The sequence below is a fragment of the Carcharodon carcharias genome, chromosome 12 (assembly GCF_017639515.1).
Source record: "Carcharodon carcharias isolate sCarCar2 chromosome 12, sCarCar2.pri, whole genome shotgun sequence".
In the NCBI taxonomy this organism is placed as follows: domain Eukaryota; kingdom Metazoa; phylum Chordata; class Chondrichthyes; order Lamniformes; family Lamnidae; genus Carcharodon; species Carcharodon carcharias.
In genome coordinates this window covers 132,012,142-132,156,320 of record NC_054478.1, presented here as the reverse complement: position 1 = coordinate 132,156,320, position 144,179 = coordinate 132,012,142, and positions in this window count along the sequence as shown.

Sequence of the window (144,179 nt, the reverse complement as noted above, 5' to 3'; positions counted from 1 at the left end):
TTCAGAACGGTGTGCTTCAGCACGGTGTGATTTCAGAATGGTGTGACTTCAGAGCGGCGTGACTTCAGAACGGTGTGACTTCAGAACGGTGTGACTTCAGAACGGCGTGCTTCAGAACGGTGTGCTTCAGAACGGTGTGATTTCAGAATGGTGTGACTTCAGAGCGGCGTGACTTCAGAATGTTGTGCTTCAGAACGGTGTGATTTCAGAACGGTGTGACTTCAGAGCGGCGTGACTTCAGAATGGTGTGCTTCAAAATGGTGTGACTTCAGAACAGCGTGACTTCAGAACAGCGTGACTTCAGAACGGCGTGACTTCAGAAAGGTGTGACTTCAGAACGGCGTGACTTCAGAACAGTGTGACTTCAGAATGGTGTGCTTCAGAACGGTGTGAATTCAGAACGGTCTGACTTCAGAATGGTGTGCTTCAGAACGGTGTGAATTCAGAACGGAGTGACTTCAGAACGGCATGATTTCAGAACGGCGTGACTTCAGAACGGCATGATTTCAGAAGGGAGTGACTTCAGAACGTTGTGACTACAGAACGGTGTGACTACAGAATGGTGTGAATTCAGAACGGAGTGCTTCAGAACGGTGTGAATACAGAACGGTGTGATTTCAGAACGGTGTGCTTCAGAACGGTGTGATTTCAGAACGGTGTGATTTCAGAACAGCGTGACTTCAGAACGTCGTGACTTCAGACCGGTGTGCTTCAGAACTGTGTGCTTCAGAACGGCGTGACTTCAGAACGGTGTGACTTCAGAACGCTGTGACTTCAGAACGGTGTGCTTCAGAACGGTGTGACTTCAGAACGGTGTGATTTCAGAACGGTGTGCTTCAGAACGGTGAGACTTCTGAACGCTGTGCTTCAGAACGGTGAGACTTCAGAACGGTGTGCTTCAGAATGGTGAGACTTCTGAACGGTGTGCTTCAGAATGGTGTGAATACAGAACGACGTGACTGAAGAACGGTGTGCTTCAGAATGGTGTGACGTAAGAACGGTGTGCTTCAGAACGGTGTGCTTCAGAACGGTGTGCTTCAGAACGGCGTGACTTCAGAACGGTGTGCTTCAGAACGATGTGACTTCAGAACGGTGTGACTTCAGGACGGTGTGCTTCAGAGCAGTGTGCTTCAGAATGGTGTGCTTCAGAATGGGGTGACTTCAGAACGGTGTGCTTCAGAATGGTGTGACTTCAGAACGGTGTGCTTCAGAACGGTGTGCTTCAGAACGGTGTGTTTCAGAACGGCGTGACTTCAGAATGACTTGACTTCAGAATGTCGTGACTTCAGAACGGTGTGCTTCAGAACGGTGTGTCTTCAGAATGACGTGACTTCAGAACGTGTGCTTCAGAACGGAGTGCTTCAGAATGGTATGCTTCAGAACGGTGTGACTTCAGAACGGTGTGCTTCAGAACAGCGTGATTTCAGAACGGCGAGACTTCAGAACAGCGTGACTTCAGAAAGGTGTGCTCCAGAACGGTGTGCTTCAGAACGGTGTGACTTCAGAACGGTGTGCTTCAGAACGGTGTGCTTCAGAACGGTGTGACTTCAGAACAGCGAGACTTCAGAACGGTGTGACTTCAGAACGGTGTGATGCAGGACGGTGTGACTTCAGAACGGTGTGCTTTAGAACAGCGTGACTTCAGAACATAGAGACTTCAGAGCAGCGTGACTTTAGAACGGTGTGGTTCAGAACGGTGTGCTTCAGAACGGTGTGACTTCAGAACGGTGTGACTTCAGAAGGGCGAGACTTCAGAACGGTGTGCTTCAGAATGGTGTGATTTCAGAACGGTGTGCTTCAGAACGGTGTGCTTCAGAACGGTGTGACCTCAGAACGGTGTGCTTCTAAACGGTGTGACTTCAGAACGGTGTGAATTCAGAATGGTGTGACTTTAGAATGATGTGACTTCATAATGGTGTGACCTCAGAACGGTGTGCTTCTGAACGGTGTGACTAATGAACGGTGTGACTTTAGAATGGTGTGACTTTAGAATGATGTGACTTCGGAACAGTGTGCTTCAGAACGGTGTGACCTCAGAACGGTGTGCTTCAGAACGGTGTGACCTCAGGATGGTGTGCTTCAGAACGGTGTGCTTCAGAATGGCGAGACTTCAGAACGGTGTGACTTCAGAACAGCGAGACTTCAGAATGGGGAGACTTCAGAACGTTGTGACTTCAGAACGGTGTGCTTCAGAATGGCGAGACTTCAGAACGGTGTGACTTCAGAACAGCGAGACTTCAGAATGGCGTGACTTCAGAACGGTGTGACTTCAGAACGGTGTGCTTCAGAACGGTGTGACTTCAGAATGGTGAGACTTCAGAAAGGAGTGATTTCAGAACGGTGTGACTTCAGAAAAGTGTGCTTCACAATGGCATGACTTCAGAATGGCGTGACTTCAGAATGGTGTGACTTCAGAAAGGTGTGATTTCAGAACTGTGTGATTTCACAATGGTGTGCTTCAGAACGGCGTGACTTCAGAATGGCATGATTTCAGAACGGTGTGAATTCAGAACGGTGTGACTTCAGAACGGGAGTGACTTCAGAACGATGTGCTTCAGAACGGTGTGCTTCAGAAAGGTGTTACTTCAGAACGGTGTGCTTCAGAACGGTGTGACTTCAGAGCGGCGTGACTTCAGAATGGTGTGCTTCAAAATGGTGTGACTTCAGAACAGCGTGACTTCAGAACAGCGTGACTTCAGAACGGTGTGACTTCAGAACGGTGTGACTTCAGAACGGCGTGACTTCAGAACAGTGTGTCTTCAGAATGGTGTGCTTCAGAACGGTATGCTTCAGAATGGCGAGACTTCAGAACGGTGTGACTTCAGAACAGCGAGACTTCAGAATGGCGTGACTTCAGAACGGTGTGACTTCAGAACGGTGTGCTTCAGAACGGTGTGACTTCAGAATGGTGAGACTTCAGAAAGGAGTGATTTCAGAACGGTGTGACTTCAGAAAAGTGTGTTTCACAATGGCATGACTTCAGAATGGCGTGACTTCAGAATGGTGTGACTTCAGAAAGGTGTGATTTCAGAACTGTGTGATTTCACAATGGTGTGCTTCAGAACGGCGTGACTTCAGAATGGCATGATTTCAGAATGGTGTGAATTCAGAACGGTGTGACTTCAGAACAGAGTGAACTCAGAATTGTGTGACTTCAGAACAGTGTGACTTTAGAATGATGTGAGTTCGGAACTGTGTGCTTCAGAACGGTGTGACCTCAGAACAGTGTGATTCAGAACGGTGTGACCTCAGGATGGTGTGCTTCAGAACGGTGTGCTTCAGAATGGCGAGACTTCAGAATGGTGTGACTTCAGAACAGCGAGACTTCAGAATGGCGAGACTTCAGAACGGTGTGACTTCAGAACGGTGTGACCTCAGGACGGTGTGCTTCAGAACGGTGTGCTTCAGAATGGCGAGACTTCAGAACGGTGTGACTTCAGAACAGTGAGACTTCAGAATGGCGAGACTTCAGAACGGTGTTTCTTCAGAACGGTGTGACCTCAGGACGGCGTGCTTCAGAACGGTGTGCTTCAGAATGGCGTGACTTCAGAACGGTGTGACTTCAGAACAGCGAGACTTCAGAATGGCGTGACTTCAGAACGGTGTGCTTCAGAACAGTGTGACTTCAGAACGGTGTGCTTCAGAACGGTGTGACTTCAGAATGGTGAGACTTCAGAAAGGAGTGATTTCAGAACGGTGTGACTTCAGAACAGTGTGCTTCACAATGGCATGACTTCAGAATGGCGTGACTTCAGAACTGTGTGATTTCACAATGGTGTGCTTCAGAACGGCGTGACTTCAGAATGGCATGATTTCAGAACGGTGTGAATTCAGAACGGTGTGACTTCAGAACAGGAGTGACTTCAGAACGATGTGCTTCAGAACGGTGTGCTTCAGAACGGTGTGATTTCAGAACGGTGTGACTTCAGAATGACGTGACTTCAGAACGGTGAGACTTCAGAACGGTGAGCTTCAGAACGGTGTGATTTCAGAACGGTGTGACTTCAGAATGACGTGACTTCAGAACGGTGAGACTTCAGAACGGTCTGACTTCAGAACAGTGTGACTTCAGAACAGCGAGACTTCAGAATGGCGTGACTTCAGAACGGTGTGACTTCAGAACGGTGTGCTTCAGAACGGTGTGACTTCAGAATGGTGAGACTTCAGAAAGGAGTGATTTCAGAACGGTGTGACTTCAGAACAGTGTGCTTCACAATGGCATGACTTCAGAATGGCGTGACTTCAGAACTGTGTGATTTCACAATGGTGTGCTTCAGAACGGCGTGAGTTCAGAATGGCATGATTTCAGAACGGTGTGACTTCAGAACGGGAGTGACTTCAGAACAGTGAGACTTCAGAATGGCGAGACTTCAGAACGGTGTTTCTTCAGAACGGTGTGACCTCAGGACGGCGTGCTTCAGAACGGTGTGCTTCAGAATGGCGTGACTTCAGAACGGTGTGACTTCAGAACAGCGAGACTTCAGAATGGCGTGACTTCAGAACGGTGTGACTTCAGAACGGTGTGCTTCAGAACGGTGTGACTTCAGAATGGTGAGACTTCAGAAAGGAGTGATTTCAGAACGGTGTGACTTCAGAACAGTGTGCTTCACAATGGCATGACTTCAGAATGGCGTGACTTCAGAATTGTGTGATTTCACAATGGTGTGCTTCAGAACGGCGTGAGTTCAGAATGGCATGATTTCAGAACGGTGTGAATTCAGAACGGTGTGACTTCAGAACGGGAGTGACTTCAGAACGATGTGCTTCAGAACGGTGTGCTTCAGAACGGTGTGACTACAGAACGGTGTGAGTTCAGAACGGTGAGCTTCAGAACGGTGTGATTTCAGAACGGTGTGACTTGAGAATGACGTGACTTCAGAACGGTGTGACTTCAGAACGGTCCGACTTCAGAACGGTGTGACTTCAGAACGGTGTGCTTCAGAACGGTGTGATTTCAGAACGGTGTGACTTCAGAACGACGTGACTTCAGATCGGAGTGACTTCAGAAGCGTGTGACTTCAGAACGGTGTGACGTCAGAACGGTGTGCTTCAGAACAGAGTGCTTCAGAACGGTGTGCTTCAGAACGGCATGCTTCAGAAGGTGTGACTTCAGAATGGTGTGCTTCAGAAAAGCGTGACTTCAGAACGTTGAGACTTGAGAACAGCGTGACTTCAGAACGTTGTGCTTCAGAACGGTGTGATTCAGAACGGTGTGACTTCAGAAAGGTGTGCTTCAGAACAGTGTGACTTCAGAAAGGCGAGACTTCAGAACAGCGTGACTTCAGAACAGTGTGCTTCAGAATGGTATGCTTCAGAACGGTCTGATTTCAGAACGGCATGACTTCAGAACGGAGTGACTTCAGAATGGCATGATTTCAGAAGGGAGTGACTTCAGAACGTTGTGACTACAGAACGGTGTGACTACAGAATGGTGTGAATTCAGAACGGAGTGCTTCAGAACGGTGTGAATTCAGAACGGTGTGACTTCAGAACGGAGTGCTTCAGAACGGTGTGATTTCAGAACGGTGTGATTTCAAACGGCGTGACTTCAGAATGACGTGACTTCAGAACGTTGTGACTTCAGACCGGTGTGCTTCAGAATGGTGTGCTTCAGAACGGCGTGACTTCAGAATGGTGTGACTTCAGAACGCTGTGACTTCAGAACGGTGTGCTTCAGAACGGTGTGACTTCAGAACGGTGTGATTTCAGAATGGTGTGCTTCAGAACGGTGTGATTTCTGAACGGTGTGCTTCAGAACGGTGAGACTTCAGAACGGTGTGCTTCAGAACGGTGAGACTTCTGAACGGTGTACTTCAGAACGGTGTGAATTCAGAAACGACGTGACTTAAGAACGGTGTGCTTCAGAATGGTGTGACGTAAGAATGGTGTGCTTCAGAATGGTGTGACTTCAGAACGGTGTGCTTCAGAACGGTGTGCTTCAGAACGGCGTGACTTCAGAACGGTGTGCTTCAGAACGATGTGACTTCAGAACGGTGTGACTTCAGGACGGTGTGCTTCAGAACGGTGTGCTTCAGAACAGTGTGACTTCAGAAAGACGTGACTTCAGAACGTCGTGACTTCAGAACGGTGTGCTTCAGAACGGTGTGTCTTCAGAATGACGTGACTTCAGAACGGTGTGCTTCAGAACGGAGTGCTTCAGAACGGTATGCTTCAGAAAGTGTGACTTCAGAACGGTGTGCTTCAGAACAGCGTGATTTCAGAACGGCGAGACTTCAGAACAGCGTGACTTCAGAAAGGTGTGCTCCAGAACGGTGTGCTTCAGAATGGTATGACTTCAGAACGGTGTGCTTCAGAACGGTGTGCTTCAGAACAGCGTGACTTCAGAACGACGAAACTTCAGAACAGCGTGACTTCAGAACAGTGTGCTTCAGAACGGTGTGCTTCAGAACGGTGTGATTTCAGAAAGGTATGCTTCAGAACTATGTGACTTCAGAATGGTGTGCTGCAGAACGGTGTGACTTCAGAACGGTGTGCTTTAGAACAGCGTGACTTCAGAACGAGAGACTGCAGAACAGCGTGACTTTAGAACGGTGTGCTTCAGAACGGTGTGCTTCAGAACGGTGTGACTTCAGAACGGCGTGACTTCAGAAGGGCGAGACTTCAGAACGGTGTGCTTCAGAATGGTGTGATTTCAGAACAGTGTGCTTCAGAACGGTGTGCTTCAGAACAGTGTGACCTCAGAACGGTGTGCTTCTAAACGGTGTGACTTCAGAACGGTGTGAATTCAGAATGGTGTGACTTTAGAATGATGTGACTTCATAATGGTGTGACCTCAGAACTGTGTGCTTCAGAACAGTGTGCTTCAGAACGGTGTGCTTCAGAACGGTGTGACTAATGAACGGTGTGACTTTAGAATGGTGTGACTTAAGAATGATGTGACTTCAGAACAGAGTGAACTCAGAATTGTGTGACTTCAGAACAGTGTGACTTTAGAATGACGTGACTTCGGAACTGTGTGCTTCAGAACGGTGTGACCTCAGAACGGTGTGATTCAGAACGGTGTGACCTCAGGACGGTGTGCTTCAGAACGGTGTGCTTCAGAACAGAGTGCTTCAGAACGGTGTGCTTCAGAACGGCATGCTTCAGAAGGTGTGACTTCAGAATGGTGTGCTTCAGAAAAGCGTGACTTCAGAACGTTGAGACTTGAGAACAGCGTGACTTCAGAACGTTGTGCTTCAGAACGGTGTGATTCAGAACGGTGTGACTTCAGAAAGGTGTGCTTCAGAACAGTGTGACTTCAGAAAGGCGAGACTTCAGAACAGCGTGACTTCAGAACAGTGTGCTTCAGAATGGTATGCTTCAGAACGGTCTGATTTCAGAACGGCATGACTTCAGAACGGAGTGACTTCAGAATGGCATGATTTCAGATGGGAGTGACTTCAGAACGTTGTGACTACAGAACGGTGTGACTACAGAATGGTGTGAATTCAGAACGGAGTGCTTCAGAACGGTGTGAATTCAGAACGGTGTGACTTCAGAACGGAGTGCTTCAGAACGGTGTGATTTCAGAACGGTGTGATTTCAAACGGCGTGACTTCAGAATGACGTGACTTCAGAACGTTGTGACTTCAGACCGGTGTGCTTCAGAATGGTGTGCTTCAGAACGGCGTGACTTCAGAATGGTGTGACTTCAGAACGCTGTGACTTCAGAACGGTGTGCTTAAGAACGGTGTGACTTCAGAACGGTGTGATTTCAGAATGGTGTGCTTCAGAACGGTGTGATTTCTGAACGGTGTGCTTCAGAACGGTGAGACTTCAGAACGGTGTGCTTCAGAACGGTGAGACTTCTGAACGGTGTACTTCAGAACGGTGTGAGTTCAGAACGACGTGACTTAAGAACGGTGTGCTTCAGAATGGAGTGACGTAAGAACGGTGTGCTTCAGAATGGTGTGACTTCAGAACGGTGTGCTTCAGAACGGTGTGCTTCAGAACGGCGTGACTTCAGAACGGTGTGCTTCAGAACGATGTGACTTCAGAACGGTGTGACTTCAGGACGGTGTGCTTCAGAACAGTGTGCTTCAGAATGGTGTGCTTCAGAATGGGGTGATTTCAGAACGGTGTGCTTCAGAATGGTGTGACTTCAGAACGGTGTGCTTCAGAACGGTGTGCTTCAGAACAGTGTGACTTCAGAAAGACGTGACTTCAGAACGTCGTGACTTCAGAACGGTGTGCTTCAGAACGGTGTGTCTTCAGAATGACGTGACTTCAGAACGGTGTGCTTCAGAACGGAGTGCTTCAGAACGGTATGCTTCAGAAAGTGTGACTTCAGAACGGTGTGCTTCAGAACAGCGTGATTTCAGAACGGCGAGACTTCAGAACAGCGTGACTTCAGAAAGGTGTGCTCCAGAACGGTGTGCTTCAGAATGGTATGACTTCAGAACGGTGTGCTTCAGAACGGTGTGCTTCAGAACAGCGTGACTTCAGAACGACGAAACTTCAGAACAGCGTGACTTCAGAACAGTGTGCTTCAGAACGGTGTGCTTCAGAAAGGTGTGATTTCAGAAAGGTATGCTTCAGAACTATGTGACTTCAGAATGGTGTGCTGCAGAACGGTGTGACTTCAGAACGGTGTGCTTTAGAACAGCGTGACTTCAGAACGAGAGACTGCAGAACAGCGTGACTTTAGAACGGTGTGCTTCAGAACGGTGTGCTTCAGAACGGTGTGACTTCAGTACGGCGTGACTTCAGAAGGGCGAGACTTCAGAACGGTGTGCTTCAGAATGGTGTGATTTCAGAACAGTGTGCTTCAGAACGGTGTGCTTCAGAACGGTGTGACTTCAGAACGGTGTGAATTCAGAATGGTGTGACTTTAGAATGATGTGACTTCATAATGGTGTGACCTCAGAACTGTGTGCTTCAGAACAGTGTGCTTCAGAACGGTGTGCTTCAGAACGGTGTGACCTCAGAACGGTGTGCTTCTGAACGGTGTGACTAATGAACGGTGTGACTTTAGAATGGTGTGACTTAAGAATGATGTGACTTCAGAACAGAGTGAACTCAGAATTGTGTGACTTCAGAACAGTGTGACTTTAGAATGATGTGACTTCGGAACTGTGTGCTTCAGAACGGTGTGACCTCAGAACGGTGTGATTCAGAACGGTGTGACCTCAGGACGGTGTGCTTCAGAATGGTGTGCTTCAGAATGGCGAGACTTCAGAACGGTGTGACTTCAGAACAGCGAGACTTCAGAATGGCGAGACTTCAGAACGGTGTGACTTCAGAACGGTGTGACCTCAGGACGGTGTGCTTCAGAACGGTGTGCTTCAGAATGGCGAGACTTCAGAACGGTGTGACTTCAGAACAGTGAGACTTCAGAATGGCGAGACTTCAGAACGGTGTTTCTTCAGAACGGTGTGACCTCAGGACGGCGTGCTTCAGAACGGTGTGCTTCAGAATGGCGTGACTTCAGAACGGTGTGACTTCAGAACAGCGAGACTTCAGAATGGCGTGACTTCAGAATGGCGTGACTTCAGAACAGTGTGACTTCAGAACGGTGTGCTTCAGAACGGTGTGACTTCAGAATGGTGAGACTTCAGAAAGGAGTGATTTCAGAACGGTGTGACTTCAGAACAGTGTGCTTCACAATGGCATGACTTCAGAATGGCGTGACTTCAGAACTGTGTGATTTCACAATGGTGTGCTTCAGAACGGCGTGAGTTCAGAATGGCATGATTTCAGAACGGTGTGAATTCAGAACGGTGTGACTTCAGAACGGGAGTGACTTCAGAACGATGTGCTTCAGAACGGTGTGCTTCAGAACGGTGTGACTACAGAACGGTGTGACATCAGAACGGTGAGCTTCAGAACGGTGTGATTTCAGAACGGTGTGACTTGAGAATGACGTGACTTCAGAACGGTGTGACTTCAGAACGGTCTGACTTCAGAACGGTGTGACTTCAGAACGGTGTGCTTCAGAACGGTGTGATTTCAGAACGGTGTGACTTCAGAACGACGTGACTTCAGATCGGAGTGACTTCAGAAGCGTGTGACTTCAGAACGGTGTGACGTCAGAACGGTGTGCTTCAGAAGAGTGTGCTTCAGAACGGTGTGCTTCAGAATGGAGTGACTTCAGAACGGCGTGACTTCAGTACGACGAGACTTCAGAACAGCGTGACTTCAGAAAGGTGTGCTTCAGAACGGTGCGTCTTCAGAACGATGAGACTTCAGAACTGTGGGCTTCAGAACGGTGTGCTTCAGAACGGCGTGACTTCAGAACGACGTGACTTCAGAATGGTGTGCTTCAGAACAGCGTGACTTCAGAACGGCGTGCTTCAGAACGGTGTGTCTTCAGAACGACGTGACTTCAGAACGGTGTGCTTCAGAACAGAGTGCTTCAGAACGGTGTGCTTCAGAACGGCATGCTTCAGAAGGTGTGACTTCAGAATAGTGTGCTTCAGAAAAGCGTGACTTCAGAACGTTGAGACTTGAGAACAGCGTGACTTCAGAACGTTGTGCTTCAGAACGGTGTGATTCAGAACGGTGTGACTTCAGAAAGGTGTGCTTCAGAACAGTGTGACTTCAGAAAGGCGAGACTTCAGAACAGCGTGACTTCAGAACAGTGTGCTTCAGAATGGTATGCTTCAGAACGGTCTGATTTCAGAACGGCATGACTTCAGAACGGAGTGACTTCAGAATGGCATGATTTCAGAAGGGAGTGACTTCAGAACGTTGTGACTACAGAACGGTGTGACTACAGAATGGTGTGAATTCAGAACGGAGTGCTTCAGAACGGTGTGAATTCAGAACGGTGTGCTTCAGAACGGTGTGAATTCAGAACGGTGTGCATTCAGAACGGAGTGCTTCAGAACGGTGTGATTTCAGAACGGTGTGATTTCAAACGGCGTGACTTCAGAATGACGTGACTTCAGAACGTTGTGACTTCAGACCGGTGTGCTTCAGAATGGTGTGCTTCAGAACGGCGTGACTTCAGAATGGTGTGACTTCAGAACGCTGTGACTTCAGAACGGTGTGCTTCAGAACGGTGTGCTTCAGAACGGTGTGACTACAGAACGGTGTGACATCAGAACGGTGAGCTTCAGAACGGTGTGATTTCAGAACGGTGTGACTTGAGAATGACGTGACTTCAGAACGGTGTGACTTCAGAACGGTGTGCTTCAGAACGGTGTGATTTCAGAACGGTGTGACTTCAGAACGACGTGACTTCAGATCGGAGTGACTTCAGAAGCGTGTGACTTCAGAACGGTGTGACGTCAGAACGGTGTGCTTCAGAAGAGTGTGCTTCAGAACGGTGTGCTTCAGAATGGAGTGACTTCAGAACGGCGTGACTTCAGTACGACGAGACTTCAGAACAGCGTGACTTCAGAAAGGTGTGCTTCAGAACGGTGCGTCTTCAGAACGATGAGACTTCAGAACTGTGGGCTTCAGAACGGTGTGCTTCAGAACGGCGTGACTTCAGAACGACGTGACTTCAGAATGGTGTGCTTCAGAACAGCGTGACTTCAGAACGGCGTGCTTCAGAACGGTGTGTCTTCAGAACGACGTGACTTCAGAACGGTGTGCTTCAGAACAGAGTGCTTCAGAACGGTGTGCTTCAGAACGGCATGCTTCAGAAGGTGTGACTTCAGAATGGTGTGCTTCAGAAAAGCGTGACTTCAGAACGTTGAGACTTGAGAACAGCGTGACTTCAGAACGTTGTGCTTCAGAACGGTGTGATTCAGAACGGTGTGACTTCAGAAAGGTGTGCTTCAGAACAGTGTGACTTCAGAAAGGCGAGACTTCAGAACAGCGTGACTTCAGAACAGTGTGCTTCAGAATGGTATGCTTCAGAACGGTCTGATTTCAGAACGGCATGACTTCAGAACGGAGTGACTTCAGAATGGCATGATTTCAGAAGGGAGTGACTTCAGAACGTTGTGACTACAGAACGGTGTGACTACAGAATGGTGTGAATTCAGAACGGAGTGCTTCAGAACGGTGTGAATTCAGAACGGTGTGACTTCAGAACGGAGTGCTTCAGAACGGTGTGATTTCAGAACGGTGTGATTTCAAACGGCGTGACTTCAGAATGACGTGACTTCAGAACGTTGTGACTTCAGACCGGTGTGCTTCAGAATGGTGTGCTTCAGAACGGCGTGACTTCAGAATGGTGTGACTTCAGAACGCTGTGACTTCAGAACGGTGTGCTTCAGAACGGTGTGACTTCAGAACGGTGTGATTTCAGAATGGTGTGCTTCAGAACGGTGTGATTTCTGAACGGTGTGCTTCAGAACGGTGAGACTTCAGAACGGTGTGCTTCAGAACGGTGAGACTTCTGAACGGTGTACTTCAGAACGGTGTGAATTCAGAACGACGTGACTTAAGAACGGTGTGCTTCAGAATGGTGTGACGTAAGAACGGTGTGCTTCAGAATGGTGTGACTTCAGAACGGTGTGCTTCAGAACGGTGTGCTTCAGAACGGCGTGACTTCAGAACGGTGTGCTTCAGAACGATGTGACTTCAGAACGGTGTGACTTCAGGACGGTGTGCTTCAGAACAGTGTGCTTCAGAATGGTGTGCTTCAGAATGGGGTGATTTCAGAACGGTGTGCTTCAGAACGGTGTGTTTCAGAACGGCGTGACTTCAGAACGTTGTGACTTCAGAATGTCGTGACTTCAGAACGGTGTGCTTCAGAACGGTGTGTCTTCAGAATGACGTGACTTCAGAACGGTGTGCTTCAGAACGGAGTGCTTCAGAACGGTATGCTTCAGAAATTGTGACTTCAGAACGGTGTGCTTCAGAACAGCGTGATATCAGAACGGCGAGACTTCAGAACAGCGTGACTTCAGAAAGGTGTGCTCCAGAACGGTGTGCTTCAGAATGGTATGACTTCAGAACGGTGTGCTTCAGAACGGTGTGCTTCAGAACTCCGTGACTTCAGAACGACGAAACTTCGGAACAGCGTGACTTCAGAACAGTGTGCTTCAGAACGGTGTGCTTCAGAACGGAATGATTTCAGAAAGGTATGCTTCAGAACTATGTGACTTCAGAACGGTGTGCTGCAGAACGGTGTGACTTCAGAACGGTGTGCTTTAGAACAGCGTGACTTCAGAACGAGAGACTGCAGAACAGCGTGACTTTAGAACGGTGTGCTTCAGAACAGTGTGCTTCAGAACGGTGTGACTTCAGAACGGTGTGACTTCAGAAGGGCGAGACTTCAGAACGGTGTGCTTCAGAATGGTGTGATTTCAGAACAGTGTGCTTCAGAACGGTGTGCTTCAGAACGGTGTGACCTCAGAACGGTGTGCTTCTAAACGGTGTGACTTCAGAACGGTGTGAATTCAGAATGGGGTGACTTTAGAATGATGTGACTTCATAATGGTGTGACCTCAGAACTGTGTGCTTCAGAACAGTGTGCTTCAGAACGGTGTGCTTCAGAACGGTGTGACCTCAGAACGGTGTGCTTCTGAACGGTGTGACTAATGAACGGTGTGACTTTAGAATGGTGTGACTTAAGAATGATGTGACTTCAGAACAGAGTGAACTCAGAATTGTGTGACTTCAGAACAGTGTGACTTTAGAATGATGTGACTTCGGAACAGAGTGAACTCAGAACGGTGTGACATCAGAACAGTGTGCTTCAGAACGGTTTGACCTCAGAACGGTGTGATTCAGAACGGTGTGACCTCAGGACGGTGTGCTTCAGAACGGTGTGCTTCAGAATGGCGAGACTTCAGAATGGTGTGACTTCAGAACAGCGAGACTTCAGAATGGCGAGACTTCAGAATGGTGTGACTTCAGAACAGCGAGACTTCAGAATGGCGAGACTTCAGAACGGTGTGACTTCAGAACGGTGTGACCTCAGGACGGTTTGCTTCAGAACGGTGTGCTTCAGAATGGCGAGACTTCAGAACGGTGTGACTTCAGAACAGTGAGACTTCAGAATGGCGAGACTTCAGAACGGTGTTTCTTCAGAACGGTGTGACCTCAGGACGGCGTGCTTCAGAACGGTGTGCTTCAGAATGGCGTGACTTCAGAACGGTGTGACTTCAGAACAGCGAGACTTCAGAATGGCGTGACTTCAGAACGGTGTGACTTCAGAACGGTGTGCTTCAGAATGGTGTGACTTCAGAATGGTGAGACTTCAGAAAGGAGTGATTTCAGAACGGTGTGACTTCAGAACAGTGTGCTTCACAATGGCATGACTTCAGAATGGCGTGACTTCAGAACTGTGTGATTTCACAATGGTGTGCTTCAGAACGGCATGACTTCAGAATGGCATGATTTCAGAACGGTGTGAATTGAGAACGGTGTGACTTCAGAACGGGAGTGACTTCAGAACGACGTGCTTCAGAACGGTGTGCTTCAGAACGGTGTGACTTCAGAACGGTGTGACATCAGAACGGTGAGCCTCAGAACGGTGTGATTTCAGAACGGTGTGACTTCAGAATGACGTGACTTCAGAACAGTGTGCTTCAGAACGGTGTGCTTCAGAACGGTGTGACCTCAGAACGGTGTGCTTCTGAACGGTGTGACTAATGAACGGTGTGACTTTAGAATGGTGTGACTTTAGAATGATGTGACTTCGGAACAGTGTGCTTCAGAACGGTGTGACCTCAGAACGGTGTGCTTCAGAACAGTGTGACCTCAGGACGGTGTGCTTCAGTACGGTGTGCTTCAGAATGGCGAGACTTCAGAACGGTGTGACTTCAGAACGGTGTGTCCTCAGGACGGCGTGCTTCAGAACGGTGTGCTTCAGAATGGCGAGACTTCAGAACAGTGTGACTTCAGAACAGCGAGACTTCAGAATGGCGTGACTTCAGAACGGTGTGACTTCAGAACGGTGTGCTTCAGAACGGTGTGACTTCAGAATGGTGAGACTTCAGAAAGGAGTGATTTCAGAACGGTGTGACTTCAGAAAAGTGTGCTTCACAATGGCATGACTTCAGAATGGCGTGACTTCAGAATGGTGTGACTTCAGAAAGGTGTGATTTCAGAACTGTGTGATTTCACAATGGTGTTCTTCAGAACGGCGTGACTTCAGAATGGCATGATTTCAGAACGGTGTGAATTCAGAACGGTGTGACTTCAGAACGGGAGTGACTTCAGAACGATGTGCTTCAGAACGGTGTGCTTCAGAAAGGTGTTACTTCAGAACGGTGTGCTTCAGAACGGTGTGACTTCAGAGCGGCGTGACTTCAGAATGGTGTGCTTCAAAATGGTGTGTCTTCAGAACAGCGTGACTTCAGAACAGCGTGACTTCAGAACGGTGTGACTTCAGAACGGTGTGACTCAGAACGGCGTGACTTCAGAACAGTGTGACCTCAGAATGGTGTGCTTCAGAACGGTGTGAATTCAGAACGGTGTGACTTCAGAATGGTGTGCTTCAGAAGGGTGTGAATTCAGAACGGTGTGACTTCAGAACGGCATGATTTCAGAACGGAGTGACTTCAGAATGGCATGATTTCAGAAGGGAGTGACTTCAGAAAAATGTGACTACAGAACGGTGTGACTACAGAATGGTGTGAATTCAGAACGGAGTGCTTCAGAACAGTGTGAATACAGAACGGTGTGACTTCAGAACGGTGTGCTTCAGAACGGTGTGATTTCAGAACGGTGTGATTTCAGAACGGCGTGACTTCAGAACGACGTGACTTCAGAACGGTGTGCTTCAGAACGGCGTGACTTCAGAACAGTGTGACTTCAGAACGCTGTGAATTCAGAACGGTGTGCTTCAGAACGGTGTGACTTCAGAACGGTGTGATTTCAGAACGGTGTGCTTCAGAACGGTGTGACTTCTGAACGGTGTGCTTCAGAACGGTGAGACTTCAGAACGGTGTGCTTCAGAACGGTGAGACTTCTGAACGGTGTGCTTCAGAACGGTGTGAATTCAGAACGACGTGACTTAAGAACGGTGTGCTTCAGAATGGTGTGACGTAAGAACGGTGTGCTTCAGAATGGTGTGACTTCAGAACGGTGTGCTTCAGAACGGTGTGCTTCAGAACTGCGTGACTTCAGAACGGTGTGCTTCAGAACGGTGTGACTTCAGAACGGTGTGCTTCAGAACGGTGTGCTTCAGAACGGCGTGACTTCAGAACGGTGTGCTTCAGAACGATGTGACTTCAGAACGGTGTGACTTCAGGACAGTGTGCTTCAGAACAGTGTGCTTCAGAATGGTCTGCTTCAGAATGGGGTGATTTCAGAACGGTGTGCTTCAGAATGGTGTGACTTCAGAACGGTGTGACTTCAGAACGGTGTGCTTCAGAACGGTGTGTCTTCAGAATGACGTGACTTCAGAACGGTGTGCTTCAGAACGGAGTGCTTCAGAACGGTATGCTTCAGAAAGTGTGACTTCAGAACGGTGTGCTTCAGAACAGCGTGATTTCAGAACGGCGAGACTTCAGAACAGCGTGACTTCAGAAAGGTGTGCTCCAGAACGGTGTGCTTCAGAATGGTATGACTTCAGAACGGTGTGCTTCAGAACGGTGTGCTTCAGAACAGCGTGACTTCAGAACGACGAAACTTCAGAACAGCGTGACTTCAGAACAGTGTGCTTCAGAACGGTGTGCTTCAGAACAGTGTGATTTCAGAAAGGTATGCTTCAGAGCTATGTGACTTCAGAATGGTGTGCTGCAGAACGGTGTGACTTCAGAACGGTGTGCTTTAGAACAGCGTGACTTCAGAACGAGAGACTGCAGAACAGCGTGACTTTAGAACGGTGTGCTTCAGAACGGTGTGCTTCAGAACGGTGTGACTTCAGAACGGCGTGACTTCAGAAGGGCGAGACTTCAGAACGGTGTGCTTCAGAATGGTGTGATTTCAGAACAGTGTGCTTCAGAACGGTGTGCTTCAGAACGGTGTGACCTCAGAACGGTGTGCTTCTAAACGGTGTGACTTCAGAACGGTGTGAATTCAGAATGGTGTGACTTTAGAATGATGTGACTTCATAATGGTGTGACCTCAGAACTGTGTGCTTCAGAACAGTGTGCTTCAGAACGGTGTGCTTCAGAACGGTGTGACCTCAGAACGGTGTGCTTCTGAACGGTGTGACTAATGAACGGTGTGACTTTAGAATGGTGTGACTTAAGAATGATGTGACTTCAGAACAGAGTGAACTCAGAATTGTGTGACTTCAGAACAGTGTGAATTTAGAATGATGTGACTTCGGAACTGTGTGCTTCAGAACGGTGTGACCTCAGAACGGTGTGATTCAGAACGGTGTGACCTCAGGACGGTGTGCTTCAGAACGGTGTGCTTCAGAATGGCGAGACTTCAGAATGGTGTGACTTCAGAACAGCGAGACTTCACAGTGGCGAGACTTCAGAACGGTGTGACTTCAGAACGGTGTGACCTCAGGACGGTGTGCTTCAGAACGGTGTGCTTCAGAATGGCGAGACTTCAGAACGGTGTGACTTCAGAACAGTGAGACTTCAGAATGGCGAGACTTCAGAACGGTGTTTCTTCAGAACGGTGTGACTTCAGAACGGTGTGACTTCAGAACAGCGAGACTTCAGAATGGCGTGACTTCAGAACGGTGTGACTTCAGAACGGTGTGCTTCAGAACGGTGTGACTTCAGAATGGTGAGACTTCAGAAAGGAGTGATTTCAGAACGGTGTGACTTCAGAACAGTGTGCTTCACAATGGCATGAATTCAGAATGGCGTGACTTCAGAACTGTGTGATTTCACAATGGTGTGCTTCAGAACGGCATGACTTCAGAATGGCATGATTTCAGAACGGTGTGAATTCAGAACGGTGTGACTTCAGAACGGGAGTGACTTCAGAACGATGTGCTTCAGAACGGTGTGCTTCAGAACGGTGTGACTACAGAACGGTGTGACATCAGAACGGTGAGCTTCAGAACGGTGTGATTTCAGAACGGTGTGACTTGAGAATGACGTGACTTCAGAACGGTGTGACTTCAGAACGGTCTGACTTCAGAACGGTGTGACTTCAGAACGGTGTGCTTCAGAACGGTGTGATTTCAGAACGGTGTGACTTCAGAACGACGTGACTTCAGATCGGAGTGACTTCAGAAGCGTGTGACTTCAGAACGGTGTGACGTCAGAACGGTGTGCTTCAGAACAGTGTGCTTCAGAATGGTGTGCTTCAGAATGGAGTGACTTCAGAACGGCGTGACTTCAGTACGACGAGACTTCAGAACAGCGTGACTTCAGAAAGGTGTGCTTCAGAACGGTGCGTCTTCAGAACGATGAGACTTCAGAACTGTGGGCTTCAGAACGGTGTGCTTCAGAACGGCGTGACTTCAGAACGACGTGACTTCAGAATGGTGTGCTTCAGAACGGCGTGACTTCAGAACGGCGTGCTTCAGAACGGTGTGTCTTCAGAACGACGTGACTTCAGAACGGTGTGCTTCAGAACAGAGTGCTTCAGAACGGTGTGCTTCAGAACGGCATGCTTCAGAAGGTGTGACTTCAGAATGGTGTGCTTCAGAAAAGCGTGACTTCAGAACGTTGAGACTTGAGAACAGCGTGACTTCAGAACGTTGTGCTTCAGAACGGTGTGATTCAGAACGGTGTGACTTCAGAAAGGTGTGCTTCAGAACAGTGTGACTTCAGAAAGGCGAGACTTCAGAACAGCGTGACTTCAGAACAGTGTGCTTCAGAATGGTATGCTTCAGAACGGTCTGATTTCAGAACGGCATGACTTCAGAACGGAGTGACTTCAGAATGGCATGATTTCAGAAGGGAGTGACTTCAGAACGTTGTGACTACAGAACGGTGTGACTACAGAATGGTGTGAATTCAGAACGGAGTGCTTCAGAACGGTGTGAATTCAGAACGGTGTGACTTCAGAACGGAGTGCTTCAGAACGGTGTGATTTCAGAACGGTGTGATTTCAAACGGCGTGACTTCAGAATGACGTGACTTCAGAACGTTGTGACTTCAGACCGGTGTGCTTCAGAATGGTGTGCTTCAGAACGGCGTGACTTCAGAATGGTGTGACTTCAGAACGCTGTGACTTCAGAACGGTGTGCTTCAGAACGGTGTGACTTCAGAACGGTGTGATTTCAGAATGGTGTGCTTCAGAACGGTGTGATTTCTGAACGGTGTGAATTCAGAACGGTGTGACTTCAGAACGGTGTGCTGCAGAACGGTGTGACTTCAGAACGGTGTGCTTTAGAACAGCGTGACTTCAGAACGGAGAGACTTCAGAACAGCGTGACTTTAGAACGGTGTGCTTCAGAACGGTGTGCTTCAGAACGGTGTGACTTCAGAACGGTGTGACTTCAGAAGGGCGAGACTTCAGAACGGTGTGCTTCAGAATGGTGTGATTTCAGAACAGTGTGCTTCTGAACGGTGTACTTCAGAAAGGTGTCACCTCAGAACGGTGTGCTTCTAAACGGTGTGACTTCAGAACGGTGTGAATTCAGAATGGTGTGACTTTAGAATGATGTGACTTCATAATGGTGTGACCTCAGAACGGTGTGCTTCAGAACAGTGTGCTTCAGAACGGTGTGCTTCTAAACGGTGTGACTTCTGAACGGTGTGAATTCAGAATGGTGTGACTTTAGAATGATGTGACTTCATAATGGTGTGACCTCAGAACGGTGTGCTTCAGAACAGTGTGCTTCAGAACGGTGTGATTTCAGAACGGTGTGACTTCAGAATGACGTGACTTCAGAACGTTGTGACTTCAGACCGGTGTGCTTCAGAACGGTGTGCTTCAGAACGGCGTGACTTCAGAATGGTGTGACTTCAGAACGCTGTGACTTCAGAACGGTGTGCTTCAGAACGGTGTGACTTCAGAACGGTGTGATTTCAGAATGGTGTGCTTCAGAACGGTGTGATTTCTGAACGGTGTGCTTCAGAACGGTGAGACTTCAGAACGATGTGCTTCAGAACGGTGAGACTTCTGAACGGTGTACTTCAGAACGGTGTGAATTCAGAACGACGTGACTTAAGAACGGTGTGCTTCAGAATGGTGTGACGTAAGAACGGTGTGCTTCAGAATGGTGTGACTTCAGAACGGTGTGCTTCAGAACGGTGTGCTTCAGAACGGCGTGACTTCAGAACGGTGTGCTTCAGAACGATGTGACTTCAGAACGGTGTGACTTCAGGACGGTGTGCTTCAGAACAGTGTGCTTCAGAATGGTGTGCTTTAGAATGGGGTGATTTCAGAACGGTGTGCTTCAGAATGGTGTGACTTCAGAACGGTGTGCTTCAGAACGGTGTGCTTCAGAACGGTGTGTTTCAGTGCGGCGTGACTTCAGAACGACGTGACTTCAGAACGTCGTGACATCAGAACGGTGTGCTTCAGAACGGTGTGTCTTCAGAATGACGTGACTTCAGAACGGTGTGCTTCAGAACGGAGTGCTTCAGAATGGTATGCTTCAGAAGGTGTGACTTCAGAACGGTGTGCTTCGGAACAGCGTGATTTCAGAACGGCGAGACTTCAGAACAGCGTGACTTCAGAAAGGTGTGCTCCAGAATGGTGTGCTTCAGAACGGTGTGACTTCAGAACGGTGTGCTTCAGAACAGTGTGCTTCAGAACAGCGTGACTTCAGAACGACGAAACTTCAGAACAGCGTGACTTCAGAACAGTGTGCTTCAGAATGGTGTGCTTCAGAACGGTGTGATTTCAGAACGGTATGCTTCAGAACGGTGTGACTTCAGAACGGTGTGCTGCAGAACGGTGTGACTTCAGAACGGTGTGCTTTAGAACAGCGTGACTTCAGAACGGAGAGACTTCAGAACAGCGTGACTTTAGAACGGTGTGCTTCAGAACGGTGTGCTTCAGAACGGTGTGACTTCAGAACGGTGAGACTTCAGAAGGGCGAGACTTCAGAACGTTGTGTTTCAGAATGGTGTGATTTCAGAACAGTGTGCTTCTGAACGGTGTACTTCAGAACGGTGTGACCTCAGAACGGTGTGCTTCTAAATGGTGTGACTTCAGAACGGTGTGAATTCAGAATGGTGTGACTTTAGAATGATGTGACTTCATAATGGTGTGACCTCAGAACGGTGTGCTTCAGAACAGTGTGCTTCAGAACGGTGTGCTTCAGAACGGTGTGACCTCAGAACGGTGTGCTTCTGAACGGTGTGACTAATGAACGGTGTGACTTTAGAATGGTGTGACTTTAGAATGATGTGACTTCAGAACGGAGTGAACTCAGAATTGTGTGACTTCAGAACAGTGTGACTTTAGAATGATGTGACTTCGGAACAGTGTGCTTCAGAACGGTGTGACCTCAGAACGGTGTGCTTCAGAACGGTGTGACCTCAGGACGGTGTGCTTCAGAACGGTGTGCTTCAGAATGGCGAGACTTCAGAACGGAGTGACTTCAGAACAGCGAGACTTCAGAATGGCGAGACTTCAGAACGGTTTGACTTCAGAACGGTGTGACCTCAGGACGGTGTGCTTCAGAAAGGTGTGCTTCAGAACAGCGAGACTTCAGAATGGCGTGACTTCAGAACGGTGTGACTTCAGAACAGTGTGCTTCAGAACGTTGTGACTTCAGAATGGTGAGACTTCAGAAATGAGTGATTTCAGAACAGTGTGACTTCAGAACAGTGTGCTTCACAATGGCATGAATTCAGAATGGCGTGACTTCAGAACGGTGTGATTTCAGAACGGTGTGCTTCAGAACGGTGTGACTTCTGAACGGTGTGCTTCAGAACGGTGAGTCTTCAGAACGGTGTGCTTCAGAACGGTGAGACTTCTGAACGGTGTGCTTCAGAACGGTGTGAATTCAGAACGACGTGACTTAAGAACGGTGTGCTTCAGAATGGTGTGACGTAAAAACGGTGTGCTTCAGAATGGTGTGACTTCAGAACGGTGAGCTTCAGAACGGTGTGCTTCAGAACGGCGTGACTTCAGAACGGTGTGCTTCAGAACGGTGTGACTTCAGAACGGTGTGCTTCAGAACGGTGTGCTTCAGAACGGCGTGACTTCAGAACGGTGTGCTTCAGAACGATGTGACTTCAGAACGGTGTGACTTCAGGACAGTGTGCTTCAGAACAGTGTGCTTCAGAATGGTCTGCTTCAGAATGGGGTGATTTCAGAACGGTGTGCTTCAGAATGGTGTGACTTCAGAACGGTGTGACTTCAGAACGGTGTGCTTCAGAACGGTGTGCTTCAGAACGGTGTGTCTTCAGAATGACGTGACTTCAGAACGGTGTGCTTCAGAACGGAGTGCTTCAGAACGGTATGCTTCAGAAAGTGTGACTTCAGAACGGTGTGCTTCAGAACAGCGTGACTTCAGAATGACGAAACTTCAGAACAGCGTGACTTCAGAACAGTGTGCTTCAGAACGGTGTGCTTCAGAACGGTGTGATTTCAGAAAGGTATGCTTCAGAGCTATGTGACTTCAGAATGGTGTGCTGCAGAACGGTGTGACTTCAGAACGGTGTGCTTTAGAACAGCGTGACTTCAGAACGAGAGACTGCAGAACAGCGTGACTTTAGAACGGTGTGCTTCAGAACGGTGTGCTTCAGAACGGTGTGACTTCAGAACGGTGTGACTTCAGAAGGGCGAGACTTCAGAACGGTGTGCTTCAGAATGGTGTGATTTCAGAACAGTGTGCTTCAGAACGGTGTGCTTCAGAACGGTGTGACCTCAGAACGGTGTGCTTCTAAACGGTGTGACTTCAGAACGGTGTGAATTCAGAATGGTGTGACTTTAGAATGATGTGACTTCATAATGGTGTGACCTCAGAACTGTGTGCTTCAGAACAGTGTGCTTCAGAACGGTGTGCTTCAGAACGGTGTGACCTCAGAACGGTGTGCTTCTGAACGGTGTGACTAATGAACGGTGTGACTTTAGAATGGTGTGACTTAAGAATGATGTGACTTCAGAACAGAGTGAACTCAGAATTGTGTGACTTCAGAATGGTGTGACTTTAGAATGATGTGACTTCGGAACTGTGTGCTTCAGAACGGTGTGACCTCAGAACGGTGTGATTCAGAACGGCGTGACCTCAGAAAGGTGTGCTTCAGAACGGTGTGCTTCAGAATGGCGACACTTCAGAACGGTGTGACTTCAGAACAGCGAGACTTCAGAATGGCGAGACTTCAGAACGGTGTGCTTCAGAACGGTGTGACTTCAGGACGGTGTGCTTCAGAACGGTGTGCTTCAGAATGGCGAGACTTCAGAACGGTGTGACTTCAGAACAGTGAGACTTCAGAATGGCGAGACTTCAGAACGGTGTTTCTTCAGAACGGTGTGACTTCAGAACGGTGTGACTTCAGAACAGTTTGACTTCAGAATGGTGTGCTTCAGAACGGTGTGACTTCAGAACGGTGTGCTTCAGAACAGTGTGACTTCAGAATGGTGTGACTTCAGAAAGGTGTGATTTCAGAACGGTGTGACTTCAGAACAGTGTGCTTCACAATGGCGTGACTTCAGAATGGCGTGATTTCAGAACAGTGTGATTTCACAATGGTGTGCTTCAGAACGGCATGACTTCAGAATGGCATGATTTCAGAACGGTGTGAATTCAGAACGGTGTGACTTCAGAACGGGAGTGACTTCAGAACGATGTGCTTCAGAACGGTGTGCTTCAGAACGGTGTGACTACAGAACGGTGTGACATCAGAACGGTGAGCTTCAGAACGGTGTGATTTCAGAACGGTGTGACTTGAGAATGACGTGACTTCAGAACGGTGTGACTTCAGAACGGTCTGACTTCAGAACGGTGTGACTTCAGAACGGTGTGCTTCAGAACGGTGTGATTTCAGAACGGTGTGACTTCAGAACGACGTGACTTCAGATCGGAGTGACTTCAGAAGCGTGTGACTTCAGAACGGTGTGACGTCAGAACGGTGTGCTTCAGAACAGTGTGCTTCAGAATGGTGTGCTTCAGAATGGAGTGACTTCAGAACGGCGTGACTTCAGTACGACGAGACTTCAGAACAGCGTGACTTCAGAAAGGTGTGCTTCAGAACGGTGCGTCTTCAGAACGATGAGACTTCAGAACTGTGGGCTTCAGAACGGTGTGCTTCAGAACGGCGTGACTTCAGAACGACGTGACTTCAGAATGGTGTGCTTCAGAACGGCGTGACTTCAGAACGGCGTGCTTCAGAACGGTGTGTCTTCAGAACGACGTGACTTCAGAACGGTGTGCTTCAGAACAGAGTGCTTCAGAACGGTGTGCTTCAGAACGGCATGCTTCAGAAGGTGTGACTTCAGAATGGTGTGCTTCAGAAAAGCGTGACTTCAGAACGTTGAGACTTGAGAACAGCGTGACTTCAGAACGTTGTGCTTCAGAACGGTGTGATTCAGAACGGTGTGACTTCAGAAAGGTGTGCTTCAGAACAGTGTGACTTCAGAAAGGCGAGACTTCAGAACAGCGTGACTTCAGAACAGTGTGCTTCAGAATGGTATGCTTCAGAACGGTCTGATTTCAGAACGGCATGACTTCAGAACGGAGTGACTTCAGAATGGCATGATTTCAGAAGGGAGTGACTTCAGAACGTTGTGACTACAGAACGGTGTGACTACAGAATGGTGTGAATTCAGAACGGAGTGCTTCAGAACGGTGTGAATTCAGAACGGTGTGACTTCAGAACGGAGTGCTTCAGAACGGTGTGATTTCAGAACGGTGTGATTTCAAACGGCGTGACTTCAGAATGACGTGACTTCAGAACGTTGTGACTTCAGACCGGTGTGCTTCAGAATGGTGTGCTTCAGAACGGCGTGACTTCAGAATGGTGTGACTTCAGAACGCTGTGACTTCAGAACGGTGTGCTTCAGAACGGTGTGACTTCAGAACGGTGTGATTTCAGAATGGTGTGCTTCAGAACGGTGTGATTTCTGAACGGTGTGAATTCAGAACGGTGTGACTTCAGAACGGTGTGCTGCAGAACGGTGTGACTTCAGAACGGTGTGCTTTAGAACAGCGTGACTTCAGAACGGAGAGACTTCAGAACAGCGTGACTTTAGAACGGTGTGCTTCAGAACGGTGTGCTTCAGAACGGTGTGACTTCAGAACGGTGTGACTTCAGAAGGGCGAGACTTCAGAACGGTGTGCTTCAGAATGGTGTGATTTCAGAACAGTGTGCTTCTGAACGGTGTACTTCAGAACGGTGTCACCTCAGAACGGTGTGCTTCTAAACGGTGTGACTTCAGAACGGTGTGAATTCAGAATGGTGTGACTTTAGAATGATGTGACTTCATAATGGTGTGACCTCAGAACGGTGTGCTTCAGAACAGTGTGCTTCAGAACGGTGTGCTTCTAAACGGTGTGACTTCTGAACGGTGTGAATTCAGAATGGTGTGACTTTAGAATGATGTGACTTCATAATGGTGTGACCTCAGAACGGTGTGCTTCAGAACAGTGTGCTTCAGAACGGTGTGATTTCAGAACAGTGTGACTTCAGAATGACGTGACTTCAGAACGTTGTGACTTCAGACCGGTGTGCTTCAGAACGGTGTGCTTCAGAACGGCGTGACTTCAGAATGGTGTGACTTCAGAACGCTGTGACTTCAGAACGGTGTGCTTCAGAACGGTGTGACTTCAGAACGGTGTGATTTCAGAATGGTGTGCTTCAGAACGGTGTGATTTCTGAACGGTGTGCTTCAGAACGGTGAGACTTCAGAACGATGTGCTTCAGAACGGTGAGACTTCTGAACGGTGTACTTCAGAACGGTGTGAATTCAGAACGACGTGACTTAAGAACGGTGTGCTTCAGAATGGTGTGACGTAAGAACGGTGTGCTTCAGAATGGTGTGACTTCAGAACGGTGTGCTTCAGAACGGTGTGCTTCAGAACGGCGTGACTTCAGAACGGTGTGCTTCAGAACGATGTGACTTCAGAACGGTGTGACTTCAGGACGGTGTGCTTCAGAACAGTGTGCTTCAGAATGGTGTGCTTTAGAATGGGGTGATTTCAGAACGGTGTGCTTCAGAATGGTGTGACTTCAGAACGGTGTGCTTCAGAACGGTGTGCTTCAGAACGGTGTGTTTCAGTGCGGCGTGACTTCAGAACGACGTGACTTCAGAACGTCGTGACATCAGAACGGTGTGCTTCAGAACGGTGTGTCTTCAGAATGACGTGACTTCAGAACGGTGTGCTTCAGAACGGAGTGCTTCAGAATGGTATGCTTCAGAAGGTGTGACTTCAGAACGGTGTGCTTCGGAACAGCGTGATTTCAGAACGGCGAGACTTCAGAACAGCGTGACTTCAGAAAGGTGTGCTCCAGAATGGTGTGCTTCAGAACGGTGTGACTTCAGAACGGTGTGCTTCAGAACAGTGTGCTTCAGAACAGCGTGACTTCAGAACGACGAAACTTCAGAACAGCGTGACTTCAGAACAGTGTGCTTCAGAATGGTGTGCTTCAGAACGGTGTGATTTCAGAACGGTATGCTTCAGAACGGTGTGACTTCAGAACGGTGTGCTGCAGAACGGTGTGACTTCAGAACGGTGTGCTTTAGAACAGCGTGACTTCAGAACGGAGAGACTTCAGAACAGCGTGACTTTAGAACGGTGTGCTTCAGAACGGTGTGCTTCAGAACGGTGTGACTTCAGAACGGTGTGACTTCAGAAGGGCGAGACTTCAGAACGGTGTGCTTCAGAATGGTGTGATTTCAGAACAGTGTGCTTCTGAACGGTGTACTTCAGAACGGTGTGACCTCAGAACGGTGTGCTTCAGAACAGTGTGCTTCAGAACGGTGTGCTTCAGAACGGTGTGACCTCAGAACGGTGGGCTTCTGAACGGTGTACTTCAGAACGGTGTGAATTCAGAACGACGTGACTTAAGAACGGTGTGCTTCAGAATGGTGTGACGTAAGAACGGTGTGCTTCAGAATGGTGTGACTTCAGAACGGTGTGCTTCAGAACGGGGTGCTTCAGAACGGCGTGACTTCAGAACGGTGTGCTTCAGAACGATGTGACTTCAGAACGGTGTGATTTCTGGACGGTCTGATTCAGAACAGTGTGCTTCAGAATGGTGTGCTTCAGAATGGTGTGATTTCAGAACGGTGTGCTTCAGAATGGTGTGACTTCAGAACGGTGTGCTTCAGAACGGTGTGCTTCAGAACGGTGTGTTTCAGAACGGCGTGACTTCAGAACGACGTGACTTCAGAACGTCGTGACGTCAGAACGGTGTGCTTCAGAACGGTGTGTCTTCAGAATGACGTGACTTCAGAACGGTGTGCTTCAGAACGGAGTGCTTCAGAATGGTATGCTTCAGAAGGTGTGACTTCAGAACGGTGTGCTTCAGAACAGCGTGATTTCAGAACGGCGAGACTTCAGAACAGCGTGACTTCAGAAAGGTGTGCTCCAGAACGGTGTGCTTCAGAACGGTGTGACTTCAGAACGGTGTGCTTCAGAATGGTGTGCTTCAGAACAGCGTGACTTCAGAACGACGAAACTTCAGAACAGCGTGACTTCAGAACAGTGTGCTTCAGAATGGTGTGCTTCAGAACGGTGTGATTTCAGAACGGTATGCTTCAGAACGGTGTGACTTCAGAACGGTGTGCTGCAGAACGGTGTGACTTCAGAACGGTGTGCTTTAGAACAGCGTGACTTCAGAACGGAGAGACTTCAGAACAGCGTGACTTTAGAACGGTGTGCTTCAGAACGGTGTGCTTCAGAACGGTGTGACTTCAGAACGGTGAGACTTCAGAAGGGCGAGACTTCAGAACGTTGTGTTTCAGAATGGTTTGATTTCAGAACAGTGTGCTTCTGAACGGTGTACTTCAGAACGGTGTGACCTCAGAACGGTGTGCTTTTAAATGGTGTGACTTCAGAACGGTGTGAATTCAGAATGGTGTGACTTTAGAATGATGTGACTTCATAATGGTGTGACCTCAGAACGTTGTGCTTCAGAACAGTGTGCTTCAGAACGGTGTGCTTCAGAACGGTGTGACCTCAGAACGGTGTGCTTCTGAACGGTGTGACTTTAGAATGGTGTGACTTTAGAATGATGTGACTTCAGAACGGAGTGAACTCAGAATTGTGTGACTTCAGAACAGTGTGACTTTAGAATGATGTGACTTCGGAACAGTGTGCTTCAGAACGGTGTGACCTCAGAACGGTGTGCTTCAGAACGGTGTGACCTCAGGACGGTGTGCTTCAGAACGGTGTGCTTCAGAATGGCGAGACTTCAGAACGGTGTGCTTCAGAACGGTGTGTCTTCAGAATGACGTGACTTCAGAACGGTGTGCTTCAGAACGGAGTGCTTCAGAATGGTATGCTTCAGAAGGTGTGACTTCAGAACGGTGTGCTTCGGAACAGCGTGATTTCAGAACGGCGAGACTTCAGAACAGCGTGACTTCAGAAAGGTGTGCTCCAGAATGGTGTGCTTCAGAACGGTGTGACTTCAGAACGGTGTGCTTCAGAACGGTGTGCTTCAGAACAGCGTGACTTCAGAACGACGAAACTTCAGAACAGCGTGACTTCAGAACAGTGTGCTTCAGAATGGTGTGCTTCAGAACGGTGTGATTTCAGAACGGTATGCTTCAGAACGGTGTGACTTCAGAACGGTGTGCTGCAGAACGGTGTGACTTCAGAACGGTGTGCTTTAGAACAGCGTGACTTCAGAACGGAGAGACTTCAGAACAGCGTGACTTTAGAACGGTGTGCTTCAGAACGGTGTGCTTCAGAACGGTGTGACTTCAGAACGGTGTGACTTCAGAAGGGCGAGACTTCAGAACGGTGTGCTTCAGAATGGTGTGATTTCAGAACAGTGTGCTTCTGAACGGTGTACTTCAGAACGGTGTGACCTCAGAACGGTGTGCTTCTAAACGGTGTGACTTCAGAACGGTGTGAATTCAGAATGGTGTGACTTTAGAATGATGTGACTTCATAATGGTGTGACCTCAGAACGGTGTGCTTCAGAACAGTGTGCTTCAGAACGGTGTGCTTCAGAACGGTGTGACCTCAGAACGGTGTGCTTCTGAACGGTGTACTTCAGAACGGTGTGAATTCAGAACGACATGACTTAAGAACGGTGTGCTTCAGAATGGTGTGACGTAAGAACGGTGTGCTTCAGAATGGTGTGACTTCAGAACGGTGTGCTTCAGAACGGTGTGCTTCAGAACGGCGTGACTTCAGAACGGTGTGCTTCAGAACGATGTGACTTCAGAACGGTGTGATTTCAGGACGGTCTGCTTCAGAACAGTGTGCTTCAGAATGGTGTGCTTCAGAATGGGGTGATTTCAGAACGGTGTGCTTCAGAATGGTGTGACTTCAGAACGGTGTGCTTCAGAACGGTGTGCTTCAGAACGGTGTGTTTCAGAACGGCGTGACTTCAGAACGACGTGACTTCAGAACGTCGTGACTTCAGAACGGTGTGCTTCAGAACGGTGTGTCTTCAGAATGACGTGACTTCAGAACGGTGTGCTTCAGAACGGAGTGCTTCAGAATGGTATGCTTCAGAAGGTGTGACTTCAGAACGGTGTGCTTCAGAACATCGTGATTTCAGAACGGCGAGACTTCAGAACAGCGTGACTTCAGAAAGGTGTGCTCCAGAACGGTGTGCTTCAGAACGGTGTGACTTCAGAACGGTGTGCTTCAGAAAGGTGTGCTTCAGAACAGCGTGACTTCAGAACGACGAAACTTCAGAACAGCGTGACTTCAGAACAGTGTGCTTCAGAATGGTGTGCTTCAGAACGGTGTGATTTCAGAACGGTATGCTTCAGAACGGTGTGACTTCAGAACGGTGTGCTGCAGAACGGTGTGACTTCAGAACGGTGTGCTTTAGAACAGCGTGACTTCAGAACGGAGATACTTCAGAACAGCGTGACGTTAGAACGGTGTGCTTCAGAACGGTGTGCTTCAGAACGGTGTGACTTCAGAACGGTGAGACTTCAGAAGGGCGAGACTTCAGAACGGTGTGTTTCAGAATGGTTTGATTTCAGAACAGTGTGCTTCTGAACGGTGTACTTCAGAACGGTGTGACCTCAGAACGGTGTGCTTCTAAATGGTGTGACTTCAGAACGGTGTGAATTCAGAATGGTGTGACTTTAGAATGATGTGACTTCATAATGGTGTGACCTCAGAACGGTGTGCTTCAGAACAGTGTGCTTCAGAACGGTGTGCTTCAGAACGGTGTGACCTCAGAACGGTGTGCTTCTGAACGGTGTGACTAATGAACGGTGTGACTTTAGAATGGTGTGACTTTAGAATGATGTGACTTCAGAACGGAGTGAACTCAGAATTGTGTGACTTCAGAACAGTGTGACTTTAGAATGATGTGACTTCGGAACAGTGTGCTTCAGAACGGTGTGACCTCAGAACGGTGTGCTTCAGAACGGTGTGACCTCAGGACGGTGTGCTTCAGAACGGTGTGCTTCAGAATGGCGAGACTTCAGAACGGTGTGCTTCAGAACGGTGTGTCTTCAGAATGACGTGACTTCAGAACGGTGTGCTTCAGAACGGAGTGCTTCAGAATGGTATGCTTCAGAAGGTGTGACTTCAGAATGGTGTGCTTCAGAACAGAGTGATTTCAGAACGGCGAGACTTCAGAACAGCGTGACTTCAGAAAGGTGTGCTCCAGAACGGTGTGCTTCAGAACGGTGTGACTTCAGAACGGTGTGCTTCAGAACGGTGTGCTTCAGAACAGCGTGACTTCAGAACGACGAAACTTCAGAACAGCGTGACTTCAGAACAGTGTGCTTCAGAATGGTGTGCTTCAGAACGGTGTGATTTCAGAACGGTATGCTTCAGAACGGTGTGACTTCAGAACGGTGTGCTGCAGAACGGTGTGACTTCAGAACGGTGTGCTTTAGAACAGCGTGGCTTCAGAACGGAGAGACTTCAGAACAGCGTGACTTTAGAACGGTGTGCTTCAGAACGGTGTGCTTCAGAACGGTGTGACTTCAGAACGGTGAGACTTCAGAAGGGCGAGACTTCAGAACGTTGTGTTTCAGAATGGTGTGGTTTCAGAACAGTGTGCTTCTGAACGGTGTACTTCAGAACGGTGTGACCTCAGAACGGTGTGCTTCTAAATGGTGTGACTTCAGAACGGTGTGAATTCAGAATGGTGTGACTTTAGAATGATGTGACTTCATAATGGTGTGACCTCAGAACGGTGTGCTTCAGAACAGTGTGCTTCAGAACGGTGTGCTTCAGAACGGTGTGACCTCAGAACGGTGTGCTTCTGAACGGTGTGACTAATGAACGGTGTGACTTTAGAATGGTGTGACTTTAGAATGATGTGACTTCAGAACGGAGTGAACTCAGAATTGTGTGACTTCCGAACAGTGTGACTTTAGAATGATGTGACTTCGGTACAGTGTGCTTCAGAACTGTGTGACCTCAGAACGGTGTGCTTCAGAACGGTGTGACCTCAGAACGGTGTGCTTCAGAACGGTGTGACCTCAGGACGGTGTGCTTCAGAACGGTGTGCTTCAGAATGGCGAGACTTCAGAACGGTGTGACTTCAGAACAGCGAGACTTCAGAATGGCGAGACTTCAGAACGGTTTGACTTCAGAACGGTGTGACCTCAGGACGGTGTGCTTCAGAAAGGTGTGCTTCAGAACAGCGAGACTTCAGAATGGCGTGACTTCAGAATGGTGTGACTTCAGAACAGTGTGCTTCAGAACGTTGTGACTTCAGAATGGTGAGACTTCAGAAATGAGTGATTTCAGAACGGTGTGACTTCAGAACAGTGTGCTTCACAATGGCATGAATTCAGAATGGCGTGACTTCAGAACGGTGTGCTTCAGAACGGTGTGACTTCAGAATGGTGAGACTTCAGAAAGGAGTGATTTCAGAACGGTGTGACTTCAGAACAGTGTGCTTCACAATGGCATGACTTCAGAATGGCGTGACTTCAGAACGGTGTGACTTCAGAAAGGTGTGATTTCAGAACTGTGTGACTTCAGAACGGTGTGCTTCAGAACGGCGTGACTTCAGAAAGGCGTGATTTCAGAACGGTGTGACTTCAGAACAGTAGGACTTCAGAAAGGTGTGATTTCAGAACTGTGTGATTTCACAATGGTGTGCTTCAGAACGGCGTGACTTCAGAATGCCATGATTTCAGAACGGTGTGAATTCAGAACGGTGTGACTTGAGAACGGGAGTGACTTCAGAACGATGTGCTTCAGAATGGTGTGCTTCAGAACGGTGTGACTACAGAACGGTGTGACATCAGAACGGTGAGCTTCAGAACGGTGTGATTTCAGAACGGTGTGACTTCATAATGGTGTGACCTCAGAACTGTGTGCTTCAAAACAGTGTGCTTCAGAACGGTGTGCTTCAGAACGGTGTGACTTCAGAACGGTGTGCTTCTGAACGGTGTGACTAATGAACGGTGTGACTTTAGAATGGTGTGACTTAAGAATGATGTGACTTCAGAACAGAGTGAACTCAGAATTGTGTGACTTCAGAACAGTGTGACTTTAGAATGATGTGACTTCGGAACTGTGTGCTTCAGAACGGTGTGACCTCAGAACGGTGTGATTCAGAACGGTGTGACCTCAGGACGGTGTGCTTCAGAACGGTGTGCTTCAGAATGGCGAGACTTCAGAATGGTGTGACTTCAGAACAGCGAGACTTCAGAATGGCGAGACTTCAGAATGGTGTGACTTCAGAACGGTGTGACCTCAGGACGGTGTGCTTCAGAACGGTGTGCTTCAGAATGGCGAGACTTCAGAACGGTGTGACTTCAGAACAGTGAGACTTCAGAATGGCGAGACTTCAGAACGGTGTTTCTTCAGAACGGTGTGACTTCAGAATGGCGTGACTTCAGAACGGTGTGACTTCAGAACGGTGTGCTTCAGAACGGTGTGACTTCAGAATGGTGAGACTTCAGAAAGGAGTGATTTCAGAACGGTGTGACTTCAGAACAGTGTGCTTCACAATGGCATGTCTTCAGAATGGCGTGACTTCAGAAATGTGTGATTTCACAACGGTGTGCTTCAGAACGGCATGACTTCAGAATGGCATGATTTCAGAACGGTGTGAATTCAGAACGGTGTGACTTCAGAACGGGAGTGACTTCAGAACGATGTGCTTCAGAACGGTGTGCTTCAGAACGGTGTGACTACAGAACGGTGTGACATCAGAACGGTGAGCTTCAGAACGGTGTGATTTCAGAACGGTGTGACTTGAGAATGACGTGACATCAGAACGGTGTGACTTCAGAACGGTCTGACATCAGAACGGTGTGACTTCAGAACGGTGTGCTTCAGAACGGTGTGATTTCAGAACGGTGTGACTTCAGAACGACGTGACTTCAGATCGGAGTGACTTCAGAAGCGTGTGACTTCAGAACGGTGTGACGTCAGAACGGTGTGCTTCAGAACAGTGTGCTTCAGAACGGTGTGCTTCAGAATGGAGTGACTTCAGAACGGCGTGACTTCAGTACGACGAGACTTCAGAACAGCGTGACTTCAGAAAGGTGTGCTTCAGAACGGTGCGTCTTCAGAACGATGAGACTTCAGAACTGTGGGCTTCAGAACGGTGTGCTTCAGAACGGCGTGACTTCAGAACGACGTGACTTCAGAATGGTGTGCTTCAGAACGGCGTGACTTCAGAACGGCGTGCTTCAGAACGGTGTGTCTTCAGAACGACGTGACTTCAGAACGGTGTGCTTCAGAACAGAGTGCTTCAGAACGGTGTGCTTCAGAACGGCATGCTTCAGAAGGTGTGACTTCAGAATGGTGTGCTTCAGAAAAGCGTGACTTCAGAACGTTGAGACTTGAGAACAGCGTGACTTCAGAACGTTGTGCTTCAGAACGGTGTGATTCAGAACGGTGTGACTTCAGAAAGGTGTGCTTCAGAACAGTGTGACTTCAGAAAGGCGAGACTTCAGAACAGCGTGACTTCAGAACAGTGTGCTTCAGAATGGTATGCTTCAGAACGGTCTGATTTCAGAACGGCATGACTTCAGAACGGAGTGACTTCAGAATGGCATGATTTCAGAAGGGAGTGACTTCAGAACGTTGTGACTACAGAACGGTGTGACTACAGAATGGTGTGAATTCAGAACGGAGTGCTTCAGAACAGTGTGAATTCAGAACGGTGTGACTTCAGAACGGAGTGCTTCAGAACGGTGTGATTTCAGAACGGTGTGATTTCAAACGGCGTGACTTCAGAATGACGTGACTTCAGAACGTTGTGACTTCAGACCGGTGTGCTTCAGAATGGTGTGCTTCAGAACGGCGTGACTTCAGAATGGTGTGACTTCAGAACGCTGTGACTTCAGAACGGTGTGCTTCAGAACGGTGTGACTTCAGAACGGTGTGATTTCAGAATGGTGTGCTTCAGAACGGTGTGATTTCTGAACGGTGTGAATTCAGAACGGTGTGACTTCAGAACGGTGTGCTGCAGAACGGTGTGACCTCAGAACGGTGTGCTTCTAAATGGTGTGACTTCAGAACGGTGTGAATTCAGAATGGTGTGACTTTAGAATGATGTGACTTCATAATGGTGTGACCTCAGAACGGTGTGCTTCAGAACAGTGTGCTTCAGAACGGTGTGCTTCAGAACGGTGTGACCTCAGAACGGTGTGCTTCTGAACTGTGTGACTAATGAACGGTGTGACTTTAGAATGGTGTGACTTTAGAATGATGTGACTTCAGAACGGAGTGAACTCAGAATTGTGTGACTTCAGAACAGTGTGACTTTAGAATGATGTGACTTCGGAACAGTGTGCTTCAGAACGGTGTGACCTCAGAACGGTGTGCTTCAGAACGGTGTGACCTCAGGACGGTGTGCTTCAGAACGGTGTGCTTCAGAATGGCGAGACTTCAGAACGGTGTGCTTCAGAACGGTGTGTCTTCAGAATGACGTGACTTCAGAACGGTGTGCTTCAGAACGGAGTGCTTCAGAATGGTATGCTTCAGAAGGTGTGACTTCAGAATGGTGTGCTTCAGAACAGAGTGATTTCAGAACGGCGAGACTTCAGAACAGCGTGACTTCAGAAAGGTGTGCTCCAGAACGGTGTGCTTCAGAACGGTGTGACTTCAGAACGGTGTGCTTCAGAACGGTGTGCTTCAGAACAGCGTGACTTCAGAACGACGAAACTTCAGAACAGCGTGACTTCAGAACAGTGTGCTTCAGAATGGTATGCTTCAGAACGGTGTGACTTCAGAACGGTGTGCTTCAGAAAAGCGGGACTTCAGAACGTTGAGACTTGAGAACAGCGTGACTTCAGAACGTTGTGCTTCAGAACGGTGTGATTCAGAACGGTGTGACTTCAGAACGGTGTGCTTCAGAACAGTGTGACTTCAGAAAGGCGAGACTTCAGAACAGCGTGATTTCAGAACAGTGTGCTTCAGAATGGTATGCTTCAGAACGGCTTGACTTCAGAACGACGTGACTTCAGAATGGTGTGCTTCAGAACGGCGTGACTTCAGAACGGTGTGCTTCAGAACGGTGTGACTTCAGAGCGCTGTGCTTCAGAACGGTGTGTCTTCAGAACGACGTGACTTCAGAACGGTGTGCTTCAGAACAGAGTGCTTCAGAACGGTGTGCTTCACAACGACATGCTTCAGAAGGTGTGACTTCAGAACGGTGTGCTTCAGAAAAGCGGGACTTCAGAACGTTGAGACTTGAGAACAGCGTGACTTCAGAACGTTGTGCTTCAGAACGGTGTGATTCAGAACGGTGTGACTTCAGAACGGTGTGCTTCAGAACAGTGTGACTTCAGAAAGGCGAGACTTCAGAACAGCGTGATTTCAGAACAGTGTGCTTCAGAATGGTATGCTTCAGGACGGTGTGATTTCAGAACGGTTTGCTTCAGAACAGTGTGATTTCAGAACGGTGTGACTTCAGAATGGTGTGACTTTAGAATGATGTGACTTCAGAATGGTGTGACCTCAGAACGGTGTTCTTAAGAACAGTGTGCTTCAGAACGGTGTGCTTCAGAACGGTGTGACCTCAGAACAGTGTGCTTCTGGACGGTGTGACTAATGAACGGTGTGACTTTAGAATGGTGTGACTTTAGAATGACGTGACTTCAGAACAGTGTGACCTCAGAATGGGGTGACTTCAGAACAGTGTGAATTTAGAATGATGTGACTTTGGAACAGTGTGCTTCAGAACGGTGTGACCTCAGAACGGTGTGCATCAGAACGGTGTGACCTCCGAACGGTGTGCTTCAGAACGGTGTGCTTCAGAATGGCGAGACTTCAGAACGGTGTGACTTCAGAACAGCGAGACTTCAGAATAGTGAGACTTCAGAACGGTGTGACTTCAGAACAGCGAGACTTCAGAATGGTGAGACTTCAGAACGGTGTGCTTCAGAACGGTGTGGCTACAGAAGGGTGTGACTTCAGAAGGGTGTGATTTCAGAACGGTGTGCTTCAGAACGGTGTGACTTCAGAATGGTGTGATTTCAGAACGGTGTGCTTCAGAACGGTGTGACTTCAGAACGGTGTGATTTCAGAACGGTGTGCTTCAGAACGGTGTGACTTCAGAACGGTGTAGTTCAGAACAGTGTGACTTCAGAAAGGCGAGACTTCAGAACAGCGTGACTTCAGAACAGTGTGCTTCAGAATGGTGTGCTTCAGAACGGTGTGATTTCAGAACAGTATGCTTCAGAATGGTGTGACTTCAGAATGGTGTGGTTCAGAAAGGAGTGACTTCAGAATGGTGTGCTTTAGAACAGCGTGACTTCCAAACGGAGAGACTTCAGAACAGCGTGACTTTAGAACGGCGTGCTTCAGAATGGGGTGCTTCTGAATGGTGTGACTTCAGAACAGCGTGACTTCAGAAGGGCGAGAATTCAGAATGGTGTGCTTCGGAACGGTGTGATTTCAGAACGGTGTGTTTCAGAATGGTGTGATTCAGAACGTTGTGATTTCGGAATGGTGTGCTTTAGAACAGCGTGACTTCAGAACGGAGAGACTTCAGAACAGCGTGAATTTACAACGCTGTGCTTCAGAACGGTGTGCTTCAGAACGGTGTGACTTCAGAACGGTGTGACTTAGGAACGGTGTGACTTCAGAAGGGCGAGACTTCAGAACGGTGTTCTTCAGAATGGTGTGATTTCAGAACAGTGTGCTTCTGAACGGTGTACTTCAGAACGGTGTGACCTCAGAACGGTGTGCTTCTAAACGGTGTGACTTCAGAACGGTGTGAATTCAGAATGGTGTGACTTTAGAATGATGTGACTTCATAATGGTGTGACTTCAGAACAGTGTGCTTCAGAACGGTGTGCTTCAGAACGGTGTGCTTCAGAACGGTGTGACCTCAGAACGGTGTGCTTCTGAACGGTGTACATCAGAACGGTGTGAATTCAGAACGACGTGACTTAAGAACGGTGTGCTTCAGAATGGTGTGACGTAAGAACGGTGTGCTTCAGAATGGTGTGACTTCAGAACGGTGTGCTTCAGAACGGTGTGCTTCAGAACGGCGTGACTTCAGAACGGTGTGCTTCAGAACGGTGTGACTTCAGAACGGTGTGACTTCAGGACGGTGTGCTTCAGAACAGTGTGCTTCAGAATGGTGTGCTTCAGAATGGGGTGATTTCAGAACGGTGTGCTTCAGAATGGTGTGACTTCAGAACGGTGTGCTTCAGAACGGTGTGCTTCAGAACGGTGTGTTTCAGAACGGTGTGCTTCAGAACGGTGTGTCTTCAGAATGACGTGACTTCAGAAAGGTGTGCTTCAGAACGGAGTGCTTCAGAATGGTATGCTTCAGAAGGTGTGACTTCAGAACGGTGTGCTTCAGAACAGCGTGATTTCAGAACGGCGAGACTTCAGAACAGCGTGACTTCAGAAAGGTGTGCTCCAGAACGGTGTGCTTCAGAACGGTGTGACTTCAGAACGGTGTGCTTCAGAAAGGTGTGCTTCAGAACAGAGTGACTTCAGAACAACGAAACTTCAGAACAGCGTGACTTCAGAACAGTGTGCTTCAGAATGGTGTGCTTCAGAACGGTGTGATTTCAGAACGGTATGCTTCAGAACGGTGTGACTTCAGAACGGTGTGCTGCAGAACGGTGTGACTTCAGAACGGTGTGCTTTAGAACAGCGTGACTTCAGAACGGAGAGACTTCAGAACAGCGTGACTTTAGAACGGTGTGCTTCAGAACGGTGTGCTTCAGAACGGTGTGACTTCAGAACGGTGAGACTTCAGAAGGGTGAGACTTCAGAACGGTGTGTTTCAGAATGGTGTGATTTCAGAACATTGTGCTTCTGAACGGTGTAATTCAGAACGGTGTGACCTCAGAACGGTGTGCTTCTAAACGGTGTGACTTCAGAACGGTGTGAATTCAGAATGGTGTGACTTTAGAATGATGTGACTTCATAATGGTGTGACCTCAGAACGGTGTGCTTCAGAACAGTGTGCTTCAGAACGGTGTGCTTCAGAACGGTGTGACCTCAGAACGGTGTGCTTCTGAACGGTGTGACTAATGAACGGTGTGACTTTAGAATGGTGTGACTTTAGAATGATGTGACTTCAGAACGGAGTGAACTCAGAATTGTGTGACTTCAGAACAGTGTGACTTTAGAATGATGTGACTTCGGAACAGTGTGCTTCAGAACGGTGTGACCTCAGAACGGTGTGCTTCAGAACGGTGTGACCTCAGGACGGTGTGCTTCAGAACGGTGTGCTTCAGAACGATGTGACTTCAGAACGGTGTGACTTCAGGACGGTGTGCTTCAGAACAGTTTGCTTCAGAATGGTGTGCTTCAGAATGGGGTGATTTCAGAACGGTGTGCTTCAGAATGGTGTGACTTCAGAACGGTGTGCTTCAGAACGGTGTGCTTCAGAACGGTGTGTTTCAGAACGGTGTGCTTCAGAACGGTGTGTCTTCAGAATGACGTGACTTCAGAACGGTGTGCTTCAGAACGGAGTGCTTCAGAATGGTATGCTTCAGAAGGTGTGACTTCAGAACGGTGTGCTTCAGAACAGCGTGATTTCAGAACGGCGAGACTTCAGAACAGCGTGACTTCAGAAAGGTGTGCTCCAGAACGGTGTGCTTCAGAACGGTGTGACTTCAGAACGGTGTGCTTCAGAACGGTGTGCTTCAGAACAGCGTGACTTCAGAACAACGAAACTTCAGAACAGCGTGACTTCAGAACAGTGTGCTTCAGAATGGTGTGCTTCAGAACGGTGTGATTTCAGAACGGTATGCTTCAGAACGGTGTGACTTCAGAACGGTGTGCTGCAGAACGGTGTGACTTCAGAACGGTGTGCTTTAGAACAGCGTGACTTCAGAACGTTGTGCTTCAGAACGGTGTGATTCAGAACGGTGTGACTTCAGAACGGTGTGCTTCAGAACAGTGTGACTTCAGAAAGGCGAGACTTCAGAACAGCGTGATTTCAGAACAGTGTGCTTCAGAATGGTATGCTTCAGGACGGTGTGATTTCAGAACGGTTTGCTTCAGAACAGTGTGATTTCAGAACGGTGTGACTTCAGAATGGTGTGACTTTAGAATGATGTGACTTCAGAATGGTGTGACCTCAGAACGGTGTTCTTAAGAACAGTGTGCTTCAGAACGGTGTGCTTCAGAACGGTGTGACCTCAGAACAGTGTGCTTCTGGACTGTGTGACTAATGAACGGTGTGACTTTAGAATGGTGTGACTTTAGAATGACGTGACTTCAGAACAGTGTGACCTCAGAATGGTGTGACTTCAGAACAGTGTGAATTTAGAATGATGTGACTTTGGAACAGTGTGCTTCAGAATGGTGTGACCTCAGAACGGTGTGCATCAGAACGGTGTGACCTCCGAACGGTGTGCTTCAGAACGGTGTGCTTCAGAATGGCGAGACTTCAGAACGGTGTGACTTCAGAACAGCGAGACTTCAGAATAGTGAGACTTCAGAACGGTGTGACTTCAGAACAGCGAGACTTCAGAATGGTGAGTCTTCAGAACGGTGTGCTTCAGAACGGTGTGACTACTGAAGGGTGTGACGTCAGAACGGTGTGATTTCAGAACGGTGCGCTTCAGAACGGTGTGAATTCAGAACGGTGTGATTTCAGAACGGTGTGCTTCAGAACGGTGTGACTTCAGAACGGTGTGATTTCAGAACGGTGTGCTTCAGAACGGTGTGACTTCAGAACGGTGTGCTTCAGAACAGTGTGACTTCAGAAAGGCGAGACTTCAGAACAGCGTGACTTCAGAACAGTGTGCTTCAGAATGGTGTGCTTCAGAACGGTGTGATTTCAGAACAGTATGCTTCAGAATGGTGTGACTTCAGAATGGTGTGGTTCAGAAAGGAGTGACTTCAGAATGGTGTGCTTTAGAACAGCGTGACTTCCAAACGGAGAGACTTCAGAACCGCGTGACTTTAGAACGGCGTGCTTCAGAATGGGGTGCTTCTGAATGGTGTGACTTCAGAACAGCGTGACTTCAGAAGGGCGAGAATTCAGAATGGTGTGCTTCGGAACGGTGTGATTTCAGAACGGTGTGTTTCAGAATGGTGTGATTCAGAACGTTGTGATTTCGGAATGGTGTGCTTTAGAACAGCGTGACTTCAGAACGGAGAGACTTCAGAACAGCGTGAATTTACAACGCTGTGCTTCAGAACGGTGTGCTTCAGAACGGTGTGACTTCAGAACGGTGTGACTTAGGAACGGTGTGACTTCAGAAGGGCGAGACTTCAGAACGGTGTTCTTCAGAATGGTGTGATTTCAGAACAGTGTGCTTCTGAACGGTGTACTTCAGAACGGTGTGACCTCAGAACGGTGTGCTTCTAAACGGTGTGACTTCAGAACGGTGTGAATTCAGAATGGTGTGACTTTAGAATGATGTGACTTCATAATGGTGTGACTTCAGAACAGTGTGCTTCAGAACGGTGTGCTTCAGAACGGTGTGCTTCAGAACGGTGTGACCTCAGAACGGTGTGCTTCTGAACGGTGTACATCAGAACGGTGTGAATTCAGAACGACGTGACTTAAGAACGGTGTGCTTCAGAATGGTGTGACGTAAGAACGGTGTGCTTCAGAATGGTGTGACTTCAGAACGGTGTGCTTCAGAACGGTGTGCTTCAGAACGGCGTGACTTCAGAACGGTGTGCTTCAGAACGGTGTGACTTCAGAACGGTGTGACTTCAGGACGGTGTGCTTCAGAACAGTGTGCTTCAGAATGGTGTGCTTCAGAATGGGGTGATTTCAGAACGGTGTGCTTCAGAATGGTGTGACTTCAGAACGGTGTGCTTCAGAACGGTGTGCTTCAGAACGGTGTGTTTCAGAACGGTGTGCTTCAGAACGGTGTGTCTTCAGAATGACGTGACTTCAGAAAGGTGTGCTTCAGAACGGAGTGCTTCAGAATGGTATGCTTCAGAAGGTGTGACTTCAGAACGGTGTGCTTCAGAACAGCGTGATTTCAGAACGGCGAGACTTCAGAACAGCGTGACTTCAGAAAGGTGTGCTCCAGAACGGTGTGCTTCAGAACGGTGTGACTTCAGAACGGTGTGCTTCAGAAAGGTGTGCTTCAGAACAGAGTGACTTCAGAACAACGAAACTTCAGAACAGCGTGACTTCAGAACAGTGTGCTTCAGAATGGTGTGCTTCAGAACGGTGTGATTTCAGAACGGTATGCTTCAGAACGGTGTGACTTCAGAACGGTGTGCTGCAGAACGGTGTGACTTCAGAACGGTGTGCTTTAGAACAGCGTGACTTCAGAACGGAGAGACTTCAGAACAGCGTGACTTTAGAACGGTGTGCTTCAGAACGGTGTGCTTCAGAACGGTGTGACTTCAGAACGGTGAGACTTCAGAAGGGTGAGACTTCAGAACGGTGTGTTTCAGAATGGTGTGATTTCAGAACATTGTGCTTCTGAACGGTGTAATTCAGAACGGTGTGACCTCAGAACGGTGTGCTTCTAAACGGTGTGACTTCAGAACGGTGTGAATTCAGAATGGTGTGACTTTAGAATGATGTGACTTCATAATGGTGTGACCTCAGAACGGTGTGCTTCAGAACAGTGTGCTTCAGAACGGTGTGCTTCAGAACGGTGTGACCTCAGAACGGTGTGCTTCTGAACGGTGTGACTAATGAACGGTGTGACTTTAGAATGGTGTGACTTTAGAATGATGTGACTTCAGAACGGAGTGAACTCAGAATTGTGTGACTTCAGAACAGTGTGACTTTAGAATGATGTGACTTCGGAACAGTGTGCTTCAGAACGGTGTGACCTCAGAACGGTGTGCTTCAGAACGGTGTGACCTCAGGACGGTGTGCTTCAGAACGGTGTGCTTCAGAACGATGTGACTTCAGAACGGTGTGACTTCAGGACGGTGTGCTTCAGAACAGTTTGCTTCAGAATGGTGTGCTTCAGAATGGGGTGATTTCAGAACGGTGTGCTTCAGAATGGTGTGACTTCAGAACGGTGTGCTTCAGAACGGTGTGCTTCAGAACGGTGTGTTTCAGAACGGTGTGCTTCAGAACGGTGTGTCTTCAGAATGACGTGACTTCAGAACGGTGTGCTTCAGAACGGAGTGCTTCAGAATGGTATGCTTCAGAAGGTGTGACTTCAGAACGGTGTGCTTCAGAACAGCGTGATTTCAGAACGGCGAGACTTCAGAACAGCGTGACTTCAGAAAGGTGTGCTCCAGAACGGTGTGCTTCAGAACGGTGTGACTTCAGAACGGTGTGCTTCAGAACGGTGTGCTTCAGAACAGCGTGACTTCAGAACAACGAAACTTCAGAACAGCGTGACTTCAGAACAGTGTGCTTCAGAATGGTGTGCTTCAGAACGGTGTGATTTCAGAACGGTATGCTTCAGAACGGTGTGACTTCAGAACGGTGTGGTTCAGAACGGTGTGACTTCAGAACGGTGTGCTTCAGAACAGCGTGACTTCAGAACGGAGAGACTTCAGAACAGCGTGACTTCAGAACGGTGTGATTTCAGAACGGTGTGCTTCAGAAAGGTGTGATTTCAGAACGGTGTGACTTCAGAACGATGAGACTTCAGAACGGTGTGACTTCAGAACAGTGTGACTTCAGAACGGTGTGACGTAAGAACGGTGTGCTTCAGAACAGTGTGCTTCAGAACGGTGTGCTTCAGAAAGGCATGAATTCAGAACGGCGTGACTTCAGAACAGTGTGACGTCAGAACAGTGTGACTTCAGAACGGTGTGACGTAAGAACGGTGTGCTTCAGAACAGTGTGCTTCAGAACGGTGTGCTTCAGAATGGCGTGACTTCAGAACGGCGTCACTTCAGTACGACGAGACTTCAGAACAGCGTGACTTCTGAAAGATGTGCTTCAGAACGGTGTGTCTTCAGAACGGTGTGACTTCAGAACGATGAGACTTCAGAACGGTGTGCTTCAAAACGGCGGGACTTCAGAACGACGTGACTTCAGAATGGTGTGCTTCAGAACGGCGTGACTTCAGAACCGTTTTCTTCAGAATGGCGTGACTTCAGAACGGCGTCACTTCAGTACGACGAGACTTCAGAACAGCGTGACTTCTGAAAGATGTGCTTCAGAACGGTGTGTCTTCAGAACGACAAGACTTCAGAACGGTGTGCTTGAGAACAGTGTGCTTCAGAACGGTGTGCTTCAGAATGGCGTGACTTCAGAACGGCGTCACTTCAGTACGACGAGACTTCAGAACAGCGTGACTTCTGAAAGATGTGCTTCAGAACGGTGTGTCTTCAGAACGACAAGACTTCAGAACGGTGTGCTTCAGAACGGTGTGCTTCAGAACGGCGGGACTTCAGAACGACGTGACTTCAGAATGGTGTGCTTCAGAACGGCGTGACTTCAGAACCGTTTTCTTCAGAACGGTGTGACTTCAGAACGGTGTGATTTAGAACGGTGTGTCTTCAGAACGACGTGACTTCAGAACGGTGTGCTTCAGAACGGTGTGACCTCAGAACGATGTGCTTCAGAACGGCATGCTTCAGAAGGTGTGACTTCAGAACGGTGTGCTTCAGAAAAGCGTGACTTCAGAACGTCGAGACTTCAGAATGGCGTGACTTGTGCACTGTGTGCTTCAGAACGGTATGATTCAGAACGGTGTGTGTCTTCAGAACGGTGCGCTTCAGAACAGTGTGACTTCAGAAAGACGAGACTTCAGAACAGTGTGACTTCAGAACAGTGTGCTTCAGAATGGTGTGCTTCAGAACGGTGTGATTTCAGAACAGTATGCTTCAGAAGGGTGTGACTTCAGAACGGTGTGGTTCAGAACGGTGTGACTTCAGAATGGAGTGCTTTAGAACGGTGTGATTTCAGAACGGTGTGCTTCAGAATGGTGTGACTTCAGAACGGTGTGGTTCAGAACGGTGTGACTTCAGAATGGTGTGCTATAGAGCAGCGTGACTTCAGAACGGAGAGACTTCAGAACAGCGTGACTTTAGAACGGTGTGCTTCAGAACAGGGTGCTTCAGAACGGTGTGACTTCAGAGCTGTGTGACTTCAGAAGGGCGAGACTTCAGAACGGTGTGCTTCAGAACGGTGTGATTTCAGAACGGTGTGCTTCAGAATGGTGTGACCTCAGAACAGTGCGACCTCAGAACGGTGTGCTTCAGAACGGTATGCTTCAGAACGGTGTGACTTCAGAACGGTGTGACTTCAGAACGCTGTGACTACAGAACGGTGTGACTTCAGAATGGTGTGCTTCAGAACGGCGTGACTTCTGAATTGCGAGACTTCAGAAAGGTGTGATTTCAGAACGGTGTGACTTCAGAAGAGTGTGCTTCACAATGGCGTGACTTCAGAATGGCGTGACTTCAGAACAGCGAGACTTCAGAATGGCGTGATTTCAGAACGGTGTGACTTCAGAACAGTATGACTTCAGAAAGGTGTGATTTCAGAATTGTGTGACTTCACAATGGTGTGCTCCAGAACGGTGTGACTTCAGAATGGCATGATTTCAGAACGGTGTGACTTCAGAACGGGAGTGACTTCAGAACGATGTGCTTCTGAACGGTGTGCTTCAGAACGCTGTGACTACAGAACGGTGTGACTTCAGAATGGTGAGCTTCAGAACGGTGTGACTTCAGAACGGTGTGACTTCAGAACGGTGTGACTTCAGAACAGTGTGACTTCAGAACGGTGTGACGTAAGAACGGTGTGCTTCAGAACAGTGTCCTTCAGAACGGTGTGCTTCAGAATGGCGTGACTTCAGAACGGCGTGACTCCAGCACGACGAGACTTCAGAACAGCGTGACTTCTGAAAGGTGTGCTTCAGAACGGTGTGTCTTCAGAATGACGAGACTTCAGAACCGTGTGCTTCAGAACGGTGTGCTTCAGAACGGCGTGACTTCAGAACGACGTGACTTCAGAATGGTGTTCTTCAGAATTGCATGCTTCAGAAGGTGTGACTTCAAAATGGTTTGCTTCAGAAAAGCGTGACTTCAGAACGTCGAGACTTCAGAACAGAGTGACTTCAGAACGGTGTGCTTCAGAACGGTGTGATTTCAGAACGGTGTGACTTCAGAAAGGTGAGACTTCAGAACAGTGTGACTTCAGAACAATGTGCTTCAGAACGGTGTGTTTCAAAATGGTGTGATTTCCGAACAGTATGCTTCAGAACGGTGTGACTTCAGAACTGTGTGGTTCAGAACGTTGTGCTTCAGAACGGTGTGATTCAGAACGGTGTGACTTCAGAACGGTGTGCTTCAGAACAGTGTGACTTCAGAAAGGCGAGACTTCAGAACAGCGTGATTTCAGAACAGTGTGCTTCAGAATGGTATGCTTCAGGACGGTGTGATTTCAGAACAGTTTGCTTCAGAACAGTGTGATTTCAGAACGGTGTGACTTCAGAATGGTGTGACTTTAGAATGATGTGACTTCAGAATGGTGTGACCTCAGAACGGTGTTCTTAAGAACAGTGTGCTTCAGAACGGTGTGCTTCAGAACGGTGTGACCTCAGAACAGTGTGCTTCTGGACTGTGTGACTAATGAACGGTGTGACTTTAGAATGGTGTGACTTTAGAATGACGTGACTTCAGAACAGTGTGACCTCAGAATGGTGTGACTTCAGAACAGTGTGAATTTAGAATGATGTGACTTTGGAACAGTGTGCTTCAGAACAGTGTGACCTCAGAACAGTGTGCTTCAGAACGGTGTGACCTCAGAACGGTGTGCTTCATAACGGTGTGCTTCAGAATGGCGAGACTTCAGAACGGTGTGACTTCAGAACAGCGAGACTTCAGAATAGTGAGACTTCAGAACGGTGTGACTTCAGAACAGCGAGACTTCAGAATGGTGAGACTTCAGAACGGTGTGCTTCAGAACGGTGTGACTACAGAAGGGTGTGACTTCAGAAGGGTGTGATTTCAGAACGGTGTGCTTCAGAACGGTGTGACTTCAGAACGGTGTGATTTCAGAACGGTGTGCTTCAGAACGGTGTGACTTCAGAACGGTGTGATTTCAGAACGGTGTGCTTCAGAACGGTGTGACTTCAGAACGGTGTGCCTCTGATCAGTGTGACTTCAGAAAGGCGAGACTTCAGAACAGCGTGACTTCAGAACAGTGTGCTTCAGAATGGTGTGCTTCAGAACGGTGTGATTTCAGAACAGTATGCTTCAGAATGGTGTGACTTCAGAATGGTGTGGTTCAGAACGGAGTGACTTCAGAATGGTGTGCTTTAGAACAGCGTGACTTCCAAACGGAGAGACTTCAGAACAGCGTGACTTTAGAACGGCGTGCTTCAGAATGGGGTGCTTCTGAATGGTGTGACTTCAGAACAGCGTGACTTCAGAAGGGCGAGAATTCAGAATGGTGTGATTTCAGAACGGTGTGTTTCAGAACGGTGTGATTCAGAACGTTGTGATTTCGGAATGGTGTGCTTTAGAACAGCGTGACTTCAGAACGGAGAGACTTCAGAACAGCGTGAATTTACAACGCTGTGCTTCAGAACGGTGTGCTTCAGAACGGTGTGACTTAGGAACGGTGTGACTTCAGAAGGGCGAGACTTCAGAACGGTGTTCTTCAGAACGGTGTGACCTCAGAACGGTGTGCTTCTAAACGGTGTGACTTCAGAACGGTGTGAATTCAGAATGGTGTGACTTTAGAATGATGTGACTTCATAATGGTGTGACTTCAGAACGGTGTGCTTCAGAACGGTGTGCTTCAGAACGGTGTGACCTCAGAACGGTGTGCTTCTGAACGGTGTACATCAGAACGGTGTGAATTCAGAACGACGTGACTTAAGAACGGTGTGCTTCAGAATGGTGTGACGTAAGAACGGTGTGCTTCAGAATGGTGTGACTTCAGAACGGTGTGCTTCAGAACGGTGTGCTTCAGAACGGCGTGACTTCAGAACGGTGTGCTTCAGAACGGTGTGACTTCAGAACGGTGTGACTTCAGGACGGTGTGCTTCAGAACAGTGTGCTTCAGAATGGTGTGCTTCAGAATGGGGTGATTTCAGAACGGTGTGCTTCAGAATGGTGTGACTTCAGAACGGTGTGCTTCAGAACGGTGTGCTTCAGAACGGTGTGTTTCAGAACGGTGTGCTTCAGAACGGTGTGTCTTCAGAATGACGTGACTTCAGAAAGGTGTGCTTCAGAACGGAGTGCTTCAGAATGGTATGCTTCAGAAGGTGTGACTTCAGAACGGTGTGCTTCAGAACAGCGTGATTTCAGAACGGCGAGACTTCAGAACAGCGTGACTTCAGAAAGGTGTGCTCCAGAACGGTGTGCTTCAGAACGGTGTGACTTCAGAACGGTGTGCTTCAGAAAGGTGTGCTTCAGAACAGAGTGACTTCAGAACAACGAAACTTCAGAACAGCGTGACTTCAGAACAGTGTGCTTCAGAATGGTGTGCTTCAGAACGGTGTGATTTCAGAACGGTATGCTTCAGAACGGTGTGACTTCAGAACGGTGTGCTGCAGAACGGTGTGACTTCAGAACGGTGTGCTTTAGAACAGCGTGACTTCAGAACGGAGAGACTTCAGAACAGCGTGACTTTAGAACGGTGTGCTTCAGAACGGTGTGCTTCAGAACGGTGTGACTTCAGAACGGTGAGACTTCAGAAGGGTGAGACTTCAGAACGGTGTGTTTCAGAATGGTGTGATTTCAGAACATTGTGCTTCTGAACGGTGTAATTCAGAACGGTGTGACCTCAGAACGGTGTGCTTCTAAACGGTGTGACTTCAGAACGGTGTGAATTCAGAATGGTGTGACTTTAGAATGATGTGACTTCATAATGGTGTGACCTCAGAACGGTGTGCTTCAGAACAGTGTGCTTCAGAACGGTGTGCTTCAGAACGGTGTGACCTCAGAACGGTGTGCTTCTGAACGGTGTGACTAATGAACGGTGTGACTTTAGAATGGTGTGACTTTAGAATGATGTGACTTCAGAACGGAGTGAACTCAGAATTGTGTGACTTCAGAACAGTGTGACTTTAGAATGATGTGACTTCGGAACAGTGTGCTTCAGAACGGTGTGACCTCAGAACGGTGTGCTTCAGAACGGTGTGACCTCAGGACGGTGTGCTTCAGAACGGTGTGCTTCAGAACGATGTGACTTCAGAACGGTGTGACTTCAGGACGGTGTGCTTCAGAACAGTTTGCTTCAGAATGGTGTGCTTCAGAATGGGGTGATTTCAGAACGGTGTGCTTCAGAATGGTGTGACTTCAGAACGGTGTGCTTCAGAACGGTGTGCTTCAGAACGGTGTGTTTCAGAACGGTGTGCTTCAGAACGGTGTGTCTTCAGAATGACGTGACTTCAGAACGGTGTGCTTCAGAACAGCGTGATTTCAGAACGGCGAGACTTCAGAACAGCGTGACTTCAGAAAGGTGTGCTCCAGAACGGTGTGCTTCAGAACGGTGTGACTTCAGAACGGTGTGCTTCAAAACGGTGTGCTTCAGAACAGCGTGACTTCAGAACAACGAAACTTCAGAACAGCGTGACTTCAGAACAGTGTGCTTCAGAATGGTGTGCTTCAGAACGGTGTGATTTCAGAACGGTATGCTTCAGAACGGTGTGACTTCAGAACGGTGTGCTGCAGAACGGTGTGACTTCAGAACGGTGTGCTTTAGAACAGCGTGACTTCAGAACGGAGAGACTTCAGAACAGCGTGACTTCAGAACGGTGTGATTTCAGAACGGTGTGCTTCAGAAAGGTGTGATTTCAGAACGGTGTGACTTCAGAACGATGAGACTTCAGAACGGTGTGACTTCAGAACAGTGTGACTTCAGAACGGTGTGACGTAAGAACGGTGTGCTTCAGAACAGTGTGCTTCAGAACGGTGTGCTTCAGAAAGGCATGAATTCAGAACGGCGTGACTTCAGAACAGTGTGACGTCAGAACAGTGTGACTTCAGAACGGTGTGACGTAAGAACGGTGTGCTTCAGAACAGTGTGCTTCAGAACGGTGTGCTTCAGAATGGCGTGACTTCAGAACGGCGTCACTTCAGTACGACGAGACTTCAGAACAGCGTGACTTCTGAAAGATGTGCTTCAGAACGGTGTGTCTTCAGAACGGTGTGACTTCAGAACGATGAGACTTCAGAACGGTGTGCTTCAAAACGGCGGGACTTCAGAACGACGTGACTTCAGAATGGTGTGCTTCAGAACGGCGTGACTTCAGAACCGTTTTCTTCAGAATGGCGTGACTTCAGAACGGCGTCACTTCAGTACGACGAGACTTCAGAACAGCGTGACTTCTGAAAGATGTGCTTCAGAACGGTGTGTCTTCAGAACGACAAGACTTCAGAACGGTGTGCTTGAGAACAGTGTGCTTCAGAACGGTGTGCTTCAGAATGGCGTGACTTCAGAACGGCGTCACTTCAGTACGACGAGACTTCAGAACAGCGTGACTTCTGAAAGATGTGCTTCAGAACGGTGTGTCTTCAGAACGACAAGACTTCAGAACGGTGTGCTTCAGAACGGTGTGCTTCAGAACGGCGGGACTTCAGAACGACGTGACTTCAGAATGGTGTGCTTCAGAACGGCGTGACTTCAGAACCGTTTTCTTCAGAACGGTGTGACTTCAGAACGGTGTGATTTAGAACGGTGTGTCTTCAGAACGACGTGACTTCAGAACGGTGTGCTTCAGAACGGTGTGACCTCAGAACGATGTGCTTCAGAACGGCATGCTTCAGAAGGTGTGACTTCAGAACGGTGTGCTTCAGAAAAGCGTGACTTCAGAACGTCGAGACTTCAGAACGGCGTGACTTCTGCACTGTGTGCTTCAGAACGGTATGATTCAGAACGGTGTGTGTCTTCAGAACGGTGCGCTTCAGAACAGTGTGACTTCAGAAAGACGAGACTTCAGAACAGTGTGACTTCAGAACAGTGTGCTTCAGAATGGTGTGCTTCAGAACGGTGTGATTTCAGAACAGTATGCTTCAGAAGGGTGTGACTTCAGAACGGTGTGGTTCAGAACGGTGTGACTTCAGAATGGTGTGCTTTAGAACGGTGTGATTTCAGAACGGTGTGCTTCAGAATGGTGTGACTTCAGAACGGTGTGGTTCAGAACGGTGTGACTTCAGAATGGTGTGCTATAGAGCAGCGTGACTTCAGAACGGAGAGACTTCAGAACAGCGTGACTTTAGAACGGTGTGCTTCAGAACAGGGTGCTTCAGAACGGTGTGACTTCAGAGCTGTGTGACTTCAGAAGGGCGAGACTTCAGAACGGTGTGCTTCAGAACGGTGTGATTTCAGAACGGTGTGCTTCAGAATGGTGTGACCTCAGAACAGTGCGACCTCAGAACGGTGTGCTTCAGAACGGTATGCTTCAGAACGGTGTGACTTCAGAACGGTGTGACTTCAGAACGCTGTGACTACAGAACGGTGTGACTTCAGAATGGTGTGCTTCAAAACGGCGTGACTTCTGAATTGCGAGACTTCAGAAAGGTGTGATTTCAGAACGGTGTGACTTCAGAAGAGTGTGCTTCACAATGGCGTGACTTCAGAATGGCGTGACTTCAGAACAGCGAGACTTCAGAATGGCGTGATTTCAGAACGGTGTGACTTCAGAACAGTATGACTTCAGAAAGGTGTGATTTCAGAATTGTGTGACTTCACAATGGTGTGCTCCAGAACGGTGTGACTTCAGAATGGCATGATTTCAGAACGGTGTGACTTCAGAACGGGAGTGACTTCAGAACGATGTGCTTCTGAACGGTGTGCTTCAGAACGCTGTGACTACAGAACGGTGTGACTTCAGAATGGTGAGCTTCAGAACGGTGTGACTTCAGAACGGTGTGACTTCAGAACGGTGTGACTTCAGAACGGTGTGCTTCAGAACGGTGTGATTTCAGAACGGTGTGACTTCTGAATGACGTGACTTCAGAACGGTGTGACTTCAGAACAGTGTGACTTCAGAACGGTGTGACGTAAGAACGGTGTGCTTCAGAACAGTGTCCTTCAGAACGGTGTGCTTCAGAATGGCGTGACTTCAGAACGGCGTGACTCCAGCACGACGAGACTTCAGAACAGCGTGACTTCTGAAAGGTGTGCTTCAGAACGGTGTGTCTTCAGAATGACGAGACTTCAGAACCGTGTGCTTCAGAACGGTGTGCTTCAGAACGGCGTGACTTCAGAACGACGTGACTTCAGAATGGTGTTCTTCAGAATTGCATGCTTCAGAAGGTGTGACTTCAAAATGGTTTGCTTCAGAAAAGCGTGACTTCAGAACGTCGAGACTTCAGAACAGAGTGACTTCAGAACGGTGTGCTTCAGAACGGTGTGATTTCAGAACGGTGTGACTTCAGAAAGGTGAGACTTCAGAACAGTGTGACTTCAGAACAATGTGCTTCAGAACGGTGTGTTTCAAAATGGTGTGATTTCCGAACAGTATGCTTCAGAACGGTGTGACTTCAGAACTGTGTGGTTCAGAACGGTGTGACTTCAGAACGATGAGACTTCAGAACGGTGTGCTTCAGAACGGCGGGACTTCAGAACGACGTGACTTCAGAATGGTGTGCTTCAGAACGGCGTGACTTCAGAACCGTTTTCTTCAGAATGGCGTGACTTCAGAACGGCGTCACTTCAGTACGACGAGACTTCAGAACAGCGTGACTTCTGAAAGATGTGCTTCAGAACGGTGTGTCTTCAGAACGACAAGACTTCAGAACGGTGTGCTTCAGAACGGTGTGCTTCAGAACGGCGGGACTTCAGAACGACGTGACTTCAGAATGGTGTGCTTCAGAACGGCGTGACTTCAGAACCGTTTTCTTCAGAATGGTGTGACTTCAGAACGGTGTGATTTAGAACGGTGTGTCTTCAGAACGACGTGACTTCAGAACGGTGTGCTTCAGAACGGAGTGCTTCAGAACGGTGTGCTTCAGAACGGTGTGACCTCAGAACGGTGTGCTTCAGAACGGCATGCTTCAGAAGGTGTGACTTCAGAACGGTGTGCTTCAGAAAAGCGTGACTTCAGAACGTCGAGACTTCAGAACGGCGTGACTTCTGCACTGTGTGCTTCAGAACGGTGTGATTCAGAACGGTGTGATTCAGAACGGTGTGTGTCTTCAGAACGGTGCGCTTCAGAACAGTGTGAGTTCAGAAAGGCGAGACTTCAGAACAGTGTGACTTCAGAACAGTGTGCTTCAGAATGGTGTGCTTCAGAACGGTGTGATTTCAGAACAGTATGCTTCAGAAGGGTGTGACTTCAGAACGGTGTGGTTCAGAACGGTGTGACTTCAGAATGGTGTGCTTTAGAACAGCGTGACTTCAGAACGGAGAGACTTCAGAACAGCGTGACTTTAGAACGGTGTGCTTCGGAACAGGGTGCTTCAGAATGGTGTGACTTCAGAACTGTGTGACTTCAGAAGGGCGAGAATTCAGAACGGTGTGCTTCAGAACGGTGTGATTTCAGAACGGTGTGCTTCAGAATGGTGTGACCTCAGAACGGTGCGACCTCAGAACGGTATGCTTCTGAACGGTGTGACTTCAGAACGGTGTGACTTCAGAATGGTGTGACTTCAGAATGGTGTGACTTCAGAATGGTGTGACTTCAGAATGGTGTGACTTCATAACGGTGTGCTTCAGAACGGTGTGATTTCAGAACGGTGTGACTTCAGAACGTTGAGACTTCAGAACAGTGTGACTTCAGAACGGTGTGATTTCAGTACGGTGTGCTTCAGAACGGTGTGATTTCAGAACGGTGTGACTTCAGAACGATGAGACTTCAGAACGGTGTGACTTCAGAACAGTGTGACTTCAGAACGGTGTGACGTAAGAACGGTGTGCTTCAGAACAGTGTGCTTCAGAACGGTGTGCTTCAGAAAGGCATGAATTCAGAACGGCGTGACTTCAGAACAGTGTGACGTCAGAACAGTGTGACTTCAGAACGGTGTGACGTAAGAACGGTGTGCTTCAGAACAGTGTGCTTCAGAACGGTGTGCTTCAGAATGGCGTGACTTCAGAACGGCGTCACTTCAGTACGACGAGACTTCAGAACAGCGTGACTTCTGAAAGATGTGCTTCAGAACGGTGTGTCTTCAGAACGGTGTGACTTCAGAACGATGAGACTTCAGAACGGTGTGCTTCAAAACGGCGGGACTTCAGAACGACGTGACTTCAGAATGGTGTGCTTCAGAACGGCGTGACTTCAGAACCGTTTTCTTCAGAATGGCGTGACTTCAGAACGGCGTCACTTCAGTACGACGAGACTTCAGAACAGCGTGACTTCTGAAAGATGTGCTTCAGAACGGTGTGTCTTCAGAACGACAAGACTTCAGAACGGTGTGCTTCAGAACGGTGTGCTTCAGAATGGCGTGACTTCAGAACGGCGTCACTTCAGTACGACGAGACTTCAGAACAGCGTGACTTCTGAAAGATGTGCTTCAGAACGGTGTGTCTTCAGAACGACAAGACTTCAGAACGGTGTGCTTCAGAACGGTGTGCTTCAGAACGGCGGGACTTCAGAACGACGTGACTTCAGAATGGTGTGCTTCAGAACGGCGTGACTTCAGAACCGTTTTCTTCAGAACGGTGTGACTTCAGAACGGTGTGATTTAGAACGGTGTGTCTTCAGAACGACGTGACTTCAGAACGGTGTGCTTCAGAACGGTGTGACCTCAGAACGGTGTGCTTCAGAACTGCATGCTTCAGAAGGTGTGACTTCAGAACGGTGTGCTTCAGAAAAGCGTGACTTCAGAACGTCGAGACTTCAGAACGGCGTGACTTCTGCACTGTGTGCTTCAGAACGGTGTGATTCAGAACGGTGTGTGTCTTCAGAACGGTGCGCTTCAGAACAGTGTGACTTCAGAAAGACGAGACTTCAGAACAGTGTGACTTCAGAACAGTGTGCTTCAGAATGGTGTGCTTCAGAACGGTGTGATTTCAGAACAGTATGCTTCAGAAGGGTGTGACTTCAGAACGGTGTGGTTCAGAACGGTGTGACTTCAGAATGGTGTGCTTTAGAACGGTGTGATTTCAGAACGGTGTGCTTCAGAATGGTGTGACTTCAGAACGGTGTGGTTCAGAACGGTGTGATTTCAGAATGGTGTGCTATAGAGCAGCGTGACTTCAGAACGGAGAGACTTCAGAACAGCGTGACTTTAGAACGGTGTGCTTCAGAACAGGGTGCTTCAGAACGGTGTGACTTCAGAGCTGTGTGACTTCAGAAGGGCGAGACTTCAGAACGGTGTGCTTCAGAACGGTGTGATTTCAGAACGGTGTGCTTCAGAATGGTGTGACCTCAGAACAGTGCGACCTCAGAACGGTGTGCTTCAGAACGGTATGCTTCAGAACGGTGTGACTTCAGAACGGTGTGACTTCAGAATGGTGTGACTTTAGAATGATGTGACTTCAGAATGGTGTAACCTCAGAACGGTGTGCTTCAGAACAGTGTGCTTCAGAACGGTGTGCTTCAGAACGGTGTGACCTCAGAACGGTGTCCTTCTGAACGGTGTGACTAATGAACGGTGTGACTTTAGAAATGTGTGACTTCAGAACAGTGTGACTTTAGAATGATGTGACTTCGGAACAGTGTGCTTCAGAACGGTGTGATATCAGACCGGTGTGATTCACAACGGCGTGACTTCAGAACCGTGTGCTTCAGAACGGTGTGCTTCAGAATGGTGTGACTTCAGAACGGTGTGATTTCAGAACGGTGTGACTTCAGAACAGTGTGACTTCAGAATGGTGTGCTTCAGAACGGCGTGACTTCAGAATGGCGAGACTTCAGAAAGGTGTGATTTCAGAATGGTGTGCCTTCAGAACAGTGTGCTTCACAATGGCGTGACTTCAGAATGGCGTGACTTCAGAACAGCGTGACTTCAGAATGGCGTGATTTCAGAACGGTTTGACTTCAGAACAGTATGACTTCAGAAAGGTGTGATTTCAAAACTGTGTGACTTCACAATGGTGTGCTTCAGAACGGTGTGACCTCAGAACGGTTCGACTTCAGAACAGCGAGACTTCAGAATGGCGAGACTTCAGAACGGTGTGCTTCAGAACGGTGTGACTACAGAAGGGTCGGACTTCAGGACGGTGTGATTTCAGAACGGTGTGCTTCAGAACCGCGTGACTTCAGAACAGTGAGACTTCAGAACGGCGTGAATTCAGAACCATGTGCTTCAGAACGGTGTGACTTCAGAACGGTGTGCTTCAGAACGGTGTGCTTCAGAACGGTGTACTTCACAACGCTGTGACTTCAGAACCGTGTGCTTCAGAACGGTGTGACCTCAGAACGGTGTGACTTCAGAAAGGTGTGATTTCAGAACGGTGTGACTTCAGAACGGCGTGACTTCAGAACGTTGTGACTTCAGAACGGTGTGACGTCAGAACAGTGTGAATTCAGAATGGTGTGCTTCAGAACGGCGTGAATTCAGAATGGCGGGACTTCAGAACGATCTGCTTCAGAACAGTGTGACTTCAGAATGGTGTGACTTCAGATAGGTGTGATTTCAGAACGGTGTGACTTCAGAACAGTGTGCTTTACAATGGCGTGACTTCAGAATGGTGTGACCTCAGAACGGTGTGACTTCAGAAAGGTGTGATTTCAGAACTGTGTGATTTCAGAACGGTGTGCTTCAGAACTGCATGACTTCAGAACGGCGTGATTTCAGAACGGTGTGACTTCCGAGCAGTGTGACTTCAGAAAGGTGTGATTTCAGAACTGTGTGACTTCAGAACGGTGTGCTTCAGAACGGCGTGACTTCAGAATGGCTTGATTTCAGAACGGTGTGACTTCAGAACGGTGTGACTTCAGAACGTGTGAGACTTCAGAACGATGTGCTTCAGAACGGTGTGCTTCAGAATGGTGTGACTTCAGAACGGTGTGATTTCAGAACGGTGTGACTTCAGAACAGTGTGACTTCAGAATGGTGTGCTTCAGAACGGCGTGACTTCAGAATGGCGAGACTTCAGAAAGGTGTGATTTCAGAACGGTGTGACTTCAGAACAGTGTGCTTCACAATGGCGTGACTTCAGAATGGCGTGACTTCAGAACAGCGTGACTTCAGAATGGCGTGATTTCAGAACGGTGTGACTTCAGAACAGTATGACTTCAGAAAGGTGTGATTTCAGAACTGTGTGACTTCACAATGGTGTGCTCCAGAACGGCGTGACTTCAGAATGGCATGATTTCAGAACGGTGTGACTTCAGAACGGGAGTGACTTCAGAACGATGTGCTTCTGAACGGTGTGCTTCAGAACGCTGTGAATACAGAACGGTGTGACTTCAGAACGGTGAGCTTCAGAATGGTGTGATTTCAGAACGGTGTGACTTCAGAACGACGTGACTTCAGAACGGTGTGACTTCAGAACGGTGTGACTTCAGAACGGTGTGACTTCAGAACGGTGTGCTTCAGAACGGTGTGATTTCAGAACGGTGTGACTTCTGAATGACGTGACTTCAGAACGGTGTGACTTCAGAACAGTGTGACTTCAGAAGGGTGTGACGTAAGAACGGTGTGCTTCAGAACAGTGTCCTTCAGAACAGTGTGCTTCAGAATGGCGTGACTTCAGAACGGCGTGACTCCAGCACGACGAGACTTCAGAACAGCGTGACTTCTGAAAGGTGTGCTTCAGAACGGTGTGTCTTCAGAATGACGAGACTTCAGAACCGTGTGCTTCAGAACGGTGTGCTTCAGAACGGCGTGACTTCAGAACGACGTGACTTCAGAATGGTGTTCTTCAGAATTGCATGCTTCAGAAGGTGTGACTTCAAAATGGTTTGCTTCAGAACAGAGTGACTTCAGAACGGTGTGCTTCAGAACGGTGTGATTTCAGAACGGTGTGACTTCAGAAAGGTGAGACTTCAGAACAGTGTGACTTCAGAACAATGTGCTTCAGAACGGTGTGCTTCAAAACGGTGTGATTTCCGAACGGTATGCTTCAGAACGGGGTGTGACTTCAGAACTGTGTGGTTCAGAACGGTGTGACTTCAGAACGGTGTGACTTCAGAACGATGAGACTTCAGAACGGTGTGCTTCAGAACGGCGGGACTTCAGAACGACGTGACTTCAGAATGGTGTTGCTTCAGAACGGCGTGACTTTCAGAACCTGTTGTCTTCAGAAAGGCGTGACTTCAGAACGGCGTCACTTCAGGTACCGACGAGACCTTCAGAACAGCGTGACTTCTGAAAGATGTGCTTCAGAACGGGTGTGGTCTTCAGAACGACCAAGACCTTTCAGAACGGTGTGCTTCAGAACGGTGGTGCTTCAGAACGGGCGGGACTTCAGAACGACGTGACTGTCAGAATGGTGTGCTTCAGAACGGCTGTGACTTCAGAACCGTTTTCTTCAGATGGTGGTAGACTTCAGAAACGGCGGTGACTTCTGCAACTGTGGTGCTTCAGAAGCGGTGTGATTCAGACGGTGTGTAGTCTTCAGAACGGTTGCGGACTTCACTGAACAGTGTGACTTCAGAAGGGCGAGACTTCAGAACAGCGTGACTTCAGAACGGTGTGCTTCAGAATGGTGTGCTTCAGAACGGTGTGATTTCAGAACAGTGTGACTTCAGAAGGGTGTGACTTCAGAACGGTGTGGTTCAGAACGGTGTGACTTCAGAATGGTGTGCTTTAGAACAGCGTGACTTCAGAACGGAGAGACTTCAGAACAGCGTGACTTTAGAACGGTGTGCTTCGGAACAGGGTGCTTCAGAATGGTGTGACTTCAGAACTGTGTGACTTCAGAAGGGCGAGACTTCAGAACGGTGTGCTTCAGAACGGTGTGATTTCAGAACGGTGTGCTTCAGAATGGTGTGACCTCAGAACGGTGCGACCTCAGAACGGTATGCTTCTGAACGGTGTGACTTCAGAACGGTGTGACTTCAGAATGGTGTGACTTCAGAATGGTGTGACTTCAGAATGGTGTGACTTCAGAATGGTGTGACTTCATAACGGTGTGCTTCAGAACGGTGTGATTTCAGAACGGTGTGACTTCAGAACGTTGAGACTTCAGAACAGTGTGACTTCAGAACGGTGTGATTTCAGAACGGTGTGCTTCAGAACGGTGTGATTTCAGAACGGTGTGACTTCAGAACGATGAGACTTCAGAACGGTGTGACTTCAGAACAGTGTGACTTCAGAACGGTGTGACGTAAGAACAGTGTGCTTCAGAACAGTGTGCTTCAGAACGGTGTGCTTCAGAAAGGCATGAATTCAGAACGGCGTGACTTCAGAACAGTGTGACGTCAGAACAGTGTGACTTCAGAACGGTGTGACGTAAGAACGGTGTGCTTCAGAACAGTGTGCTTCAGAACGGTGTGCTTCAGAATGGCGTGACTTCAGAACGGCGTGACTTCAGTACAACGAGACTTCAGAACAGCGTGACTTCTGAAAGGTGTGCTTCAGAACGGTGTGTCTTCAGAACGGTGTACTTCACAACGGCGTGACTTCAGAACGGTGTGCTTCAGAACGGCGTGACTTCAGAACGACGTGACTTCAGAATGGTGTGCTTCAGAACGGCGTGACTTCAGAACCGTTTTCTTCAGAATGGCGTGACTTCAGAACGGCGTGACTTCAGAACGACGAGACTTCAGAACAGCGTGACTTCTGAAAGATGTGCTTCAGAACGGTGTGTCTTCAGAACGACAAGACTTCAGAACGGTGTGCTTCAGAACGGTGTGCTTCAGAATCGCGTGACTTCAGAACGGCGTCACTTCAGTACGACGAGACTTCAGAACAGCGTGACTTCTGAAAGATGTGCTTCAGAACGGTGTGACTTCAGAACGTGTGAGACTTCAGAACGATGTGCTTCAGAACGGTGTGCTTCAGAATGGTGTGACTTCAGAACGGTGTGATTTCAGAACGGTGTGACTTCAGAACAGTGTGACTTCAGAATGGTGTGCTTCAGAACGGCGTGACTTCAGAATGGCGAGACTTCAGAAAGGTGTGATTTCAGAACGGTGTGACTTCAGAAGAGTGTGCTTCACAATGGCGTGACTTCAGAATGGCGTGACTTCAGAACAGCGTGACTTCAGAATGGCGTGATTTCAGAACGGTGTGACTTCAGAACAGTATGACTTCAGAAAGGTGTGATTTCAGAACTGTGTGACTTCACAATGGTGTGCTTCAGAACGGCGTGACTTCAGAATGGCATGATTTCAGAACGGTGTGACTTCAGAACGGGAGTGACTTCAGAACGATGTGCTTCTGAACCGTGTGCTTCAGAACGCTGTGAATACAGAACGGTGTGACTTCAGAATGGTGAGCTTCAGAACGGTGTGATTTCAGAACGGTGAGACTTCAGAACGACGTGACTTCAGAACGGTGTGACTTCAGAACGGTGTGACTTCAGAACGGTGTGACTTCAGAACGGTGTGCTTCAGAACGGTGTGATTTCAGAACGGTGTGACTTCTGAATGACGTGACTTCAGAACGGTGTGACTTCAGAACAGTGTGACTTCAGAACGGTGTGACGTAAGAACGGTGTGCTTCAGAACAGTGTGCTTCAGATCGGTGTGCTTCAGAATGGCGTGACTTCAGAACGGCGTGACTTCAGCACGACGAGACTTCAGAACAGCGTGACTTCTGAAAGGTGTGCTTCAGAACGGTGTGTCTTCAGAATGACGAGACTTCAGAACCGTGTGCTTCAGAACGGTGTGCTTCAGAACGGCGTGACTTCAGAACGACGTGACTTCAGAATGGTGTTCTTCAGAATTGCATGCTTCAGAAGGTGTGACTTCAAAATGGTTTGCTTCAGAACAGAGTGACTTCAGAACGGTGTGCTTCAGAACGGTGTGATTTCAGAACGGTGTGACTTCAGAAAGGTGAGACTTCAGAACAGTGTGACTTCAGAACAATGTGCTTCAGAACGGTGTGCTTCAAAACGGTGTGATTTCCGAACGGTATGCTTCAGAACGGTGTGACTTCAGAACTGTGTGGTTCAGAACGGTGTGACTTCAGAACGGTGTGACTTCAGAACGATGAGACTTCAGAACGGTGTGCTTCAGAACGGCGGGACTTCAGAACGACGTGACTTCAGAATGGTGTGCTTCAGAACGGCGTGACTTCAGAACCGTTTTCTTCAGAATGGCGTGACTTCAGAACGGCGTCACTTCAGTACGACGAGACTTCAGAACAGCGTGACTTCTGAAAGATGTGCTTCAGAACGGTGTGTCTTCAGAACGACAAGACTTCAGAACGGTGTGCTTCAGAACGGTGTGCTTCAGAACGGCGGGACTTCAGAACGACGTGACTTCAGAATGGTGTGCTTCAGAACGGCGTGACTTCAGAACCGTTTTCTTCAGAATGGTGTGACTTCAGAACGGCGTGACTTCTGCACTGTGTGCTTCAGAACGGTGTGATTCAGAACGGTGTGTGTCTTCAGAACGGTGCGCTTCAGAACAGTGTGACTTCAGAAGTGCGAGACTTCAGAACAGTGTGACTTCAGAACAGTGTGCTTCAGAATGGTGTGCTTCAGAACGGTGTGATTTCAGAACAGTATGCTTCAGAAGGGTGTGACTTCAGAACGGTGTGGTTCAGAACGGTGTGACTTCAGAATGGTGTGCTTTAGAACAGCGTGACTTCAGAACGGAGAGACTTCAGAACAGCGTGACTTTAGAACGGTGTGCTTCGGAACAGGGTGCTTCAGAATGGTGTGACTTCAGAACTGTGTGACTTCAGAAGGGCGAGACTTCAGAACGGTGTGCTTCAGAACGGTGTGATTTCAGAACGGTGTGCTTCAGAATGGTGTGACCTCAGAACGGTGCGACCTCAGAACGGTATGCTTCTGAACGGTGTGACTTCAGAACGATGTGACTTCAGAATGGTGTGACTTCAGAATGGTGTGACTTCAGAATGGTGTGACTTCAGAATGGTGTGACTTCATAACGGTGTGCTTCAGAACGGTGTGATTTCAGAACGGTGTGACTTCAGAACGTTGAGACTTCAGAACAGTGTGACTTCAGAACGGTGTGATTTCAGAACGGTGTGCTTCAGAACGGTGTGATTTCAGAACGGTGTGACTTCAGAACGTTGAGACTTCAGAACGGTGTGACTTCAGAACAGTGTGACTTCAGAACGGTGTGACGTAAGAACAGTGTGCTTCAGAACAGTGTGCTTCAGAACGGTGTGCTTCAGAAAGGCATGAATTCAGAACGGCGTGACTTCAGAACAGTGTGACGTCAGAACAGTGTGACTTCAGAACGGTGTGACGTAAGAACGGTGTGCTTCAGAACAGTGTGCTTCAGAACGGTGTGCTTCAGAATGGCGTGACTTCAGAACGGCGTCACTTCAGTACGACGAGACTTCAGAACAGCGTGACTTCTGAAAGATGTGCTTCAGAACGGTGTGTCTTCAGAACGGTGTGACTTCAGAACGATGAGACTTCAGAACGGTGTGCTTCAAAACGGCGGGACTTCAGAACGACGTGACTTCAGAATGGTGTGCTTCAGAACGGCGTGACTTCAGAACCGTTTTCTTCAGAATGGCGTGACTTCAGAACGGCGTCACTTCAGTACGACGAGACTTCAGAACAGCGTGACTTCTGAAAGATGTGCTTCAGAACGGTGTGTCTTCAGAACGACAAGACTTCAGAACGGTGTGCTTCAGAACGGTGTGCTTCAGAATCGCGTGACTTCAGAACGGCGTCACTTCAGTACGACGAGACTTCAGAACAGCGTGACTTCTGAAAGATGTGCTTCAGAACGGTGTGTCTTCAGAACGACAAGACTTCAGAACGGTGTGCTTCAGAACGGTGTGCTTCAGAACGGCGGGAATTCAGAACGACGTGACTTCAGAATGGTGTGCTTCAGAACGGCGTGACTTCAGAACCGTTTTCTTCAGAACGGTGTGACTTCAGAACGGTGTGATTTAGAACGGTGTGTCTTCAGAACGACGTGACTTCAGAACGGTGTGCTTCAGAACGGTGTGACCTCAGAACGGTGTGCTTCAGAACGGCATGCTTCAGAAGGTGTGACTTCAGAACGGTGTGCTTCAGAAAAGCGTGACTTCAGAACGTCGAGACTTCAGAACGGCGTGACTTCTGCACTGTGTGCTTCAGAACGGTGTGATTCAGAACGGTGTGTGTCTTCAGAACGGTGCGCTTCAGAACAGTGTGACTTCAGAAAGACGAGACTTCAGAACAGTGTGACTTCAGAACAGTGTGCTTCAGAATGGTTTGCTTCAGAACGGTGTGATTTCAGAACAGTATGCTTCAGAAGGGTGTGACTTCAGAACGGTGTGGTTCAGAACGGTGTGACTTCAGAATGGTGTGCTTTAGAACGGTGTGATTTCAGAACGGTGTGCTTCAGAATGGTGTGACTTCAGAACGGTGTGGTTCAGAACGGTGTGACTTCAGAATGGTGTGCTATAGAGCAGCGTGACTTCAGAACGGAGAGACTTCAGAACAGCGTGACTTTAGAACGGTGTGCTTCAGATCAGGGTGCTTCAGAACGGTGTGACTTCAGAACTGTGTGACTTCAGAAGGGCGAGACTTCAGAATGGTGTGCTTCAGAACGGTGTGATTTCAGAACGGTGTGCTTCAGAATGGTGTGACCTCAGAACAGTGCGACCTCAGAACGGTGTGCTTCAGAACGGTATGCTTCAGAACGGTGTGACTTCAGAACGGTGTGACTTCAGAATGGTGTGACTTTAGAATGATGTGACTTCAGAATGGTGTGACCTCAGAACGGTGTGCTTCAGAACAGTGTGATTCAGAACGGTGTGCTTCAGAACGGTGTGACCTCAGAACGGTGTCCTTCTGAACGGTGTGACTAATGAACGGTGTGACTTTAGAAATGTGTGACTTCAGAACAGTGTGACTTTAGAATGATGTGACTTCGGAACAGTGTGCTTCAGAACGGTGTGATATCAGACCGGTGTGCTTCACAACGGCGTAACTTCAGAACCGTGTGCTTCAGAACGGTGTGCTTCAGAATGGTGTGACTTCAGAACGGTGTGATTTCAGAACGGTGTGACTTCAGAACAGTGTGACTTCAGAATGGTGTGCTTCAGAACGGCGTGACTTCAGAATGGCGCGACTTCAGAACGGTGTGACTTCAGAACGGTGTGCTTCAGAACAGTGTGACTTCAGAATGGTGTGACTTCAGAAAGGTGTGATTTCAGAACGGTGTGACTTCAGAACAGTGTGCTTTACAATGGCGTGACTTCAGAATGGTGTGACCTCAGAACGGTGTGACTTCAGAAAGGTGTGATTTCAGAACTGTGTGATTTCAGAACGGTGTGCTTCAGAACTGCATGACTTCAGAACGGCGTGATATCAGAACGGTGTGACTTCCGAGCAGTGTGACTTCAGAAAGGTGTGATTTCAGAACTGTGTGACTTCAGAACGGTGTGCTTCAGAACGGCGTGACTTCAGAATGGCTTGATTTCAGAACGGTGTGACTTCAGAACGGTGTGACTTCAGAACGTGTGAGACTTCAGAACGATGTGCTTCAGAACGGTGTGCTTCAGAATGGTGTGACTTCAGAACGGTGTGATTTCAGAACGGTGTGACTTCAGAACAGTGTGACTTCAGAATGGTGTGCTTCAGAACGGCGTGACTTCAGAATGGCGAGACTTCAGAAAGGTGTGATTTCAGAACGGTGTGACTTCAGAAGAGTGTGCTTCACAATGGCGTGACTTCAGAATGGCGTGACTTCAGAACAGCGTGACTTCAGAATGGCGTGATTTCAGAACGGTGTGACTTCAGAACAGTATGACTTCAGAAAGGTGTGATTTCAGAACTGTGTGACATCACAATGGTGTGCTCCAGAACGGCGTGACTTCAGAATGGCATGATTTCAGAACGGTGTGACTTCAGAACGGGAGTGACTTCAGAACGATGTGCTTCTGAACGGTGTGCTTCAGAACGCTGTGACTACAGAACGGTGTGACTTCAGAATGGTGAGCTTCAGAACGGTGTGATTTCAGAACGGTGAGACTTCAGAACGACGTGACTTCAGAACGGTGTGACTTCAGAACGGTGTGACTTCAGAACGGTGTGACTTCAGAACAGTGTGACTTCAGAAGGGTGTGACGTAAGAACGGTGTGCTTCAGAACAGTGTCCTTCAGAACAGTGTGCTTCAGAATGGCGTGACTTCAGAACGGCGTGACTCCAGCACGACGAGACTTCAGAACAGCGTGACTTCTGAAAGGTGTGCTTCAGAACGGTGTGTCTTCAGAATGACGAGACTTCAGAACCGTGTGCTTCAGAACGGTGTGCTTCAGAACGGCGTGACTTCAGAACGACGTGACTTCAGAATGGTGTTCTTCAGAATTGCATGCTTCAGAAGGTGTGACTTCAAAATGGTTTGCTTCAGAAAAGCGTGACTTCAGAACGTCGAGACTTCAGAACAGAGTGACTTCAGAACGGTGTGCTTCAGAACGGTGTGATTTCAGAACGGTGTGACTTCAGAAAGGTGAGACTTCAGAACAGTGTGACTTCAGAACAATGTGCTTCAGAACGGTGTGCTTCAAAACGGTGTGATTTCCGAACGGTATGCTTCAGAACGGTGTGACTTCAGAACTGTGTGGTTCAGAACGGTGTGTCTTCAGAACGACAAGACTTCAGAACGATGAGACTTCAGAACGGTGTGCTTCAGAATGGCGGGACTTCAGAACGACGTGACTTCAGAATGGTGTGCTTCAGAACGGCGTGACTTCAGAACCGTTTTCTTCAGAATGGCGTGACTTCAGAACGGCGTCACTTCAGTACGACGAGACTTCAGAACAGCGTGACTTCTGAAAGATGTGCTTCAGAACGGTGTGTCTTCAGAACGACAAGACTTCAGAACGGTGTGCTTCAGAACGGTGTGCTTCAGAACGGCGGGACTTCAGAACGACGTGACTTCAGAATGGTGTGCTTCAGAACGGCGTGACTTCAGAACCGTTTTCTTCAGAATGGTGTGACTTCAGAACGGTGTGATTTAGAACGGTGTGTCTTCAGAACGACGTGACTTCAGAACGGTGTGCTTCAGAACAGAGTGCTTCAGAACGGTGTGCTTCAGAACGGTGTGACCTCAGAACGGTGTGCTTCAGAACGGCATGCTTCAGAAGGTGTGACTTCAGAACGGTGTGCTTCAGAAAAGCGTGACTTCAGAACGTCGAGACTTCAGAACGGCGAGACTTCTGCACTGTGTGCTTCAGAACGGTGTGATTCAGAACGGTGTGTGTCTTCAGAACGGTGCGCTTCAGAACAGTGTGACTTCAGAAAGGCGAGACTTCAGAACAGTGTGACTTCAGAACAGTGTGCTTCAGAATGGTGTGCTTCAGAACGGTGTGATTTCAGAACAGTATTCTTCAGAAGGGTGTGACTTCAGAACGGTGTGGTTCAGAACGGTGTGACTTCAGAATGGTGTGCTTTAGAACAGCGTGACTTCAGAACGGAGAGACTTCAGAACAGCGTGACTTTAGAACGGTGTGCTTCGGAACAGGGTGCTTCAGAATGGTGTGACTTCAGAACTGTGTGACTTCAGAAGGGCGAGACTTCAGAACGGTGTGCTTCAGAACGGTGTGATTTCAGAACAGTGTGCTTCAGAATGGTGTGACCTCAGAACGGTGCGACCTCAGAACGGTGAGCTTCAGAACGGTATGCTTCAGAACGGTGTGCTTCAGAACGGTGTGACCTCAGAACGGTATGCTTCTGAACGGTGTGACTTCAGAACGGTGTGACTTCAGAACGATGTGACTTCAGAATGGTGTGACTTCAGAATGGTGTGACTTCAGAATGGTGTGACTTCATAACGGTGTGCTTCAGAACGGTGTGATTTCAGAACGGTGTGACTTCAGAACGTTGAGACTTCAGAACAGTGTGACTTCAGAACGGTGTGATTTCAGAACGGTTTGCTTCAGAACGGTGTGATTTCAGAACGGTGTGACTTCAGAACGATGAGACTTCAGAACGGTGTGACTTCAGAACAGTGTGACTTCAGAACGGTGTGACGTAAGAACGGTGTGCTTCAGAACAGTGTGCTTCAGAACGGTGTGCTTCAGAAAGGCATGAATTCAGAACGGCGTGACTTCAGAACGGTGTGACGTCAGAACAGTGTGACTTCAGAACGGTGTGACGTAAGAACGGTGTGCTTCAGAACAGTGTGCTTCAGAACGGTGTGCTTCAGAATGGCGTGACTTCAGAACGGCGTCACTTCAGTACGACGAGACTTCAGAACAGCGTGACTTCTGAAAGATGTGCTTCAGAACGGTGTGTCTTCAGAACGGAGTGACTTCAGAACGATGAGACTTCAGAACGGTGTGCTTCTAAACGGCGGGACTTCAGAACGACGTGACTTCAGAATGGTGTGCTTCAGAACGGCGTGACTTCAGAACCGTTTTCTTCAGAATGGCGTGACTTCAGAACGGCGTCACTTCAGTACGACGAGACTTCAGAACTGCGTGACTTCTGAAAGATGTGCTTCAGAACGGTGTGTCTTCAGAACAACAAGACTTCAGAACGGTGTGCTTGAGAACAGTGTGCTTCAGAACGGTGTGCTTCAGAATGGCGTGACTTCAGAACGGCGTCACTTCAGTACGACGAGACTTCAGAACTGCGTGACTTCTGAAAGATGTGCTTCAGAACGGTGTGTCTTCAGAACGACAAGACTTCAGAACGGTGTGCTTGAGAACAGTGTGCTTCAGAACGGTGTGCTTCAGAATGGCGTGACTTCAGAACGGCGTCACTTCAGTACGACGAGACTTCAGGACAGCGTGACTTCTGAAAGATGTGCTTCAGAACGGTGTGTCTTCAGAACGACAAGACTTCAGAACGGTGTGCTTCAGAACGGTGTGCTTCAGAACGGTGTGCTTCAGAACGGCGGGACTTCAGAACGACGTGACTTCAGAATGGTGTGCTTCAGAACGGCGTGACTTCAGAACCGTTTTCTTCAGAATGGTGTGACTTCAGAACGGTGTGATTTAGAACGGTGTGTCTTCAGAACGACGTGACTTCAGAACGGTGTGCTTCAGAACGGTGTGACCTCAGAACGGTGTGCTTCAGAACGGCATGCTTCAGAAGGTGTGACTTCAGAACGGTGTGCTTCAGAAAAGCGTGACTTCAGAACGTCGAGACTTCAGAACGGCGTGACTTCTGCACTGTGTGCTTCAGAACGGTGTGATTCAGAACGGTGTGTGTCTTCAGAACGGTGCGCTTCAGAACAGTGTGACTTCAGAAAGACGAGACTTCAGAACAGTGTGACTTCAGAACAGTGTGCTTCAGAATGGTGTGCTTCAGAACGGTGTGATTTCAGAACAGTATGCTTCAGAAGGGTGTGACTTCAGAACGGTGTGGTTCAGAACGGTGTGACTTCAGAATGGTGTGCTTTAGAACAGTGTGACTTCAGAACGGAGAGACTTCAGAACAGCGTGACTTTAGAACGGTGTGCTTCAGAACAGGGTGCTTCAGAACGGTGTGACTTCAGAGCTGTGTGACTTCAGAAGGGCGAGACTTCAGAACGGTGTGCTTCAGAACGGTGTGATTTCAGAACGGTGTGCTTCAGAATGGTGTGACCTCAGAACGGTGCGACCTCAGAACGGTGAGCTTCAGAACGGTATGCTTCAGAACGGTGTGCTTCAGAACGGTGTGACCTCAGAACGGTGTGACTTCAGAATGGTGTGACTTTAGAATGATGTGACTTCAGAACGATGTGACTTCAGAACGGTGTGCTTCAGAACAGTCTGCTTCAGAACGGTGTGCTTCAGAACGGTGTGACCTCAGAACGGTGTCCTTCTGAACGGTGTGACTTCAGAACGGTGTGACTTCAGAACGGTGTCCTTCTGAACGGTGTGACTAATGAACGGTGTGACTTTAGAAATGTGTGACTTCAGAACAGTGTGACTTTAGAATGATGTGACTTCGGAACAGTGTGCTTCAGAACGGTGTGACCTCAGAACGGTGTGCTTCAGAACGGATGTGCTTCAGAATGGCGAGACCTCAGAACGGTGTGACTTCAGAACAGCGAGACTTCAGAATGGCGAGACTTCAGAACGGTGTGCTTCAGAACGGTGTGACTTCAGAACGGTGTGACTTCAGAAGGGCGAGACTTCAGAACGGTGTGCTTCAGAACGGTGTGATTTCAGAACGGCGTGCTTCAGAACGGTGTGCTTCAGAAAGGTGTGACCTCAGAACGGTGTGCTTCTGAATGGTGAGACTTCAGAACGGTGTGACTTCAGAATGGTGTGACTTTAGAATGAGTTGACTTCAGAACACTGTGACCTCAGAATTGTGAGACTTCAGAACAGTGTGACTTTAGAATGATGTGACTTCAGAACAGATTGCTTCAGAACGGTGTGCTTCAGAACGGTGTGACCTCAGAACGGTGTGCTTCAGAAAGGTGTGCTTCAGAATGGCGAGACTTCAGAACGGTGTGTCTTCAGAACAGCGAGACTTCAGAATGGCGAGAATTCAGAACGGTGTGCTTCAGAATGGTATGAATTCAGAACGGTGTGATTTCAGAATGGTGTGCTTCAGAACGGCGTGACTTCAGAATGGCGAGACTTCAGAATGGCGAGACTTCAGAACGGTGTGCTTCAGAACGGTGTGACTACAGAAGGGTCTGACTTCAGGACGGTGTGATTTCAGAACGGCGGGCTTCAGAACGGCGTGACTTCAGAACGGTGAAACTTCAGAATGGCGTGACTTCATAAAGGTGTGCTTCAGAACGGTGTGCTTCAGAAAGGTGTGACCTCAGAACGGTGTGCTTCTGAATGGTGTGACTTCAGAACGGTGTGACTTCAGAATGGTGTGACTTTAGAATGAGTTGACTTCAGAACACTGTGACCTCAGAATTGTAAGACTTCAGAACAGTGTGACTTTAGAATGATGTGACTTCAGAACAGATTGCTTCAGAACGGTGTGACTTCAGAACGGTGTGCTTCAGAACGGTGTGACCTCAGAACGGTGTGCTTCAGAAAGGTGTGCTTCAGAATGGCGAGACTTCAGAACGGTGTGTCTTCAGAACAGCGAGACTTCAGAATGGCGAGAATTCAGAACGGTTTGCTTCAGAATGGTGTGAATTCAGAACGGTGTGATTTCAGAATGGTGTGCTTCAGAACGGCGTGACTTCAGAATGGCGAGACTTCAGAATGGCGAGACTTCAGAACGGTGTGCTTCAGAACGGTGTGACTACAGAAGGGTCTGACTTCAGGACGGTGTGATTTCAGAACGGCGGGCTTCAGAACGGAGTGACTTCAGAACGGTGAGACTTCAGAATGGCGTGACTTCATAAAGGTGTGCTTCAGAACGGTGTGATTTCAGAACGGTTTGACTTCAGAACGACGTGACTTCAGAACGGTGTGACCTCAGAACAGTGTGACTTCAGAACAGTGTGACGTAAGAACGGTGTGCTTCAGAACAGTGTGCTTCCGAACGGTGTGATTTCAGAACGGTATGCTTCAGAACTGCGTGACTTCAGAACGGTGTGCTTCAGAACGGTGTGACTTCAGAACGTTGTGCTTTAGAACAGCGTGACTTCAGAACGGAGAGACTTCAGAACATTGTGACTTTAGAACAGTGTGCTTCAGAACGGTGTGCTTCAGAACGGTGCGACTTCAAAACAGTGTGCTTCAGAACGGTGTGCTTCAGAATGGCGAGACTTCAGAACGGTGTGACTTCAGAACAGCGAGACTTCAGAATGGCGAGACTTCAGAACGGTGTGCTTCAGAACGTTGTGACTTCAGAACGGTGTGATTTCAGAACGGTGTGACTTCAGAACATTGTGACTTCAGAATGGTGTGCTTCAGAACAGCGTGACTTCAGAATGGCCTGATTTCAGAACGGTGTGACTTCAGAACAGTATGACTTCAGAAAGGTCTGATTTCAGAACTGTTTGACTTCACAATGGTGTGCTTCAGAACGGCGTTACTTCAGAATGGCATGATTTCAGAATGGTGTGACTTCAGAACGGTGAGACTTCAGAACGGGAGTGACTTCAGAACAATGTGCTTCAGAACGGTGTGCTTCAGAACGGTGTGACTACAGAACTGTGTGACTTCAGAACGGTGAGCTTCAGAACGGTGTGATTTCAGAATGGTGTGACTTCAGAACGGTGTGCTTCAGAACTGTGTGACTTCAGAACGGTGTGCTTTAGAACAGCGTGACTTCAGAACGGAGAGACTTCAGAACACCGTGACTTTAGAACAGTGTGCTTCAGAACTGTGTGCTTCAGAACGGTGTGACTTCAGAACGGTTTGACTTCAGAACAGCGAGACGTCAGAACGCTGTGCTTCAGAACGGTGTGATTTCAGAACGGTGTGCTTCAGAACGGTGTGCTTCAGAAAGGTGTGACCTCAGAACGGTGTGCTTCTGAATAGTGTGACTTCAGAACGGTGTGACTTCAGTGGTGCGACTTTAGAATGGTGTGACTTCAGAGTGTTGTGACCTTAGAACGGTGTTCTTAAGAACAGTGTGCTTTAGAACGGTGTGCTTCAGAACGGTGTGACCTCAGAACGGTGTGCTACAGAACGGTGTGACCTCAGAACGGTGTGCTTCAGAACGGTGTGACCTCAAAACAGTGTGCTTCAGAACGGTGTGCTTCAGAATGGCGAGACTTCAGAACGGTGTGACTTCAGAACAGCGAGACTTCAGCATGGCGAGACTTCAGAACGGTGTGCTTCAGAATGTTGTGAATGCAGAACGGTGTGATTTCAGAACGGTGTGACTTCAGAATGGTGTGCTTCAGAACGGCGTGACTTAAGAATGGCGATACTTCAGAAAGGTGTGATTTCAGAAAGGTGTGACTTCAGAACAGTGTGCTTCACAATGGCGTGACTTCAGAATGGCGTGACTTCAGAACAGCGTGACTTCAGAATGGCGTGATTTCAGAACGGTGTGACTTCAGAACAGTATGACTTCAGAACGGTGTGATTTCAGAACGGTGTGACTTCAGAACGATGTGACTTCAGAACGGTGTGTCTTCAGAACAGAGTGCTTCAGAGCGGTGTGCTTCAGCTCGGTGTGACCTCAGAACGGTGTGTTTCAGAACGGCATGCTTCAGAAGGTGTGACTTCAGAACGCTGTGCTTCAGAAAAGCGTGACTTCAGAACGTCGAGACTTCAGAACGGTGTGACTTCAGCACTGTGTGCTTCAGAACGGTGTGATTCAGAACGGTGTGTGTCTTCAGAACGGTGTGCTTCAGAACAGTGTGACTTCAGAAAGGCGAGACTTCAGAACAGTGTGACTTCAGAACAGTGTGCTTCAGAATGGTGTGCTTCAGAACGGTGTGATTTCAGAACGGTATGCTTCAGAACGGTGTGATTTCAGAACGGTGTGCTTCAGAACGGTGTGACTTCAGAATGGTGTGCTTTAGAACAGCGCGACTTAAGAATGGAGAGACTTCAGAACAGCGTGACTTTAGAACGGTACGCTTCAGAACAGGGTGCTTCAGAACGGTGTGACTTCAGAACGGTGTGTTTCAGAACGGTGTGACTTCAGAATGGCATGATTTCAGAATGGTGTGACTTCAGAACGGTGTGACTTCAGAACGGGAGTGACTTCAGAACGATGTGCTTCAGACGGTGTGCTTCAGAACGGTGTGACTACAGAACTGTGTGACTTCAGAACGGTGAGCTTCAGAACGGTGTGCTTCAGAACGGTGTGCTTCAGAAAGGTGTGACCTCAGAACGGTGTGCTTCTGAATAGTGTGACTTCAGAATGGTGTGACTTCAGAATGGTGTGACTTTAGAATGATGTGACTTCAGAATGTTGTGACCTTAGAACGGTGTTCTTAAGAACAGTGTGCTTTAGAACGGTGTGCTTCAGAATGGTGTGACCTCAGAACGGTGTGCTACAGAACGGTGTGACCTCAGAACGGTGTGCTTCAGAACGGTGTGACCTCAAAACAGTGTGCTTCAGAACGGTGTGCTTCAGAATGGTGTGCTTCAGAACGGCGTGACTTCAGCATGGCGAGACTTCAGAATGGCGAGACTTCAGAACGGTGTGCTTCAGAACGGTGTGACTACAGAAGGGTCTGACTTCAGGACGGTGTGATTTCAGAACGGCGGGCTTCAGAACGGCGTGACTTCAGAACGGTGAGACTTCAGAATGGCGTGACTTCATAAAGGTGTGCTTCAGAACGGTGTGATTTCAGAACGGTTTGACTTCAGAACGACGTGACTTCAGAACGGTGTGACCTCAGAACAGTGTGACTTCAGAACAGTGTGACGTAAGAACGGTGTGCTTCAGAACAGTGTGCTTCCGAACGGTGTGATTTCAGAACGGTATGCTTCAGAACTGCGTGACTTCAGAACGGTGTGCTTCAGAACGGTGTGACTTCAGAACGTTGTGCTTTAGAACAGCGTGACTTCAGAACGGAGAGACTTCAGAACATTGTGACTTTAGAACAGTGTGCTTCAGAACGGTGTGCTTCAGAACGGTGTGACTTCAAAACAGTGTGCTTCAGAACGGTGTGCTTCAGAATGGCGAGACTTCAGAACGGTGTGACTTCAGAACAGCGAGACTTCAGAATGGCGAGACTTCAGAACGGTGTGCTTCAGAACGTTGTGACTTCAGAACGGTGTGATTTCAGAACGGTGTGACTTCAGAACATTGTGACTTCAGAATGGTGTGCTTCAGAACAGCGTGACTTCAGAATGGCCTGATTTCAGAACGGTGTGACTTCAGAACAGTATGACTTCAGAAAGGTCTGATTTCAGAACTGTTTGACTTCACAATGGTGTGCTTCAGAACGGCGTTACTTCAGAATGGCATGATTTCAGAATGGTGTGACTTCAGAACGGTGAGACTTCAGAACGGGAGTGACTTCAGAACAATGTGCTTCAGAACGGTGTGCTTCAGAACGGTGTGACTACAGAACTGTGTGACTTCAGAACGGTGAGCTTCAGAACGGTGTGATTTCAGAACGGTGTGACTTCAGAACGGTGTGCTTCAGAACTGTGTGACTTCAGAACGGTGTGCTTTAGAACAGCGTGACTTCAGAACGGAGAGACTTCAGAACACCGTGACTTTAGAACAGTGTGCTTCAGAACTGTGTGCTTCAGAACGGTGTGACTTCAGAACGGTTTGACTTCAGAACAGCGAGACGTCAGAACGCTGTGCTTCAGAACGGTGTGATTTCAGAACGGTGTGCTTCAGAACGGTGTGCTTCAGAAAGGTGTGACCTCAGAACGGTGTGCTTCTGAATAGTGTGACTTCAGAACGGTGTGACTTCAGTGGTGCGACTTTAGAATGGTGTGACTTCAGAGTGTTGTGACCTTAGAACGGTGTTCTTAAGAACAGTGTGCTTTAGAACGGTGTGCTTCAGAACGGTGTGACCTCAGAACGGTGTGCTACAGAACGGTGTGACCTCAGAACGGTGTGCTTCAGAACGGTGTGACCTCAAAACAGTGTGCTTCAGAACGGTGTGCTTCAGAATGGCGAGACTTCAGAACGGTGTGACTTCAGAACAGCGAGACTTCAGCATGGCGAGACTTCAGAACGGTGTGCTTCAGAATGTTGTGAATGCAGAACGGTGTGATTTCAGAACGGTGTGACTTCAGAATGGTGTGCTTCAGAACGGCGTGACTTCAGAATGGCGATACTTCAGAAAGGTGTGATTTCAGAAAGGTGTGACTTCAGAACAGTGTGCTTCACAATGGCGTGACTTCAGAATGGCGTGACTTCAGAACAGCGTGACTTCAGAATGGCGTGATTTCAGAACGGTGTGACTTCAGAACAGTATGACTTCAGAACGGTGTGATTTCAGAACGGTGTGACTTCAGAACGATGTGACTTCAGAACGGTGTGTCTTCAGAACAGAGTGCTTCAGAGCGGTGTGCTTCAGCTCGGTGTGACCTCAGAACGGTGTGTTTCAGAACGGCATGCTTCAGAAGGTGTGACTTCAGAACGCTGTGCTTCAGAAAAGCGTGACTTCAGAACGTCGAGACTTCAGAACGGTGTGACTTCAGCACTGTGTGCTTCAGAACGGTGTGATTCAGAACGGTGTGTGTCTTCAGAACGGTGTGCTTCAGAACAGTGTGACTTCAGAAAGGCGAGACTTCAGAACAGTGTGACTTCAGAACAGTGTGCTTCAGAATGGTGTGCTTCAGAACGGTGTGATTTCAGAACGGTATGCTTCAGAACGGTGTGATTTCAGAACGGTGTGCTTCAGAACGGTGTGACTTCAGAATGGTGTGCTTTAGAACAGCGCGACTTAAGAATGGAGAGACTTCAGAGCAGCGTGACTTTAGAACGGTACGCTTCAGAACAGGGTGCTTCAGAACGGTGTGACTTCAGAACGGTGTGTTTCAGAACAGTGTGACTTCAGAATGGCATGATTTCAGAATGGTGTGACTTCAGAACGGTGTGACTTCAGAACGGGAGTGACTTCAGAACGATGTGCTTCAGACGGTGTGCTTCAGAACGGTGTGACTACAGAACTGTGTGACTTCAGAACGGTGAGCTTCAGAACGGTGTGCTTCAGAACGGTGTGCTTCAGAAAGGTGTGACCTCAGAACGGTGTGCTTCTGAATAGTGTGACTTCAGAATGGTGTGACTTCAGAATGGTGTGACTTTAGAATGATGTGACTTCAGAATGTTGTGACCTTAGAACGGTGTTCTTAAGAACAGTGTGCTTTAGAACGGTGTGCTTCAGAATGGTGTGACCTCAGAACGGTGTGCTTCAGAACGGTGTGACCTCAAAACAGTGTGCTTCAGAACGGTGTGCTTCAGAATGGTGTGCTTCAGAACGGCGTGACTTCAGAATGGCGAGACTTCAGAATGGCGAGACTTCAGAACGGTGTGCTTCAGAACGGTGTGACTACAGAAGGGTCTGACTTCAGGACGGTGTGATTTCAGAACGGCGGGCTTCAGAACGGCGTGACTTCAGAACGGTGAGACTTCAGAATGGCGTGACTTCATAAAGGTGTGCTTCAGAACGGTGTGATTTCAGAACGGTTTGACTTCAGAACGACGTGACTTCAGAACGGTGTGACCTCAGAACACTGTGACTTCAGAACAGTGTGACGTAAGAACGGTGTGCTTCAGAACAGTGTGCTTCCGAACGGTGTGATTTCAGAACGGTATGCTTCAGAACTGCGTGACTTCAGAACGGTGTGCTTCAGAACGGTGTGACTTCAGAACGTTGTGCTTTAGAACAGCGTGACTTCAGAACGGAGAGACTTCAGAACATTGTGACTTTAGAACAGTGTGCTTCAGAACGGTGTGCTTCAGAACGGTGTGACTTCAAAACAGTGTGCTTCAGAACGGTGTGCTTCAGAATGGCGAGACTTCAGAACGGTGTGACTTCAGAACAGCGAGACTTCAGAATGGCGAGACTTCAGAACGGTGTGCTTCAGAACGTTGTGACTTCAGAACGGTGTGATTTCAGAACGGTGTGACTTCAGTACATTGTGACTTCAGAATGGTGTGCTTCAGAACAGCGTGACTTCAGAATGGCCTGATTTCAGAACGGTGTGACTTCAGAACAGTATGACTTCAGAAAGGTCTGATTTCAGAACTGTTTGACTTCACAATGGTGTGCTTCAGAACGGCGTTACTTCAGAATGGCATGATTTCAGAATGGTGTGACTTCAGAACGGTGAGACTTCAGAACGGGAGTGACTTCAGAACAATGTGCTTCAGAACGGTGTGCTTCAGAACGGTGTGACTACAGAACTGTGTGACTTCAGAACGGTGAGCTTCAGAACGGTGTGATTTCAGAACGGTGTGACTTCAGAACGGTGTGCTTCAGAACTGTGTGACTTCAGAACGGTGTGCTTTAGAACAGCGTGACTTCAGAACGGAGAGACTTCAGAACACCGTGACTTTAGAACAGTGTGCTTCAGAACTGTGTGCTTCAGAACGGTGTGACTTCAGAACGGTTTGACTTCAGAACAGCGAGACGTCAGAACGCTGTGCTTCAGAACGGTGTGATTTCAGAACGGTGTGCTTCAGAACGGTGTGCTTCAGAAAGGTGTGACCTCAGAACGGTGTGCTTCTGAATAGTGTGACTTCAGAACGGTGTGACTTCAGTGGTGCGACTTTAGAATGGTGTGACTTCAGAGTGTTGTGACCTTAGAACGGTGTTCTTAAGAACAGTGTGCTTTAGAACGGTGTGCTTCAGAACGGTGTGACCTCAGAACGGTGTGCTACAGAACGGTGTGACCTCAGAACGGTGTGCTTCAGAACGGTGTGACCTCAAAACAGTGTGCTTCAGAACGGTGTGCTTCAGAATGGCGAGACTTCAGAACGGTGTGACTTCAGAACAGCGAGACTTCAGCATGGCGAGACTTCAGAACGGTGTGCTTCAGAATGTTGTGAATGCAGAACGGTGTGATTTCAGAACGGTGTGACTTCAGAATGGTGTGCTTCAGAACGGCGTGACTTCAGAATGGCGATACTTCAGAAAGGTGTGATTTCAGAAAGGTGTGACTTCAGAACAGTGTGCTTCACAATGGCGTGACTTCAGAATGGCGTGACTTCAGAACAGCGTGACTTCAGAATGGCGTGATTTCAGAACGGTGTGACTTCAGAACAGTATGACTTCAGAACGGTGTGATTTCAGAACGGTGTGACTTCAGAACGATGTGACTTCAGAACGGTGTGTCTTCAGAACAGAGTGCTTCAGAGCGGTGTGCTTCAGCTCGGTGTGACCTCAGAACGGTGTGTTTCAGAACGGCATGCTTCAGAAGGTGTGACTTCAGAACGCTGTGCTTCAGAAAAGCGTGACTTCAGAACGTCGAGACTTCAGAACGGTGTGACTTCAGCACTGTGTGCTTCAGAACGGTGTGATTCAGAACGGTGTGTGTCTTCAGAACGGTGTGCTTCAGAACAGTGTGACTTCAGAAAGGCGAGACTTCAGAACAGTGTGACTTCAGAACAGTGTGCTTCAGAATGGTGTGCTTCAGAACGGTGTGATTTCAGAACGGTATGCTTCAGAACGGTGTGATTTCAGAACGGTGTGCTTCAGAACGGTGTGACTTCAGAATGGTGTGCTTTAGAACAGCGCGACTTAAGAATGGAGAGACTTCAGAACAGCGTGACTTTAGAACGGTACGCTTCAGAACAGGGTGCTTCAGAACGGTGTGACTTCAGAACGGTGTGTTTCAGAACGGTGTGACTTCAGAATGGCATGATTTCAGAATGGTGTGACTTCAGAACGGTGTGACTTCAGAACGGGAGTGACTTCAGAACGATGTGCTTCAGACGGTGTGCTTCAGAACGGTGTGACTACAGAACTGTGTGACTTCAGAACGGTGAGCTTCAGAACGGTGTGCTTCAGAACGGTGTGCTTCAGAAAGGTGTGACCTCAGAACGGTGTGCTTCTGAATAGTGTGACTTCAGAATGGTGTGACTTCAGAATGGTGTGACTTTAGAATGATGTGACTTCAGAATGTTGTGACCTTAGAACGGTGTTCTTAAGAACAGTGTGCTTTAGAACGGTGTGCTTCAGAATGGTGTGACCTCAGAACGGTGTGCTACAGAACGGTGTGACCTCAGAACGGTGTGCTTCAGAACGGTGTGACCTCAAAACAGTGTGCTTCAGAACGGTGTGCTTCAGAATGGCGAGACTTCAGAACGGTGTGACTTCAGAACAGCGAGACTTCAGCATGGCGAGTCTTCAGAACGGTGTGCTTCAGAATGTTGTGAATTCAGAACGGTGTGATTTCAGAACGGTGTGACTTCAGAACAGTGTGACTTCAGAATGGTGTGCTTCAGAACGGCGTGACTTCAGAATGGCGAGTCTTCAGAAAGTTGTGATTTCAGAACGGTGTGACTTCAGAACAGTGTGCTTCACAATGGCGTGACTTCAGAATGGCGTGACTTCAGAACAGCGTGACTTCAGAATGGCGTGATTTCAGAACGGTGTGACTTCAGAACAGTATGACTTCAGAAAGGTGTGATTTCAGAACTGTGTGACTTCACAATGGTGTGCTTCAGAACGGCGTGACTTCAGAATGGCATGATTTCAGAATGGTGTGACTTCAGAACGGTGTGACTTCAGAGCGGGAGTGACTTCAGAACGATGTGCTTCAGAACGGTGTGCTTCAGAACGGTGTGTCTACAGAACTGTGTGACTTCAGAACGGTGAGCTTCAGAACGGTGTGATTTCAGAACGGTGTGACTTCAGAACGATGTGACTTCAGAACGGTGTGACTTCAGAACAGAGTGCTTCAGAGCGGTGTGCTTCAGATCGGTGTGACCTCAGAACGGTGTGCTTCAGAACGGCATGGTTCAGAAGGTGAGACTTCAGAACGCTGTGCTTCAGAAAAGCGTGACTTCAGAACGTCGAGACTTCAGAACGGTGTGACTTCAGCACTGTGTGCTTCAGAACGGTGTGATTCAGAACGGTGTGTGTCTTCAGAACGGTGTGCTTCAGAACAGTGTGACTTCAGAAAGGCGAGACGTCAGAACAGTGTGACTTCAGAACAGTGTGCTTCAGAATGGTGTGACCTCAGAACGGTGTGCTACAGAACGGTGTGACCTCAGAACGGTGTGCTTCAGAACGGTGTGACCTCAAAACAGTGTGCTTCAGAACGGTGTGCTTCAGAATGGCGAGACTTCAGAACGGTGTGACTTCAGAACAGCGAGACTTCAGGATGGCAAGACTTAAGAACGGTGTGCTTCAGAATGGTGTGAATTCAGAACGGTGTGATTTCAGAACGGTGTGACTTCAGAACAGTGTGACTTCAGAATGGTGTGCTTCAGAACGGCGTGACTTCAGAATGGCGAGACTTCAGAAAGGTGTGATTTCAGAACGGTGTGACTTCAGAACAGTGTGCTTCACAATGGCGTGACTTCAGAATGGCGTGACTTCAGAACAGCGTGACTTCAGAATGGCGTGATTTCAGAACGGTGTGACTTCAGAACAGTATGACTTCAGAAAGGTGTGATTTCAGAACTGTGTGACTTCACAATGGTGTGCTTCAGAACGGCGTGACTTCAGAATGGCATGATTTCAGAATGGTGTGACTTCAGAACGGTGTGACTTCAGAGCGGGAGTGACTTCAGAACGATGTGCTTCAGAACGGTGTGCTTCAGAACGGTGTGTCTACAGAACTGTGTGAATTCAGAACGGTGAGCTTCAGAACGGTGTGATTTCAGAACGGTGTGACTTCAGAACGATGTGACTTCAGAACGGTGTGACTTCAGAACAGAGTGCTTCAGAGCGGTGTGCTTCAGATCGGTGTGACCTCAGAACGGTGTGCTTCAGAACGGCATGGTTCAGAAGGTGTGACTTCAGAACGCTGTGCTTCAGAAAAGCGTGACTTCAGAACGTCGAGACTTCAGAACGGTGTGACTTCAGCACTGTGTGCTTCAGAACGGTGTGATTCAGAACGGTGTGTGTCTTCAGAACGGTGTGCTTCAGAACAGTGTGACTTCAGAAAGGCGAGACGTCAGAACAGTGTGACTTCAGAACAGTGTGCTTCAGAATGGTGTGACCTCAGAACGGTGTGCTACAGAACGGTGTGACCTCAGAACGGTGTGCTTCAGAACGGTGTGACCTCAAAACAGTGTGCTTCAGAACGGTGTGCTTCAGAATGGCGAGACTTCAGAACGGTGTGACTTCAGAACAGCGAGACTTCAGCATGGCGAGTCTTCAGAACGGTGTGCTTCAGAATGTTGTGAATTCAGAACGGTGTGATTTCAGAACGGTGTGACTTCAGAACAGTGTGACTTCAGAATGGTGTGCTTCAGAACGGCGTGACTTCAGAATGGCGAGTCTTCAGAAAGTTGTGATTTCAGAACGGTGTGACTTCAGAACAGTGTGCTTCACAATGGCGTGACTTCAGAATGGCGTGACTTCAGAACAGCGTGACTTCAGAATGGCGTGATTTCAGAACGGTGTGACTTCAGAACAGTATGACTTCAGAAAGGTGTGATTTCAGAACTGTGTGACTTCACAATGGTGTGCTTCAGAACGGCGTGACTTCAGAATGGCATGATTTCAGAATGGTGTGACTTCAGAACGGTGTGACTTCAGAGCGGGAGTGACTTCAGAACGATGTGCTTCAGAACGGTGTGCTTCAGAACGGTGTGTCTACAGAACTGTGTGACTTCAGAACGGTGAGCTTCAGAACGGTGTGATTTCAGAACGGTGTGACTTCAGAACGATGTGACTTCAGAACGGTGTGACTTCAGAACAGAGTGCTTCAGAGCGGTGTGCTTCAGATCGGTGTGACCTCAGAACGGTGTGCTTCAGAACGGCATGGTTCAGAAGGTGTGACTTCAGAACGCTGTGCTTCAGAAAAGCGTGACTTCAGAACGTCGAGACTTCAGAACGGTGTGACTTCAGCACTGTGTGCTTCAGAACGGTGTGATTCAGAATGGTGTGTGTCTTCAGAACGGTGTGCTTCAGAACAGTGTGACTTCAGAAAGGCGAGACGTCAGAACAGTGTGACTTCAGAACAGTGTGCTTCAGAATGGCGTGCTTCAGAACGGTGTGATTTCAGAACGGTATGCTTCAGAACGGTGTGATTTCAGAACGGTGTGCTTCAGAACGGTGTGACTTCAGAATGGTGTGCTTTAGAACAGCGTGACTTAAGAATGGAGAGACTTCAGAACAGCGTGACTTTAGAACGGTACGCTTCAGAACAGTGTGCTTCAGAACGGTGTGACTTCAGAACGGTGTGGTTCAGAACGGTGTGACTTCAGAATGGCATGATTTCAGAATGGTGTGACTTCAGAACGGTGTGACTTCAGAACGGGAGTGACTTCAGAACCATGTGCTTCAGACGGTGTGCTTCAGAACGGTGTGACTACAGAACTGTGTGACTTCAGAACGGTGAGCTTCAGAACGGTGTGATTTCAGAACGGTGTGACTTCAGAACGGTGTGCTTCAGAACGGTGTGACTTCAGAATGGTGTGCTTTAGAACAGCGTGACTTCAGAACGGAGAGACTTCAGAACACCGTGACTTTAGAACAGTGTGCTTCAGAACGGTGTGCTTCAGAACGGTGTGACTTCAGAACGGTTTGACTTCAGAAGGGCGAGACTTCAGAACGGTGTGCTTCAGAACGGTGTGATTTCAGAACGGTGTGCTTCAGAACGGTGTGCTTCAGAAAGGTGTGACCTCAGAACGGTGTGCTTCTGAATAGTGTGACTTCAGAACGGTGTGACTTCAGAATGGTGTGACTTTAGAATGATGTGACTTCAGAATGTTGTGACCTTAGAACGGTGTTCTTAAGAACAGTGTGCTTTAGAACGGTGTGCTTCAGAATGGTGTGACCTCAGAACGGTGTGCTACAGAACGGTGTGACCTCAGAACGGTGTGCTTCAGAACGGTGTGACCTCAAAACAGTGTGCTTCAGAACGGTGTGCTTCAGAATGGCGAGACTTCAGAACGGTGTGACTTCAGAACAGCGAGACTTCAGCATGGCGAGACTTCAGAACGGTGTGCTTCAGAATGTTGTGAATTCAGAACGGTGTGATTTCAGAACGGTGTGACTTCAGAACAGTTTGATTTCAGAATGGTGTGCTTCAGAACGGCGTGACTTCAGAATGGCGAGACTTCAGAAAGGTGTGATTTCAGAAAGGTGTGACTTCAGAACAGTGTGCTTCACAATGGCGTGACTTCAGAACAGCGTGACTTCAGAATGGCGTGATTTCAGAACGGTGTGACTTCAGAACAGTATGACTTCAGAAAGGTGTGATTTCAGAACTGTGTGACTTCACAATGGTGTGCTTCAGAACGGCGTGACGTCAGAATGGCATGATTTCAGAATGGTGTGACTTCTGAACGGTGTGACTTCAGAACGGGAGTGACTTCAGAACGATGTGCTTCAGAACGGTGTGCTTCAGAACGGTGTGACTACAGAACTGAGTGACTTCAGAACGGTGAGCTTCAGAACGGTGTGATTTCAGAACGGTGTGACTTCAGAACGAGGTGACTTCAGAACGGTGTGACTTCAGAACAGAGTGCTTCAGAGCGGTGTGCTTCAGATCGGTGTGACCTCAGAACGGTGTGCTTCAGAAAGGCATGGTTCAGAAGGTGTGACTTCAGAACGCTGTGCTTCAGAAAAGCGTGACTTCAGAACGTCGAGACTTCAGAACGGCGTGACTTCAGCACTGTGTGCTCCAGAACGGTGTGATTCAGAACGGTGTGTGTCTTCAGAACGGTGTGCTTCAGAACAGTGTGACTTCAGAAAGGCGAGACTTCAGAACAGTGTGACTTCAGAACAGTGTGCTTCAGAATGGTGTGCTTCAGAACGGTGTGATTTCAGAATGGTATGCTTCAGAACGGTGTGATTTCAGAACCGTGTGGTTCAGAACGGTGTGACTTCAGAATGGTGTGCTTTAGAACAGCGTGACTTCAGAATGGAGAGACTTCAGAACAGCGTGACTTTAGAACGGTACGCTTCAGAACAGGGTGCTTCAGAACGGTGTGACTTCAGAACGGTGTGGTTCAGAACGGTGTGACTTCAGAATGGTGTGCTTTAGAAAAGCGTGACTTAAGAATGGAGAGACTTCAGAACAGCGTGACTTTAGAACGGTGTGCTTCAGAACAGGGTGCTTCAGAACGCTGTGATTTCAGAACGGTGTGCTTCAGAATGGTGTGACCTCAGAACGGTGCGACCTCAGAACGGTGAGCTTCAGAACGGTATGCTTCAGAAAGCTGTGCTTCAGAATGGTGTGATCTCAGAACGGTCTGCTTCTGAACGGTGTGACTTCAGAACGGTGTGACTTCAGAATGGTGTGACTTTAGAATGATGTGACTTCAGAATGGTGTGACCTCAGAACGGTGTGCTTCAGAACAGTGTGCTTCAGAACGGTGTGCTTCAGAACGTTGTGACCTCAGAACGCTGTGCTTCTGAACGGTGTGACTAATGAACGGTGTGACTTTAGAAATGTGTGACTTCAGAACAGTGTGACTTTAGAATGATGTGACTTCGGAACAGTGTGCTTCAGAACGGTGTGATAGCAGACCGGTGTGTATCAGAACGGTGTGACCTCAGAACGGTGTGCTTCAGAACGGATGTTCTTCAGATTGGCGAGACCTCAGAACGGTGTGACTTCAGAACAGCGAGACTTCAGAATGGCGAGACTTCAAAACAGTGTGCTTCAGAACGGTGTGACTTCAGAACGGTGTGACTTCAGAAGGGCGAGACTTCAGAACGGTGTGCTTCTCAACGGTGTGATTTCAGAACGGTGTGCTTCAGAACGGTGTGCTTCAGAAAGGTGTGACCTCAGAACGGTGTGCTTCTGAATGGTGTGACTTCAGAACGGTGTGATTTCAGAATGGTGTGACTTTAGAATGATGTGACTTCAGAATGGTGTGACCTCAGAACGGTGTTCTTAAGAACAGTGTGCTTCAGAACGGTGTGCTTCTGAATGGTGTGACCTCAAAACAGTCTGCTTCTGAACGGTGTGACTAATGAATGGTGTGACTTTAGAATGGTGTGACTTTAGAATGATTTGACTTCAGAACAGTGTGACCTCAGAATTGTGAGACTTCAGAACAGTGTGACTTTAGAATGATGTGACTTCGGAACAGTGCGCTTCAGAACGGTGTGACCTCAGAACGGAGTGCTTCATAACGGTGTGACCTCAGAACGGTGTGCTTCAGAACGGTGTGCTTCAGAATCGCGAGACTTCAGAACGGTGTGACTTCAGAACAGCGAGACTTCAGAATGGCTAGAATTCAGAACAGTGTGCTTCAGAATGGTGTGAATTCAGAACGGTGTGATTTCAGAATGGTGTGCTTCAGAACGGCGTGACTTCAGAATGGCGAGACTTCAGAAAGGTGTGATTTCAGAATGGTGTGACTTCAGAACAGTATGACTTCAGAAAGGTGTGATTTCAAAACTGTGTGACTTCACAATGGTGTGCTTCAGAACGGTGTGACCTCAGAACAGTGCGACTTCAGAACAGCGAGACTTCAGAATGGCGAGACTTCAGAAGGGTGTGCTTCAGAATGGTGTGACTACAGAAGGGTCGGACTTCAGGACGGTGTGATTTCAGAACCGTGTGCTTCAGAACCGCGTGACTTCAGAACAGTGAGACTTCAGAACGGCGTGAATTCAGAACCATGTGCTTCAGAACGGTGTGACTTCAGAACGGTGTGCTTCAGAACGGTGTCCTTCAGAACGGTGTACTTCACAAAGGCGTGTCTTCAGAATGGTGTGACTTCAGAACGGTGTGACTTCAGAAAGGTGTGATTTCAGAACTGTGTGATCTCAGAAAGGTGTGCTTCAGAACTGCATGACTTCAGAACGGCGTGATTTCAGAACGGCTTGACTTCCGAGCAGTGTGACTTCAGAAAGGTGTGATTTCAGAACTGTGTGACTTCAGAACGGTGTGCTTCAGAACGGTGTGACTTCAGAATGGCATGATTTCAGAACGGTGTGACTTCAGAACGGTGTGACTTCAGAACGTGTGAGACTTCAGAACGATGTGCTTCAGAACGGTGTGCTTCAGAATGGTGTGACTTCAGAACGGTGTGATTTCAGAACGGTGTGACTTCAGAACAGTGTGACTTCAGAATGGTGTGCTTCAGAACGGCGTGACTTCAGAACGGTGTGACTTCAGAAAGGTGTGATTTCAGAACGGTGTGACTTCAGAACAGTGTGCTTCACAATGGCGTGACTTCAGAATGGCGTGACTTCAGAACAGCGTGAATTCAGAATGGCGTGATTTCAGAACGGTGTGACTTCAGAACAGTATGACTTCAGAAAGGTGTGATTTCAAAACTGTGTGACTTCACAATGGTGTGCTTCAGAACGGTGTGACTTCAGAATGGTGTGCTTTAGAACAGCGTGACTTCAGAACGGAGAGACTTCAGAACAGCGTGACTTTAGAACGGTGTGCTTCAGAACGGGCTGCTTCAGAACGGTGTGACTTCAGAACTGTGTGACTTCAGAAGGGCGAGACTTCAGAACGGTGTGCTTCAAAACGGTGTGATTTCAGAACGTTGTGCTTCAGAACGGTGTGACCTCAGAACGGTGTGACTTCAGAACGGTGTGACTTCAGAATGGTGTGACCTCAGAACGGTGTGCTTCAGAACAGTGTGCTTCAGAACTGTGTGCTTCAGAACGGTGTGACCTCAGAACGGTGTGCTTCTGAATAGTGTGACTAATGAACGGTGTGAATTTAGAATGGTGTGACTTTAGAATGATGTGACTTCAGAACAGTGTGACCTCAGAATGGCGTGACTTCAGAATGGTGTGCTTCAGCACAGTGTGACTTCAGAATGGTGTGACTTCAGAAAGATGTGATTTCAGAACGGTGTGACTTCAGAACAGTGTGCTTCACAAAGGCGTGATTTCAGAACGGTGTGACTTCAGAACAGTGTGACTTCAGAAAGGTGTGATTAAAAAACTGTGTGACTTCACAACGGTGTGCTTCAGAACGGTGTGACCTCAGAACGGTGCGACTTCAGAACAGCGAGACTTCAGAATGGCGAGACTTCAGAACGGTGTGCTTCAGAACGGTGTGACTACAGAAGGGTCGGACTTCAGGAAGGTGTGATTTCAGAACGGTGTGCTTCAGAACCGCGTGACTTCAGAACAGTGAGACTTCAGAACGGCGTGAATTCAGAACCATGTGCTTCAGAACGGTGTGACTTCAGAACGGTGTGCTTCAGAACGGTGTGCTTCAGAACGGTGTGCTTCAGAACGGTGTACTTCACAAAGGCGTGACTTCAGAACCGTGTGCTTCAGAACGGTGTGACCTCAGAACGGTGTGGCTTCAGAAAGGTGTGATTTCAGAACGGTGTGACTTCAGAACGGCGTGACTTCAGAACGGTGTGACTTCAGAACGGTGTGACGTCAGAACAGTGTGACTTCAGAATGGTGTGCTTCAGAACGGAGTGAATTCAGAATGGCGTGACTTCAGAACGGTCTGCTTCAGAACAGTGTGACTTCAGAATGGTGTGACTTCAGATAGGTGTGATTTCAGAACGGTGTGACTTCAGAACAGTGTGCTTTACAATGGCGTGACTTCAGAATGGTGTGACTTCAGAACGGTGTGAATTCAGAAAGGTGTGATTTCAGAACTGTGTGATTTCAGAACGGTGTGCTTCAGAACTGCATGACTTCAGAACGGCGTGATTTCAGAACGGTGTGACTTCCGAGCAGTGTGACTTCAGAAAGGTGTGATTTCAGAACTGTGTGACTTCAGAACGGTGTGCTTCAGAACGGTGTGACTTCAGAATGGCATGATTTCAGAACGGTGTGACTTCAGAACGGTGTGACTTCAGAACGTGTGAGACTTCAGAACGATGTGCTTCAGAACGGTGTGCTTCAGAATGGTGTGACTTCAGAACGGTGTGATTTCAGAACGGTGTGACTTCAGAAAGGTGTGACTTCAGAATGGTGTGCTTCAGAACGGCGTGACTTCAGAATGGTGTGACTTCAGAAAGGTGTGATTTCAGAACGGTGTGACTTCAGAACAGTGTGATTCACAATGGCGTGACTTCAGAATGGCGTGACTTCAGAACAGCGTGACTTCAGAATGGCGTGATTTCAGAACGGTGTGACTTCAGAACAGTATGACTTCAGAAAGGTGTGATTTCAAAACTGTGTGACTTCACAATGGTGTGCTTCAGAACGGTGTGACTTCAGAATGGTGTGCTTTAGAACAGCGTGACTTCAGAACAGAGAGACTTCAGAACAGAGTGACTTTAGAACGGTGTGCTTCAGAACGGTGTGATTTCAGAACGGTGAGCTTCAGAACGGTGTGACCTCAGAACGGTATGCTTCTGAACGGTGTGACTTCAGAACGGTGTGACTTCAGAATGGTGTGACCTCAGAATGGTGTGCTTCAGAACAGTGTGCTTCAGAACTGTGTGCTTCAGAACGGTGTGACCTCAGAACGGTGTGCTTCTGAATAGTGTGACTAATGAACGGTGTGAATTTAGAATGGTGTGACTTTAGAATGATGTGACTTCAGAACAGTGTGACCTCAGAATGGCGTGACTTCAGAATGGTGTGCTTCAGCACAGTGTGACTTCAGAATGGTGTGACTTCAGAAAGATGTGATTTCAGAACGGTGTGACTTCAGAACAGTGTGCTTCACAAAGGCGTGACTTCAGAATGGTGTGATTTCAGAACGGTGTGATTTCAGAAAGGTGTGATTTCAGAACTGTGTGACTTCAGAACGGTGTGCTTCAGAACAGCATGACTTCAGAACGGCGTGATTTCAGAAAGGTGTGACCTCCGAACAGTGTGACTTCAGAAAGGTGTGATTTGAGAACTCTGTGACTTCAGAACGGTGTGATTTCAGAACGGTGAGACTTCAGAACAGTGTGACTTCAGAATGGTGTGCTTCAGAATGGCGTGACTTCAGAATGGCGAGACTTCAGAAAGGTGTGATTTCAGAACGGTGTGACTGCAGAACAGTGTGCTTCACAATGGCGTGACTTTAGAATGGCGTGACTTCAGAACAGCGTGACTTCAGAATGGCGTGATTTCAGAACGGTATGACTTCACAACAGTATGACTTCAGAAAGGTGTGATTTCAGAACTGTGTGACCTCACAATGGTGTGCTTCAGAACGGCGTGACTTCAGAATGGCAACATTTCAGAACGGTGTGACTTCAGAACGGTGTGACTTCAGAACGGGAGTGACTTCAGAACGATGTGCTTCAGAATGGTGTGCTTCAGAACGGTGTGACTACAGAACTGTGTGACTTCAGAACGGTGAGCTTCAGAACGGTGTGATTTCAGAACGGTGTGACTTCAGAACGATGTGACTTCAGAACGGTGTGACTTCAGAATGGTGTGACTTCAGAACGGTGTGACTTCAGAACGGTGTGCTTCAGAACGGTGTGATTTGAGAACGGTGTGACTTCAGAACGATGAGACTTCAGACAGTGTGACTTCAGAACGGTGTGATTTCAGAACGGTGTGCTTCAGAACGGTGTGATTTCAGAACGGTGTGACTTCAGAACGATGAGACTTCAGAACGGTGTGACTTCAGAACAGTGTGACTTCAGAACGGTGTGACGTAAGAACGGTGTGCTTCAGAACAGTGTGCTTCAGAACGGTGTGCTTCAGAATGGCGTGACTTCAGAACGGCGTCACTTCAGTACGACGAGACTTCAGAACAGTGTGACTTCTGAAAGATGTGCTTCAGAACGGTGTGTCTTCAGAACGTCAAGACTTCAGAACGGTGTGCGTCAGAACAGAGTGCTTCAGAACGGTGTGCTTCAGAACGGTGTGACCTCAGAACGGTGTGCTTCAGAACGGCATGCTTCAGAAGGTGTGACTTCAGAACGTTGTGCTTCAGAAAAGCGTGACTTCAGAACGTCGAGACTTCAGAACGGCGTGACTTCTGCACTGTGTGCTTCAGAACGGTTTGATTCAGAACGGTGTGTGACTTCAGAATGGTGTGCTTTAGAACAGCGTGACTTCAGAACGGAGAGACTTCAGAACAGCGTGACTTTAGAACGGTGTGCTTCAGAACAGGGTGCTTCAGAACGGTGTGACTTCAGAACTGTGTGACTTCAGAAGGGCGAGATTTCAGAACGGTGTGCTTCAGAACGGTGTGATTTCAGAACGGTGTGCTTCAGAATGGTGTGACCTCAGAACGGTATGCTTCTGAACGGTGTGACTTCAGAACGGTGTGACTTCAGAACGGTGTGACTTCAGAACGGTGTGACTTCAGTATGGTGTGACTTCAGAACGGTGTGCTTCAGAACGGTGTGATTTCAGAACGGTGTGACTTCAGAACGATGAGACTTCAGAACATGGTGACTTCAGAACGGTGTGATTTCAGAATGGTGTGCTTCAGAACGGTGTGATTTCAGAACGGAGTGACTTCAGAACGATGAGACTTCAGAACGGTGTGACTTCAGAACAGTGTGACTTCAGAACGGTGTGACGTAAGAACAGTGTGCTTCAGAACAGTGTGCTTCAGAACGGTGTGCTTCAGAATGGCGTGAATTCAGAACGGCGTGACTTCAGAATGGTGTGAATTCAGAACAGTGTGACTTCAGAACGGTGTGACGTAAGAACGGTGTGCTTCAGAACAGTGTGACTTCAGAACGGTGTGACGTAAGAACGGTGTGCTTCAGAACATTCTGCTTCAGAACGGTGTGCTTCAGAATGGCGTGACTTCAGAACGGCGTGACTTCAGTACGACGAGACTTCAGAACAGCGTGACTTCTGAAAGATGTGCTTCAGAACGGTGTGTCTTCAGAACGACAAGACTTCAGAACGGTGTGCTTCAGAACGGTGTACTTCAGAACGGCGGGACTTCAGAACGACGTGACTTCAGAATGGTGTGCTTCAGAACGGCGTGACTTCAGAACCGTTTTCTTCAGAATGGCGTGACTTCAGAACGGCGTGACTTCAGTACGACGAGACTTCAGAACAGCGTGACTTCTGAAAGATGTGCTTCAGAACGGTGTGTCTTCAGAACGACAAGACTTCAGAACGGTGTGCTTCAGAACAGTGTGCTTCAGAACGGTGTGACATCAGAACGGTATGCTTCTGAACGGTGTGACTTCAGAACGGTGTGACTTCAGAACGATGGAACTTCACAAAGGCGTGATTTGAGAACTCTGTGACTTCAGAACGGTGTGATTTCAGAACGGTGTGACTTCAGAACGGTGTGACCTCCGAACAGTGTGACTTCAGAAAGGTGTGATTTGAGAACTCTGTGACTTCAGAACGGTGTGATTTCAGAACGGTGTGACTTCAGAACAGTGTGACTTCAGAATGGTGTGCTTCAGAATGGCGTGACTTCAGAATGGCGAGACTTCAGAAAGGTGTGATTTCAGAACGGTGTGACTTCAGAACAGTGTGCTTCACAATGGCGTGACTTCAGAATGGCATGACTTCAGAACAGCGTGACTTCAGAATGGCGTGATTTCAGAACGGTATGACTTCAGAAAAGTATGACTTCAGAAAGGTGTGATTTCAGAACTGTGTGACCTCACAATGGTGTGCTTCAGAACGGCGTGACTTCAGAATGGCAACATTTCAGAACGGTGTGACTTCAGAACGGTGTGACTTCAGAACGGGAGTGACTTCAGAACGATGTGCTTCAGAATGGTGTGCTTCAGAACGGTGTGACTACAGAACTGTGTGACTTCAGAACGGTGAGCTTCAGAACGGTGTGATTTCAGAACGGTGCGACTTCAGAACGATGTGACTTCAGAACGGTGTGACTTCAGAATGGTGTGATTTCAGAACGGTGTGCTTCAGAACGGTGTGATTTCAGAACGGTGTGACTTCAGAACGATGAGACTTCAGAACGGTGTGACTTCAGAACAGTGTGACTTCAGAACGGTGTGACGTAAGAACGGTGTGCTTCAGAACAGTGTGCTTCAGAACGGTGTGCTTCAGAATGGCGTGACTTCAGAACGGCGTCACTTCAGTACGACGAAACTTCAGAACAGTGTGACTTCTGAAAGATGTGCTTCAGAACGGTGTGTCTTCAGAACGTCAAGACTTCAGAACGGTGTGCGTCAGAACAGAGTGCTTCAGAACGGTGTGCTTCAGAACGGTGTGACCTCAGAACGGTGTGCTTCAGAACGGCATGCTTCAGAAGGTGTGACTTCAGAACGATGTGCTTCAGAAAAGCGTGACTTCAGAACGTCGAGACTTCAGAACGGCGTGACTTCTGCACTGTGTGCTTCAGAACGGTTTGATTCAGAACGGTGTGTGTCTTCAGAACGGTGCGCTTCAGAACAGTATGACTTCAGAAAGGCGAGACTTCAGAACAGTGTGACTTCAGAACAGTGTGCTTCAGAATGGTGTGCTTCAGAACGGTGTGATTTCAGAACATTATGCTTCAGAAGGGTGTGACTTCAGAACGGTGTGGTTCAGAACGGTGTGACTTCAGAATGGTGTGCTTTAGAACAGCGTGACTTCAGAACGGAGAGACTTCAGAACAGCGTGACTTTAGAACGGTGTGCTTCAGAACAGGGTGCTTCAGAACGGTGTGACTTCAGAACTGTGTGACTTCAGAAGGGCGAGACTTCAGAACGGTGTGCTTCAGAACGGTGTGATTTCAGAACGGTGTGCTTCAGAACGGTGCGACCTCAGAACGGTGAGCTTCAGAACGGTATGCTTCAGAACGGTGTGCTTCAGAACGGTGTGACCTCAGAACGGTATGCTTCTGAACGGTGTGACTTCAGAACGGTGTGACTTCAGAACGGTGTGACTTCAGAACGGTGTGACTTCAGTATGGTGTGACTTCAGAACGGTGTGACTTCAGAACGGTGTGACTTCAGAACAGTGTGCTTCACAATGGCGTGACTTCAGAACAGCGTGACTTCAGAATGGCGTGATTTCAAAACGGTGTGACTTCAGAACAGTATGACTTCAGAAAGGTGTGATTTCAAAACTGTGTGACTTCACAATGGTGTGCTTCAGAACGGTGTGACTTCAGAACGGAGAGACTTCAGAATGGTGTGACCTCAGAATGGTGTGCTTCAGAACAGTGTGCTTCAGAACTGTGTGCTTCAGAACGGTGTGACCTCAGAACGGTGTGCTTCTGAATAGTGTGACTACTGAACGGTGTGAATTTAGAATGGTGTGACTTTAGAATGATGTGACTTCAGAACAGTGTGACCTCAGAATGGCGTGACTTCAGAATGGTGTGCTTCAGCACAGTGTGACTTCAGAATGGTGTGACTTCAGAAAGATGTGATTTCAGAACGGTGTGACTTCAGAACAGTGTGCTTCACAAAGGCGTGACTTCAGAATGGTGTGATTTCAGAACGGTGTGATTTCAGAAAGGTGTGATTTCAGAACTGTGTGACTTCAGAACGGTGTGCTTCAGAACAGCATGACTTCAGAACGGCGTGATTTCAGAAAGGTGTGACCTCCGAACAGTGTGACTTCAGAAAGGTGTGATTTGAGAACTCTGTGACTTCAGAACGGTGTGATTTCAGAACGGTGAGACTTCAGAACAGTGTGACTTCAGAATGGTGTGCTTCAGAATGGCGTGACTTCAGAATGGCGAGACTTCAGAAAGGTGTGATTTCAGAACGGTGTGACTTCAGAACAGTGTGCTTCACAATGGCGTGACTTCAGAATGGCGTGACTTCAGAACAGCGTGACTTCAGAATGGCGTGATTTCAGAACGGTATGACTTCACAAAAGTATGACTTCAGAAAGGTGTGATTTCAGAACTGTGTGACCTCACAATGGTGTGCTTCAGAACGGCGTGACTTCAGAATGGCAACATTTCAGAACGGTGTGACTTCAGAACGGTGTGACTTCAGAACGGGAGTGACTTCAGAACGATGTGCTTCAGAATGGTGTGCTTCAGAACGGTGTGACTACAGAACTGTGCGACTTCAGAACGGTGAGCTTCAGAACGGTGTGATTTCAGAACGGTGTGACTTCAGAACGATGTGACTTCAGAACGGTGTGACTTCAGAATGGTGTGACTTCAGAACGGTGTGACTTCAGAACGGTGTGCTTCAGAACGGTGTGATTTGAGAATGGTGTGACTTCAGAACGATGAGACTTCAGACAGTGTGACTACAGAATGGTGTGATTTCAGAACGGTGTGCTTCAGAACGGTGTGATTTCAGAACGGTGTGACTTCAGAACGATGAGACTTCAGAACGGTGTGACTTCAGAACAGTGTGACTTCAGAACGGTGTGACGTAAGAACGGTGTGCTTCAGAACAGTGTGCTTCAGAACGGTGTGCTTCAGAATGGCGTGACTTCAGAACGGCGTCACTTCAGTTCGACGAGACTTCAGAACAGTGTGACTTCTGAAAGATGTGCTTCAGAACGGTGTGTCTTCAGAACGTCAAGACTTCAGAACGGTGTGCGTCAGAACAGAGTGCTTCAGAACGGTGTGCTTCAGAACGGTGTGACTTCAGAACGGTGTGCTTCAGAAAAGCGTGACTTCAGAATGTCGAGACTTCAGAACGGCGTGACTTCTGCACTGTGTGCTTCAGAACGGTTTGATTCAGAACGGTGTGTGTCTTCAGAACGGTGCGCTTCAGAACAGTGTGACTTCAGAAAGGCGAGACTTCAGAACAGTGTGACTTCAGAACAGTGTGCTTCAGAATGGTGTGCTTCAGAACGGTGTGATTTCAGAACAGTATGCTTCAGAAGGGTGTGACTTCAGAACGGTGTGGTTCAGAACGGTGTGACTTCAGAATGGTGTGCTTTAGAACAGCGTGACTTCAGAACGGAGAGACTTCAGAACAGCGTGACTTTAGAACGGTGTGCTTCGGAACAGGGTGCTTCAGAACGGTGTGACTTCAGAACTGTGTGACTTCAGAAGGGCGAGACTTCAGAACGGTGTGCTTCAGAACGGTGTGATTTCAGAACGGTGTGCTTCAGAATGGTGTGACCTCAGAACGGTGCGACCTCAGAACGGTGAGCTTCAGAACGGTATGCTTCAGAACGGTGTGCTTCAGAATGGTGTGACCTCAGAACGGTATGCTTCTGAACGGTGTGACTTCAGAACGGTGTGACTTCAGAACGGTGTGACTTCAGAACGGTGTGACTTCAGTATGGTGTGACTTCAGAACGGTGTGACTTCAGAACGGTGTGCTTCAGAACGGTGTGATTTCAGAACGGTGTGACTTCAGAACGATGAGACTTCAGAACATGGTGACTTCAGAACGGTGTGATTTCAGAATGGTGTGCTTCAGAACGGTGTGATTTCAGAACGGTGTGACTTCAGAACGATGAGACTTCAGAACGGTGTGACTTCAGAACAGTGTGACTTCAGAACGGTGTGCTTCAGAACGGTGTGCTTCAGAATGGCGTGACTTCAGAACGGCGTCACTTCAGTACGACGAGACTTCAGAACAGTGTGACTTCTGAAAGATGTGCTTCAGAACGGTGTGTCTTCAGAACGTCAAGACTTCAGAACGGTGTGCGTCAGAACAGAGTGCTTCAGAACGGTGTGCTTCAGAACGGTGTGACCTCAGAACGGTGTGCTTCAGAACGGCATGCTTCAGAAGGTGTGACTTCAGAACGGTGTGCTTCAGAAAAGCGTGACTTCAGAACGTCGAGACTTCAGAACGGCGTGACTTCTGCACTGTGTGATTCAGAACGGTTTGATTCAGAACGGTGTGTGTCTTCAGAACGGTGCGCTTCAGAACAGTGTGACTTCAGAAAGGCGAGACTTCAGAACAGTGTGACTTCAGAACAGTGTGCTTCAGAATGGTGTGCTTCAGAACGGTGTGATTTCAGAACAGTATGCTTCAGAAGGGTGTGACTTCAGAACGGTGTGGTTCAGAACGGTGTGACTTCAGAATGGTGTGCTTTAGAACAGCGTGACTTCAGAACGGAGAGACTTCAGAACAGCGTGACTTTAGAACGGTGTGCTTCAGAACAGGGTGCTTCAGAACGGTGTGACTTCAGAACTGTGTGACTTCAGAAGGGCGAGACTTCAGAACGGTGTGCTTCAGAACGGTGTGATTTCAGAACGGTGTGCTTCAGAATGGTGTGACCTCAGAACGGTGCGACCTCAGAACGGTGAGCTTCAGAACGGTATGCTTCAGAACGGTGTGCTTCAGAACGGTGTGACCTCAGAACGGTATGCTTCTGAACGGTGTGACTTCAGAACGGTGTGACTTCAGAACGATGTGACTTCAGAACGGTGTGACTTCAGTATGGTGTGACTTCAGAACGGTGTGACTTCACAACGGTGTGCTTCAGAACGGTTTGATTTCAGAACGGTGTGACTTCAGAAAGATGAGACTTCAGAACATGGTGACTTCAGAACGGTGTGATTTCAGAATGGTGTGCTTCAGAACGATGAGACTTCAGAACGGTGTGACTTCAGAACAGTGTGACTTCAGAACGGTGTGACGTGAGAACGGTGTGCTTCAGAACAGTGTGCTTCAGAACGGTGTGCTTCAGAATGGCGTGAATTCAGAACGGCGTGAGTTCAGAATGGTGTGAATTCAGAACAGTGTGACTTCAGAACGGTGTGACGTAAGAACGGTGTGCTTCAGAACAGTGTGCTTCAGAACGGTGTGCTTCAGAATGGTGTGACCTCAGAACGGTGCGACCTCAGAACGGTGAGCTTCAGAACGATATGCTTCAGAACGGTGTGCTTCAGAACGGTGTGACCTCAGAACGGTATGCTTCTGAACAGTGTGACTTCAGAACGGTGTGACTTCAGAACGGTGTGACTTCAGAACGGTGTGACTTCAGTATGGTGTGACTTCAGAACGGTGTGACTTCAGAACGGTGTGCTTCCGAACGGTGTGATTTCAGAACGGTGTGACTTCAGAACGATGAGACTTCAGAACATGGTGACTTCAGAACGGTGTGATTTCAGAATGGTGTGCTTCAGAACGGTGTGATTTCAGAACGGTGTGACTTCAGAACGATGAGACTTCAGAACGGTGTGACTTCAGAACAGTGTGACTTCAGAACGGTGTGCTTCAGAACGGTGTGCTTCAGAATGGCGTGACTTCAGAACGGCGTCACTTCAGTACGACGAGACTTCAGAACAGTGTGATTTCTGAAAGATGTGCTTCAGAACGGTGTGTCTTCAGAACGTCAAGACTTCAGAACGGTGTGCGTCAGAACAGAGTGCTTCAGAACGGTGTGCTTCAGAACGGCATGCTTCAGAAGGTGTGACTTCAGAACGGTGTGCTTCAGAAAAGCGTGACTTCAGAACGTCGAGACTTCAGAACGGCGTGACTTCTGCACTGCGTGCTTCAGAACGGTTTGATTCAGAACGGTGTGTGTCTTCAGAACGGTGCGCTTCAGAACAGTGTGACTTCAGAAAGGCGAGACTTCAGAACAGTGTGACTTCAGAACAGTGTGCTTCAGAATGGTGTGCTTCAGAACGGTGTGATTTCAGAACAGTATGCTTCAGAAGGGTGTGACTTCAGAACGGTGTGGTTCAGAACGGTGTGACTTCAGAATGGTGTGCTTTAGAACAGCGTGACTTCAGAACGGAGAGACTTCAGAACAGCGTGACTTTAGAACGGTGTGCTTCAGAACAGGGTGCTTCAGAATGGTGTGACTTCAGAACTGTGTGACTTCAGAAGGGCGAGACTTCAGAACGGTGTGCTTCAGAACGGTGTGATTTCAGAACGGTGTGCTTCAGAATGGTGTGACCTCAGAACGGTGCAACCTCAGAACGGTGAGATTCAGAACGGTATGCTTCAGAACGGTGTGCTTCAGAACGGTGTGACCTCAGAACGGTATGCTTCTGAACGGTGTGACTTCAGAACGGTGTGACTTCAGAACGGTGTGACTTCAGAACGGTGTGACTTCAGAACGATGTGACTTCAGTATGGTGTGACTTCAGAACGGTTTGACTTCAGAACGGTGTGCTTCAGAACGGTGTGATTTCAGAACGGTGTGACTTCAGAACGATGAGACTTCAGAACATGGTGACTTCAGAACGGTGTGATTTCAGAATGGTGTGCTTCAGAACGATGAGACTTCAGAACGGTGTGACTTCAGAACAGTGTGACTTCAGAACGGTGTGACGTAAGAACGGTGTGCTTCAGAACAGTGTGCTTCAGAACGGTGTGCTTCAGAATGGCGTGAATTCAGAACGGCGTGACTTCAGAATGGTGTGAATTCAGAACAGTGTGACTTCAGAACGGTGTGACGTAAGAACGGTGTGCTTCAGAACAGTGTGCTTCAGAACGGTGTGCTTCAGAATGGCGTGACTTCAGAACTGCGTGACTTCAGTACGACGAGACTTCAGAACAGCGTGACTTCTGAAAGATGTGCTTCAGAACGGTGTGTCTTCAGAACGACAAGACTTCAGAACGGTGTGCTTCAGAACGGTGTGCTTCAGAACGGCGTGACTTCAGAACGACGTGACTTCAGAATGGTGTGCTTCAGAATGGCGTGACTTCAGAACTGCGTGACTTCAGTACGACGAGACTTCAGAACAGCGTGACTTCTGAAAGATGTGCTTCAGAACGGTGTGTCTTCAGAACGACAAGACTTTAGAACGGTGTGCTTCAGAACAGTGTGCTTCAGAACGGTGTGACATCAGAACGGTATGCTTCTGAATGGTGTGACTTCAGAACGGTGTGACTTCAGAACGATGTGACTTCAGAACGGTGTGACTTCAGTATGGTGTGACTTCAGAACGGTGTGACTTCAGAACAGTGTGCTTCACAAAGGCGTGACTTCAGAATGGTGTGATTTCAGAACGGTGTGATTTCAGAAAGGTGTGATTTCAGAACTGTGTGACTTCAGAACGGTGTGCTTCAGAACAGCATGACTTCAGAACGGCGTGATTTCAGAAAGGTGTGACCTCCGAACAGTGTGACTTCAGAAAGGTGTGATTTGAGAACTCTGTGACTTCAGAACGGTGTGATTTCAGAACGGTGTGACTTCAGAACAGTGTGACTTTAGAATGGTGTGCTTCAGAATGGCGTGACTTCAGAATGGCGAGACTTCAGAAAGGTGTGATTTCAGAACGGTGTGACTTCAGAACAGTGTGCTTCACAATGGCGTGACTTCAGAATGGCATGACTTCAGAACAGCGTGACTTCAGAATGGCGTGATTTCAGAACGGTATGACTTCACAACAGTATGACTTCAGAAAGGTGTGATTTCAGAACTGTGTGACCTCACAATGGTGTGCTTCAGAACGGCGTGACTTCAGAATGGCAACATTTCAGAACGGTGTGACTTCAGAACGGTGTGACTTCAGAACGGGAGTGACTTCAGAACGATGTGCTTCAGAATGGTGTGCTTCAGAACGGTGTGACTACAGAACTGTGTGACTTCAGAACGGTGAGCTTCAGAACGGAGTGATTTCAGAACGGTGTGACTTCAGAACGATGTGAATTCAGAACGGTGTGACTTCAGAATGGTGTGACTTCAGAACGGTGTGACTTCAGAACGGTGTGCTTCAGAACGGTGTGATTTGAGAACGGTGTGACTTCAGAACGATGAGACTTCAGACAGTGTGACTTCAGAACGGTGTGATTTCAGAGCGGTGTGCTTCAGAACGGTGTGATTTCAGAACGGTGTGACTTCAGAACGATGAGATTTCAGAACGGTGTGACTTCAGAACAGTGTGACTTCAGAACGGTGTGACGTAAGAACGGTGTGCTTCAGAACAGTGTGCTTCAGAACGGTGTGCTTCAGAATGGCGTGACTTCAGAACGGCGTCACTTCAGTTCGACGAGACTTCAGAACAGTGTGACTTCTGAAAGATGTGCTTCAGAACGGTGTGTCTTCAGAACGTCAAGACTTCAGAACGGTGTGCGTCAGAACAGAGTGCTTCAGAACGGTGTGCTTCAGAACGGTGTGACTTCAGAACGGTGTGCTTCAGAAAAGCGTGACTTCAGAATGTCGAGACTTCAGAACGGCGTGACTTCTGCACTGTGTGCTTCAGAACGGTTTGATTCAGAACGGTGTGTGTCTTCAGAACGGTGCGCTTCAGAACAGTGTGACTTCAGAAAGGCGAGACTTCAGAACAGTGTGACTTCAGAACAGTGTGCTTCAGAATGGTGTGCTTCAGAACGGTGTGATTTCAGAACAGTATGCTTCAGAAGGGTGTGACTTCAGAACGGTGTGGTTCAGAACGGTGTGACTTCAGAATGGTGTGCTTTAGAACAGCGTGACTTCAGAACGGAGAGACTTCAGAACAGCGTGACTTTAGAACGGTGTGCTTCGGAACAGGGTGCTTCAGAACGGTGTGACTTCAGAACTGTGTGACTTCAGAAGGGCGAGACTTCAGAACGGTGTGCTTCAGAACGGTGTGATTTCAGAACGGTGTGCTTCAGAATGGTGTGACATCAGAACGGTGCGACCTCAGAACGGTGAGCTTCAGAACGGTATGCTTCAGAACGGTGTGCTTCAGAACGGTGTGACCTCAGAACGGTATGCTTCTGAACGGTGTGACTTCAGAACGGTGTGACTTCAGAACGGTGTGACTTCAGAACGGTGTGACTTCAGTATGGTGTGACTTCAGAACGGTGTGACTTCAGAACGGTGTGCTTCAGAACGGTGTGATTTCAGAACGGTGTGACTTCAGAACGATGAGACTTCAGAACATGGTGACTTCAGAACGGTGTGATTTCAGAATGGTGTGCTTCAGAACGGTGTGATTTCAGAACGGTGTGACTTCAGAACGATGAGACTTCAGAACGGTGTGACTTCAGAACAGTGTGACTTCAGAACGGTGTGCTTCAGAACGGTGTGCTTCAGAATGGCGTGACTTCAGAACGGCGTCACTTCAGTACGACGAGACTTCAGAACAGTGTGACTTCTGAAAGATGTGCTTCAGAACGGTGTGTCTTCAGAACGTCAAGACTTCAGAACGGTGTGCGTCAGAACAGAGTGCTTCAGAACGGTGTGCTTCAGAACGGTGTGACCTCAGAACGGTGTGCTTCAGAACGGCATGCTTCAGAAGGTGTGACTTCAGAACGGTGTGCTTCAGAAAAGCGTGACTTCAGAACGTCGAGACTTCAGAACGGCGTGACTTCTGCACTGTGTGATTCAGAACGGTTTGATTCAGAACGGTGTGTGTCTTCAGAACGGTGCGCTTCAGAACAGTGTGACTTCAGAACAGTGTGCTTCAGAATGGTGTGCTTCAGAACGGTGTGATTTCAGAACAGTATGCTTCAGAAGGGTGTGACTTCAGAACGGTGTGGTTCAGAACGGTGTGACTTCAGAATGGTGTGCTTTAGAACAGCGTGACTTCAGAACGGAGAGACTTCAGAACAGCGTGACTTTAGAACGGTGTGCTTCAGAACAGGGTGCTTCAGAACGGTGTGACTTCAGAACTGTGTGACTTCAGAAGGGCGAGACTTCAGAACGGTGTGCTTCAGAACGGTGTGATTTCAGAACGGTGTGCTTCAGAATGGTGTGACCTCAGAACGGTGCGACCTCAGAACGGTGAGCTTCAGAACGGTATGCTTCAGAACGGTGTGCTTCAGAACGGTGTGACCTCAGAACGGTGTGCTTCAGAACGGTGTGATTTGAGAACGGTGTGACTTCAGAACGATGAGACTTCAGACAGTGTGACTTCAGAACGGTGTGATTTCAGAGCGGTGTGCTTCAGAACGGTGTGATTTCAGAACGGTGTGACTTCAGAACGATGAGATTTCAGAACGGTGTGACTTCAGAACAGTGTGACTTCAGAACGGTGTGACGTAAGAACGGTGTGCTTCAGAACAGTGTGCTTCAGAACGGTGTGCTTCAGAATGGCGTGACTTCAGAACGGCGTCACTTCAGTTCGACGAGACTTCAGAACAGTGTGACTTCTGAAAGATGTGCTTCAGAACGGTGTGTCTTCAGAACGTCAAGACTTCAGAACGGTGTGCGTCAGAACAGTGTGCTTCAGAACGGTGTGCTTCAGAACGGTGTGACTTCAGAACGGTGTGCTTCAGAAAAGCGTGACTTCAGAATGTCGAGACTTCAGAACGGCGTGACTTCTGCACTGTGTGCTTCAGAACGGTTTGATTCAGAACGGTGTGTGTCTTCAGAACGGTGCGCTTCAGAACAGTGTGACTTCAGAAAGGCGAGACTTCAGAACAGTGTGACTTCAGAACAGTGTGCTTCAGAATGGTGTGCTTCAGAACGGTGTGATTTCAGAACAGTATGCTTCAGAAGGGTGTGACTTCAGAACGGTGTGGTTCAGAACGGTGTGACTTCAGAATGGTGTGCTTTAGAACAGCGTGACTTCAGAACGGAGAGACTTCAGAACAGCGTGACTTTAGAACGGTGTGCTTCGGAACAGGGTGCTTCAGAACGGTGTGACTTCAGAACTGTGTGACTTCAGAAGGGCGAGACTTCAGGACGGTGTGCTTCAGAACGGTGTGATTTCAGAACGGTGTGCTTCAGAATGGTGTGACCTCAGAAAGGTGCGACCTCAGAACGGTGAGCTTCAGAACGGTATGCTTCAGAACGGTGTGCTTCAGAACGGTGTGACCTCAGAACGGTATGCTTCTGAACGGTGTGACTTCAGAACGGTGTGACTTCAGAACGGTGTGACTTCAGAACGGTGTGACTTGAGTATGGTGTGACTTCAGAACGGTGTGACTTCAGAACGGTGTGCTTCAGAACGGTGTGATTTCAGAACGGTGTGACTTCAGAACGATGAGACTTCAGAACATGGTGACTTCAGAACGGTGTGATTTCAGAATGGTGTGCTTCAGAACGGTATGATTTCAGAACGGTGTGACTTCAGAACGATGAGACTTCAGAACGGTGTGACTTCAGAACAGTGTGACTTCAGAACGGTGTGCTTCAGAACGGTGTGCTTCAGAATGGCGTGACTTCAGAACGGCGTCACTTCAGTACGACGAGACTTCAGAACAGTGTGACTTCTGAAAGATGTGCTTCAGAACGGTGTGTCTTCAGAACGTCAAGACTTCAGAACGGTGTGCGTCAGAACAGAGTGCTTCAGAACGGTGTGCTTCAGAATGATGAGACTTCAGAACGGTGTGACTTCAGAACAGTGTGACTTCAGAACGGTGTGACGTAAGAACGGTGTGCTTCAGAACAGTGTGCTTCAGAACGGTGTGCTTCAGAATGGCGTGAATTCAGAACGGCGTGACTTCAGAATGGTGTGAATTCAGAACAGTGTGACTTCAGAACGGTGTGACGTAAGAACGGTGTGCTTCAGAACAGTGTGCTTCAGAACGGTGTGCTTCAGAATGGCGTGACTTCAGAACTGCGTGACTTCAGTACGACGAGACTTCAGAACAGCGTGACTTCTGAAAGATGTGCTTCAGAACGGTGTGTCTTCAGAACGACAAGACTTCAGAACGGTGTGCTTCAGAACGGTGTGCTTCAGAACGGCGTGACTTCAGAACGACGTGACTTCAGAATGGTGTGCTTCAGAACGGCGTGACTTCAGAACTGTTTTCTTCAGAATGGCGTGACTTCAGAACGGCGTCACTTCAGTACGACGAGACTTCAGAACAGCGTGACTTCTGAAAGATGTGCTTCAGAACGGTGTGTCTTCAGAACGACAAGACTTTAGAACGGTGTGCTTCAGAACAGTGTGCTTCAGAACGGTGTGACATCAGAACGGTATGCTTCTGAATGGTGTGACTTCAGAACGGTGTGACTTCAGAACGATGTGACTTCAGAACGGTGTGACTTCAGTATGGTGTGACTTCAGAACGGTGTGACTTCAGAACAGTGTGATTTCAGAAAGGTGTGATTTCAGAACTGTGTGACTTCAGAACGGTGTGCTTCAGAACAGCATGACTTCAGAACGGCGTGATTTCAGAAAGGTGTGACCTCCGAACAGTGTGACTTCAGAAAGGTGTGATTTGAGAACTCTGTGACTTCAGAACGGTGTAATTTCAGAACGGTGTGACTTCAGAACAGTGTGACTTTAGAATGGTGTGCTTCAGAATGGCGTGACTTCAGAATGGCGAGACTTCAGAAAGGTGTGATTTCAGAACGGTGTGACTTCAGAACAGTGTGCTTCACAATGGCGTGACTTCAGAATGGCATGACTTCAGAACAGCGTGACTTCAGAATGGCGTGATTTCAGAACGGTATGACTTCACAACAGTATGACTTCAGAAAGGTGTGATTTCAGAACTGTGTGACCTCACAATGGTGTGCTTCAGAACGGCGTGACTTCAGAATGGCAACATTTCAGAACGGTGTGACTTCAGAACGGTGTGACTTCAGAACGGGAGTGACTTCAGAACGATGTGCTTCAGAATGGTGTGCTTCAGAACGGTGTGACTACAGAACTGTGTGACTTCAGAACGGTGAGCTTCAGAACGGTGTGATTTCAGAACGGTGTGACTTCAGAACGATGTGAATTCAGAACGGTGTGACTTCAGAATGGTGTGACTTCAGAACGGTGTGACTTCAGAACGGTGTGCTTCAGAACGGTGTGATTTGAGAACGGTGTGACTTCAGAACGATGAGACTTCAGACAGTGTGACTTCAGAACGGTGTGATTTCAGAGCGGTGTGCTTCAGAACGGTGTGATTTCAGAACGGTGTGACTTCAGAACGATGAGATTTCAGAACGGTGTGACTTCAGAACAGTGTGACTTCAGAACGGTGTGACGTAAGAACGGTGTGCTTCAGAACAGTGTGCTTCAGAACCGTTTTCTTCAGAATGGCGTGAAATCAGAACGGCGTCACTTCAGTTCGACGAGACTTCAGAACAGTGTGACTTCTGAAAGATGTGCTTCAGAACGGTGTGTCTTCAGAACGTCAAGACTTCAGAACGGTGTGCGTCAGAACAGAGTGCTTCAGAACGGTGTGCTTCAGAACGGTGTGACCTCAGAACGGTGTGCTTCAGAACGGCATGCTTCAGAAGGTGTGACTTCAGAACGGTGTGCTTCAGAAAACCGTGACTTCAGAACGTCGAGACTTCAGAACGGCGTGACTTCTGCACTGTGTGCTTCAGAACGGTTTGATTCAGAACGGTGTGTGTCTTCAGAACGGTGCGCTTCAGAACAGTGTGACTTCAGAAAGGCGAGACTTCAGAACAGTGTGACTTCAGAACAGTGTGCTTCAGAATGGTGTGCTTCAGAACGGTGTGATTTCAGAACAGTATGCTTCAGAAGGGTGTGACTTCAGAACGGTGTGGTTCAGAACGGTGTGACTTCAGAATGGTGTGCTTTAGAACAGCGTGACTTCAGAACGGAGAGACTTCAGAACAGCGTGACTTTAGAACGGTGTGCTTCAGAACAGGGTGCTTCAGAACGGTGTGACTTCAGAACTGTGTGACTTCAGAAGGGCGAGACTTCAGAACGGTGTGCTTCAGAACGGTGTGATTTCAGAACGGTGTGCTTCAGAATGGTGTGACCTCAGAACGGTGCGACCTCAGAACGGTGAGCTTCAGAACGGTATGCTTCAGAACGGTGTGCTTCAGAACGGTGTGATTTCAGAACGGTGTGACTTCAGAACGATGAGACTTCAGAACGGTGTGACTTCAGAACAGTGTGACTTCAGAACGGTGTGACGTAAGAACGGTGTGCTTCTGAACAGTGTGCTTCAGAACGGTGTGCTTCAGAATGGCGTGAATTCTGAACGGCGTGACTTCAGAATGGTGTGAATTCAGAACAGTGTGACTTCAGAACGGTGTGACGTAAGAACGGTGTGCTTCAGAACAGTGTGCTTCAGAACGGTGTGCTTCAGAATGGCGTGACTTCAGAACGGCGTGACTTCAGTACGACGAGACTTCAGAACAGCGTGACTTCTGAAAGATGTGCTTCAGAACGGTGTGTCTTCAGAACGACAAGACTTCAGAACGGTGTGCTTCAGAACGGTGTGCTTCTGAACAGCGGGACTTCAGAACGACGTGACTTCAGAATGGTGTGCTTCAGAACGGCGTGACTTCAGAACCGTTTTCTTCAGAATGGCGTGACTTCAGAACGGCGTCACTTCAGTACGACGAGACTTCAGAACAGCGTGACTTCTGAAAGCTGTGCTTCAGAACGGTGTGTCTTCAGAACGACAAGACTTCAGAATGGTGTGCTTCAGAACAGAGTGCTTCAGAACGGTGTGCTTCAGAATGGCGTGACTTCAGAACGGTGTCACTTCAGAACGGCGTCACTTCAGTACGACGAGACTTCAGAACAGCGTGACTTCTGAAAGATGTGCTTCAGAACGGTGTGTCTTCAGAACGACAAGACTTCAGAACGGTGTGCTTCAGAACAGTGTGCTTCAGAACGGTGTGACATCAGAACGGTATGCTTCTGAAAGGTGTGACTTCAGAACGGTGTGACTTCAGAACGATGTGACTTCAGAACGGTGTGACTTCAGTATGGTGTGACTTCAGAACGGTGTGACTTCAGAACGGTGTGCTTCAGAACGGTGTGATTTCAGAACGGTGTGACTTCAGAATGATGAGACTTCAGAACAGTGTGACTTCAGAACGGTGTGATTTCAGAACGGCGGGACTTCAGAACGACGAGACTTCAGAATGGTGGGCTTCAGAACGGCGTGACTTCAGAACCGTTTTCTTCAGAATGGTGTGACATCAGAACGGTATGCTTCTGAACGGTGTGACTTCAGAACGGTGTGACTTCAGAACGATGTGAATTCAGAATGGTGTGACTTCAGAACGGTGTGACTTCAGAACGGTGTGCTTCAGAACGGTGTGATTTCAGAACGGTGTGACTTCAGAACGATGAGACTTCAGAACAGTGTGACTTCAGAACGGTGTGATTTCAGAATGGTGTGCTTCAGAACGGTGTGATTTCAGAACGGTGTGACTTCAGAACGCTGAGACTTCAGAACGGTGTGACTTCAGAACAGTGTGACTTCAGAACGGTGTGTATTAAGAACGGTGTGCTTCAGAACAGTGTGCTTCAGAACGGTGTGCTTCAGAATGGCGTGACTTCAGAACGGCGTGACATCAGTGCGACGAGACTTCAGAACAGCGTGACTTCTGAAAGATGTGCTTCAGAACGGTGTGTCTTCAGAACGACAAGACTTCAGAACGGTGTGCTTCAGAACGGTGTGCTTCAGAACGGCGGGACTTCAGAACGACGTGACTTCAGAATGGTGTGCTTCAGAACGACGTGACTTCAGAACCGTTTTCTTCAGAATGGCGTGACTTCAGAACGGTGTCACTTCAGAACGGCGTCACTTCAGTACGACGAGACTTCAGAACAGCGTGACTTCTGAAAGATGTGCTTCAGAACGGTGTGTCTTCAGAACGACAATACTTCAGAACGGTGTGCTTCAGAACAGTGTGCTTCAGAACAGCGGGACTTCAGAACGATGAGACTTCAGAACAGTGTGACTTCAGAACAGTGTGACTTCAGAACGGTGTGACGTAAGAACGGTGTGCTTCAGAACAGTGTGCTTCAGAACGGTGTGCTTCAGAATGGCGTGAATTCAGAACGGCGTGACTTCAGAATGGTGTGAATTCAGAACAGTGTGACTTCAGAACGGTGTGACGTAAGAACGGTGTGCTTCAGAATAGTGTGCTTCAGAACGATGTGCTTCAGAATGGCGTGACTTCAGAACGGCGTGACTTCAGTATGACGAGAATTCAGAACAGCGTGACTTCTGAAAGATGTGCTTCAGAACGGTGTGTCTTCAGAACGACAAGACTTCAGAACGGTGTGCTTCAGAACGGTGTGCTTCAGAACGGCGGGACTTCAGAACGACGTGACTTCAGAATGGTGTGCTTCAGAACGGCGTGACTTCAGAACCGTTTTCTTCAGAATGGCGTGACTTCAGAACGGCGTCACTTCAGTACGACGAGACTTCAGAACAGCGTGACTTCTGAAAGATGTGCTTCAGAACGGTGTGTCTTCAGAACGACAAGACTTCAGAACGGTGTGCTTCAGAACAGTGTGCTTCAGAACGGTGTGCTTCAGAATGGCGTGACTTCAGAACGGTGTCACTTCAGAACGGCGTCACTTCAGTACGACGAGACTTCAGAACAGCGTGACTTCTGAAAGATGTGCTTCAGAACGGTGTGTCTTCAGAACGACAAGACTTCAGAACGGTGTGCTTCAGAACAGTGTGCTTCAGAACGGTGTGACATCAGAACGGTATGCTTCTGAACGGTGTGACTTCAGAACGGTGTGACTTCAGAACGATGTGACTTCAGAACGGTGTGACTTCAGTATGGTGTGACTTCAGAACGGTGTGACTTCAGAACGGTGTGCTTCAGAACAGTGTGATTTCAGAACGGTTTGATTTCAGAACGGTTTGACTTCAGAACGATGAGACTTCAGAACAGTGTGACTTCAGAACGGTGTGATTTCCGAATGCTGTGCTTCAGAACGGTGTGATTTCAGAACGGTATGACTTCAGAACGATGAGACTTCAGAACGGTGTGACTTCAGAACAGTGTGACTTCAGAACGGTGTGACGTAAGAACGGTGTGCTTCAGAACAGTGTGCTTCAGAACGGTGTGCTTCAGAATGGCGTGAATTCAGAACGGCGTGACTTCAGAATGGTGTGAATTCAGAACAGTGTGACTTCAGAACGGTGTGTCGTAAGAACGGTGTGCTTCAGAACAGTGTGCTTCAGAACGGTGTGCTTCAGAATGGCGTGACTTCAGAACGGCGTGACTTCAGTATGACGAGACTTCAGAACAGCGTGACTTCTGAAAGATGTGCTTCAGAACGGTGTGTCTTCAGAACGACAAGACTTCAGAACGGTGTGTCTTCAGAACGACAAGACTTCAGAACGGTGTGCTTCAGAACGGCGGGACTTCAGAACGACGTGACTTCAGAATGGTGTGCTTCAGAACGGCGTGACTTCAGAACCGTTTTCTTCAGAATGGCGTGACTTCAGAACGGCGTCACTTCAGTACGACGAGACTTCAGAACAGCGTGACTTCTGAAAGATGTGATTCAGAACGGTGTGTCTTCAGAACGACAAGACTTCAGAACGGTGTGCTTCAGAACAGTGGGCTTCAGAACGGTGTGCTTCAGAATGGCGTGACTTCAGAACGGTGTCACTTCAGAACGGCGTCACTTCAGTACGACGAGACTTCAGAACAGCGTGACTTCTGAAAGATGTGCTTCAGAACGGTGTGTCTTCAGAACGACAAGACTTCAGAACGGTGTGCTTCAGAACAGTGTGCTTCAGAACGGTGTGCTTCAGAATGGCGTGAATTCAGAACGGCGTGACTTCAGAATGGTGTGAATTCAGAACAGTGTGACTTCAGAACGGTGTGACGTAAGAACGGTGTGCTTCAGAAGAGTGTGCTTCAGAACGGTGTGCTTCAGAATGGTGTGACCTCAGAACGGTGCGACCTCAGAACGGTGAGCTTCAGAACGATATGCTTCAGAACGGTGTGCTTCAGAACGGTGTGACCTCAGAACGGTATGCTTCTGAACAGTGTGACTTCAGAACGGTGTGACTTCAGAACGGTGTGACTTCAGAACGGTGTGACTTCAGTATGGTGTGACTTCAGAACGGTGTGACTTCAGAACGGTGTGCTTCCGAACGGTGTGATTTCAGAACGGTGTGACTTCAGAACGATGAGACTTCAGAACATGGTGACTTCAGAACGGTGTGATTTCAGAATGGTGTGCTTCAGAACGGTGTGATTTCAGAACGGTGTGACTTCAGAACGATGAGACTTCAGAACGGTGTGACTTCAGAACAGTGTGACTTCAGAACGGTGTGCTTCAGAACGGTGTGCTTCAGAATGGCGTGACTTCAGAACGGCGTCACTTCAGTACGACGAGACTTCAGAACAGTGTGACTTCTGAAAGATGTGCTTCAGAACGGTGTGTCTTCAGAACGTCAAGACTTCAGAACGGTGTGCGTCAGAACAGAGTGCTTCAGAACGGTGTGCTTCAGAACGGTGTGACCTCAGAACGGTGTGCTTCAGAACGGCATGCTTCAGAAGGTGTGACTTCAGAACGGTGTGCTTCAGAAAAGCGTGACTTCAGAACGTCGAGACTTCAGAACGGCGTGACTTCTGCACTGCGTGCTTCAGAACGGTTTGATTCAGAACGGTGTGTGTCTTCAGAACGGTGCGCTTCAGAACAGTGTGACTTCAGAAAGGCGAGACTTCAGAACAGTGTGACTTCAGAACAGTGTGCTTCAGAATGGTGTGCTTCAGAACGGTGTGATTTCAGAACAGTATGCTTCAGAAGGGTGTGACTTCAGAACGGTGTGGTTCAGAACGGTGTGACTTCAGAATGGTGTGCTTTAGAACAGCGTGACTTCAGAACGGAGAGACTTCAGAACAGCGTGACTTTAGAACGGTGTGCTTCAGAACAGGGTGCTTCAGAACGGTGTGACTTCAGAACTGTGTGACTTCAGAAGGGCGAGACTTCAGAACGGTGTGCTTCAGAACGGTGTGATTTCAGAACGGTGTGCTTCAGAATGGTGTGACCTCAGAACGGTGCAACCTCAGAACGGTGAGATTCAGAACGGTATGCTTCAGAACGGTGTGCTTCAGAACGGTGTGACCTCAGAACGGTATGCTTCTGAACGGTGTGACTTCAGAACGGTGTGACTTCAGAACGGTGTGACTTCAGAACGGTGTGACTTCAGAACGGTGTGACTTCAGTATGGTGTGACTTCAGAACGGTTTGACTTCAGAACGGTGTGCTTCAGAACGGTGTGATTTCAGAACGGTGTGACTTAAGAACGATGAGACTTCAGAACATGGTGACTTCAGAACGGTGTGATTTCAGAATGGTGTGCTTCAGAACGATGAGACTTCAGAACGGTGTGACTTCAGAACAGTGTGACTTCAGAACGGTGTGACGTAAGAACGGTGTGCTTCAGAACAGTGTGCTTCAGAACGGTGTGCTTCAGAATGGCGTGAATTCAGAACGGCGTGACTTCAGAATGGTGTGAATTCAGAACAGTGTGACTTCAGAACGGTGTGACGTAAGAACGGTGTGCTTCAGAACAGTGTGCTTCAGAACGGTGTGCTTCAGAATGGCGTGACTTCAGAACTGCGTGACTTCAGTACGACGAGACTTCAGAACAGCGTGACTTCTGAAAGATGTGCTTCAGAACGGTGTGTCTTCAGAACGACAAGACTTCAGAACGGTGTGCTTCAGAACGGTGTGCTTCAGAACGGCGTGACTTCAGAACGACGTGACTTCAGAATGGTGTGCTTCAGAACGGCGTGACTTCAGAACTGTTTTCTTCAGAATGGCGTGACTTCAGAACGGCGTCACTTCAGTACGACGAGACTTCAGAACAGCGTGACTTCTGAAAGATGTGCTTCAGAACGGTGTGTCTTCAGAACGACAAGACTTTAGAACGGAGTGCTTCAGAACAGTGTGCTTCAGAATGGTGTGACATCAGAACGGTATGCTTCTGAATGGTGTGACTTCAGAACGGTGTGACTTCAGAACGATGTGACTTCAGAACGGTGTGACTTCAGTATGGTGTGACTTCAGAACGGTGTGACTTCAGAACAGTGTGCTTCACAAAGGCGTGACTTCAGAATGGTGTGATTTCAGAACGGTGTGATTTCAGAAAGGTGTGATTTCAGAACTGTGTGACTTCAGAACGGTGTGCTTCAGAACAGCATGACTTCAGAACGGCGTGATTTCAGAAAGGTGTGACCTCCGAACAGTGTGACTTCAGAAAGGTGTGATTTGAGAACTCTGTGACTTCAGAACGGTGTGATTTCAGAACGGTGTGACTTCAGAACAGTGTGACTTTAGAATGGTGTGCTTCAGAATGGCGTGACTTCAGAATGGCGAGACTTCAGAAAGGTGTGATTTCAGAACGGTGTGACTTCAGAACAGTGTGCTTCACAATGGCGTGACTTCAGAATGGCATGACTTCAGAACAGCGTGACTTCAGAATGGCGTGATTTCAGAACGGTATGACTTCACAACAGTATGACTTCAGAAAGGTGTGATTTCAGAACTGTGTGACCTCACAATGGTGTGCTTCAGAACGGCGTGACTTCAGAATGGCAACATTTCAGAACGGTGTGACTTCAGAACGGTGTGACTTCAGAACGGGAGTGACTTCAGAACGATGTGCTTCAGAATGGTGTGCTTCAGAACGGTGTGACTACAGAACTGTGTGACTTCAGAACGGTGAGCTTCAGAACGGTGTGATTTCAGAACGGTGTGACTTCAGAACGATGTGATTTGAGAACGGTGTGACTTCAGAACGATGAGACTTCAGACAGTGTGACTTCAGAACGGTGTGATTTCAGAGTGGTGTGCTTCAGAACGGTGTGATTTCAGAACGGTGTGACTTCAGAACGATGAGATTTCAGAACGGTGTGACTTCAGAACAGTGTGACTTCAGAACGGTGTGACGTAAGAACGGTGTGCTTCAGAACAGTGTGCTTCAGAACGGTGTGCTTCAGAATGGCGTGAATTCAGAACGTCGAGACTTCAGAACGGCGTGACTTCTGCACTGTGTGATTCAGAACGGTTTGATTCAGAACGGTGTGTGTCTTCAGAACGGTGCGCTTCAGAACAGTGTGACTTCAGAAAGGCGAGACTTCAGAACAGTGTGACTTCAGAACAGTGTGCTTCAGAATGGTGTGCTTCAGAACGGTGTGATTTCAGAACAGTATGCTTCAGAAGGGTGTGACTTCAGAACGGTGTGGTTCAGAACGGTGTGACTTCAGAATGGTGTGCTTTAGAACAGCGTGACTTCAGAACGGAGAGACTTCAGAACAGCGTGACTTTAGAACGGTGTGCTTCAGAACAGGGTGCTTCAGAACGGTGTGACTTCAGAACTGTGTGACTTCAGAAGGGCGAGACTTCAGAACGGTGTGCTTCAGAACGGTGTGATTTCAGAACGGTGTGCTTCAGAATGGTGTGACCTCAGAACGGTGCGACCTCAGAACGGTGAGCTTCAGAACGGTATGCTTCAGAACGGTGTGCTTCAGAACGGTGTGACCTCAGAACGGTATGCTTCTGAACGGTGTGACTTCAGAACGGTGTGACTTCAGAACGATGTGACTTCAGAACGGTGTGACTTCAGTATGGTGTGACTTCAGAACGGTGTGTCTTCACAACGGTGTGCTTCAGAACGGTTTGATTTCAGAACGGTGTGACTTCAGAAAGATGAGACTTCAGAACATGGTGACTTCAGAACGGTGTGATTTCAGAATGGTGTGCTTCAGAACGATGAGACTTCAGAACGGTGTGACTTCAGAACAGTGTGACTTCAGAACGGTGTGACGTAAGAACGGTGTGCTTCAGAACAGTGTGCTTCAGAACGGTGTGCTTCAGAATGGCGTGAATTCAGAACGGCGTGACTTCAGAATGGTGTGAATTCAGAACAGTGTGACTTCAGAACGGTGTGACGTAAGAACGGTGTGCTTCAGAACAGTGTGCTTCAGAACGGTGTGCTTCAGAATGGTGTGACCTCAGAACGGTGCGACCTCAGAACGGTGAGCTTCAGAACGATATGCTTCAGAACGGTGTGCTTCAGAACGGTGTGACCTCAGAACGGTATGCTTCTGAACAGTGTGACTTCAGAACGGTGTGACTTCAGAACGGTGTGACTTCAGAACGGTGTGACTTCAGTATGGTGTGACTTCAGAACGGTGTGACTTCAGAACGGTGTGCTTCCGAACGGTGTGATTTCAGAACGGTGTGACTTCAGAACGATGAGACTTCAGAACATGGTGACTTCAGAACGGTGTGATTTCAGAATGGTGTGCTTCAGAACGGTGTGATTTCAGAACGGTGTGACTTCAGAACGATGAGACTTCAGAACGGTGTGACTTCAGAACAGTGTGACTTCAGAACGGTGTGCTTCAGAACGGTGTGCTTCAGAATGGCGTGACTTCAGAACGGCGTCACTTCAGTACGACGAGACTTCAGAACAGTGTGACTTCTGAAAGATGTGCTTCAGAACGGTGTGTCTTCAGAACGTCAAGACTTCAGAACGGTGTGCGTCAGAACAGAGTGCTTCAGAACGGTGTGCTTCAGAACGGTGTGACCTCAGAACGGTGTGCTTCAGAACGGCATGCTTCAGAAGGTGTGACTTCAGAACGGTGTGCTTCAGAAAAGCGTGACTTCAGAACGTCGAGACTTCAGAACGGCGTGACTTCTGCACTGCGTGCTTCAGAACGGTTTGATTCAGAACGGTGTGTGTCTTCAGAACGGTGCGCTTCAGAACAGTGTGACTTCAGAAAGGCGAGACTTCAGAACAGTGTGACTTCAGAACAGTGTGCTTCAGAATGGTGTGCTTCAGAACGGTGTGATTTCAGAACAGTATGCTTCAGAAGGGTGTGACTTCAGAACGGTGTGGTTCAGAACGGTGTGACTTCAGAATGGTGTGCTTTAGAACAGCGTGACTTCAGAACGGAGAGACTTCAGAACAGCGTGACTTTAGAACGGTGTGCTTCAGAACAGGGTGCTTCAGAACGGTGTGACTTCAGAACTGTGTGACTTCAGAAGGGCGAGACTTCAGAACGGTGTGCTTCAGAACGGTGTGATTTCAGAACGGTGTGCTTCAGAATGGTGTGACCTCAGAACGGTGCAACCTCAGAACGGTGAGCTTCAGAACGGTATGCTTCAGAACGGTGTGCTTCAGAACGGTGTGACCTCAGAACGGTATGCTTCTGAACGGTGTGACTTCAGAACGGTGTGACTTCAGAACGGTGTGACTTCAGAACGGTGTGACTTCAGAACGGTGTGACTTCAGTATGGTGTGACTTCAGAACGGTTTGACTTCAGAACGGTGTGCTTCAGAACGGTGTGATTTCAGAACGGTGTGACTTCAGAACGATGAGACTTCAGAACAGTGTGACTTCAGAACGGTGTGATTTCAGAACGGTGTGCTTCAGAATGATGAGACTTCAGAACGGTGTGACTTCAGAACAGTGTGACTTCAGAACGGTGTGACGTAAGAACGGTGTGCTTCAGAACAGTGTGCTTCAGAACGGTGTGCTTCAGAATGGCGTGAATTCAGAACGGCGTGACTTCAGAATGGTGTGAATTCAGAACAGTGTGACTTCAGAACGGTGTGACGTAAGAACGGTGTGCTTCAGAACAGTGTGCTTCAGAACGGTGTGCTTCAGAATGGCGTGACTTCAGAACTGCGTGACTTCAGTACGACGAGACTTCAGAACAGCGTGACTTCTGAAAGATGTGCTTCAGAACGGTGTGTCTTCAGAACGACAAGACTTCAGAACGGTGTGCTTCAGAACGGTGTGCTTCAGAACGGCGTGACTTCAGAACGACGTGACTTCAGAATGGTGTGCTTCAGAACGGCGTGACTTCAGAACTGTTTTCTTCAGAATGGCGTGACTTCAGAACGGCGTCACTTCAGTACGACGAGACTTCAGAACAGCGTGACTTCTGAAAGATGTGCTTCAGAACGGTGTGTCTTCAGAACGACAAGACTTTAGAACGGTGTGCTTCAGAACAGTGTGCTTCAGAACGGTGTGACATCAGAACGGTATGCTTCTGAATGGTGTGACTTCAGAACGGTGTGACTTCAGAACGATGTGACTTCAGAACGGTGTGACTTCAGTATGGTGTGACTTCAGAACGGTGTGACTTCAGAACAGTGTGCTTCACAAAGGCGTGACTTCAGAATGGTGTGATTTCAGAACGGTGTGATTTCAGAAAGGTGTGATTTCAGAACTGTGTGACTTCAGAACGGTGTGCTTCAGAACAGCATGACTTCAGAACGGCGTGATTTCAGAAAGGTGTGACCTCCGAACAGTGTGACTTCAGAAAGGTGTGATTTGAGAACTCTGTGACTTCAGAACGGTGTAATTTCAGAACGGTGTGACTTCAGAACAGTGTGACTTTAGAATGGTGTGCTTCAGAATGGCGTGACTTCAGAATGGCGAGACTTCAGAAAGGTGTGATTTCAGAACGGTGTGACTTCAGAACAGTGTGCTTCACAATGGCGTGACTTCAGAATGGCATGACTTCAGAACAGCGTGACTTCAGAATGGCGTGATTTCAGAACGGTATGACTTCACAACAGTATGACTTCAGAAAGTGTGATTTCAGAACTGTGTGACCTCACAATGGTGTGCTTCAGAACGGCGTGACTTCAGAATGGCAACATTTCAGAACGGTGTGACTTCAGAACGGTGTGACTTCAGAACGGGAGTGACTTCAGAACGATGTGCTTCAGAATGGTGTGCTTCAGAACGGTGTGACTACAGAACTGTGTGACTTCAGAACGGTGAGCTTCAGAACGGTGTGATTTCAGAACGGTGTGACTTCAGAACGATGTGAATTCAGAACGGTGTGACTTCAGAATGGTGTGACTTCAGAACGGTGTGACTTCAGAACGGTGTGCTTCAGAACGGTGTGATTTGAGAACGGTGTGACTTCAGAACGATGAGACTTCAGACAGTGTGACTTCAGAACGGTGTGATTTCAGAGCGGTGTGCTTCAGAACGGTGTGATTTCAGAACGGTGTGACTTCAGAACGATGAGATTTCAGAACGGTGTGACTTCAGAACAGTGTGACTTCAGAACGGTGTGACATAAGAACGGTGTGCTTCAGAACAGTGTGCTTCAGAACCGTTTTCTTCAGAATGGCGTGAAATCAGAACGGCGTCACTTCAGTTCGACGAGACTTCAGAACAGTGTGACTTCTGAAAGATGTGCTTCAGAACGGTGTGTCTTCAGAACGTCAAGACTTCAGAACGGTGTGCGTCAGAACAGAGTGCTTCAGAACGGTGTGCTTCAGAACGGTGTGACCTCAGAACGGTGTGCTTCAGAACGGCATGCTTCAGAAGGTGTGACTTCAGAACGGTGTGCTTCAGAAAACCGTGACTTCAGAACGTCGAGACTTCAGAACGGCGTGACTTCTGCACTGTGTGCTTCAGAACGGTTTGATTCAGAACGGTGTGTGTCTTCAGAACGGTGCGCTTCAGAACAGTGTGACTTCAGAAAGGCGAGACTTCAGAACAGCGTGACTTCAGAACAGTGTGCTTCAGAATGGTGTGCTTCAGAACGGTGTGATTTCAGAACGGTATGCTTCAGAACGGTGTGACTTCAGAACGGTGTGGTTCAGAACGGTGTGACTTCAGAATGGTGTGCTTTAGAACAGCGTGACTTCAGAACAGATAGACTTCAGAACAGCGTGAACTTAGAACGGTGTGCTTCAGAACGGTCTGCTTCAGAACGGTGTGACTTCAGAACGGTGTGACTTCAGAAGGGCGAGACTTCAGAACGGTGTGCTTCAGAACGGTGTGATTTCAGAACGGTGTGCTTCAGAATGGTGTGACCTCAGAACGGTGCGACCTCAGAACGGTGAGCTTCAGAACGGTATGCTTCAGAACGGTGTGCTTCAGAACGGTGTGATTTCAGAACGGTGTGACTTCAGAATGGTGTGCTTCAGAACGGTGTGATTTCAGAACAGTATGCTTCAGAAGGGTGTGACTTCAGAACGGTGTGGTTCAGAACGGTGTGACTTCAGAATGGTGTGCTTTAGAACAGCGTGACTTCAGAACGGAGAGACTTCAGAACAGCGTGACTTTAGAACGGTGTGCTTCAGAACGGGGTGCTTCAGAACGGTGTGACTTCAGAACGGTGTGACTTCAGAAGGGCGAGACTTCAGAACGGTGTGCTTCAGAACGGTGTGATTTCAGAACGGTGTGCTTCAGAATGGTGTGACGTCAGAACGGTGCGACCTCAGAACGGTGAGCTTCAGAACGGTATGCTTCAGAACGGTGTGCTTCAGAACGGTGTGACCTCAGAACGGTATGCTTCTGAACGGTGTGACTTCAGAACGGTGTGACTTCAGAACGATGTGACTTCAGAACGGTGTGACTTCAGTATGGTGTGACTTCAGAACGGTGTGTCTTCACAACGGTGTGCTTCAGAACGGTTTGATTTCAGAACGGTGTGACTTCAGAAAGATGAGACTTCAGAACATGGTGACTTCAGAACGGTGTGATTTCAGAATGGTGTGCTTCAGAACGATGAGACTTCAGAACGGTGTGACTTCAGAACAGTGTGACTTCAGAACGGTGTGACGTAAGAACGGTGTGCTTCAGAACAGTGTGCTTCAGAACGGTGTGCTTCAGAATGGCGTGAATTCAGAACGGCGTGACTTCAGAATGGTGTGAATTCAGAACAGTGTGACTTCAGAACGGTGTGACGTAAGAACGGTGTGCTTCAGAACAGTGTGCTTCAGAACGGTGTGCTTCAGAATGGTGTGACCTCAGAACGGTGCGACCTCAGAACGGTGAGCTTCAGAACGATATGCTTCAGAACGGTGTGCTTCAGAACGGTGTGACCTCAGAACGGTATGCTTCTGAACAGTGTGACTTCAGAACGGTGTGACTTCAGAACGGTGTGACTTCAGAACGGTGTGACTTCAGTATGGTGTGACTTCAGAACGGTGTGACTTCAGAACGGTGTGCTTCCGAACGGTGTGATTTCAGAACGGTGTGACTTCAGAACGATGAGACTTCAGAACATGGTGACTTCAGAACGGTGTGATTTCAGAATGGTGTGCTTCAGAACGGTGTGATTTCAGAACGGTGTGACTTCAGAACGATGAGACTTCAGAACGGTGTGACTTCAGAACAGTGTGACTTCAGAACGGTGTGCTTCAGAACGGTGTGCTTCAGAATGGCGTGACTTCAGAACGGCGTCACTTCAGTACGACGAGACTTCAGAACAGTGTGACTTCTGAAAGATGTGCTTCAGAACGGTGTGTCTTCAGAACGTCAAGACTTCAGAACGGTGTGCGTCAGAACAGAGTGCTTCAGAACGGTGTGCTTCAGAACGGTGTGACCTCAGAACGGTGTGCTTCAGAACGGCATGCTTCAGAAGGTGTGACTTCAGAACGGTGTGCTTCAGAAAAGCGTGACTTCAGAACGTCGAGACTTCAGAACGGCGTGACTTCTGCACTGCGTGCTTCAGAACGGTTTGATTCAGAACGGTGTGTGTCTTCAGAACGGTGCGCTTCAGAACAGTGTGACTTCAGAAAGGCGAGACTTCAGAACAGTGTGACTTCAGAACAGTGTGCTTCAGAATGGTGTGCTTCAGAACGGTGTGATTTCAGAACAGTATGCTTCAGAAGGGTGTGACTTCAGAACGGTGTGGTTCAGAACGGTGTGACTTCAGAATGGTGTGCTTTAGAACAGCGTGACTTCAGAACGGAGAGACTTCAGAACAGCGTGACTTTAGAACGGTGTGCTTCAGAACAGGGTGCTTCAGAACGGTGTGACTTCAGAACTGTGTGACTTCAGAAGGGCGAGACTTCAGAACGGTGTGCTTCAGAACGGTGTGATTTCAGAACGGTGTGCTTCAGAATGGTGTGACCTCAGAACGGTGCAACCTCAGAACGGTGAGCTTCAGAACGGTATGCTTCAGAACGGTGTGCTTCAGAACGGTGTGACCTCAGAACGGTATGCTTCTGAACGGTGTGACTTCAGAACGGTGTGACTTCAGAACGGTGTGACTTCAGAACGGTGTGACTTCAGAACGGTGTGACTTCAGTATGGTGTGACTTCAGAACGGTTTGACTTCAGAACGGTGTGCTTCAGAACGGTGTGATTTCAGAACGGTGTGACTTCAGAACGATGAGACTTCAGAACAGTGTGACTTCAGAACGGTGTGATTTCAGAACGGTGTGCTTCAGAATGATGAGACTTCAGAACGGTGTGACTTCAGAACAGTGTGACTTCAGAACGGTGTGACGTAAGAACGGTGTGCTTCAGAACAGTGTGCTTCAGAACGGTGTGCTTCAGAATGGCGTGAATTCAGAACGGCGTGACTTCAGAATGGTGTGAATTCAGAACAGTGTGACTTCAGAACGGTGTGACGTAAGAACGGTGTGCTTCAGAACAGTGTGCTTCAGAACGGTGTGCTTCAGAATGGCGTGACTTCAGAACTGCGTGACTTCAGTACGACGAGACTTCAGAACAGCGTGACTTCTGAAAGATGTGCTTCAGAACGGTGTGTCTTCAGAACGACAAGACTTCAGAACGGTGTGCTTCAGAACGGTGTGCTTCAGAACGGCGTGACTTCAGAACGACGTGACTTCAGAATGGTGTGCTTCAGAACGGCGTGACTTCAGAACTGTTTTCTTCAGAATGGCGTGACTTCAGAACGGCGTCACTTCAGTACGACGAGACTTCAGAACAGCGTGACTTCTGAAAGATGTGCTTCAGAACGGTGTGTCTTCAGAACGACAAGACTTTAGAACGGTGTGCTTCAGAACAGTGTGCTTCAGAACGGTGTGACATCAGAACGGTATGCTTCTGAATGGTGTGACTTCAGAACGGTGTGACTTCAGAACGATGTGACTTCAGAACGGTGTGACTTCAGTATGGTGTGACTTCAGAACGGTGTGACTTCAGAACAGTGTGCTTCACAAAGGCGTGACTTCAGAATGGTGTGATTTCAGAACGGTGTGATTTCAGAAAGGTGTGATTTCAGAACTGTGTGACTTCAGAACGGTGTGCTTCAGAACAGCATGACTTCAGAACGGCGTGATTTCAGAAAGGTGTGACCTCCGAACAGTGTGACTTCAGAAAGGTGTGATTTGAGAACTCTGTGACTTCAGAACGGTGTAATTTCAGAACGGTGTGACTTCAGAACAGTGTGACTTTAGAATGGTGTGCTTCAGAATGGCGTGACTTCAGAATGGCGAGACTTCAGAAAGGTGTGATTTCAGAACGGTGTGACTTCAGAACAGTGTGCTTCACAATGGCGTGACTTCAGAATGGCATGACTTCAGAACAGCGTGACTTCAGAATGGCGTGATTTCAGAACGGTATGACTTCACAACAGTATGACTTCAGAAAGGTGTGATTTCAGAACTGTGTGACCTCACAATGGTGTGCTTCAGAACGGCGTGACTTCAGAATGGCAACATTTCAGAACGGTGTGACTTCAGAACGGTGTGACTTCAGAACGGGAGTGACTTCAGAACGATGTGCTTCAGAATGGTGTGCTTCAGAACGGTGTGACTACAGAACTGTGTGACTTCAGAACGGTGAGCTTCAGAACGGTGTGATTTCAGAACGGTGTGACTTCAGAACGATGTGAATTCAGAACGGTGTGACTTCAGAATGGTGTGACTTCAGAACGGTGTGACTTCAGAACGGTGTGCTTCAGAACGGTGTGATTTGAGAACGGTGTGACTTCAGAACGATGAGACTTCAGACAGTGTGACTTCAGAACGGTGTGATTTCAGAGCGGTGTGCTTCAGAACGGTGTGATTTCAGAACGGTGTGACTTCAGAACGATGAGATTTCAGAACGGTGTGACTTCAGAACAGTGTGACTTCAGAACGGTGTGACGTAAGAACGGTGTGCTTCAGAACAGTGTGCTTCAGAACCGTTTTCTTCAGAATGGCGTGAAATCAGAACGGCGTCACTTCAGTTCGACGAGACTTCAGAACAGTGTGACTTCTGAAAGATGTGCTTCAGAACGGTGTGTCTTCAGAACGTCAAGACTTCAGAACGGTGTGCGTCAGAACAGAGTGCTTCAGAACGGTGTGCTTCAGAACGGTGTGACCTCAGAACGGTGTGCTTCAGAACGGCATGCTTCAGAAGGTGTGACTTCAGAACGGTGTGCTTCAGAAAACCGTGACTTCAGAACGTCGAGACTTCAGAACGGCGTGACTTCTGCACTGTGTGCTTCAGAACGGTTTGATTCAGAACGGTGTGTGTCTTCAGAACGGTGCGCTTCAGAACAGTGTGACTTCAGAAAGGCGAGACTTCAGAACAGTGTGACTTCAGAACAGTGTGCTTCAGAATGGTGTGCTTCAGAACGGTGTGATTTCAGAACAGTATGCTTCAGAAGGGTGTGACTTCAGAACGGTGTGGTTCAGAACGGTGTGACTTCAGAATGGTGTGCTTTAGAACAGCGTGACTTCAGAACGGAGAGACTTCAGAACAGCGTGACTTTAGAACGGTGTGCTTCAGAACAGGGTGCTTCAGAACGGTGTGACTTCAGAACTGTGTGACTTCAGAAGGGCGAGACTTCAGAACGGTGTGCTTCAGAACGGTGTGATTTCAGAACGGTGTGCTTCAGAATGGTGTGACCTCAGAACGGTGCGACCTCAGAACGGTGAGCTTCAGAACGGTATGCTTCAGAACGGTGTGCTTCAGAACGGTGTGATTTCAGAACGGTGTGACTTCAGAACGATGAGACTTCAGAACGGTGTGACTTCAGAACAGTGTGACTTCAGAACGGTGTGACGTAAGAACGGTGTGCTTCTGAACAGTGTGCTTCAGAACGGTGTGCTTCAGAATGGCGTGAATTCTGAACGGCGTGACTTCAGAATGGTGTGAATTCAGAACAGTGTGACTTCAGAACGGTGTGACGTAAGAACGGTGTGCTTCAGAACAGTGTGCTTCAGAACGGTGTGCTTCAGAATGGCGTGACTTCAGAACGGCGTGACTTCAGTACGACGAGACTTCAGAACAGCGTGACTTCTGAAAGATGTGCTTCAGAACGGTGTGTCTTCAGAACGACAAGACTTCAGAACGGTGTGCTTCAGAACGGTGTGCTTCTGAACAGCGGGACTTCAGAACGACGTGACTTCAGAATGGTGTGCTTCAGAATGGCGTGACTTCAGAACCGTTTTCTTCAGAATGGCGTGACTTCAGAACGGCGTCACTTCAGTACGACGAGACTTCAGAACAGCGTGACTTCTGAAAGCTGTGCTTCAGAACGGTGTGTCTTCAGAACGACAAGACTTCAGAATGGTGTGCTTCAGAACAGAGTGCTTCAGAACGGTGTGCTTCAGAATGGCGTGACTTCAGAACGGTGTCACTTCAGAACGGCGTCACTTCAGTACGACGAGACTTCAGAACAGCGTGACTTCTGAAAGATGTGCTTCAGAACGGTGTGTCTTCAGAACGACAAGACTTCAGAACGGTGTGCTTCAGAACAGTGTGCTTCAGAACGGTGTGACATCAGAACGGTATGCTTCTGAAAGGTGTGACTTCAGAACGGTGTGACTTCAGAACGATGTGACTTCAGAACGGTGTGACTTCAGTATGGTGTGACTTCAGAACGGTGTGACTTCAGAACGGTGTGCTTCAGAACGGTGTGATTTCAGAACGGTGTGACTTCAGAATGATGAGACTTCAGAACAGTGTGACTTCAGAACGGTGTGATTTCAGAACGGCGGGACTTCAGAACGACGAGACTTCAGAATGGTGTGCTTCAGAACGGCGTGACTTCAGAACCGTTTTCTTCAGAATGGTGTGACATCAGAACGGTATGCTTCTGAACGGTGTGACTTCAGAACGGTGTGACTTCAGAACGATGTGAATTCAGAATGGTGTGACTTCAGAACGGTGTGACTTCAGAACGGTGTGCTTCAGAACGGTGTGATTTCAGAACGGTGTGACTTCAGAACGATGAGACTTCAGAACAGTGTGACTTCAGAACGGTGTGATTTCAGAATGGTGTGCTTCAGAACGGTGTGATTTCAGAACGGTGTGACTTCAGAACGCTGAGACTTCAGAACGGTGTGACTTCAGAACAGTGTGACTTCAGAACGGTGTGTATTAAGAACGGTGTGCTTCAGAACAGTGTGCTTCAGAACGGTGTGCTTCAGAATGGCGTGACTTCAGAACGGCGTGACATCAGTGCGACGAGACTTCAGAACAGCGTGACTTCTGAAAGATGTGCTTCAGAACGGTGTGTCTTCAGAACGACAAGACTTCAGAACGGTGTGCTTCAGAACGGTGTGCTTCAGAACGGCGGGACTTCAGAACGACGTGACTTCAGAATGGTGTGCTTCAGAACGACGTGACTTCAGAACCGTTTTCTTCAGAATGGAGTGACTTCAGAACGGTGTCACTTCAGAACGGCGTCACTTCAGTACGACGAGACTTCAGAACAGCGTGACTTCTGAAAGATGTGCTTCAGAACGGTGTGTCTTCAGAACGACAATACTTCAGAACGGTGTGCTTCAGAACAGTGTGCTTCAGAACAGCGGGACTTCAGAACGATGAGACTTCAGAACAGTGTGACTTCAGAACAGTGTGACTTCAGAACGGTGTGACGTAAGAACGGTGTGCTTCAGAACAGTGTGCTTCAGAACGGTGTGCTTCAGAATGGCGTGAATTCAGAACGGCGTGACTTCAGAATGGTGTGAATTCAGAACAGTGTGACTTCAGAACGGTGTGACGTAAGAACGGTGTGCTTCAGAATAGTGTGCTTCAGAACGGTGTGCTTCAGAATGGCGTGACTTCAGAACGGCGTGACTTCAGTATGACGAGACTTCAGAACAGCGTGACTTCTGAAAGATGTGCTTCAGAACGGTGTGTCTTCAGAACGACAAGACTTCAGAACGGTGTGCTTCAGAACGGTGTGCTTCAGAACGGCGGGACTTCAGAACGACGTGACTTCAGAATGGTGTGCTTCAGAACGGCGTGACTTCAGAACCGTTTTCTTCAGAATGGCGTGACTTCAGAACGGCGTCACTTCAGTACGACGAGACTTCAGAACAGCGTGACTTCTGAAAGATGTGCTTCAGAACGGTGTGTCTTCAGAACGACAAGACTTCAGAACGGTGTGCTTCAGAACAGTGTGCTTCAGAACGGTGTGCTTCAGAATGGCGTGACTTCAGAACGGTGTCACTTCAGAACGGCGTCACTTCAGTACGACGAGACTTCAGAACAGCGTGACTTCTGAAAGATGTGCTTCAGAACGGTGTGTCTTCAGAACGACAAGACTTCAGAACGGTGTGCTTCAGAACAGTGTGCTTCAGAACGGTGTGACATCAGAACGGTATGCTTCTGAACGGTGTGACTTCAGAACGGTGTGACTTCAGAACGATGTGACTTCAGAACGGTGTGACTTCAGTATGGTGTGACTTCAGAACGGTGTGACTTCAGAACGGTGTGCTTCAGAACAGTGTGATTTCAGAACGGTTTGATTTCAGAACGGTTTGACTTCAGAACGATGAGACTTCAGAACAGTGTGACTTCAGAACGGTGTGATTTCAGAATGCTGTGCTTCAGAACGGTGTGATTTCAGAACGGTGTGACTTCAGAACGATGAGACTTCAGAACGGTGTGACTTCAGAACAGTGTGACTTCAGAACGGTGTGACGTAAGAACGGTGTGCTTCAGAACAGTGTGCTTCAGAACGGTGTGCTTCAGAATGGCGTGAATTCAGAACGGCGTGACTTCAGAATGGTGTGAATTCAGAACAGTGTGACTTCAGAACGGTGTGTCGTAAGAACGGTGTGCTTCAGAACAGTGTGCTTCAGAACGGTGTGCTTCAGAATGGCGTGACTTCAGAACGGCGTGACTTCAGTACGACGAGACTTCAGAACAGCGTGACTTCTGAAAGATGTGCTTCAGAACGGTGAGTCTTCAGAACGACAAGACTTCAGAACGGTGTGTCTTCAGAATGACAAGACTTCAGAACGGTGTGCTTCAGAACGGCGGGACTTCAGAACGACGTGACTTCAGAATGGTGTGCTTCAGAACGGCGTGACTTCAGAACCGTTTTCTTCAGAATGGCGTGACTTCAGAACGGCGTCACTTCAGTACGACGAGACTTCAGAACAGCGTGACTTCTGAAAGATGTGCTTCAGAACGGTGTGTCTTCAGAACGACAAGACTTCAGAACGGTGTGCTTCAGAACAGTGGGCTTCAGAACGGTGTGCTTCAGAATGGCGTGACTTCAGAACGGTGTCACTTCAGAACGGCGTCACTTCAGTACGACGAGACTTCAGAACAGCGTGACTTCTGAAAGATGTGCTTCAGAACGGTGTGTCTTCAGAACGACAAGACTTCAGAACGGTGTGCTTCAGAACAGTGTGCTTCAGAACGGTGTGCTTCAGAATGGCGTGAATTCAGAACGGCGTGACTTCAGAATGGTGTGAATTCAGAACAGTGTGACTTCAGAACGGTGTGACGTAAGAACGGTGTGCTTCAGAAGAGTGTGCTTCAGAACGGTGTGCTTCAGAATGGTGTGACCTCAGAACGGTGCGACCTCAGAACGGTGAGCTTCAGAACGATATGCTTCAGAACGGTGTGCTTCAGAACGGTGTGACCTCAGAACGGTATGCTTCTGAACAGTGTGACTTCAGAACGGTGTGACTTCAGAACGGTGTGACTTCAGAACGGTGTGACTTCAGTATGGTGTGACTTCAGAACGGTGTGACTTCAGAACGGTGTGCTTCCGAACGGTGTGATTTCAGAACGGTGTGACTTCAGAACGATGAGACTTCAGAACATGGTGACTTCAGAACGGTGTGATTTCAGAATGGTGTGCTTCAGAACGGTGTGATTTCAGAACGGTGTGACTTCAGAACGATGAGACTTCAGAACGGTGTGACTTCAGTACGACGAGACTTCAGAACAGTGTGACTTCTGAAAGATGTGCTTCAGAACGGTGTGTCTTCAGAACGTCAAGACTTCAGAACGGTGTGCGTCAGAACAGAGTGCTTCAGAACGGTGTGCTTCAGAACGGTGTGACCTCAGAACGGTGTGCTTCAGAACGGCATGCTTCAGAAGGTGTGACTTCAGAACGGTGTGCTTCAGAAAAGCGTGACTTCAGAACGTCGAGACTTCAGAACGGCGTGACTTCTGCACTGCGTGCTTCAGAACGGTTTGATTCAGAACGGTGTGTGTCTTCAGAACGGTGCGCTTCAGAACAGTGTGACTTCAGAAAGGCGAGACTTCAGAACAGTGTGACTTCAGAACAGTGTGCTTCAGAATGGTGTGCTTCAGAACGGTGTGATTTCAGAACAGTATGCTTCAGAAGGGTGTGACTTCAGAACGGTGTGGTTCAGAACGGTGTGACTTCAGAATGGTGTGCTTTAGAACAGCGTGACTTCAGAACGGAGAGACTTCAGAACAGCGTGACTTTAGAACGGTGTGCTTCGGAACAGGGTGCTTCAGAACGGTGTGACTTCAGAACTGTGTGACTTCAGAAGGGCGAGACTTCAGAACGGTGTGCTTCAGAACGGTGTGATTTCAGAACGGTGTGCTTCAGAATGGTGTGACCTCAGAACGGTGCAACCTCAGAACGTTGAGATTCAGAACGGTATGCTTCAGAACGGTGTGCTTCAGAACGGTGTGACCTCAGAACGGTATGCTTCTGAACGGTGTGACTTCAGAACGGTGTGACTTCAGAACGGTGTGACTTCAGAACGGTGTGACTTCAGAACGGTGTGACTTCAGTATGGTGTGACTTCAGAACGGTTTGACTTCAGAACGGTGTGCTTCAGAACGGTGTGATTTCAGAACGGTGTGACTTCAGAACGATGAGACTTCAGAACATGGTGACTTCAGAACGGTGTGATTTCAGAATGGTGTGCTTCAGAACGATGAGACTTCAGAACGGTGTGACTTCAGAACAGTGTGACTTCAGAACGGTGTGACGTAAGAACGGTGTGCTTCAGAACAGTGTGCTTCAGAACGGTGTGCTTCAGAATGGCGTGAATTCAGAACGGCGTGACTTCAGAATGGTGTGAATTCAGAACAGTGTGACTTCAGAACGGTGTGACGTAAGAACGGTGTGCTTCAGAACAGTGTGCTTCAGAACGGTGTGCTTCAGAATGGCGTGACTTCAGAACTGCGTGACTTCAGTACGACGAGACTTCAGAACAGCGTGACTTCTGAAAGATGTGCTTCAGAACGGTGTGTCTTCAGAACGACAAGACTTCAGAACGGTGTGCTTCAGAACGGTGTGCTTCAGAACGGCGTGACTTCAGAACGACGTGACTTCAGAATGGTGTGCTTCAGAACGGCGTGACTTCAGAACTGTTTTCTTCAGAATGGCGTGACTTCAGAACGGCGTCACTTCAGTACGACGAGACTTCAGAACAGCGTGACTTCTGAAAGATGTGCTTCAGAACGGTGTGTCTTCAGAACGACAAGACTTTAGAACGGTGTGCTTCAGAACAGTGTGCTTCAGTATGGTGTGACATCAGAACGGTATGCTTCTGAATGGTGTGACTTCAGAACGGTGTGACTTCAGAACGATGTGACTTCAGAACGGTGTGACTTCAGTATGGTGTGACTTCAGAACGGTGTGACTTCAGAACAGTGTGCTTCACAAAGGCGTGACTTCAGAATGGTGTGATTTCAGAACGGTGTGATTTCAGAAAGGTGTGATTTCAGAACTGTGTGACTTCAGAACGGTGTGCTTCAGAACAGCATGACTTCAGAATGGCGTGATTTCAGAAAGGTGTGACCTCCGAACAGTGTGACTTCAGAAAGGTGTGATTTGAGAACTCTGTGACTTCAGAACGGTGTGATTTCAGAACAGTGTGACTTCAGAACAGTGTGACTTTAGAATGGTGTGCTTCAGAATGGCGTGACTTCAGAATGGCGAGACTTCAGAAAGGTGTGATTTCAGAACGGTGTGACTTCAGAACAGTGTGCTTCACAATGGCGTGACTTCAGAATGGCATGACTTCAGAACAGCGTGACTTCAGAATGGCGTGATTTCAGAACGGTATGACTTCACAACAGTATGACTTCAGAAAGGTGTGATTTCAGAACTGTGTGACCTCACAATGGTGTGCTTCAGAACGGCGTGACTTCAGAATGGCAACATTTCAGAACGGTGTGACTTCAGAACGGTGTGACTTCAGAACGGGAGTGACTTCAGAACGATGTGCTTCAGAATGGTGTGCTTCAGAACGGTGTGACTACAGAACTGTGTGACTTCAGAACGGTGAGCTTCAGAACGGTGTGATTTCAGAACGGTGTGACTTCAGAACGATGTGAATTCAGAACGGTGTGACTTCAGAATGGTGTGACTTCAGAACGGTGTGACTTCAGAACGGTGTGCTTCAGAACGGTGTGATTTGAGAACGGTGTGACTTCAGAACGATGAGACTTCAGACAGTGTGACTTCAGAACGGTGTGATTTCAGAGCGGTGTGCTTCAGAACGGTGTGATTTCAGAACGGTGTGACTTCAGAACGATGAGATTTCAGAACGGTGTGACTTCAGAACAGTGTGACTTCAGAACGGTGTGACGTAAGAACGGTGTGCTTCAGAACAGTGTGCTTCAGAACGGTGTGCTTCAGAATGGCGTGACTTCAGAACGGCGTCACTTCAGTTCGACGAGACTTCAGAACAGTGTGACTTCTGAAAGATGTGCTTCAGAACGGTGTGTCTTCAGAACGTCAAGACTTCAGAACGGTGTGCGTCAGAACAGAGTGCTTCAGAACGGTGTGCTTCAGAACGGTGTGACTTCAGAACGGTGTGCTTCAGAAAAGCGTGACTTCAGAATGTCGAGACTTCAGAACGGCGTGACTTCTGCACTGTGTGCTTCAGAACGGTTTGATTCAGAACGGTGTGTGTCTTCAGAACGGTGCGCTTCAGAACAGTGTGACTTCAGAAAGGCGAGACTTCAGAACAGTGTGACTTCAGAACAGTGTGCTTCAGAATGGTGTGCTTCAGAACGGTGTGATTTCAGAACAGTATGCTTCAGAAGGGTGTGACTTCAGAACGGTGTGGTTCAGAACGGTGTGACTTCAGAATGGTGTGCTTTAGAACAGCGTGACTTCAGAACGGAGAGACTTCAGAACAGCGTGACTTTAGAACGGTGTGCTTCGGAACAGGGTGCTTCAGAACGGTGTGACTTCAGAACTGTGTGACTTCAGAAGGGCGAGACTTCAGAACGGTGTGCTTCAGAACGGTGTGATTTCAGAACGGTGTGCTTCAGAATGGTGTGACCTCAGAACGGTGCGACCTCAGAACGGTGAGCTTCAGAACGGTATGCTTCAGAACGGTGTGCTTCAGAACGGTGTGACCTCAGAACGGTATGCTTCTGAACGGTGTGACTTCAGAACGGTGTGACTTCAGAACGGTGTGACTTCAGAACGGTGTGACTTCAGTATGGTGTGACTTCAGAACGGTGTGACTTCAGAACGGTGTGCTTCAGAACGGTGTGATTTCAGAACGGTGTGACTTCAGAACGATGAGACTTCAGAACATGGTGACTTCAGAACGGTGTGATTTCAGAATGGTGTGCTTCAGAACGGTGTGATTTCAGAACGGTGTGACTTCAGAACGATGAGACTTCAGAACGGTGTGACTTCAGAACAGTGTGACTTCAGAACGGTGTGCTTCAGAACGGTGTGCTTCAGAATGGCGTGACTTCAGAACGGCGTCACTTCAGTACGACGAGACTTCAGAACAGTGTGACTTCTGAAAGATGTGCTTCAGAACGGTGTGTCTTCAGAACGTCAAGACTTCAGAACGGTGTGCGTCAGAACAGAGTGCTTCAGAACGGTGTGCTTCAGAACGGTGTGACCTCAGAACGGTGTGCTTCAGAACGGCATGCTTCAGAAGGTGTGACTTCAGAACGGTGTGCTTCAGAAAAGCGTGACTTCAGAACGTCGAGACTTCAGAACGGCGTGACTTCTGCACTGTGTGATTCAGAACGGTTTGATTCAGAACGGTGTGTGTCTTCAGAACGGTGCGCTTCAGAACAGTGTGACTTCAGAAAGGCGAGACTTCAGAACAGTGTGACTTCAGAACAGTGTGCTTCAGAATGGTGTGCTTCAGAACGGTGTGATTTCAGAACAGTATGCTTCAGAAGGGTGTGACTTCAGAACGGTGTGGTTCAGAACGGTGTGACTTCAGAATGGTGTGCTTTAGAACAGCGTGACTTCAGAACGGAGAGACTTCAGAACAGCGTGACTTTAGAACGGTGTGCTTCAGAACAGGGTGCTTCAGAACGGTGTGACTTCAGAACTGTGTGACTTCAGAAGGGCGAGACTTCAGAACGGTGTGCTTCAGAACGGTGTGATTTCAGAACGGTGTGCTTCAGAATGGTGTGACCTCAGAACGGTGCGACCTCAGAACGGTGAGCTTCAGAACGGTATGCTTCAGAACGGTGTGCTTCAGAACGGTGTGACCTCAGAACGGTATGCTTCTGAACGGTGTGACTTCAGAACGGTGTGACTTCAGAACGATGTGACTTCAGAACGGTGTGACTTCAGTATGGTGTGACTTCAGAACGGTGTGACTTCACAACGGTGTGCTTCAGAACGGTTTGATTTCAGAACGGTGTGACTTCAGAAAGATGAGACTTCAGAACATGGTGACTTCAGAACGGTGTGATTTCAGAATGGTGTGCTTCAGAACGATGAGACTTCAGAACGGTGTGACTTCAGAACAGTGTGACTTCAGAACGGTGTGACGTAAGAACGGTGTGCTTCAGAACAGTGTGCTTCAGAACGGTGTGCTTCAGAATGGCGTGAATTCAGAACGGCGTGAGTTCAGAATGGTGTGAATTCAGAACAGTGTGACTTCAGAACGGTGTGACGTAAGAACGGTGTGCTTCAGAACAGTGTGCTTCAGAACGGTGTGCTTCAGAATGGCGTGAATTCAGAACGGCGTGAGTTCAGAATGGTGTGAATTCAGAACAGTGTGACTTCAGAACGGTGTGACGTAAGAACGGTGAGCTTCAGAACGATATGCTTCAGAACGGTGTGCTTCAGAACGGTGTGACCTCAGAACGGTATGCTTCTGAACAGTGTGACTTCAGAACGGTGTGACTTCAGAACGGTGTGACTTCAGAACGGTGTGACTTCAGTATGGTGTGACTTCAGAACGGTGTGACTTCAGAACGGTGTGCTTCCGAACGGTGTGATTTCAGAACGGTGTGACTTCAGAACGATGAGACTTCAGAACATGGTGACTTCAGAACGGTGTGATTTCAGAATGGTGTGCTTCAGAACGGTGTGATTTCAGAACGGTGTGACTTCAGAACGATGAGACTTCAGAACGGTGTGACTTCAGAACAGTGTGACTTCAGAACGGTGTGCTTCAGAACGGTGTGCTTCAGAATGGCGTGACTTCAGAACGGCGTCACTTCAGTACGACGAGACTTCAGAACAGTGTGACTTCTGAAAGATGTGCTTCAGAATGGTGTGTCTTCAGAACGTCAAGACTTCAGAACGGTGTGCGTCAGAACAGAGTGCTTCAGAACGGTGTGCTTCAGAACGGTGTGACCTCAGAACGGTGTGCTTCAGAACGGCATGCTTCAGAAGGTGTGACTTCAGAACGGTGTGCTTCAGAAAAGCGTGACTTCAGAACGTCGAGACTTCAGAACGGCGTGACTTCTGCACTGCGTGCTTCAGAACGGTTTGATTCAGAACGGTGTGTGTCTTCAGAACGGTGCGCTTCAGAACAGTGTGACTTCAGAAAGGCGAGACTTCAGAACAGTGTGACTTCAGAACAGTGTGCTTCAGAATGGTGTGCTTCAGAACGGTGTGATTTCAGAACAGTATGCTTCAGAAGGGTGTGACTTCAGAACGGTGTGGTTCAGAACGGTGTGACTTCAGAATGGTGTGCTTTAGAACAGCGTGACTTCAGAACGGAGAGACTTCAGAACAGCGTGACTTTAGAACGGTGTGCTTCAGAACAGGGTGCTTCAGAACGGTGTGACTTCAGAATTGTGTGACTTCAGAAGGGCGAGACTTCAGAACGGTGTGCTTCAGAACGGTGTGATTTCAGAACGGTGTGCTTCAGAATGGTGTGACCTCAGAACGGTGCAACCTCAGAACGGTGAGCTTCAGAACGGTATGCTTCAGAACGGTGTGCTTCAGAACGGTGTGACCTCAGAACGGTATGCTTCTGAACGGTGTGACTTCAGAACGGTGTGACTTCAGAACGGTGTGACTTCAGAACGGTGTGACTTCAGAACGGTGTGACTTCAGTATGGTGTGACTTCAGAACGGTTTGACTTCAGAACGGTGTGCTTCAGAACGGTGTGATTTCAGAACGGTGTGACTTCAGAACGATGAGACTTCAGAACATGGTGACTTCAGAACGGTGTGATTTCAGAATGGTGTGCTTCAGAATGATGAGACTTCAGAACGGTGTGACTTCAGAACAGTGTGACTTCAGAACGGTGTGACGTAAGAACGGTGTGCTTCAGAACAGTGTGCTTCAGAACGGTGTGCTTCAGAATGGCGTGAATTCAGAACGGCGTGACTTCAGAATGGTGTGAATTCAGAACAGTGTGACTTCAGAACGGTGTGACGTAAGAACGGTGTGCTTCAGAACAGTGTGCTTCAGAACGGTGTGCTTCAGAATGGCGTGACTTCAGAACTGCGTGACTTCAGTACGACGAGACTTCAGAACAGCGTGACTTCTGAAAGATGTGCTTCAGAACGGTGTGTCTTCAGAACGACAAGACTTCAGAACGGTGTGCTTCAGAACGGTGTGCTTCAGAACGGCGTGACTTCAGAACGACGTGACTTCAGAATGGTGTGCTTCAGAACGGCGTGACTTCAGAACTGTTTTCTTCAGAATGGCGTGACTTCAGAACGGCGTCACTTCAGTACGACGAGACTTCAGAACAGCGTGACTTCTGAAAGATGTGCTTCAGAACGGTGTGTCTTCAGAACGACAAGACTTTAGAACGGTGTGCTTCAGAACAGTGTGCTTCAGAACGGTGTGACATCAGAACGGTATGCTTCTGAATGGTGTGACTTCAGAACGGTGTGACTTCAGAACGATGTGACTTCAGAACGGTGTGACTTCAGTATGGTGTGACTTCAGAACGGTGTGACTTCAGAACAGTGTGCTTCACAAAGGCGTGACTTCAGAATGGTGTGATTTCAGAACGGTGTGACTTCAGAAAGGTGTGATTTCAGAACTGTGTGACTTCAGAACGGTGTGCTTCAGAACAGCATGACTTCAGAACGGCGTGATTTCAGAAAGGTGTGACTTCCGAACAGTGTGACTTCAGAAAGGTGTGATTTCAGAACTGTGTGACTTCAGAACGGTGTGATTTCAGAACGGTGTGACTTCAGAACAGTGTGACTTTAGAATGGTGTGCTTCAGAATGCCGTGTCTTCAGAATGGCGAGACTTCAGAAAGGTGTGATTTCAGAACGGTATGACTTCAGAACAGTGTGCTTCACAATGGCGTGACTTCAGAATGGCGTGACTTCAGAACAGCGTGACTTCAGAATGGCGTGATTTCAGAACGGTATGACTTCACAACAGTATGACTTCAGAAAGGTGTGATTTCAGAACTGTGTGACTTCACATTGGTGTGCTTCAGAACGGCGTGACTTCAGAATGGCATGATATCAGAACGGTGTGACTTCAGAACGGTGTGACTTCAGAACGGGAGTGACTTCAGAACGATGTGCTTCAGAACGGTGTGCTTCAGAACGGTGTGACTACAGAACTGTGTGACTTCAGAACGGTGAGCTTCAGAACGGTGTGATTTCAGAACGGTGTGACTTCAGAACGATGTGAATTCAGAACGGTGTGACTTCAGAATGGTGTGACTTCAGAACGGTGTGACTTCAGAATGGTGTGCTTCAGAACGGTGTGATTTGAGAACGGTGTGACTTCAGAACGATGAGACTTCAGACAGTGTGACTTCAGAACGGTGTGATTTCAGAGCGGTGTGCTTCAGAACGGTGTGATTTCAGAACGGTGTGACTTCAGAACGATGAGATTTCAGAACGGTGTGACTTCAGAACAGTGTGACTTCAGAACGGTGTGACGTAAGAACGGTGTGCTTCAGAACAGTGTGCTTCAGAACCGTTTTCTTCAGAATGGCGTGAAATCAGAACGGCGTCACTTCAGTTCGACGAGACTTCAGAACAGTGTGACTTCTGAAAGATGTGCTTCAGAACGGTGTGTCTTCAGAACGTCAAGACTTCAGAACGGTGTGCGTCAGAACAGAGTGCTTCAGAACGGTGTGCTTCAGAACGGTGTGACCTCAGAACGGTGTGCTTCAGAACGGCATGCTTCAGAAGGTGTGACTTCAGAACGGTGTGCTTCAGAAAACCGTGACTTCAGAACGTCGAGACTTCAGAACGGCGTGACTTCTGCACTGTGTGCTTCAGAACGGTTTGATTCAGAACGGTGTGTGTCTTCAGAACGGTGCGCTTCAGAACAGTGTGACTTCAGAAAGGCGAGACTTCAGAACAGTGTGACTTCAGAACAGTGTGCTTCAGAATGGTGTGCTTCAGAACGGTGTGATTTCAGAACAGTATGCTTCAGAAGGGTGTGACTTCAGAACGGTGTGGTTCAGAACGGTGTGACTTCAGAATGGTGTGCTTTAGAACAGCGTGACTTCAGAACGGAGAGACTTCAGAACAGCGTGACTTTAGAACGGTGTGCTTCAGAACAGGGTGCTTCAGAACGGTGTGACTTCAGAACTGTGTGACTTCAGAAGGGCGAGACTTCAGAACGGTGTGCTTCAGAACGGTGTGATTTCAGAACGGTGTGCTTCAGAATGGTGTGACCTCAGAACGGTGCGACCTCAGAACGGTGAGCTTCAGAACGGTATGCTTCAGAACGGTGTGCTTCAGAACGGTATGATTTCAGAACGGTGTGACTTCAGAACGATGAGACTTCAGAACGGTGTGACTTCAGAACAGTGTGACTTCAGAACGGTGTGACGTAAGAACGGTGTGCTTCTGAACAGTGTGCTTCAGAACGGTGTGCTTCAGAATGGCGTGAATTCTGAACGGCGTGACTTCAGAATGGTGTGAATTCAGAACAGTGTGACTTCAGAACGGTGTGACGTAAGAACGGTGTGCTTCAGAACAGTGTGCTTCAGAACGGTGTGCTTCAGAATGGCGTGACTTCAGAACGGCGTGACTTCAGTACGACGAGACTTCAGAACAGCGTGACTTCTGAAAGATGTGCTTCAGAACGGTGTGTCTTCAGAACGACAAGACTTCAGAACGGTGTGCTTCAGAACGGTGTGCTTCTGAACAGCGGGACTTCAGAACGACGTGACTTCAGAATGGTGTGCTTCAGAACGGCGTGACTTCAGAACCGTTTTCTTCAGAATGGCGTGACTTCAGAACGGCGTCACTTCAGTACGACGAGACTTCAGAACAGCGTGACTTCTGAAAGCTGTGCTTCAGAATGGTGTGTCTTCAGAACGACAAGACTTCAGAATGGTGTGCTTCAGAACAGAGTGCTTCAGAACGGTGTGCTTCAGAATGGCGTGACTTCAGAACGGTGTCACTTCAGAACGGCGTCACTTCAGTACGACGAGACTTCAGAACAGCGTGACTTCTGAAAGATGTGCTTCAGAACGGTGTGTCTTCAGAACGACAAGACTTCAGAACGGTGTGCTTCAGAACAGTGTGCTTCAGAACGGTGTGACATCAGAACGGTATGCTTCTGAAAGGTGTGACTTCAGAACGGTGTGACTTCAGAACGATGTGACTTCAGAACGGTGTGACTTCAGTATGGTGTGACTTCAGAACGGTGTGACTTCAGAACGGTGTGCTTCAGAACGGTGTGATTTCAGAACGGTGTGACTTCAGAATGATGAGACTTCAGAACAGTGTGACTTCAGAACGGTGTGATTTCAGAACGGCGGGACTTCAGAACGACGTGACTTCAGAATGGTGTGCTTCAGAACGGCGTGACTTCAGAACCGTTTTCTTCAGAATGGTGTGACATCAGAACGGTATGCTTCTGAACGGTGTGACTTCAGAACGGTGTGACTTCAGAACGATGTGAATTCAGAATGGTGTGACTTCAGAACGGTGTGACTTCAGAACGGTGTGCTTCAGAACGGTGTGATTTCAGAACGGTGTGACTTCAGAACGATGAGACTTCAGAACAGTGTGACTTCAGAACGGTGTGATTTCAGAATGGTGTGCTTCAGAACGGTGTGATTTCAGAACGGTGTGACTTCAGAACGCTGAGACTTCAGAACGGTGTGACTTCAGAACAGTGTGACTTCAGAACGGTGTGTATTAAGAACGGTGTGCTTCAGAACAGTGTGCTTCAGAACGGTGTGCTTCAGAATGGCGTGACTTCAGAACGGCGTGACATCAGTGCGACGAGACTTCAGAACAGCGTGACTTCTGAAAGATGTGCTTCAGAACGGTGTGTCTTCAGAACGACAAGACTTCAGAACGGTGTGCTTCAGAACGGTGTGCTTCAGAACGGCGGGACTTCAGAACGACGTGACTTCAGAATGGTGTGCTTCAGAACGACGTGACTTCAGAACCGTTTTCTTCAGAATGGCGTGACTTCAGAACGGTGTCACTTCAGAACGGCGTCACTTCAGTACGACGAGACTTCAGAACAGCGTGACTTCTGAAAGATGTGCTTCAGAACGGTGTGTCTTCAGAACGACAATACTTCAGAACGGTGTGCTTCAGAACAGTGTGCTTCAGAACAGCGGGACTTCAGAACGATGAGACTTCAGAACAGTGTGACTTCAGAACAGTGTGACTTCAGAACGGTGTGACGTAAGAACGGTGTGCTTCAGAACAGTGTGCTTCAGAACGGTGTGCTTCAGAATGGCGTGAATTCAGAACGGCGTGACTTCAGAATGGTGTGAATTCAGAACAGTGTGACTTCAGAACGGTGTGACGTAAGAACGGTGTGCTTCAGAATAGTGTGCTTCAGAACGGTGTGCTTCAGAATGGCGTGACTTCAGAACGGCGTGACTTCAGTACGACGAGACTTCAGAACAGCGTGACTTCTGAAAGATGTGCTTCAGAACGGTGTGTCTTCAGAACGACAAGACTTCAGAACGGTGTGCTTCAGAACGGTGTGCTTCAGAACGGCGGGACTTCAGAACGACGTGACTTCAGAATGGTGTGCTTCAGAACGGCGTGACTTCAGAACCGTTTTCTTCAGAATGGCGTGACTTCAGAACGGCGTCACTTCAGTACGACGAGACTTCAGAACAGCGTGACTTCTGAAAGATGTGCTTCAGAACGGTGTGTCTTCAGAACGACAAGACTTCAGAACGGTGTGCTTCAGAACAGTGTGCTTCAGAACGGTGTGACATCAGAACGGTATGCTTCTGAACGGTGTGACTTCAGAACGGTGTGACTTCAGAACGATGTGACTTCAGAACGGTGTGACTTCAGTATGGTGTGACTTCAGAACGGTGTGACTTCAGAACGGTGTGCTTCAGAACAGTGTGATTTCAGAACGTTTTGACTTCAGAACGATGAGACTTCAGAACAGTGTGACTTCAGAACGGTGTGATTTCAGAATGCTGTGCTTCAGAACAGTGTGACTTCAGAACGGTGTGACGTAAGAACGGTGTGCTTCAGAACAGTGTGCTTCAGAATGGTGTGCTTCAGAATGGCGTGAATTCAGAACGGCGTGACTTCAGAATGGTGTGAATTCAGAACAGTGTGACTTCAGAACGGTGTGTCGTAAGAACGGTGTGCTTCAGAACAGTGTGCTTCAGAACGGTGTGCTTCAGAATGGCGTGACTTCAGAACGGCGTGACTTCAGTACGACGAGACTTCAGAACAGCGTGACTTCTGAAAGATGTGCTTCAGAACGGTGTGTCTTCAGAACGACAAGACTTCAGAACGGTGTGCTTCAGAACGGCGGGACTTCAGAACGACGTGACTTCAGAATGGTGTGCTTCAGAACGGCGTGACTTCAGAACCGTTTTCTTCAGAATGGCGTGACTTCAGAACGGCGTCACTTCAGTACGACGAGACTTCAGAACAGCATGACTTCTGAAAGATGTGCTTCAGAATGGTGTGTCTTCAGAACGACAAGACTTCAGAACGGTGTGCTTCAGAACAGTGGGCTTCAGAACGGTGTGCTTCAGAATGGCGTGACTTCAGAACGGTGTCACTTCAGAACGGCGTCACTTCAGTACGACGAGACTTCAGAACAGCGTGACTTCTGAAAGATGTGCTTCAGAACGGTGTGTCTTCAGAACGACAAGACTTCAGAACGGTGTGCTTCAGAACGGTGTGCTTCAGAACGGCGGGACTTCAGAACGACGTGACTTCAGAATGGTGTACTTCAGAACGGCGTGACTTCAGAACCGTTTTCTTCAGAATGGTGTGACTTCAGAACGGTGTGATTTAGAATGGTGTGTCTTCAGAACGACGTGACTTCAGAACGGTGTGCTTCAGAACGGCATGCTTCAGAAGGTGTGACTTCAGAACGGTGTGCTTCAGAAAAGCGTGACTTCAGAACGTCGAGACTTCAGAACGGCGTGATTTCTGCACTGTGTGCTTCACCCGGGTGATTCAGAACGGTGTGTGTCTTCTGAACGGTGCGCTTCAGAACAGTGTGACTTCAGAAAGGCGAGACTTCAGAACAGTGTGACTTCAGAACAGTGTGCTTCAGAATTGTGTGCTTCAGAACGGTGTGATTTCAGAACAGTATGCTTCAGAAGGGTGTGACTTCAGAACGGTGTGGTTCAGAACGGTGTGACTTCAGAATGGTGTGCTATAGAGCAGCGTGACTTCAGAACGGAGAGACTTCAGAACAGCGTGAGTTTAGAACGGTGTGCTTCAGAACAGGGTGCTTCAGAACGGTGTGACTTCAGAACTGTGTGACTTCAGAAGGGCGAGACTTCAGAACGGTGTGCTTCAGAACGGTGTGATTTCAGAACGGTGTGCTTCAGAATGGTGTGACCTCAGAACGGTGCGACCTCAGAACGGTGAGCTTCAGAAAGGTATGCTTCAGAACGGTGTGCTTCAGAACGGTGTGACCTCAGAACGGTATGCTTCTGAACGGTGTGACTTCAGAACGGTGTGACTTCAGAACGATGTGACTTCAGAACGGTGTGACTTCAGAATGGTGTGACTTCAGAACGGTGTGACTTCAGAACGGTGTGCTTCAGAACGGTATGATTTCAGAACGGTGTGACTTCAGAACGATGAGACTTCAGAACAGTGTGACTTCAGAACGGTGTGATTTCAGAACGGTGTGCTTCAGAACGGTGTGATTTCAGAACGGTGTGACTTCAGAACGATGAGACTTCAGAACGGTGTGACTTCAGAACAGTGTGACTTCAGAACGGTGTGACGTAAGAACGGTGTGCTTCAGAACAGTGTGCTTCAGAACGGTGTGCTTCAGAATGGCGTGACTTCAGAACGGCGTCACTTCAGTACGACGAGACTTCAGAACAGCGTGACTTCTGAAAGATGTGCTTCAGAACGGTGTGCTTCAGAACGGCGGGACTTCAGAACGACGTGACTTCAGAATGGTGTGCTTCAGAACGGCGTGACTTCAGAACCGTTTTCTTCAGAATGGCGTGACTTCAGAACGGCGTCACTTCAGTACGACGAGACTTCAGAACAGCGTGACTTCTGAAAGATGTGCTTCAGAACGGTGTGTCTTCAGAACGACAAGACTTCAGAACGGTGTGCTTCAGAACAGTGTGCTTCAGAACGGTGTGACATCAGAACGGTATGCTTCTGAACGGTGTGACTTCAGAACGGTGTGACTTCAGAACGATGTGACTTCAGAACGGTGTGACTTCAGTATGGTGTGACTTCAGAACGGTGTGACTTCAGAACGGTGTGCTTCAGAACAGTGTGATTTCAGAACGTTTTGACTTCAGAACGATGAGACTTCAGAACAGTGTGACTTCAGAACGGTGTGATTTCAGAATGATGTGCTTCAGAACGGTGTGATTTCAGAACGGTGTGACTTCAGAACGATGAGACTTCAGAACGGTGTGACTTCAGAACAGTGTGACTTCAGAACGGTGTGACGTAAGAACGGTGTGCTTCAGAACAGTGTGCTTCAGAACGGTGTGCTTCAGAATGGCGTGAATTCAGAACGGCGTGACTTCAGAATGGTGTGAATTCAGAACAGTGTGACTTCAGAACGGTGTGTCGTAAGAACGGTGTGCTTCAGAACAGTGTGCTTCAGAACGGTGTGCTTCAGAATGGCGTGACTTCAGAACGGCGTGACTTCAGTACGACGAGACTTCAGAACAGCGTGACTTCTGAAAGATGTGCTTCAGAACGGTGTGTCTTCAGAACGACAAGACTTCAGAACGGTGTGCTTCAGAACGGCGGGACTTCAGAACGACGTGACTTCAGAATGGTGTGCTTCAGAACGGCGTGACTTCAGAACCGTTTTCTTCAGAATGGCGTGACTTCAGAACGGCGTCACTTCAGTACGACGAGACTTCAGAACAGCATGACTTCTGAAAGATGTGCTTCAGAATGGTGTGTCTTCAGAACGACAAGACTTCAGAACGGTGTGCTTCAGAACAGTGGGCTTCAGAACGGTGTGCTTCAGAATGGCGTGACTTCAGAACGGTGTCACTTCAGAACGGCGTCACTTCAGTACGACGAGACTTCAGAACAGCGTGACTTCTGAAAGATGTGCTTCAGAACGGTGTGTCTTCAGAACGACAAGACTTCAGAACGGTGTGCTTCAGAACGGTGTGCTTCAGAACGGCGGGACTTCAGAACGACGTGACTTCAGAATGGTGTACTTCAGAACGGCGTGACTTCAGAACCGTTTTCTTCAGAATGGTGTGACTTCAGAACGGTGTGATTTAGAATGGTGTGTCTTCAGAACGACGTGACTTCAGAACGGTGTGCTTCAGAACGGCATGCTTCAGAAGGTGTGACTTCAGAACGGTGTGCTTCAGAAAAGCGTGACTTCAGAACGTCGAGACTTCAGAACGGCGTGATTTCTGCACTGTGTGCTTCACCCGGGTGATTCAGAACGGTGTGTGTCTTCTGAACGGTGCGCTTCAGAACAGTGTGACTTCAGAAAGGCGAGACTTCAGAACAGTGTGACTTCAGAACAGTGTGCTTCAGAATGGTGTGCTTCAGAACGGTGTGATTTCAGAACAGTATGCTTCAGAAGGGTGTGACTTCAGAACGGTGTGGTTCAGAACGGTGTGACTTCAGAATGGTGTGCTATAGAGCAGCGTGACTTCAGAACGGAGAGACTTCAGAACAGCGTGAGTTTAGAACGGTGTGCTTCAGAACAGGGTGCTTCAGAACGGTGTGACTTCAGAACTGTGTGACTTCAGAAGGGCGAGACTTCAGAACGGTGTGCTTCAGAACGGTGTGATTTCAGAACGGTGTGCTTCAGAATGGTGTGACCTCAGAACGGTGCGACCTCAGAACGGTGAGCTTCAGAAAGGTATGCTTCAGAACGGTGTGCTTCAGAACGGTGTGACCTCAGAACGGTATGCTTCTGAACGGTGTGACTTCAGAATGGTGTGACTTCAGAATGGTGTGACTTCAGAACGGTGTGACTTCAGAACGGTGTGCTTCAGAACGGTATGATTTCAGAACGGTGTGACTTCAGAACGATGAGACTTCAGAACAGTGTGACTTCAGAACGGTGTGATTTCAGAACGGTGTGCTTCAGAACGGTGTGATTTCAGAACGGTGTGACTTCAGAACGATGAGACTTCAGAACGGTGTGACTTCAGAACAGTGTGACTTCAGAACGGTGTGACGTAAGAACGGTGTGCTTCAGAACAGTGTGCTTCAGAACGGTGTGCTTCAGAATGGCATGAATTCAGAACGGCGTGACTTCAGAATGATGTGAATTCAGAACAGTGTGACTTCAGAACGGTGTGACGTAAGAACGGTGTGCTTCAGAACAGTGTGCTTCAGAACGGTGTGCTTCAGAATGGCGTGACTTCAGAACGGCGTCACTTCAGTACGACGAGACTTCAGAACAGCGTGACTTCTGAAAGATGTGCTTCAGAACGGTGTGCTTCAGAACGGCGGGACTTCAGAACGACGTGACTTCAGAATGGTGTGCTTCAGAACGGCGTGACTTCAGAACCGTTTTCTTCAGAATGGCGTGACTTCAGAACGGCGTCACTTCAGTACGACGAGACTTCAGAACAGCGTGACTTCTGAAAGATGTGCTTCAGAACGGTGTGTCTTCAGAACGACAAGACTTCAGAACGGTGTGCTTCAGAACAGTGTGCTTCAGAACGGTGTGACATCAGAACGGTATGCTTCTGAATGGTGTGACTTCAGAACGGTGTGACTTCAGAACGATGTGACTTCAGAACGGTGTGACTTCAGTATGGTGTGACTTCAGAACGGTGTGACTTCAGAACGGTGTGCTTCAGAACAGTGTGATTTCAGAACGTTTTGACTTCAGAACGATGAGACTTCAGAACAGTGTGACTTCAGAACGGTGTGATTTCAGAATGCTGTGCTTCAGAACTGTGTGATTTCAGAACGGTGTGACTTCAGAACGATGAGACTTCAGAACGGTGTGACTTCAGAACAGTGTGACTTCAGAACGGTGTGACGTAAGAACGGTGTGCTTCAGAACAGTGTGCTTCAGAACGGTGTGCTTCAGAATGGCGTGAATTCAGAACGGCGTGACTTCAGAATGGTGTGAATTCAGAACAGTGTGACTTCAGAACGGTGTGTCGTAAGAACGGTGTGCTTCAGAACAGTGTGCTTCAGAACGGTGTGCTTCAGAATGGCGTGACTTCAGAACGGCGTGACTTCAGTACGACGAGACTTCAGAACAGCGTGACTTCTGAAAGATGTGCTTCAGAACGGTGTGTCTTCAGAACGACAAGACTTCAGAACGGTGTGCTTCAGAACGGCGGGACTTCAGAACGACGTGACTTCAGAATGGTGTGCTTCAGAACGGCGTGACTTCAGAACCGTTTTCTTCAGAATGGCGTGACTTCAGAACGGCGTCACTTCAGTACGACGAGACTTCAGAACAGCATGACTTCTGAAAGATGTGCTTCAGAATGGTGTGTCTTCAGAACGACAAGACTTCAGAACGGTGTGCTTCAGAACAGAGGGCTTCAGAACGGTGTGCTTCAGAACGGTGTGCTTCAGAACGGCGGGACTTCAGAACGACGTGACTTCAGAATGGTGTGCTTCAGAACGGCGTGACTTCAGAACCGTTTTCTTCAGAATGGCGTGACTTCAGAACGGCGTCACTTCAGTACGACGAGACTTCAGAACAGCGTGACTTCTGAAAGATGTGCTTCAGAACGGTGTGTCTTCAGAACGACAAGACTTCAGAACGGTGTGCTTCAGAATGGCGTGACTTCAGAACGGTGTCACTCCAGAACGGCGTCACTTCAGTACGACGAGACTTCAGAACAGCGTGACTTCTGAAAGATGTGCTTCAGAACGGTGTGTCTTCAGAACGACAAGACTTCAGAACGGTGTGCTTCAGAACAGTGTGCTTCAGAATGGTGTGACATCAGAACGGTATGCTTCTGAACGGTGTGACTTCAGAACGGTGTGACTTCAGAACGATGTGACTTCAGAACGGTGTGACTTCAGTATGGTGTGACTTCAGAACGGTGTGACTTCAGAACGGTGTGCTTCAGAACGGTCTGATTTCAGAACGGTGTGACATCAGAACGATGAGACTTCAGAACAGTGTGACTTCAGAACGGTGTGATTTCAGAATGGTGTGCTTCAGAACGGTATGATTTCAGAACGGTGTGACTTCAGAACGATGAGACTTCAGAACGGTGTGACTTCAGAACAGTGTGACTTCAGAACGGTGTGACGTAAGAACGGTGTGCTTCAGAACAGTGTGCTTCAGAACGGTGTGCTTCAGAATGGCGTGAATTCAGAACGGCGTGACTTCAGAATGGTGTGAATTCAGTACAGTGTGACTTCAGAACGGTGTGTCGTAAGAACGGTGGGCTTCAGAACAGTGTGCTTCAGAACGGTGTGCTTCAGAATGGCGTGACTTCAGAACGGCGTGACTTCAGTACGACGAGACTTCAGAACAGCGTGAATTCTGAAAGATGTGCTTCAGAACGGTGTGTCTTCAGAACGACAAGACTTCAGAACGGTGTGCTTCAGAACAGTGTGCTTCAGAACGGCGGGACTTCAGAACGACGTGACCTCAGAATGGTGTGCTTCAGAACGGCGTGACTTCAGAACCGTTTTCTTCAGAATGGTGTGACTTCAGAACGGTATGATTTAGAACGGTGTGTCTTCAGAACGACGTGACTTCAGAACGGTGTGCTTCAGAACAGAGTGCTTCAGAACGGTGAGCTTCAGAAAGGTGTGACCTCAGAACGGTGTGCTTCAGAACGGCATGCTTCAGAAGGTGTGACTTCAGAACGGTGTGCTTCAGAAAAGCGTGACTTCAGAACGTCGAGACTTCAGAACGGCGTGACTTCTGCACTGTGTGCTTCACCCGGGTGATTCAGAACGGTGTGTGTCTTCAGACCGGTGCGCTTCAGAACAGTGTGACTTCAGAAAGGCGAGACTTCAGAACAGTGTGACTTCAGAACAGTGTGCTTCAGAACGGTGAGCTTCAGAAAGGTGTGACCTCAGAACGGTGTGCTTCAGAACGGTGTGACCTCAGAACGGTGTGCTTCAGAACGGCATGCTTCAAAGGTGTGACTTCAGAACGGTGTGCTTCATAAAAGCGTGACTTCAGAACGTCGAGACTTCAGAACGGCGTGACTTCTGCACTGTGTGCTTCACCCGGGTGATTCAGAACGGTGTGTGTCTTCTGAACGGTGCGCTTCAGAACAGTGTGACTTCAGAAAGGCGAGATTTCAGAACAGCGTGACTTCAGAACAGTGTGCTTCAGAATGGTGTGCTTCAGAACGGTGTGATTTCAGAACAGTATGCTTCAGAAGGGTGTGACTTCAGAACGGTGTGGTTCAGAACGGTGTGACTTCAGAATGGTGTGCTTTAGAACAGCGTGACTTCAGAACGGAGAGACTTCAGAACAGTGTGACTTCAGAACGGAGAGACTTCAGAACAGCGTGACTTTAGAACGGTGTGCTTCAGAACAGGGTGCTTCAGAACGGTGTGACTTCAGAGCTGTGTGACTTCAGAAGGGCGAGACTTCAGAACGGTGTGCTTCAGAACGGTGTGATTTCAGAACGGTGTGCTTCAGAATGGTGTGACCTCAGAACGGTGCGACCTCAGAACGGTGAGCTTCAGAAAGGTATGCTTCAGAACGGTGTGCTTCAGAACAGTGTGCTTCAGAACGGTGTGACATCAGAACGGTATGCTTCTGAATGGTGTGACTTCAGAACGGTGTGACTTCAGAACGATGTGACTTCAGAACGGTGTGACTTCAGAATGGTGTGACTTCAGAACGGTGTGACTTCAGAACGGTGTGCTTCAGAACGGTGTGATTTCAGAACGGTGTGACTTCAGAACGATGAGACTTCAGAACAGTGTGACTTCAGAACGGTGGGATGTCAGAACGGTGTGCTTCAGAACGGTGTGATTTCAGAACGGTGTGACTTCAGAACGATGAGACTTCAGAACGGTGTGACTTCAGAACAGTGTGACTTCAGAACGG